Source organism: Barbus barbus (assembly GCF_936440315.1).
Source record: "Barbus barbus genome assembly, chromosome: 45".
Lineage (NCBI taxonomy): Eukaryota > Metazoa > Chordata > Actinopteri > Cypriniformes > Cyprinidae > Barbus > Barbus barbus.
In genome coordinates, this window is record NC_136723.1 from 9,273,025 (window position 1) to 9,417,203 (window position 144,179).

Below are 144,179 nucleotides of genomic sequence, written 5' to 3' on the forward strand. Positions count from 1 at the left end.
AGACAAGGTCAAAGAGAATAATCAGTTAACATACAAGGCATCTTAATCACTTCATTGAAACTGTCCTCTCAGGAATAGTAAGTCAATTCTGTATCATGCAAAACAAAAATTGCTTTGAATCTCCAGCATTAAAATGCATGATATCAGCTCATAATTACTGCTTAGCACAATGAGTCCAATTATAGCCAACGAGGACTAATTTGAAAAGTCACCTCAGCAGTTTGGGTAATTATACACCTACAGTACAAATACAGAAATGCATTTGGGTTGGTTGTACCTTGTATATTTTACACTAATTAGACATTCTACAGCTTAAAGAGTAAATAATGTGAAATGTGGTCGTGAGTATGAAGAATAATACAGCTAACAGTGTTTTAATCTATATTGACAGCTAACCCAGATTTAATCAGAGTCGGTTACACAGAGGCTTGGCTTCAAAATAAATTTAGCAGTTCATGCAGATTTAAACAGGGGAAAAAAGGATTATACTGACAATCCTTAGCATTTGTTTTCTCTGGCAAATGTGGAGATTTTTAGATAAAGTGAGTGTACATCTACCCCACAAGATTACTGTTACTTATATATGTGAAGAACCATTTGTGGAGTCAACAGAACATTACCATAGCTTATATTCATATCTAAACTAAGACTTTGAGGAAGTCTGTTATTTGCACAGGAATCACAATAGCATTGTATTAGCCAGATGTTTGTCACTTGTTGACACCCACACAGATAACAGAAATGTCTGCACTGATTTTGCAGGCTTAAAGGTGGCTCTAATGTGCACACTTTTATTTGGGTTCATTTTTGTCATCTGTTTCAATAATATTAGTGACCTCACACACCATATCGCCATCTGCAGGTGGGCTGTGTTCTCACGCACAAACACACAGGTCAGATTATTCCTTCAAGTGATGAAAGACTATGAAAACAATTATATATTTTGTAGATTACTATTTTAGTTATGTTTTTCTTTTATTTCTTTTTTGGGTTTGATTTTAATTAACATTTAAATTTGCATTGGTTATTTTTTCTTATTTATTTTATGAAAAATAGTTCTAAATCAATAGTTTTCCTCATAGTTTTTGTTTACAATAATAGCTCTTGTACCGCATTGTAAAATTGTCATTCTGCGCTGCATATAAATCGTCTCCCATAGGCTGTTCATTGACTCTTGTAATCTTAACACCTGTTTCAGGGCTCCACAATAAAGCCAACACATGCTTCTTGGTTGCAAACCTCCATCAATCATAAAGCTTGTTGAGATAGACCAACAGCAAAATGGCCAAGGCTGGATCTAGTTATGGCTCTAGTTATGGCTATTGTTTTCAATAAGGTACAGCTGTGCTCACATCAATTTATCTTGTCTTGCTGCTCTTTCTCCTTTTTAGTTGAGCTTTCCTTTTTGTTCTGCCACAGCTCTATCTATCTATCTATCTATCTATCTATCTATCTATCTATCTATCTATCTATCTATCTATCTATCTATCTATCTATCTATCTATCTATCTATCTATGTTGTTCAGTTCTTTGTTCAGTCTATCTTTTAATCAATCCATCCATCACAATCCAATCCAATCCAATCGTGACAAATAAAGGATTCAAAGAAGCAACAGCAGGTGAATTAATAATAGCATATTGCATTAGTTATGTATTTCAGTGTGTTCATATGACATTTAAATTATTTGGCTGTTTTTCAGTGAATATGTGCGGCAAACTGCAGGTCATTGTGTGACTTGAAATGTCATTATATTTTATTCTCTGTGTGAAATGCTTCTCATAAAACATTGATAAACTCATTTTGGTGGTTTAATGTGAGTAATAGTTCACGTGTCGCCACATCAGGTTCTAGGGGGAAATACTTGAGCCATCCTAGATAAACTTGTGATGATAAATTTAGGAAGAAATAGACTTGCTGCATGGGTAATAAGAGTTATTTAACAGGCAGACAGAAGTGACCGGAAAGATCAGAGGGGTCATGTACTGTATATGTACACACAAACACTTCCATTATTAGCCTGTTGTCACTTTACTAACTTAGTAGTGTACTAGTTTACTAGATAGATAGGTAGATTTTATGTACTGCTGACATGGCATTGGCATTGGTTTAGCTTCAGTTGTTCATCGATGAACATGTTGGAAACCTTTGGCACTGTTTCCTCAATGCGTGCTGATTAGTAAACGAAGTTAAAACGGTTACATACCCCGACGGTGCTTGTGAATAGATGCCTGCTATGCCGACACAATTGTGTGACAGATAAAAAATGTGCCGGCCATGAGCCGCTCCCTGTATGAGATTTGTCATCATATTCAGTTCAGTTTCTTCAGGGTCAGGACTCAAATTAATTCCTAACTGACTACAGCAGACTGTGTGAGTGATAGTGGAGGCTGCTATTTTAGAAAAATAGAAATGCATGTGTCTGCTGGCTGGATGGATGCAATAGTGGCACCAGGTCATTTTAAATTGCCCTGTAATTTACTAACATTTTGTGAAACCGCTCAGAGGAGTTCATTACTGCGCAGTAGCACTGCAGGAATGGATGTCCCTTTAAAACCCATTAAAACTTTGGACCTTCCTAACGTTTATATACCGTAAAAATTACTTTTTCGAAGTTGTAAATAAAACAGAGGTTATTGGAGTATGTTTTACAAGAAAATGCCATTTCTGTCTTTGTTTTAAAATTTCACATTTAATTAAATGTGTTAGTTGTCCATTTGTTTTGTATTTAATTGTGAATTTCTTCAGTCTAACAGCTTTGCTTACCAAAGAGTCAAGCAGATTATGGTCTCATAAAATAGTATTGCAATAATTAATATTTTGTCCAGTGTGATATTATTTAGAGGAATAGTTCACCCAAAAAATGTAATTCGTTGAAAATGTACTCGCCCTCAGGCCATTCAAGATGTAGATAATGTTGTTTCATTGGCAGAACAGATTAGAAGTAATTTAGCATTACTTCACTGCAGAGGATCCATTGATGAGCAAGTTATGTAATGCTAGATTTCTCCAAATCAGGGTGAAAGCATTTTCATCTTAGCATGAACTATTCCTTTAAGCTTTTATGAATAGCTAGTCACATTATCATGTCCCTTATTTTTATTACAAAACCATGCATGGTGATGGAAACAGGTGTGCCAGCAAAGAAAATATTTTATTTTGTTTGTTCACATTGGTATTCAAAGCAGCAAGTTAGAAATATTAGAGGTCTTCGTTATGTATTTCAACAAACAATTCCATGTCACAAACAGAGGAACTTCAGGGAGGAATATTTGCAAAACACCAAACAAGACGCTGTTGTTTTGCTGCACATGCTGCTTTGTGGATGTTAACAGTATTGCTCAAAATGAAATAAAAAATCTCTTTCTTATATTGCAGAAGTTAGCAGTTAGACAAAATAAATGAGAATCACCATAATATGTTCATTTCTCACTCGTTTTGATGTTTAAGAACTAAAAGACATGACGGCAGAACATCTGTGCGATTTGTTCCTTGCCTTGAGGAAACTGCAGCTTAGGCATGAAATGTATTCAAAGGAATTAAACATCATAGATCAAGTGTAACTGAGAACATACATCGAACCTCTTCCTAAAGTCTTTGATTTGATGTTTTCGCACCGCTTTGTAATTTGAAATGAGAAGAACCTTCGAACAAGTTGTACAATAGCACCTTTTCCTTGTCTTTCAGTGAAATATATTCCCAAGGACGCAACACTCATTGTTAGTTTAGCAGAAGTTATCACAGGAAAGGAGACCTCCTCAGTTCACTGCAAGGTTAGCAAGCAAGTCTCCTCTGGGAGAGACGCTCCGTTCTGTTCAAACAGATTCTCCAGACTGAAGATAATTGTGGTGCTATGCATCCTTTAAACATAACCTTGAGTTGGGGACTTGGGGTCAAAAGAATAAGGTTTTCTGTAGTGCAGGGGGCCTATAGAGGGGTCATCTCAAGTGCTTCTGTAATGAATCACAGTCTGGATTAGAAAACCAGTGCACTGTGAATGATGCAGTTCCTTCATGCAAATGTACTTGTCACTGCTGTCTTATTGTCTAAAGATGACTGTTTAGAGGTTTTTCTCCACACCATGATGAATATTCAATAGAATATGGTTCAGTGTTTTGCTTAAAGGATTATTCCATCATTTACTCATTCTCATGTTGTTTCAAACCCATTTCACTGTCCATGGTACACAAAAGCAGATGCTTAGCAGAATGTCAAAGTGGCTTTTTCATTTACATTAAAAGTGAATGATGACCGGGGCGGATAAGCTCCTAAAATTACAAAATGTGCAATAAAAACATCATAAAATATGATTTGCATACTGAATTACAAGTCATACAGTAACTTTATTTGAGGGAAACCCAAAATTATTGCTGTTGGGAAATTTTTATGGTGTCTTTTGAAGCTTGACAGCCCCTGGTCACCATTCACTTTCATTCTAAGAAAAAGAGCAGCATGAACATTTTGCCTAACATCTCCTTTTATGTTCTACAATTGAAAATAAAATCATAAGGGTTTGAAAGGATATGGAAGTAAGAAAAATGGCAGAATATTCATTTTTGAGTATATATCCCTTTAAATCAATGTCTGAATGGTGACAGACAAACTTGTGGAGTGTGACAAGCATGAATGGTGCACTCTGGGATCAAGGAGTTCAGAATCAGGCTGTGTCGCATGTCTCAGACTTTGTGACACTAATGAATAGATTTTGTGAGCTTTGCTTCAGTTTTGGTCCTGAAAGGTCAACTGGGGGATTATTCTTTAGCCAGATATTTTTGAAGGGATTCGTTTTTTTAAAGAAAACTGAACATGGAAGAAATGCCATGTGAAGATTACATCCTGATTTTGCCTCTGTATTATTACAGGTTCGATCTTTGCCAGATCGAGCTGACCTTTGTTAGTGTTTGGGTTGCTACTCAAAAAATAACCTTTTATTAAACACATTCTAAGCATTCTATCTATATCTATCTATCTATCTATCTATCTATCTATCTATCTATCTATCTATCTATCTATCTATCTATCTATCTATCTATCTATCTATCTATCTATCTATCTATCTATCTATCTCACTTGTTTTTTTCCATGTACATCATTGTTTTCAAATGAATCAAATCAGTGAACTGTGATTTATTGGCTCACTCTTAAAGACTTGTCACTCGTTTTGCTCCTTGTTTCATTAAATCAGTGTTTTGAACCAATCAGATGAATGAATGAGTCCATGACTCACTCATAAAGACGTCACTTGTCGCCCCTACTGGTGTAATCATGTACCATGCAGAAAGACTCCACCATTAATGCACAAATTAAAAGCAGTTTTAACGGATTTGTAGTGCTTTTTAACTTACAAACATACATAGTCTAATAATAGAGCGCAAAAGCACTTTTTCTAGTTTCTTAGAGATGTTGGATAATGCAAAACTATGCTAATTTGTTCAATGTGTCTGCAACAGCTGTTTAGGTTGCATTTATAATTTGATCTATTTGTTTAAAAAGCAAGCTAAAGAGTTATTTTCTTCTCTGCAGATACTGGGGCATGTCAAAAATTTAATTAAGGCACCACTAATTAGAAAACATACACACACAATCATGCACAAATGTGCAGAAGTCACTTTTTATCAAGTCTGCATTTGACAAATTGATAGTTTAACGCTAGACACTGCAGACGGGGACATTGAACATCAGGTGACAGTACGAAAGTGAATGCGCATGAATAGTTTTGAGTGACTCTGAATGCCAACCGGAGATTGAGCGTAAGATATTTCCAGCTATACCAGCTGTATTAACTCGTCGTCTCCCTTAACATAATTTGCATAACCATGCAGAATGATAATTGACATTTTCAACATAGCTTCCCTCAAACTGAAGTGATTTTAGCTCTCATTCCAATGCATCGAGCTGAATTAATGTTATCTGCCAGGAATGGCTCAACCAGAGTAACATTTTTGATTGAAAAGCTAAAGCAAAATGTGTTTACCTTGAAGACAGTGGCAGCCTCCACTTACACAGTTACTGATTCTGGTAGGATCGCAAAGTCTGCAGTTGTCAGAGATTTAGTTGTTGAAATGGTATGCTAATGTCCTAGTTTTCTGGCCCAAATTGCTTTTGACCTTGAGGTTAAATGTAGACATTTGCAGTGCACATATATATGTATCTTGCCATTTGATAAGAAATTAAGAGATAATGAACAAGATATGATATGCCAGAGTGCATTTGAATCGAGGTGTCATACCACACGAATATAGTTTGAAATAGTTACATTTTCACATGTGATTTAATAGCAACTTATGAGTCACAGTTACAAGGTTCGTAGTGACTTGCTATATATATATATATATATGTCAGTTTGATTGACATTTAAAAAAATAGAGCAGATATGTAAAGTAAATAGAGCACAACAGTAGGGTTCTGAAAGTAAAAACTCAATTAATTTTCTCCATAGGAAAACTTTTATTTTTTTAACAATAACTGATAAACCTTTAAAGACAAACCTGTTGTGAACTCTGCATTTGTTGAAGCCATCTATTCACATTAACTCAACAAATAATTGTTTAAAGGGGTCCTATTATGCTTTTTCACTTTTTGAATTTTAGTCAGTGTGTAGTCTGTATGTTTGGGCATAAAACGATCTACAAAGTTACAAATCACAAAATCCACTCCAAAGGGAGATATTTTGTTTTTAAAAAATCCCTTTTCAAGAACTACAACGAACGGCTCGTTTGAACTACAAAGTTGTTTTCCTATATTTATGACATCACAAATTGTAAATCCTGCCTACAGAAATTTGAATGGTTGGGGGGTGAGGAGCACTGCACATTTCAAAATCGAAACCCAGTGCGGGTGTTTTTATATCACTGTATTTCTGATGGAAACCAACTATTTTCAGATAATCTTGGATGTCATTTTCATTTAATCTTGCATGTAATGTCTGATAAAGCAGTGTTTGTGAGCAGGAGCGCTGCTTTGTGTACAGCGTTACCGAACCTCGATATCTCCTGCTCCAACAGCGCCTCCTGCTGGCTGAGAATTAATTTACATATATATGCCGCCACAAATAGTGCAAGTCTGTGGGACTATGGTATAAATAAATTCAACTGTATAACAGCTTCAGTGCAATTCATGTTATAATGTTAGAATTAAAGAACAATAAACATATTACCGTTGCACTTATCTGTACATAGTAAATGCAGTTATTTTAAGCTGTTGTTGACATCCTATCTAAAACGTGATTTAGCCAAAAAAAAAAAAAAAACAACAACAACTATAATATTACCACTTTAATATGTCTTGCAATATCCGTGCGTGCAAAGGTTCTGCACGATCCTCTTGTTCAATATTCTTAGGGTCTGAACTGATAAGGCAATATTGACGAACTTGCTGTTCTGGCGAGGGGCGGGGCAATACTGAAACGCAGTCTAAGCTGTTTACCAATCACAACGCACTGGGACAGCTAACCAATCACAACACATTTCATTTTTCGGAAGGCGGGCCTTCATCAAACCCGGAACTAATCGAGTCCTTTGTGTCAGACTGGCGAGAAAGGTATTGTTATAATGTAAATTATGTGATAAATAATGTGATTTTCGAACCACCAAGCATGAGAGCATGTTCTAGTACCCCCCCCCCCCCCAAAAAAAAAAAAAAAATTGTAAAAGAGCATAATAGGACCCCTTTAATAACGTAATTTGTTGAGAAAACCTACAATACATTCCAGTCGCAGTGAGCAAAGTGCATGGATGTAGTTCTTTTCTTTTCCTCACTAAAGCACACAGTTTTGTACCCTGTCTTTTTGCCAGATTTTCATATACATTTTGGCTTCAAATTAAAATTTGATGCATAACATAATACTTAAAAAACAAAATCCCTATGGAAAAAATAAATAAATGGGAAGAATACGTCCAGAACCAAGTCTTCTGAAAACTGGGTGGGCACTATTGCAGTCTATATTTTAATATACTGATTGTATTGGATTTTAAGCAAAAATATAATATGACCTAAGCACACACCCGTAACATATATTCTGTATTAATATGGCAATTTGCTACACTGCGTCATGATTTAAAGGGGGTTGTGGCCATCTTGGCATGGAGGAAAAGAAAATGGTCAGTAATTTGGATTGGCAGATGGATAGCTGGTTAAAAATAGATGGATAGGTAATTCTATGTAACTGCAGTCTATGCCACTAACAGAACTGCAACACAAGGCAAGAAACCAGTTATTCAAAAGGGACTCTAGTTATATCACAAACCCGTGTGACACGCTTTGTGCCATATCTGTCTCTGCAAGATGACAGTAGATTCACAAGTATTCTTTCTTTCTGTGGCTTCTTTCTGTTTGCATTCCTTCATTGTGATCTTTATGTCTGTTTATATTAGTGGTGTTCACTGAGCAATATGAACTGTCCTATTGTAGCACTGTGCAGGTTTATGGAAGACCTTTTGCTTACAGCAGAGCAAAGCATAAGTTTAATTTGTGAATCTTGATGATCCATATCTGAGCATCCATTTACTTGCTGACCCGTTTTAACACTGAATATGCACATTATGGTGTAAGATCATCAACTGACCTGGATTAAAATGCTAAGACACATTCATAACAAAGATGTGAACTCATCATGACTGATTTACAACAAAAACAGTGAAATGAAACATTCTTTCATTCGCCCACCCAGAGCTCTGCGATGGAACACAACTGAGCATCCACCAGAAATACCGAAAAACAATTAAACAAAGAAAGATAATTGGCTCATTGTGTCCACAATGGTGGTACGAATGGTCGAATGGTTGGATTTTCCACATTTCTGCTAAATCAATTGGTTCAGGTTAGGGGTGGGCGATATGGGAAAAATATCATATCACGATTTTTTATAGAAATATCACGATTCACGATTTTTATCCCGATTCTTTGTTAGTTTTACTATTTTGGTTTTACAAGTTGTCTGAGCATTACAGCCAAACTAGAAAGACAAAGATGCATGGCAGATATTTAGGCCAAAGTGGGTGAAGATAAAAAATCTTTGTCATTATTTTATTTTTCTTATTAAAAAATAAGAACAAAGATACACATTACAAATACACATAATATACAAATAAAACAAACAGTGCTTTATTTCCAGGTACAATAGGTGTATTTAGCAGAGCATTCAATGAAATTGAATGAACAAATATAAAAATAAAACACTAGATAGACTGATTCCTAAAGCAACTGTATTAAAGTTTTTCAGTCAAGAATAGTGAGTGATTTTTCTCTGTGTTTTGTTAACGTTAAATGAATAGTTCCCCCACAAATTAATATTCTGTCATCTGTCTGTCAATTCTGTCATAATGTTGTATTTTTATATCATCATTTACTCAAAAGTTGTTTTAAACCGGAAGGAGTTTCTTTCTTCTGCTGAACATTTATAAATGCCATTTTGAAGAAGGTGGAAAACCAAACAGTTGCTGGTCCTCAGTGACTTCCATAGGATTTTTCTTTCCTACTATCAAAGTCAATGTAGACCAGCAACTGTTTGGTTTTCCACTGAGTAAATAATGACAGAAATTCAATTTTAGGGTGAACTATCCCTTTAATGACAGTCGACAGCATGTTTAGTGTCCTGTCCCTTTAAGAGCTGCACGCATCTAATATACAGTTCAGGCACGCATCCGTTTCTCTCTTAACTATTTACTTTCATTTTAGAGATAACCAACTCAGTCTGTATGTAAACCTTGTGTGTTTTGACAGTATTAGCGCAAAATATAACTTAGTTGAGTAATCAGGCGCTGTTAGACAGGCGTTTTAGTGCGCGTGCTTCAGGTGTATGCGCTCAGAACAAGCGCACACAGACCAGCGCGCGAATTAAACATTTAACCAGCAAGGCTTGTGTGCAAATAATGTACTTTTGCGATCGCGAATAAGTGCAGTGTCCTGTCTGAGTAACTCTACTGCTGTATGTCGTGTTGTACAGTACATAGAGACGGCGGCGCCAGAACTGTATTTGACAATGTGCGCGGTAGCGCGATACTACGATATTTCTTCAAAAGCAGATCGTGGAGACATTTTTATCGTCCACGATCAAAAATCGTCATATCGCACACCCCTAGTTCAGGTGTTAAGGATCAGAAGACTTCAGTTGTTTTCCCTTCTCCCAGAATTATTATCAAATCAAGGGTATCATTTTCAACACATTTCACTGAAGAGTGGATTCACACTACTAATTAGCTAAACAGATCTACAATTTGCTTAGGTCAGCCAGGTTTTAATTAAAAAGCACTTGAATCAAGTCAGCTTCTTAGGTAGCATCAGAGGAAGATGTATATTTTTAATTAAATCTTATCTTATGCCATACTTCCATTTGGCATGTTCATCATCATTTTAATGTAACAATATCTGGTAAAATGGTCAAGTAACTCAATCAATAAACCCCATTTAAACCTTTATCTTCTGCATTTCTTTTACTGAAGTGAATCTACAATCAATGTAAACATAAACTAGTTTAAGTGCAGTGTTTAGTTAAGGATTATCTGAAGAATGGATATGAGAATGATAATCTGGTATACATTCCTCACCATAAAATGTTTGTATTCTGCTCACTGAAATATCCTAATCATGGATTACATTTCATGCAAGGCTAAAAACGGCTGAAAATGGTGTTTTCCACAAGTCTAATTTCATAATCGCATATTGTTTAGGTTTAGTATGCAGTACCTACTAATCGGTCGAAAAGAACAACAACATCTAAAGATGGTCTAAGATGGTCTACAAAACTAGCCTTTGCTGGTTTTGAAGGGGATAGATAGATAGATAGATAGATAGATAGATAGATAGATAGATAGATAGATAGATAGATAGATAGATAGATAGATAGATAGATAGATAGATAGATATTTGAATGTGTAAATATTTCCCCCATTCTCTTTGTTGACCTCAGCGCGTGCAGTGTCTTCTCCGCATGCGTTCACCCAGAGTTCAGCTCTAGTTAGACACAGGAACTGACGGCTAGTCAGTTTCCTCACCTATCCGTGCACAAGAGCACCACCGAGCGCGTTCTCTCTGTCTCCAGGAGTATTTCTGCTTCTGTCCACACACAGCCAACCCGTTTCAGCACCCCCGGAGGTGTTCACGCATGAACATCATCTCGCCGTCGCGTTCAGTTTATACGGGTCCAATTAAAGTGAATTTGAAAACGACGAGGCTCAGAACGAGGCTGAAGCATCTTTAAGAGCGCGCGCATCTCTCGGAGAGCGCGAGCAACATATGTGCTGCCTCTGAAGACTCGGCACAGCACCTCAGTGTGTCTGAAAACGCGTGAAAAAGCGTTTCACCCGACTGCTGAAAACTTTCAAGGAATATTTGCTAGCGTTTTGAAGGATTTCCTGTCAGTAACACTGAGTAAAACTAATACTTTTGGGGATATTTAGAGGACGGAATACGAAGTGAACGCTGCGTTCCGAGGGGAATCACATTTACGCGCCCTCAGTTATACGCTTCTTCTTTGCGGACGGAAGTTTCTGAGTTTTCTGACGGAAAAATGGGCATAATTGGCTATTTTGAGCTGCAGTGGAAATGCCTGGTTGTTGTGGCTCTAAGACTGCTGTTCCTTGTGCCCGCAGGAGTGCCAGCGAGAAGCGGAGAATCTTATTTAAAGGACAACATCACTGTCAGACAAGGAGACAGTGCTGTGTTGAAGTAAGTCAATGAGTATATTATTTACATTATGATAAGTGTGTGTGTGTACGTTTTATGCTATGTACTTTTTCATTTTAAATGCTTTTTGGACCGTTTTAAACATTAAAATGTTTATTTATGTAGCTAATCAATAGGTTTAATAGCTAATCAATAATTTCATATTTAATAATTTTAGTTAGTAATAAACTAGTTTTAAGTGTTTTCATTTTTATTGAACTATAAATATTATTATTAGCCTAATCTGACTGCTGTTTGCACGTCTCATTTTTCTGCTGGAGTTTTGGGAATCCGTGGTGAGATGCAATCGTCTGGTAATGCGATTAGCATGCAGTCTGGTCTATGTAATCAGTTTTGGTGGCCTATTTAGATAAGAAGTTCATCAACAAATCAAATTTAAGTTCGACTCGATTCTCTATTCCCTCTCGTTCAGTCATTCCCCCTCTCCCATCTCTCTCATGCCTGATTTCTCATTCCCTCTTTCTCTCAGTCACACACAAACACACTCTCGTTTGTGGACGCCCACATGCACTTACAGTAGCATAATTGTTTTCTTACTTTTCCTCTAATGGTTATTCCGTGAAGTTATATAAAGGTGGATAACAAGGCAGTCGTTTTTACTGTAGGGGGACTGAGAGTAAAGTAGGCTATAGTATGCCTCTTTCGTTTCGCTTTTGCCCTGCTTGTGGTACCAGACGCAGCGGGGGACGTTTTGTGTAGCATGAGACTGTGGCCTGTGCTTGTGTCCTTTGACGCTCGTCTCCAGAACCTCCGTCTAAAATAATGTAATTTTTGTCTGGAAAAAGCTGCACAACAAAACTACTGAGGACGGAAACAGTCCGTCGATCTGTATAGACCCTTATAGCGGAGTTTGATGCATGAAAAACCCCTCTTTTGAATAAAGAGACATTCATGTGCAGAATGCTTATTTTGTGTGTGTGTGTGTGTGTGTGCGTGTGTGTGTGCACGTGTGTGTGTGTGTGTGTGTTACTAACAAAATGTGCATACATCCATGTGTGGATGCATGGATGGATGAATAGACAGACAGACAGACAGATAGATAGATAGATAGATAGATAGATAGATAGATAGATAGATAGATAGATAGATCGAGAGATAGATAGATCGAGAGATAGACAGACAGATAGAAATAGTAAATACAGTGGAGAACTTCATTCTATTAAAGTAATGGTTTTTATACTGTACAAACCTTTTTTTTTTTTTCGCCCTACCCCAACCCTACACCTAAACCTACCCCTTACAGGAAACTTTGCTAATTTTTACAATTTCAAAAAAACTTTGTTTAGATTATTTTTAAACTCGTTTTACAAATGAGGACATCTCCAAAGGGAGGTTTTTTTATATTTTGTTAGGTTTACCTCACTTTTGGGTACAAATTTGTCCTCAAAATATGGTAGGTACACACACACACACACGTATAGGGTTTACCAGGACCCGTGTCTGTGTGTGTGTGTGGCAAATAAGGCCCTCTAGACTGTTATATTGTGTACAGTTATATAGTGACTATAGTTTCAACTATATAGTTATAAACTATAGTTTCATTCACAAACACTGATTCATCTACAAGGACTGATTCATCCATCCTTATGAATGCGACATTGATTCTTCAAATCGTTTTTAAAATTAGCAATGATTTTAATGACTAAAGCAATGAACATTTAGTTATTATATTATTATATAGTATTATATTATATATATATATATATATAATATAACAGCACAGTGGCACTGTTATTTCACACACTTTAAGCTCTTATATATATATATATATATATATATATATATATATATATATATATATATATATATATATATATATATACTGTATATATATATAAGAGCTTAAAGTGTGTGAAATAACAGCACCACTGCGCTCAACAACACAGCCCAAACAACATAACAGTCAATATCTGCCCCGCGATGATCATGTATCAACTATAGCCAGAGATATTGTCAAAAACATCAATTATTGGCAATATTAAGAGGATTTGGCATTTCCAATTAATGGGAAGGCCTGTTACTTTCTTATTTTTATTAGGCCTATTATTATTATGAAGCTACTTTTATTATTAAATTAAAAGTACAATTAATTTGCCCCGCAATAATTACCACACAACTGACGCGCTGCGAAGATAAGATTAGGCTATTTACTCCTTTATTAAAATGTTTTAAAAAAGGTCTTTTAAAACAGGACTATTAGGCTACGGCTACCTACAATGAATTATAGTCCTATAATTAAAATATTAACACTGCAGTCATCAATAAAAATCAATGAAATAAAAAGCTTTTATTTCAAGCACCGACTTTCAAAAACAACCTGTTTAATATGAAGTACGTTTCTTCTCATTTTCAGTATGTATGGGCCACAAGAGAAATATAAAGGAAATAAATGAAAACAGCTATAGGCTATACTGTTATCAGCATGTTGAAGTAGATTCGGCTCTCTTTGTCTCTGAGAGAATATGCGGCATCAGATGCTGAAAGCTCCATCATAACTGTCATGAATCTGGTCTATGAACTTCCATTCACTCACCACCAGAGGTCACTCGCTCACCACATGGACTCTTGCACCACACTAACTGTTGCACGCCACCTCAGACTACAATTCCCATCATCCATTGCACTGACGACACACAGCTGATTGCACTGATCACACACCCTACATAAACCACGGACTTCCTCTTCCTCTCTGCCGAGTATTGTATTGTGTTTATCACTCCCCTAGTGTTAGCTGCCTTACCAAGCCTTCTGTGTGTATGTCTAGCTCTGAGTCTGGTTCTGCGTATAATACTCTCCTAGTGTTAGATGCCTTACCGAGCCTTCTGTGTTCATGTTTAGCTCTGAGTCTGGTTCTGCGTGTAACACTCTCCTAGTGTTAGCTGCCTTACCGAGCCATTCTGTGTTTTCTAAGTCTATGTTTAGTTTGTTTTGTTTATAGTCTCGTTTCCTGTTTCCTGTCCTTGTATCGTGGATTTACCCTTTGCCTTGCCGTTTGGACTCTGTTTGCACCTCTCTTGGACTACTGCTCGTATACCTGGATTATCTCTCTGCCTTGCCCTGTTGGATATTGTTCGCCGATCGTCGACTCTCACTAGCCCTAGGATTGCTCTGTGTCTTGCCTGTACCATACCTGTTTGCTGTTGTTTGACCCTGCCTGTTTTTTGACTATGTTTATTAATAAAAGCTTGCACATGGATCCACACGTCTCACGTCTCGTTCGCTCCGTTACAGAATACTTGGCCACACAAGGATCCAGCGGCTTTTCCGAGGAACATTGGTCAGGTATGGACACAGCAAGAATTTTGCTAGCCCTTAAACAAGGCTCGCGGCCGCTGGAGAACTATATCCGCAAATTTTTAGCCATTGCAAACTACTCTGATTTACCGGACTGTTTGTTAATAGAGTTTTTTTGTGATGGCATTAATAAACCACTGCAATCTGAGCTTAGACGTGAGGGTCTGCGTTCATCACTTGCTCAGTTTATGGATTATGCTTTATTGACTGTTGGCTCTCTGTTTACTGTGGGTATTGCAGAGGAAGAATGCAACTCTGCATTTATGACTGAGATAGCAGCTGCGTTAGAGCATGCTCACAAAATGGCTGTGACAGCGGATCCCGATCGTAAAATGGCAGACACAACAACACCCCGTCATGCCATTGCTGCCAGTCATGAGCCAAGTCAAGTCACCATTGATCGTCGTGAGTCTAGTGACGTCACGAGTCTCTTCACATCTCCACTGACCATCCAGAGTCTCACCACGTCTCCGCTGACCATCCAGAGTCTCACCACGTCTCCGCTGATCTGCCAGAGTCTCACCACATCTCCGCTGATCTGCCAGAGTCTCACCACATCACATCACTGCTAACCATCCAGAACCACGTCACGTCACGTCCTGTCTGTCACACCCAGATATTCAAGGTCAGTCCTTCAGTCTCCTAATCTGGTATGCAGTTTGAGGGATGCACCACTGGTGTCTGCACATGTAGCTGGTATCCCCAAACCAGCTCACTTTAACCCTCCTGTTCCCGCACTAATTTCCCTGTCCGAAGCGCTTCCCATGATTGGGATCGTTTTATGTTGCGTTTGGGCTGCGTACACCACCTTGGAACTGCCCGAGGCGATGGCACCCGCTGCAGCTTCTCCAGAGGTGGCGGCACATGCTGCAGAACCTCCCGAAGTGGCGGTGCTTGCTTCAGCTCATTGTATGGTGGTGGAGCCCAGCAATGTACTCTCAGCCTGTCATGTCACGGTCAAAGGAGCCGTTGATGAGCACTGTACCTGTCCGGTTACTGAACTCTACCTGTTTCCTGATGTTACCACTGCAGAACCTCCAGAGGTGGCGGCGTCTGCTGCAGAACCTCCAGAGGTGTCAGTGGTACCCTCATATGAACCCTCGTCCTGCCCTGTCACGGCTATGGAGGCCATTTATGAACCCTCGTCATGTCCTGTCACGGCTATGGAGGCCGTCTGTGAATCCTTATCCTGCCCTGTAGCGGCTATAGAGACCATCTGTGAACTCTTGCCTTCCTTTGAACTGGCCACGGAGGCCATTAATGAACCTTCTTTTGCCCATGTCACAGCCTATAAACTGTTGTCCTGCCCTGAGTTAGCCGAGGAGGCTGGTTGTGAATTACCAGTCCCATCAGTCACAACTGAGGGGGTTATGGGTGAACTTCCTGACTGTTGCGTTGCACTTCTAGGGGCCATTTGTAAACTCTTAACCCTGCCTGTCATGAACTCAGAAACTATAAATGCACCCCATATCTGTCCCGTTAACCTTATCACTGCCATGGAATCCTTAAATGAACTTTCCCTGCCTCGGTCCTTGAGGCCACATATGCTCTGCTTGTCTCTTGTGTCTCAGTTTCCCCTAGGTCCCAGTCTCTGCCAGGGGTCTCTGCTCCGCCGTGGTGGTCTTCTGCTTCGTCTGCTCTGCCATGGAGATATTCTGCTCCGTCCTGGTGGGCTCCAGTTCCGTCAACTCCGCCCTCGCGTCCTACTGTACCGACTCTACCTCGGTCCCCGGCTACTCCAGTTCCACGTGGACCTGGCCCTCCGTCCCTCCCCCTGTTCCGTGTCCGCTCCACTGCCCTCCTGGATTGTATAGGAGCGTCTGGAAGCTGCTCCTTGGGGGGGGGCTATGTCATGAATCTGGTCTATGAACTTCCATTCACTCACCACCAGAGGTCACTCGCTCACCACATGGACTCTTGCACAACACTAACTGTTGCACGCCACCTCAGACTACAATTCCCATCTTCCATTGCACTAACGACACACAGCTGATTGCACAGATCACACAGCTGATTGCACTGATCACACACCCTACATAAACCATGGACTTCCTCTTCCTCTCTGCCGAGTATTGTATTGCGTTTATCACTCCCCTAGTGTTAGCTGCCTTACCGAGCCTTCTGTGTTCATGTTTAGCTCTGAGTCTGGTTCTGTGTGTAACACTCTCCTAGTGTTGGCTGCCTTACCGAGCCATTCTGTGTTTTCTAAGTCTAAGTTTAGTTTGTTTTGTTTATAGTCTCGTTTCCTGTTTCCCGTCCTTGTATCGTGGATTTACCCTTTGCCTTGCCGTTTGACCTCTCTTGGACTACTGCTCATATACCTGGATTATCTCTCTGCCTTGCCCTGTTGGATATTGTTCGCAGATCGTCGACTCTCACTAGCCCTAGGATTGCTCTGTGTCTTGCCCTTACCATACCTGTTTGCCGTTGTTTGACCCTGCCTGTTTTTTGACTGTTTATTAATAAAAGCTTGCACATGGATCCGCACGTCTCACGTCTCGTTAAAATAACTCCATCATTCCGTTTTTACTTTCACTTTCTTCTTATAGTGAATTGAGATTAAGACATTCACCAGCATAAATCTTGCGCAAAGTTTGCACGTGTGCAAACCCTGGTGCAAACGCGTGCTTATGTGATATCCATTGGCTCGCCTTCATGGTTTATAAAAGAAATATTTCCAACATTGCGAAGTAACCCATTGCCCCGCCCCCCATATCGAAAACGTACCGAACCGTGACACAGCTGTGTCGTATCGAACCGTGAATTCTGTGAACCATTACACCCCTAATATATATATATATATATATATATATATATATATATATATATATATATATTACATTAATGAAATAACATGGGAGAAAGAAAACAATGTGAAAATGTATAGATTAATTATTTTTAATGAGAGATCATATTTAGTAAATCATTACAACTCTTTTACATGTACATAATTTCTGGTCTGTATGTGCATATATCTAATTACTAAGCATTTGTTCAATCATTCGTTTAGTCTTGATGGCTGAAATGTTTGGCTTTGGGCTGAACTGTAAAAACACTTGTTGTTTCTCTAAATAACATATCCGTTGATAATGAAAAAAAACCCCCTCATGTTCCTGAGGAAACAAAAACTGAAACTGAACAATTGCTAGTGGATAATAGTTAATAGGATATTGTAACTCCTACTGACATCAACATCTGAATCACTGTCAACAATTGTTCATAATTAACAAGCCAAATATTTGTCAGAAGTTACAATAATGTGTTACTGATTATATTCTTACCACAGTGAATCCACTAAGGATCCAAAATGCACAAATCAAACAAATCAGCATTAACGGAAAGAATGAAATAGATGCTGCAAGTGTTGACTTTTGACTTTCTGATCAGTGAACTGTGTCACACTAATGTTTCGCAGACACCAGAGAATCTCTGGACTAGAGGTCGACCGATATGGGTTTTTCTCTGGCCGATGCCGATATTTAGAAATCAGGGCAGCCGATGGCCGATATATGATGGCGATTTTTGGCCGATATGTTTGGCCTATTTTCTTTCTTTCTTTCTTTTCCCCCTTCATCTCAGGGATGTAAAATTGTTTTCAGTAATTTATTATAAATATTTATTAATATTTAAAAAGGTTTGCTGCAAGGTTAAAATATCCTGTGCGTATAAAAAATGTTGTTTTTTAGAGAGAGAGAGAGAGAGAGAGAGAGAGAGAAAAGTCACATATAAGTCCATTTTATTATTTCATTCAGAAATAGGCCTAATGTGAAATGTTTACAAACATTATAATAAACACTGTAAACATAGCTAGGCTATTTTAGTTCCCTCACTCCACAACAAATGCTTTCAATTAACAGTATTTAGAAAAGAACAAGAATTAAAAATATAAGAAGCTATAGCTATATAAACGACAAGCCAAAACGAATTAATTTAGGCTAAAACGAAACTGAAACCAACGTTGGGTCTCTCATTCGACACAAGATCAAATGTTTCCGTATTCGCGATGTATTTGAATGCCAAAATATTATTTATTATGTACAGGTGCATCTCAGTAAATTAGAAAGTGGTGAAAAAGTTAATTTTTCATGAGAGACACCAGACCTATCAAAGCAACCTGGGCTTCCATACCACCTCAGCAGTGCCACAAACTGATCATGCCACGCCGAATTGAGGCAGTAATTAAAGCAAAAGTAGCCCCTACCAAGTATTGAGTACATATACAGTAAATGAACATATACTTTCGAGAAGGCTAACAATTCACTAAAAATTATTTTTTTATTAGTCTTATGAAGTATTCTAATTTGTTGAGATGGTGAATTGGTGGGTTTTTGTTAAATGTGAGCCTAAATCATCACAATTAAAAGAACCAAACACTTAAACTACTTCAGTCTGTGTGCATTGAATTTATTTAATTTACGAGTTTCACAATTTGAGTTGAATTACTGAAATAAATGAACTTTTCCACAACATTATAATTTATTGAGATACACCTGTACTTCACAGAATTACTGAATTTCACAGAAAATATTTTTTATTTTTTATAAATAAAGAACTGTATTTCTTTAGTCAATTATTAAAGTATTACATGTTACACGGGCTGGTTTATTAATTTTTAAGTATTTTGGGGATTTTAAGAACAAGTGGAAAATGTGCTGAATGTTTCATTTCATCCAAGTGAAATTAACAAGCAGTTAGACTTAATTAATTTACATTCGTTTTAAACGCGGAGCCAGGCGCGATTGGACACAGGTTGTGCGCGTGCGCCAGGCCTCGTCCATATTGCCAGATGCGCTCGTGAGAGACTTGCGGAGAAGAACCGGACGCGAGACCGTGAGTATAAAAGTGTGTGCGGCTCGTCCTGAGACGCGGGAGACGCGCAGCGTGGGGCAGAGGGGAGCAAGTATGAGAAGCATTCAGAGACACGGGCTGTGTGTGCGGTCTTCTGAATTAGCGAACATGCAGTATATATATATATATATATATATATATATATATATGTATGTATATATATGTTTTTTTTAGTTTTAATTTGCCTATTTTCAATTTTGGGTGTTTACACCGCGGTCAAGCCAGCCGCAGTTCAGAAAAACACGGTCAAGCCAGCCGCGATTGAAATTGTGCGCGCGTATTACTATGCTTACGGTAATTGCAGGATGCTTACGGTAATTTTTATTTTTTTATTTTTTATTATGCCTTACATCAGAACAATACAACGAGAAACATTCAAGTGTAAAAGAAACATAGAAAAAGATGAACAACATTAATATAATGAAACAGTGCCAGAGGACAGAACAAAATATAATAGAAAAATAAATAAATAAAATTACAAAACCTTTTTTTTTTTCTTGGGGGGGCCTCACTTTATACAATAGCATACCTGCTTACAATATTATGCGTTCTAATAGCCTTTTTGTTTGTGCAATTACACAGGACTTTACAATACAGCTTGAAATCGTTTATAAAATGAGAAAAGTTTGGTCTGGAGCCTGACCACTTCATTTTATGAATATGAAACTTCCCCATTAAAATTAACAATTGTATGAAGTATGCTTTATCTTTATCAAATCCATGATCACCGAAGTATATTATTACATCAAATCCACTCAGCAACGCTTTTCATTCTAGACGCCCAGAATTGAGATCTAATGACATTTTTCATTATTTTTTCTGTTTGTTTTATGTATATACGCTTAATATTCGTGTTATTTATTGCTGTCTTTGTATCTGTATTAGGCCTACTATATTTTTCTACCTGCATTTCATTGCAAGATTCGTAGAAAAGGAGATAAGGGACATTAATCGATTTAGAAGGGTATTACGACCCCGTTTCTAATAAGTAGATGAAATGAATGGTCAGTTCTTAAACAGGACTTCCCCCTATATGCACACCTCATATGACACCATTTTACTGCAGAATCTTTGAGAAATGGGACATTATTCGATTTAGAGGGGTACAAAGACACCATTTCTAATAAGTACAAGAAATGAATGGTCAGTTCTTATAGAGGACATCCCATACGCACACCTCATATGAAACCATTTTACTGCAGCGTTTTCGAGATATGGTACATTACTACATATGTTTCATATGTGGTGTGCATATAGTATGGGACGCCCCATATAAGAACTGACCATTAATTTCTTGTACTTATTATAAATAGTGTCTTTATAGCCCTCAAAATGTAGTAATGTCCCATATCTCGAAAACGCTGCAGTAAAATGGTTTCATATAGTCGTCGTCGTAAAGTCGTGACGTATTGTCAAGTATGGTGACCCATACTCGAAATTGGTGCTCTGCCTTTAACCCATCCAAGTGCACACACACAGCAGTGAGTAGTGAACAAATCCACACACACACACACACACACACCGTGAACACACACCCGGAGCAGTGGGCAGCCATGCCCGGGGAGCAATTGGGGGTTCGGTGCCTTGCTCAAGGGCACCTCAGTCGTGGTATTGAGGGTGGAGAGAGCGCTGGACGTTCCCTCCCCCCACCTACAATCCCTGCCGGCCGGGGGCTCGAACTCGCAACCTTTCGATTACGAGTCCGACTCTCTAACCATTAGGCCACGACTTCCCCCAGGTGTGCGTATGGGATGTCCTCTATAAGAACTGACCATTCATTTCTTGTACTAATTAGAAATGGTGTCTTTGTACCCCTCTAAATCGAATAATGTCCCATATCTTGAAGACGCTGCAGTAAATTGGTTTCATGTGAGGTGTGCATATAGTATGGGACGTCCCATATAAGAACTGACCAATCATTTCTTGTACTTATTATAAATAGTGTCTTTATACCCCTCTAAATGTAGTAATGTCCCATATCTCGAAAACGCTGCAGTAAAATTGTTTCATATGAGGTGTACATGGGATGTCCTCTATAAGAACTGACCATTCATTTCTTGTACTTATTAGACATGGTGTCTTTGTACCCCTCTAAATCGAATAATGTCCCATATCTCGAAAACGCTGCAGTAAAATGGTTTCATATGAGGTGTGCATATAGTATGGGATGTCCTCTATAAGAACTGACCATTCATTTCTTGTACTTATTAGACATGAGGTCTTTATAGCTCTCTAAAGTGTATTAATGTCCCATTTCTCAAAGATTCTGCAGTAAAATGGTTTCATATGAGGCGTGCATATAGTGTGGGACGTCCTGTTTAAGAACTGACCATTCATTTCTTGTACTTATTAGAAACGGGGTTGTAATACCCTTCTAAATCGATTAATGTCCCATATCTCCTTTTCTACGAATCTTGCAATGAAATGCAGGTAGAAGAATATAGTAGGCCTAATACAGATACAAAGACAGCAATAAATAATACAAATATTAAGCGTATGCACATAAAACAAAAAGAAAAAATAATGAAAAATGTCATTACATCTAAATTCTGGGCGTCTAGAATGAAAAGCGTTTAATGCGCGTTCCCTCTGTGTTGGTCCTGCTCACCCTATTGGTTAGTAAGACTGTCACTCAAGGCTGGCAGTCGTGCATATGCTCTGGATCAGAGTAATATCGCGTCCACATCGCAGGCTTTGCGATTAGCAAATCGCAACGTCTCAAATCGTGATTGTGATTAGATTTCGATTAATCGCACAGCTCTACCAGGTAGTTCTCTCTTCAAAAAGTTAGCAGGCAGAGGGGGACATCACAGGGATATCCGTTCTGCCAGTGGAATGGCAATCTACTTGCCGCACGAGGCAGCATCAGGTGTTGCTTGTAGAGGCGCCTGTATATTAATTGGCCTAATTTGCAGCACAATAGTAGAGGTCGCCCGATTGATCGGCCGGCTGATTGATTGCCCGATTTTTTTTATTTTAATAAAAATATTTTTTTATTAATCGGCATCGGCCGATCAATCGGTTGACCTCTACTCTGGACCTCATTTCTTAGTCCTTTTTTCCACTTGAAGTCCTACCACTTGAGAATTAAATGTGTCATACCATCTGCCAGCCCAGAGTGCTGCTTTCCCCCTCCCTCTCTCTTAATTTAGCCATTCAAATAAACTTTGATTTTCTCGGTTATGTGGCACAGTTAGTTTTGGCTCATCCACTCTTGATTCTAGAGACTCCTGCAGATATCAGTTAAATTAGCTTGACTCACATGCATTTATCTCAAAGCAACCCATCACCTTGACAGTGAGAACATAAAGCAAATGGAAATGAATACATTTCCATAGCAACGTTACATCTTGTAAGTTCATGGTTGTATTGGTGCCACAATTCAGAAGTCAGCAAAAAGGTGAAATCAGGTGGAAAAGAACATTTAAGGACATCTGGAGTCTTTTTTGTATTGAATGCCGTCAGTCATGTCATGTATTTTACTTTTGATCACGAGCGCAGCTTCTGCATAATGGAGAACTGTTGAGACAAGCTGTCACAAACACTGTTACACTGATGGCAGAGCACTCTGCGTGCCCCAACTTCTCTATAGCGCAGATCCACATGGCGACTGCTGCTGTGTGCCTGTGCACACCTGGAGATGTGTGGTGATTTATCTATCCCCCAAAGAAAAAAACATTTCTGCTCAGCCCAAGCAAATGAAGGGTGGCAGACTTTAGCCTAGCCAGAAGCCATGGTTTCTACCTGAAAAAAAAAAAGAAGACATTTCTAAGGCAGCATTTTTCTTCTCGTGTTTTTGAGGAAAAAATGCACAACATCGTGGCAGAGCCCATTCACTCTAACTGCATGTGAAAGGTTGTCAATTTTTTTATTTGGACCTTAAACCACTAAAAAAAGAAATGTCTGACTTATCGGTGTAGTGTGAAGCTGTAAGCTGTTGCGTTTTGATAGTGTTTTAAAAATACATAAGCCTCGGTAGGTTGATTGACAACATCTTGATGTCTACATATTTTTGGAATACAGACTGAGGTTTCAGTGCATAATTTGCCAGGAACACTTCAGTTTTGTGTTGTTGTTTTTGGCTTAATGTAAGTGATGAATATTAAGTGAGTAATTAATAGAAGTAATGAGATTATTCATCATCTGGTGGCAAAAGACACGGAACAAAAACTAAGAAGAAGTGAAAAGTGCCAACATTAATGTAGTGTCACTAGACGCTAGAAAACTGATAGATCTATCTATCTATCTATCTATCTATCTATCTATCTATCTATCTATCTATCTATCTATCTATCTATCTATCTATCTATCTATCTGTCTGTCTGTCTGTCTGTCTGTCGGTAATATTTTTGCTGTATTTTTGATCAAATAAATCTATACTATTTATATATATTTCCTTTCTCCACAATAAGAAAGGGTTTGAGCCCATTTGTGGAAGCTGAAAGCAAACCTTCTCTAGTGAATGTTAAGGTAGCCATTACAGCCACAAAGTAATTGTAGGTTAATTTAAGTACAAAGATGGATAGTCAACTCTATCAGCTAATTTCATGTGGTTTCCAATATCCATGTGTTGTCACAAAGAGGAATATGTGCAATAAAAACAGGTTGTTTACTCCGATCTCTCCAGTGACACATTTTATGGTATTTCTAGCTTTTATTTATAAACAACCAATTATGTTCATCCCTCAGGAAACACTTTTATGGCCGCAAAAATAATGTTAATGCCAGTGTTTTGTTTGTACTTTATTAAAAGAGCAGAAAAAGAGCTGTCAGTCAGAGCGTCCTAACTCACATTGATCATAACGCATTGATCATAACCTGAGGTGTTAGGCTAACACAGAAACTTAATTGTTTGTCCTTTCTTATTCAGTTTATTAAACTGCTGGTTTGATAAAAATTAGAGTTACAAGCACCCAGCACTTGCAAGGAATGTTGCCAGTAGAACCAAAAATACTTAACGAATTAAAGAAAATAGTCTATTTATTACCATTTTTATGTTCCTAACTGCTGTAAAATACTGAATGCAGATCTCTTCAGGCCTTGAACAAGTACCAGCACCACAGATGGAAATCAAAAAGCAGAAAACAAAGCAGTACAACATGTTATTAATTGAACTGAGGGTCCTTCTCTGAAGCAGGCAGGATGATGAAGTCTTAAGTGGACGCCCCCTGACCTGACTGTCAGAGTGACAGATGGTTGAAAGCTTCTCACAATGGTGATCTCCCTTATCAACATTACAGCACTGGGGATTTCAGCATAGTGTTTCTAGCAGAAACATGACACTCTTTTCACGCAGTTAGCTTGTATTATCTCAAACTGTATTTTGGCTGTCTCTTCGTATTGTGGTATGGCTTCGGTCTTATATAACTCAACAAATCACTGCAAGTCGGCTTAACGAATGAACTAGGGAGGAGGTTGCATAAGAGGCACATATAGATATTTATGTATATAGTATAGAATAGTTTCTGTACATTATATATATGCTTTCAAATTATATTATTGCAAACAGGAAAACTTGGATATGGTTGTGGTAAATTATATTGTGCAAGAAATTAATATTACAGTTGGAAGGTTGTTGGTTCGTTTATGGTGTTTTTTTTTTGTTTGTACTTTCAGGTAATATTTGCCTGGGTTAGTAATTTTGTGGACAAATACTCTTCATAATGGCACATGAATTCAGTTTGTAGGGTATTTCAAAGACTAGTTCACCCTAGAATAAAAATTCTGTCAGCTTTTACTCAACCTGCATGACTTAGTTTTTGTCCAAAAAAATTAATGTGAAGTCTAAAGCAACATTGATTTATTTGTATGGGTGAAAAAATCCTGAGGCGTTCTTCAGAATGTCTTCTTTAGTTTTCTGCAGAACAAAGTAAGTCAGAAAGTTTTGACATGGCGAGTGGGTAAGCTTTGAGTGAACTATTTTAGGTGAACTTACACTTTTGTACATCGAATGCACAAATCACTGGCTGTGAGACTCAACAATTACATATTTAAGGACATAGATTCAGTGAATACAACATTACACATGACTTAACAGTGTAAATATTGCAGTAAACGGTAAAAAAAAGAACACTAAAGCAACATTTTTGCATGATTTATTCCTGCTGCATTGCATTCTGGGAACCATAGTTCTGCCTTCAGCCCTACAGACACAGTTGAATCATGCAATTGCATTAGGTGGTGTGAAATAAGCAAGTATTGCTTATATTCCACCCTATTCTATTCCAAGTCCACCCACTTGGAGATTTGAGGCATGATATGTATTCATATTTTTACAGGCATGAATCTTTGAATGAGGCAGATATGCAATAAAAAGAATGCTTTTATCAAAACCGTACCTGAGTCGCAACCATAAGCAGTAAAACTTGCATGGATATTCTTGTCTTAAAAGCACATTTAAATGATTTCTTGCTAATTAGATAATTAGATCTACACAAATATCAGGCTACATGTCACACATACTGCACAGTTTTCATTCCCCATGTAAAATGTATAGATTTTACTGTAATATATTTTAATGCTATATCAAATGGGATAAACCAACAATCTTGGGGTAGCAATCATATTCATTTATAAATGTATTCATACAGCATATAGAGATAATATAGAGATAATCAATAAGTGATGTGATGATGCACTCTGCTGTTAAATTATGTATTTTAGGGAGCACTCCGAAAGAGACTATAGTCATGAGATGTGTGCGGTCATTGATGTTATTCTTCGTGGAGTGCACAACTCTCATTTGTCTGCCTTAGGGTGCTCATCTTATAAAATTAGCACAGGAGCAAGGGCAGGCCATACTCTCTTTGTAATGCTCCACCGGTCACTGTTTCATGGGTTCAAGTTTAATGTGATGCTTCTAATGATTTGCACACTAATTATCTGAACTCTTCTCGTGGCTATTACTTAACAGGACCAATAAGCAGTTTTACCAAAAGACATTTGTTTTCTGGGTAAATTTTAATTTGAAGATTAAATTAAAAAAAAATATATATATATATATATATATATTTTTTTTTTCATGAATTCATGAATGCACAAATAATGATACCACAGTATAATGGTCATACAGTTATACATATTGTGAAGTCTTAATAGGAATTCTGCATTTTCCAAAGGTTTGGTATGGACATGAGGATCTTTCCTATTCAGACATAAATGTTTTATACTATAGAAGGTTCATTCTCTAGGGTTTCAGGGACAGTGAAGTTCTGTATTGATATCGGTCTTTCTCCCACCACACAGCTCATTGACAAAATCTTAAATGAAAAAAAAAATAATTCATATTTCCTACATCAGGCTTTTATGGCTCTTATGTGATATAGCGAGAATATGGAGCTTACACTCGATGAAGAAAAAAAACAGCACATTTATTCAGAGAAAAATGAGTAATATATAATTTTATGCAGTTGCTGATATTTATATGGCCGAAATAAAATTCTAATAGCTTATTAAGCAGACAGCTTACAGTACATAAAATACATATAAATATCAGTTGTCACTCTATTGTTCAATAATATGTCTTAGTAAGATGATATATAAATGCTTAGTTTTATGATCAAATCCATAAAACAGTACAATAGAATGATGAATGAGAGATCCTCACAAGCCTAATGTATTATATTTAATTCTCACATTTGACACACACACACTCACAAAATGATTTTTCTAGAAAATTATTAATGGATAAACAAGTACACTTAAGTTGCTTCAGGCTGGTAAGTGTTCATCTCAAAATATTACTTACAATATAAAAGTTATTATTAAGTTTACTGTGTATCAAAGTGAGTGAAGATTTTACAGCAAAAGACTTGTGCACCATGACCTGATTTTTAGAATTATACTTAAAGGCTGTAACTTAGTACACAAAAAAGTATAAATCATGTACACTCACCTAAAGAATTATTAGGAACACCATACTAATACTGTGTTTGACCCCCTTTCGCCTTCAGAACTGCCTTAATTCTACGTGGCTGCTATTGATTCAACAAGGTGCTGAAAGCATTCTTTAGAAATGTTGGCCCATATTGATAGGATAGCATCTTGCAGTTGATGGAGAATTGTGGGATGCACATCCAGGGCACGAAGCTCCCGTTCCACCACATCCCAAAGATGCTCTATTGGGTCGAGATCTGGTGACTGTGGGGGCCATTTTAGTACAGTGAACTCATTGTCATGTTCAAGAAACCAATTTGAAATGATTCGAGCTTTGTGACATGGTGCATTATCCTGCTGGAAGTAGCCATCAGAGGATGGGTACATGGTGGTCATAAAGGGATGGACATGGTCAGAAACAATGCTCAGGTAGGCCGTGGCATTTAAACGATGCCCAATTGGCACTAAGGGGCCTAAAGTGTGCCAAGAAAACATCCCCCACACCATTACACCACCACCACCAGCCTGCACAGTGGTAACAAGGCATGGTGGATCCATGTTCTCATTCTGTTTACGCCAAATTCTGACTCTACCATCTGAATGTCTCAACAGAAATCGAGACTCATCAGACCAGGCAATATTTTTCCAGTCTTCAACCATCCAATTTTGGTGAGCTCGTGCAAATTGTAGCCTCTTTTTCCTATTTGTAGTGGAGATGAGTGGTACCCGGTGGGGTCTTCTGCTGTTGTAGCCCATCCGCCTCAAGGTGGTGCGTGTTGTGGCTTCACAAATGCTTTGCTGCATACCTCGGTTGTAACGAGTGGTTATTTCAGTCAAAGTTGCTCTTCTATCAGCTTGAATCAGTCGGCCCATTCTCCTCTGACCTCTAGCATCAACAAGGCATTTTCTCCCACAGGACTGCCGCATACTGGATGTTTTTCCCTTTTCACACCATTCTTTGTAAACCCTAGAAATGGCTGTGCGTGAAAATCCCAGTAACTGAGCAGATTGTGAAATACTCAGACCGGCCCGTCTGGCACCAACAACCATGCCACGCTCAAAATTGCTTAAATCACCTTTCTTTCCCATTCTGACATTCAGTTTGGAGTTCAGGAGATTGTGTTGACCAGGACCACAGCCCTAAATGCATTGAAGCAACTGCCATGTGATTGGTTGATTAGATAATTGCATTAATGAGAAATTGAACAGGTGTTCCTAATAATCCTTTAGGTGAGTGTATAATTGGATATTTTCTAATATATTATTTTGCTTTGTCCTTTGATTTGTTGTGAATGGGAGGTAGGCAACTCCTGTAACATAAGGATTTGCTTGTGACTGCTGATTGATATAACTGACAACCTTACAGATATCATCTGTGATTTGCTTTGCTCCCTCTCAGGAACTGGCGGTCCAGTCACTGTGATTCAGCGTGCTCAGTTGTTGCTGAGCAAGTCAAATATGAATGCTTTTGCAGTTTTTCAGAAGATATGGCAAGATTAAACTTGCTTCACTAAAACAACAAACATCTAACATGACTTTCTCCTATATTCTCTTTTATGAATGATGTATTGTATTGTGACAGTTTTGAAGTTTCTGTACGCCTTTCAGATGATTCTGAACATTTTGTTGCAGCAGGTATTCTGAAATCTGTTGCTTTGCAGTCATGTTTTTGTAATGTGTGAGCTGAAGCTGAAGTCACAGAGGTTACTAAACTCATTTTCAATTTTGTCACTTGCAACGAAAGCACGCCGGTGTCATTTTCACAATAATCGTGTTGGATCACTTGGTTTGATTTATTTACAGCATTAGTGTAAGTACAAAGAGCAACACAAGATTTTTCCTACTTAGCTTTTAACACGGTTGTATTGAATGCTGATTTGCAAATGTAGCAACATAGATTATATTACTCTGCTATTGCTTTATCACTGAGGGTCTCATTACACTTTACATTAGAAAAGACTCTCAGTAATGTATCCTGGGAGTGCCAGAGAGCGTGTGTTTTTTATTTTTAATTTGACAATCACAGAAGCTTTCTCTGCACAGTTTACTGTAAGTGCCTAAAGCATGTTTTAAGACAGCAGATGCACTTTGATGTGCACTGAAGCCTGCAGCTCAGCATTGACCGATATTGACAGACTGAGAGAATAGCTATGCTGTTGAAGGCTTGCTTTGCCTTTAGGGACATTAAAAGCATTCACACTTTGATTATCTCTTAAATACTCTCTGATATTTCTGATGCAATCCCCTCAAAGTAAAAAGCCTTAAATTGGTCTTCTTTCGTATTGATTTAATAGTCTACATTATTAGTCACAGTTTGTAGTCAAAGTTTTGCTGACTTTCCCCAGTTTGGCCTGCCTATTTGTGTATATATATATATATATATATATATATATAATTTTTTTTACATCTGTGCATGCTTTATGTAATACACAATGATAAAGCTTTTCCTGCTTGGATTATGGTAATATGAATGTGAAGGGTACCTTTTTCCTACTTTTTTGATGTTTCGGCATTGTTTGAAGCCGTATTTATCATAGGCCTATGAGTCTTGGAAATAGAAATGCAGTATTACTCTCACTGTTCAAAGAATTTGAATATATACTCTATATTAAAAAGACATTCTGTACTGTATGTATCCACCTGGCTTAGGGTTAGGTAATGAGTGAATAAAGAAATAGATTTTATCTATATAGATATATATAAATAGATATTTTATTATATTTTTATTTTGGCTTGGAAACCACAATGCAATCTTTAAACCTCATGTTGTGTTCTGGTCAATTCGACCTGGAAAGGATTTTTCTCCCCCGAAAATGCTGGTTAATGTTATCACATTAGGCTCCCAAAATACATTGATAGATTTTTGTACTTATTTGAGATTTTATATAGGATTTATATGGGATTTTACACTTGTGGTGTTCCTGGTCAAAAATGACTGACCTACAAAAAAAAAAAGCTTTTTTTTTTTTTTTTTTACCAAATATCGGGTTTAATGTTTTTTTATCAACTTGTTCTTTTAATTAGCACATATCTTGTATTTCTTTTTGGAACATTTTGAAGTTTACTCACCTCAAACATAGGCAAAATTATCCACAAAACATGCCGTTTTCAATCAAACATGATTTTCAAAAACAAATACAAAATCTGTTCTGATTCAGTCTTTCTAAAAAGACTGAATCCATACCAGCAATTAGATATACCAGCAATTTTTAAAAGGCTGATACGTTTTGACCAGGATTTCCAGCAAACCGCAAGGGTTAAGCTGCATGTACAGTATGTTTCATATATTTTGAATGGTATTGTGTTTTAGTTGAATGTGCAGTTGTTTAACAGGAAGTGATTGTCATGCTTTCAGGGAATCAGGGAAATAACAGCTTTTAAAATGTGTGTAACTATATTTCAATAGCCCTCAGACTGTATTTGTCTTAAGTAATCGTGATGTGCATAGCCACAGCTTGAGCGCTGAACATTTTAACGATTCACTTCAGCTCATGCCTGAAGTTCTGATGAAAGCAGATAGTAGCAAGGCCAGCCTGTGCAGTTATTCAGGCATAGATCCTCCAGACCCTGTCAGATTTACCTGAATCTTGGCCTCCTCTTAATTCACTCTTTAAGCCCGACTGGATCTCTGATTGACCAGGGGCAACAGCAAGAAAGATAGAGAGAGGGAAAATACTAACCGCTGGCCCATCTGTCCAAATGTCAGTGGTTGTAGGTGGGCAAAAAAAGAACTCTCAGAAGGATTTGTTTGTTTGTTGAAGTGTTTATTTCTTGACATGTAGCAGTAAATGCCTGTGTACTTTTCATTATATATCTATTTTTTACAGCTGACATACATAAGTCACTATCATGTTGTTCATGATGATGATGATCATGTTGTGTTGTTGTTAACATGCACTGTTGTTGTGTGAAGAAATTAAGTCATGTAATAACTTTAGGGCAAATACTTAGTGGAATATATTTATGATGATAAAAAAGAAAACAAATTCCAATTGGAGAGAAAATACCCATAATATATATCTTGTAATATTGCTTTTATATCTTTTTTGTGTGTGGAGCTACTTTCTTAGACCAAGCTCTATTGCTAGCTCAAAAGGTGACTAACTAGCAACCACTGGGCTGTTAGAATAAACAAGGCAGAATGATCTTGTGATATTGCTTTAATATAGCGTTTCAATAAACAATAAGTTAATTGATAGTTACTTTGTTTGTTTTTGCACTGCCATAAAAAAAGGAACTCACAGTAGTGGTGTTTTGTTCTTCAATGAATCAGCATTTTGAATGAATGATTCAGTGACTCACTCACAAACACATTGTTTTTGAATCAAATCAGTTGAATGAATCTTTCAATAACTCACTGATAACAAAACAACAATGTTTGTCCTTCCTTAATGATTTAGGGGTTTTGAATGAACTGGTTCATTCATAAATAGTTGCTTGATTTGTTCCTGAATGATTCAGCCATTTTGAACAAATCAGTTGAATTAATGATTCAGTAGCTCACTGATAACAATAGTCACTTGTGTCATTCAACAAATTTTAAATTAATTGGCTGAATAAATGATTCAATGACTCACTCGCAAACATGGTTGCTTGTTTTGTTCCTGAATGAATCAGCCGCTTTAAATGAGTTGGTTAAATGAATGATTCAATGTCAGAAACGCACTCATAAAGACATAAACTACTACTGGCGCAACAATGCAACTACAGAGAGTCATTCAAAAAAATCTCCATCACCAATGAACAGTCTTTGAATAACAATGTTTTCTTTGAGATGATAGCCAAAATTGGGCAGGATGAAGTGGCTGTCCCTAATTTAGATGCCACTCACACTAATGACATTTTGGAGTTTAATAGAGTGACCTCTGGGCTTTCTCTATAGACATGTACAAATGGAGATTAGTCAATGTACAAATATGTATTTGTTTTGTAGAAAATTAAAGGTTTGCACTGGAACAAAGGAAAAAGAAATACTATGCAGACCCCTTTTCGGGTGACCTTTTAATACAAATTTTATGGCGTCTGTAATTTCAATATGAAGCAGAACGAGAACAAAAGAAACCCAAAATGCAATTTAAATGGAATAGTAATTGTATCCTCACAAGACTGGATCTTCTTATACTGCATGCACAAAGCATAACGTGTCATTGCCTGGCAGCGCAAACCTCTGCTCGTGCCCTCGTTTCCTTAGAGGTGCAAATACAATCTTTTTTCTTTCAGCGCTGTCTGCGATGTGTGTGTGTGTGCGTGAGAACTGATGAAGTGCCAGGGCTTCCAAAAGTAACACGAATGGGCTCTCAGGTGTTTTATAAAAGATTGCAGTGCGGTTTTAGATTAGTGCGCATCAGGATTTCCTTTGAAGACAATGGTGTGGTAATTACGTAGAGTTCTGTAGTAAAAGTGGACTTGATTGTATCAGGGTCTCCAAAGACCATCATCGACAAAAGCCCAAAGTAATGAAAAGTCAAGCACTGGAGGCTATTAGGCATTCTTGTGCTATCAAAAACATAAGGAGACTTTCATAATGTAGGATACTATCTGCTTGCGTTCATGATCAATGTCTTTTCGTGCAGATTCATGCTCTGACTATTATGTAATGCACAGTCTCAGTCTCAAACGGCATGTCCACGGTCCAACCACAGTCGGTTTGCTGGCTGTCTGACGTGTATTGCACACAAAACTGTCAGAATATGTCAGTTCTGATATAATTGGCCTCACTGATAATCAGTTTTAAAGTGTAGTAGTCTTACCTGTTAGTCAGACAGTCTGAGTTGGTGGATTTTGGCCATTATCTGCAAACTTATTAGCTTGTTACCACATTGCATACTTTTTGTCTGTACTGACTCTCTGTGGATTAATTGCAGGCTCACTTCTCGCAAAGAGACCCGAGGTTAAGTGCCCAGCTCAAGGGCACAATGGTGATAGAGCAGGACTGTGATATTAGTAAGTCCCCAGTTCCTGTCCCACTCCTGCTCGGGGCTGAACCTTTGTGTCTGCGGTACAGAATCGTAACTATTAGGCTCCTGCAACCCATGTATTTGCTTGACAGAAAGTTTGACATCTTGAGAGCTAAATCATCTTGAGGTAAAACCTCACAGGCAGTTTGAAGGGGCTATTGTTTTTCCCTGGGAATAATATGTGCTGTAATTAAACTGAAATGGGTTCAGGCTTCCCTTCTGTACGACTGCCATGGTTTTCAATCTGGTGGTGGGTGAGTGGGCCGGATAGATTTTAATATATAGGCAGCTGTCACAAAAGTCTCATGGTTTTAGAGGAAATGGATTGTCACAATCCAATAATTTTTTTTTTTTCTACGAGTAGAAAAGGACATTTCTATTAGTATTCTGTTTATTTTTTCCCAAATAGAAAATCCATTTCCAAAAATGAGTCTGAATGCTTATTAACACTATAAGTTTAGGACTTTTCTCATTACTAATGAACGTGTTTATTATCTTATTTTTAGACTTGGTGAAACATTTTTAAGTGTACACTTTGCATTTATACAATTAATATTTATTTAATTACGTAGCTATACTGTATATACTGTGCATATATAGTAATATATATTTGTGCTTGCAAAGGTACACACTTCTTTTAGAAAAGCAAACATTTTGTTGAAGATGTAAAAATCAAGATTAAGAATTATGTACACCAAGTAAGATTATTTTCAGCAATTAAATTGCATTAAATTCATCAGATGTTGACAGTAAATATATTTATATTGTTACGAAAGATTTCTATTTAAAAAAATGTTCCTTTGAACTTTTTCTTCATCAAGGAATCCTGGAAAAATGTATTAGGCTTTCCTCAAAAACACACACACACACACACACACACACACACACACACACACAGAGAAAGATTACGTGACGCTTAAAACTGAATAATAAAGCCTTGGTGAGGAAAAGGAACCTGTTTATTATTTAAAACATTATAAAATCGCACCGATCCTAAACTTTTGAACCGCAATAATGAATATGACTTGATGTTATTATGAATAGGTTTTAATGGTAAAATAAACATATTCTGCATTTAGACAGCAATTCTTATTTCTTTTGGGGCTAATTTTAATCTGTTTCCAAATGTTCTTGAAATTCCACACAAATGAATGAATGATGCATTTATATAGCGCATTTATTGTGTATTGCCGTACACCCAAAGCGCTTTACAATCATGTGGGGGTCTCTCCTCAACCACCACCAGTGTGCAGCATCCACTTGGATGATGCGCCACAGCCACAGTACAACGGCGCCAGTGCGCTCACCACACACCAGCTACAGGTGGAGAGGAGAGAGAGAGATAGAGTCAATCAAGTGGATGGGGATTACTAGGAGGCCATGATTGATAAGGGCCAGTGGAGGGAATTTGGCCAGGACACCGGGGTTACACACCTACTCTTTACGAGAAGTGCCATGGGATTTTTAGTGACCACAGAGAGTCAGGACCACGGTTTAACGTCTCATCCGAAAGACAGTGCTTTTTACAGTATAGTGTCCCCGTCACTATACTGGGGTGTTAGGACCCACACAGACTGCAGGGTGAGCACCCCCTGCTGGCCTCACTAACACCTCTTCCAACAGCAACCTAGTTTTCCCAGGAGGTCTCCCATCCAGGTACTGACCAGGCTCAACCCTGCTTAGCTTCAGTGGGCAACCTGTCTTGGGCTGCAGGGTGATATGGCTGTGGCATGTTTTTAGACATTTTTGCACAATTGCTTCATGAATAAATACAGTATCGTGACCCTGTGTTTTGGAGGTGAAACTAAATGAAAGACAGAGGTTCAGAAGGTAGAGAGATAGAGATTCATTTGACAGTGAATCATCGTCTCTTTCACTCGACTCGATTCTGTCCTTCACTTTCTTTATTTCTAACTTCAAGGCTTTTGACTTGGCTTTAATGCTTTACTAAAGAAGGTAAACACTTCTATCCATAAGCCTTCTCAGATCGGGTTTGCCTGAAGAGGGAGAAATTGATTTTCTTGGAAAGAGAGGAGAGATGGATAGAGCTTGTTCTCTCTGATTAGGAGTCAGTGCTTCCTCTAATGCTGAAGCTGCATTCCAGGGGTCTTACAAAACATTTCATATTATTTTGTTGAGTTGTTGCTGATTTGCTTCGTACTACCTTGGGGGACGCCCAGACACTGGTTGCCATTTATCATTTCACCTGGCACATTTAGTGTGTGTGTGTGTGTGTGTGTGTACAGACTCCCTGTTCCCACTCTGAGCATGAGCAGATTATTTCTAGAAAACAGGATGTCATTGTAGATAGTGGAAATAATTTGGTTTTAAAGGTGATTTTTTTATTTATTTAATTAATTAATTAATTTATTTAGAAATAAATAACATGCTATATGTAATAAAATTAAAATAATAAAATGCTATAGATTAATTTACCATTTTCTTGTAGAAATGCAAACTGAAAATGTAAAATTCAAGATTATATGGTGATTATGTACACCACTAAGTTTGAGATTAGTTTTTCTTATTATTATTTTATTTAAATGATTATTTATTTAATTAACGAAAGTTTCTCAAGTAATGAAATTAACTGTTAAAAAATAATCTTTACCAAACAGCAGGTCTTCACAGTTAAAAACTATTTAAAAAAGATCAAGCTTTAATTATTTATTATTCAAATGGATTAATTCATTTATCAATTTATTATAAAATAAAAATTAAAAATTAAACTAAAATTAAAAATAAATAACATTATATTGCTATTGATGAATCCACCGCAACACATTGGCTTCTCCAAACCCTATAGGTCTGTATCAGCAGATCTTCATGCACACATTCTGTGCTAGTTCTTTCACTTTTTTTTTCTTTTTTCTATTTTGCAAAGGCTGGTAATTACTTCCAAGTGTTTCTTTGCACAAAATGTCTTTGTTGCAGTGGCTGATTGGTGAATCACGGTTAAAAATGACAGAACAGGAAAATGAAGATTAATCAGGCCTCCCGACGGCCTACATCCTGTGCCCGCTAGACACGCCACACTGCTCTCAACCAATCAGAAGAACGATTGAACTTGGAATGACTTGGAAATTTCTCGACCACCTGTACAGATTCTATTAGCAGCACATGCTTTGGCTTCTGATTGGCCTAATAACCTCCCACGATTCCTCATGTGTATCATGCATTGAGAGTTAATGATTATGTTGTGGAGGCGATATCGCTCTGAGATTTTGCATTTAGATAAAAGATGAGCTGTCTTTGTAAACATAATGTGTTCATGTGTCGATTACCCAGCTTGGTCTAGATTTAAACTGAAAGAATCGGTCTCTGTACTCCTCTGTAAAAGGAAAAGCTTGCATGTTGTTTTTTGCTAGAGTAATATTGACTTACTGGAAGTTTCTCACCGGATTTCATTAGTGCTTGTAAAACATTTTGAATTTCTGTCACTCCTACTTTCTCACATCAAAGTGAGTTGAATTCACTTACGCACCTATTGCAAATGTTAGTCGTGCAAAGAGTGTGTATTTACTTTTCCGTAGTATTAGAATAATTTCCCTCATATGAACTCCCAAATCACACAGCTCATGACTTTTTTCTCTTTCATTCTCTCTTTCTCTCCCTCCATGTTCTTTCCATTCACTTTATCTTTTCTAAAAAAATAAAAATAAATGTAAACCCTGAGTGCTGCTGCAGCCACAGTATTATCAGGTATCAGAATCGTATCATTGCAGCTAGATAAAGCAGAATTGAATCAGGCTGATGATAGCAGTAGTTGTATCTTGGCTTTATCAGTTATCTACATTCTCACTCTCACGCTGTGGGGACTTGTTTCTATTCATTGGCGTTGCCGGCAGTCATTCTGCCCCAGTCATGCATATCTGGAAGACATTTTGAGCTGTCAATTGGAGACAGAGAAATGCACAGCACCCATGAGAAATCGTCGGGAAAGGATGCAAATTTCTGACGTACACAATGACAGAAAAATCACACTGGAAAGAAAGAAGAAAACAACTCTATCTCTCTCTCTCTCTCTCTCTATCTATCTATCGACTCGGTGTAAACAAAGTCACTTGTTTTTTTTTTCTGTGTTCATTAGTGTTTTGGAATGAATCACTTCAGTGAAGTGAACAGTGATTTATTGACTCACTCATAAAGACTTGTCACTTGTTTTGCGCATTTAAACCAATGAGTTGAATGAATGAGTCCATGACTCACTCATAAAGACATCACTTTTCGCCACCTACTGGTGTAATCATGTACCATGCAGAAAGACTCCACCATTAATGCACAAATTAAAAGCAGTTTTAACGGATTTGTAGTGCTTTTCAACTTACAAACATACATAGTCTAATAATAGAGCGCAAAAGCACTTTTTCAAGTTTTTTTTAGAGATGTTGGATATTGCAAAACTATGCTAATTTGTTCAATGTGTCTGCAACAGCTGTTTAGGTTGCATTTATAATTTGATCTATTGTTTAAAAAGCAAGTTAAAGAGTTATTTTCTTCTCCGCTGATACTGGAACATGTCAAAAATTAAATTAAGGCACCACTGATTAGAAAACATACACACACAATCATGCACAAATGTGCGGAAGTCACTTTTTATCAAGTCTACATTTAGCTAATTGATAGTTTAACGCTAGACACTGCAGACGGGGACATTGAACATCAGGTGAATGTACGAAAGTGAATGCGCATGAATAGTTTTGTATAGATAGACAAAAGTAATCTATCTATCTAGTTCTATTCGTTCCATAAATGTGAGCAGTCTTGGGAATTTGGATAGCATTGTTGTGAGGTTATGAGATCCCATTTTTAATACAAATGAACCATTAAGCTCATGTATCTTCCAAAGTGCAGCCTTCATTGATGTAATGTGCAGTAATGTTGGAGAAGAAATACAAATTTTCACAAAAGTTCATGTGCGCTGGACCACAAGATAGTAACAAACATAAAAAAAATTATTAAATTCTGAGCCAGAATAGACCAAGAATTTTATTAAAATCATTTATAAGGTCTTGAAGTCTATGACCATTTTGTGTAGTTTGGTTTAAATATTGTATAACATCACAAAGGCTGAAAATAAGCATGCACCGATTAAACCTCTCTTCCGACTATTACCACGGGAACTATAAATAGGTGTCTACAGACAAGGGTCCAGATAAAGAGAGGATCATCCTGGATATCTATCTCAGGGGAAATTCTGTGGATTGTCATTCCATACAGCTCTCTTTTGCTGCATGCTTCAGAGTTTGTAGGGAGTGCTGGCTAAACCCCCTCAGGTTCCAAGACCAGAATCCTTTGTTTTGAGTCCAGCTGCCTGATGTTTCTGGAGGGGGAATTTCTTCTTTTCATCTTTAAATGAGACCTTGCCAACTGTTTTCTGGTGGTGGTGACCTGCAGCACCTCATGCTGATATTTTTGTATAAAATGTTTGCGAGTGTGTGAAAGTGCTGTCGGCCATTTCTAAAAAGTAAAAAAAAATAATAAATAAAGGTATATTTTCACGGTGAATTTTCTTAGAAAATGACTTTTTCGCACATGCTTTTTTGCTTGGTGAGAGAACAAAACAGTCTTTTAAGCTTTATTTCTGTTTTTAAATTTTGAACACATCAGCTTTGTTTTCTTGAACAGTCTTGAAAGTACGGCTCCCTGACCAACTTTATCTTTCTGTAAATGCTTCCAACTGATAGATTTCGTGAGGTATGTAGCATGTTTAAGAGATGTTGTTCACTGTTGTGCATTTTCAGTGACTTGACCTTGCTTCAAGGCATATTCAACATCTCCTAGTTTTTCTCTGTCTTTCTACAGTTTTATCCTTTTAGGGTGCATTTGCTCTCTGTTCTGTTTTAATGTGGCATTCAGTGCACAAAATAGAGACAGTGAATACTTCCGCTTAGCAGTATGTCCTTCAAGGCTTATCAAGAGCATTTGTACCAAAAAGACTGTCTGTCTCATATGTAATCTTACATGTCTTTACCGGATGCGATGTTGCTTGAGGTTGTATATATATCGCAACCACAGATCAATCAGCTTCAAACTTGAGGTTAAACTTGAACGTACAAACAGTTGAAAATAAAATATGAACTTATTTTAAAATGACTTATTAACTTATTTTAAAATTAACTTATTTTATAAAATACTGCTTATTTTAATTTGTGTGTGTTTGAAGATAAAAAAAACTATTTAAAATAGAAGGCTAGAAACCAGAGACAGTCAGAATTTATTTAAATAAACAAAAAGACTAAACTTATTGAAAGTAAAATAACATATTCTCTATATAATGAGAATAATAAATTTATCATTTTATTTCAGAACTTGAAGTGAATTTCATTAAGAGCAATGTAAGGAACGCATTATGTGATAAACCTGGTAAAAAAGGTAGATAATTGTTCTATTGTTAATATTTTGTTATACCCAGTTTGAAGTATTATTTTCTATCACAATGTGGCGTTTTGCTTCTCCGGCACAGCTTCCGGTGGAGCTTCGGGTCTTTGATGTAGAGATACCTCTGTGTGGGACAAAGCAAACAGCAGCATTTATCGGGCTTGTCTGTCTCTCGTGCTCTTGAGTGATGGGCCAAAAATGGCAGTTTTTCTTCATACTTCTGCAGGCCATTCATCCACATGACTAGTTAGCTATGGAGATGGGCTGAGGCCTTCAGACGGATCCTCTGAGGACTGACACAAATAGAATGTTAGTGCATCCACCTTGAAAGCAGTGACAAAAGTGGCAATCACAAGTGGCGGCCTGTACTATTGTACTGTTATTTCAATTCAAACGAGGGCCATGGCTCACTCAGGAGACTTGAATGAGGTACTGAAAGGCAAACGCTTTTGCTTTTGCAGTGGGAACATTTTTGAAAGCATCTGCAGGAAATACATAACACCCTGGCTATAAACTACATCAAGAAATACTCTCAGTAAAAATATGACATCTTGCTTTGCATTCTAGTTCTACTCCAAATCATAAAATAATTTAAATAATGTACATTTGAAATATTGTATTTATATTTTGCTTGGAAATAGAATAGCTAAAATATTTAGCTATCCATGGTAAGGTAGTCTGTCTGCAAGGTCTTTTGACAAAAAAAATAAAAATATAATTTGTATTGATGTTATTATGAATAGGTTTTAATGGTAAAATAAACATATTCTGCATTTAGACAGCAATTCTTATTTCTTTTGGGGCTAATTGTAATCTGTTTCCAAATTTTTATAATTTTTGGAAATCTCTTGTGCTCACCAAAGCTATTTATTTGATCAAATATACAATAAAAGTTAGTTTTATTGTACAAGTATACAGTTTAAAAATGATTTCTATTTGAAAATGTTTTTTTTAATGATTGGACAGCTGAATTTTGTGCTCCTTTAATATTTTTTGTAGAAAACGTGATACATTTTTTAGGATTGTTTAATGAATATATACCATTACCAAAATACCATTTTGACATTTAAAAAAAAAAAAATCATATTGTGCTTCACCATTGACCATTTTTGGATTGTTCAACGCAAAGCAAAAAGGTCTTGCTAAAGGTATATGCTATTTCACACTGCATCTTAATGTGTGGTTTTCTATGGGACAGTATTTGTTACTTTTTATATATATCCCACATTCCGCTAATCCCAGTATGAAACTCTCAACAGTGCTGTCGGTGTCTGTGTCTGGTTGGGGAAATCACTCCTGTTTCCCCTCTATCTGAAAACCCAAACAGAGTGGCCACCATTCATTGCCCCTGGTGTAATGGCCTTCATCAGTCTCCCATCACATAAAGCCTGCTTGTCATTAATCTCACCCTGAGACCACATGGCCGTCTGCCGACAATGATCTGCAAGCACTGAATCCCCACAGCACAGAGTCTCACTGACCTACTCATATCTTAAAAAGGCACAGCAGCCATATGAAAAATATGGCAGGTGTCATTTTGTGAAATGGCCTCTCGTTGTCATCACCCAAACATTAAAAAAAATGTTGTGCCCTGTATGTTTGTCAAAGATTTAACCCTTATTTGTGACCCTGGACCACAAAACCAGTACATTTTTGAAATTGAGATTTGTATAAATAAGCTTTCCATTGATGTATGGTTTGTTAGGATAGGACAATATTTGGCTGAGATACAACTATTTGAAAACCTGGAATCTGAGGGTGCAAAAAAAATCTAAATATTAAGAAAATCACCTTTAAAGTTGTCCAAATAAAGTCCTTAGCAATGCATATCACTAATCAAAAATTAAGTTTTGATATATTTATGGTTGGAAATTTACAAAATATCTTCATGGAACATGATATTTGCTTAATATCATAATGATTTTTTACATAAAAGACAAATCGGTAATTTTGCTACAAATATACCCGTGCTACTTACGACTGGTTTTATGGTCCAGGGTTACATTTAGGTTATCAGTTTTTATTGATTCTTAGACAGAGAGTTAAGAGTGTTAAATCCTCAGAATATAATTCATCTTTATAGGAAAAAAAAACACCAGATGGTTTTCTGATTTTAGGCGTTGGTCTAGCAGATTTCTCAAGTCGGTACTCAGCTTGTTTAATTGGCTTTCCCATTTAAAACGGGATTTAGCATGTATGTGAATCTGGTTTTTAATCAGTCAGATAGTTTTAATCAGAAAGAAATGTTCAAAAAGCCTTGTTCAAATGTGCACTGTTTTCCACAATACATTACATTACATAAAGTACAAAAGCTTTAATCAGGCAAAATATGATTTTAGGTCTCTAATTAAGGGTGTTGTGTAAGATATTGGTAATCAATCTATGTATTTTAGAACATGCTTGAGTTGAGAAGATATTTCTTCATATAAACGATCTCGCACCAAGGTGGCTGACAGTCCATTAGGCTGAAGTGCAAGGGACTGGTGTGATAGAGTCATTATTTCACTGAATGAGGCCTGATCTCAGCCTGTCAATGCTGGATAATGGAGGCTCTGCTTTCCAAGGAACACCTCTTACTTTTTAGCACAGGGTGGAAAAATCTATGTGCTTTTCCCTCGGCTTTAAATTTAAAACAGTCATTTCAAGCACAGTGAGGGTGGTTTTCTTTTTAGCATATTGCATTTATAATGGCTCCATTGGTTGATATGCATATGTAAATGTGTGCACCGGCTGTTTGATATGGATCATTATGAATGTATGCATGCTGTTTGATGTGAAGCATATACTGTGTGATGACATTGCAGTGTTCTGTATGATCTGCTATTGCGTAAACATAAATATTTGTATGTTTTAAAATTCAAAAAAGTCTCTGACCTATTTAGTACCAGTTTAATTGTTTTCGAAATGTGTAATCACCTTTCTTAAACACTCAAGTCGAGACAGTTTCTGTTCAAATCACTTAAAATCTAACTTTTTTGCTTTATTTTGTAGGACTTTGCACCAGTTCCCACAGCCACTATGCAAACTCGTTATCTTGCATATTGCTAATCTAATCTGTCACAGGCAGGCGCAGAAATTCAGAGCACGCAATCATCTGTCCCACAGCACCCGTGTAGCAGATGAGGTGTTAAGCGTCCTGCTCAGAACGGCCAGAGAAGGTGCCCACGTTGGGATTGGAACCATGACCTTCCTTTTCACAGTGCAAGCCTTTCACCAATAAGCCCCTTAAAATGTAACTTTTGAACAGAAAATTAACTTTTGGCACAGCCGCCATGTTTTCTCCATCATGCTAATGTCTTTATTTTGGTGTTTAAGGCTCAGTTTGTCGATCTCAGCCAGAATAAGGGTGCAAATCCACACACTTATCAACTAGACACATATTGGGACATGATGAACGGTGCAGTTTGGAAGATGGAGGGTGCTGGGTACAGAATTGATGTTCGTAATAACATCTAGGGGACCTTCTTCTGATAGTTATGAGAATTTTTCAGTATGGAGGGGAAAGCTAGCATTAAGTAAGGGAAATTAGCCCCCACAGCACCAAGACTTTACAATATGAACAGTAGGTTCTGCAACACTTTTAAGGTGTTAAGGCCAAGCACAGAGCGGCTATGGGGTTATTTTTAGACTGAAACTTAAAAAAATCCATTGTAGTGTTCGAATGTGCACAATGATTCCCAAGCAAAAACTGCAGAGCGTGCATGATTATAGACCGGAGCTTAATCTTGTGGTTTTCTATGGTTCAAATCCTCTGCAAGCTCTCTTGCGCTGCAGCACTCTGCATAGATTAACAGAGTCTGAATGAGCTTTTCCCTTTGAAGAATATCCTGAGAAAGCATTCACTTCACACTTGCAATTGTTGCCCTCCAGATTTGCCAAAAGAGCGCTCTCTTGTTGACTAATTTTCAGAGCCGGGAAATTCACCAGTAAAGGGTCTGATAATCCATTTACTGATTTTGACCTTGAGCATGAAGCCCTCTTAAAGACTAATATGAATTACTGCAGTGTTTTGGCATGCTGACGTGAATGGTTTGGCAATGGCATTTTGAAAATCCTCAGTGCACCTTGTAAAGTGCCATTGATGAAAACCATGTCAACACAGCACATTTTGTGCCATTGTAATATCAAATAACTATTGACAAGTAAAGCAAATGCCAGCTAGAACATCACAAATAAACACCATGAAAACAGTATTTTTTTTTTTTTGTAAAAGTACACCACTGTGCATGGGATTGCGGCCTCAGTTTTTTAATATGTAGCTCTGACTTTCAATTAGTCCTAACCTTTAGAGCCGTCACTCAAAAGTTTAGAAAAGGGTAAAAAAGATAAGTATAGCAAATGCCTCTAGGTCTTTTTCTGCAGTTTTAAGAAACGTCCTTTCCTGTGAAGGAGACAAATGTAGTGTCACATCCAGATTCTTCTGAACTGAAAGGTGGCTATCGCCCAGAATTGGCCTAATTTTTCCTCACGGCTATTTGAAATGGATGAGATGAAAAGCTATTGTAATTTTCCAACTGGTACTCGAGATCTGTAATAGAAAGGAGAGAAAACGGTCAGATATCTGTTTATATTACCTGTTGCCTTTTTTCTTTTGTATTCCAAGCAAGCTGAAGTGATATTATGGGCATTATGATATTTCTCCAGTAAAGTCTGTTGAATTGAAGGTTAGGCTCGGGGTTTGGATTCCAGTATTGCATCTAGAATATAAACCATTGTTTTCTTAGCTTTTTCTTCAAGTAGAATTTATCTTGACCTTTTCCTACTGTAAAAAAAAAGACTTAAAGAAAGCTGATAATTGGACATACTAGCCCAATATGACTTCTTTTAAATGATAACACGTTGCTTCTCATTTAAGTCCCTCAGTTATTAAATGTATGTGGTGATGCCGTATAGCCCTGTTCACCCCTGTGGATCCTATTTTTACTTTAACATATGGCAAGCAGTCTTTTTTATCCTCTCCTGTTTGTGTGTCTTTCAACAGGTGCAATGTGGACAACAAAGTATCACGGGTGGCATGGCTCAACCGGACCACTATCCTCTTCACAGGGAATGAAAAATGGTCGTTGGACCCCCGGGTGGTCCTACTAAACACAGCAGTCACTGAATACAGTATAAAGATCATAAACGTGAACTTATACGATGAGGGGCCGTACGTGTGTTCCATCCTCACGAACAAGAAACCAGAATCGACAAAAGTGCATCTCATTGTACAAGGTAAATCTTGAGAGGATTTTTTTCATATCTCTTAAAGTGAAATCTTTACATCATTTAATGTGCAGATGAAAAAAGCTTGTCAAAAAACTCGCTTCGTGTTGGTTTGGGATATTGTTGACATTTCGGTTGGGTAAATAACGGTTGACAAACAACTTTGATTCTCCTTTTCTAGACTGATGTAATTAAATGAAACTCAGCAGATGTGACTCCCGGTGATGAAATTGGGATTTAATCTGGGTGTAATTTCAAAATCGTTGATGGATATTGATTTAAGACATGCAGCCCAGAGAGCAACAGAAAAATAGAGCAGAGGCTTTGTTTTCTCCTCACTAAATCAAGTGTCGATACCCAGACCTTTGTCTTGATTTACAGTGCAGTCGATCACCTTCATATTCACGGTCCAAAAAACAATTAACGCCGCTTGTAGCCAAATCCATCTCGGTTTGGGGTACACAAATCAGATATTCGCCAAAAAACAGAAACGCCATTTTTATCACGTTTCTCAGACCATCTGCGGAATCAGAAAAAGTGTCAGATTTCCCACGTTTCAGCGTGAAAAAGTGTTTTGGTTAATAAAACGGTGCCTTATCAAATGCTCATTAACCTTTAGTACTTTGTCCTGACACTAATTACTGCAAGCTTAAATAACTGAACAAATAGACCAAGGTAAGGTGCTTATTTTTTTTTTCTGATTAGACACACAAAGTGCAAATTGGAGTTTGGCCGCCCATTCAGTTCCCGCTTAACCTGCAATTCAATTAATTATAAAGTCTTCATCTCAGTTTTAATAAATCAGTCATTCGCCTTCCTTGTTTTATCATGCAGTTCAACACTCCGCATCTGCATGGCACAACATAAGCATGCCAGAGAGCGGGTGTTGTGGCCCTCAAAAGTGTACTTAAAATATTGAATTGTTTCCAGCAGGCTCCTTTTCCCTTACACCCAATAGTTGCATGCTGAGTGGTGTACAATTTCAGCCTAGTGTTCTTGAGAATGGATCTGAGAGCTTTCTGAACAGATGGGGTCTTGGTGTGCCTTTACTGTAATGCTTTGTCTTAGCTATGTTAAATCTTGCCACGCTCAGCTAAAGTCTGCCTACACAAACTGTAGCGCCCTGTCTATTTCTGTCATCAAGTGTGGCTGTATTCCTCTTAAACTCTGAGCCTCTTAAGCTTGTTATTGGATAAAAATTCAAAGAGTGCCTATGGTATCGTTCTCACATATCTCGCTTGACATCTGCGTGCTTGTTTTTAAGCGTCCTAACATATTTCACGCTTGCTCCCGTTCCGGTTTTAGGTCACTCATTAGCATTTCTCGAACGGGACAGCATGCCATTAGATTTCGCATTTGCCGTCCTGTAGTGTATCAGCGCTACATCTATTTATGTGGTTGATGACTGCAGCTGGAGGTACGTGTCTCTGTAAATGGCCTCATCGTCTTCCGCGGTATCGATCGGATGCATCGATCAGATGCAATGCGAGAGGAGACATGCAACGCGTTAGCGTCCAGCGCAATTCGAAACCTGAGGTTTTCCTCTGAGCTCCTTCTCTGAGATACACAAAGCATTATTCTTATAAAACCAGTACATGTAGAAGACAAATGAAGGTCATTATAGTCTAAGCAGGAAAACATGTTTTCATTTTATGTGCTTGCATTTGGAGGGGCATTGGTGCTGAAAAAATCTGCTTAGGTTACAGATTTATGCTTGTTAGTGCTGGTGCAAAAAAATGCTAATCTTGCTAGTTAAAGGAATAGTTCATACAAAAAATTATCTTAAAATGTACTCACTCTCAGGTCATCAAGATGAATCTGTTTCTTAGTCAGAATATATTTAGAGAAATTAAGCATTACATCACTTGCTCATCAATGAATCATCTGCAGTGAATGGGTGCCGTCAGAATGAAAGTCCAAACAGCTGATAACAGCAATCAGAATAAACCACAAGTGATCCACAAGACTCCAGTCAATCAATTAACATCTCAAAAAAGCAATGTGTTAAAAAACTGCATCATTAGGACTTTTTAAATTCAAACCACTGCTTCCCTTTAAATTACGAGTCCTCTATACATAATATTGCTTTCTCCAGTGAAAAGTTTGTTTTGTCTGAATCAGGAGAGAAATGTACACAGATCAAGCACCGTTTACAAGCAAAAACAGTCCAAAACAGTTGTAAACAAATATGTTTGTGAATTTTGATGTGAGAAGACAACAGTGTAAGGAGTGTTTCACTGGATGAATTGTTATTATGACTTATGGACTGGTATTTTGGCAAGCAATGGTTTAAAAATAAAACATCTTGATGGATTTGTTTCATACAAATGTGGATTACTTGTGAATTAGTGATGTTGTTATGAGATGTTTGGACTTTCATTCTGATGGCACCCATTCACTTCAGAGGAACCATCGGTGAGCAAATTATGTAATGCAACATTTCTCCAAATCTTTTCCGATGAAGAAACAAACTACTACTTGGATGGCCTGAGGGTGAATACATTTATCAGCAAATTTTCATTTTGTGGGTGAAATATTCCTTTTAAGCCTAGTGTGATACGTAAGTAACAAACTATCTTTATAAACAAACTTGTTTGGAGATGTTGACAAGAGTCATTTCAGGGTACATTTGTACCATCTGAAGAGAAGAATTATGTTGATAGCACTGTAGGTTTGTTGATATGAAAACTCAGTAGAGACAAAATATCCATCAGCATTGTTTTTGGGGAAAAGCAGTCAGATATGACTAAATATGATATTCAGATGCAGTTTCAACCTCTTCAAAGTGTTTTTGTGATTTAATAAATCAGTCTTATTTTATCTCTCCGGCTTTAGGTTTAGGAAAGCACAGTGCACAAAAATCCACTAACTCTAACCCAAACCCGGTACTCAACTGAAGTGTCTTTTAAATGAATATCAAAAAGTGTGTAAGGTAAGCAGGCTAATATGAGACAAGTGAATAGGTCCCTGTTTTGGACTATTTGCATATTTGTGATGGGTATAGCACATTAGCTTGTTTCAAGGTCACAGGGTAGTGAGATCTGTAATGGATGAGTTCACAAAATACCTGTTTTGTCTCTCTCAGCTAGCATCAAAAGGACAGACATACACAGGTGGTGTGTAGACGGAAGCTGGCTAGAATGGGGCTGTTGAAAAGCACTCTCTTGCAGCCAATTTGGCCCTGTATTCTCACTGAATATTATCTCCAGCTTTTGGTCTATCAGGTCTTTGCCAATGTCCTCTAATGATCATTAAAAAACTGTATTTACTTTATTTTAAATCCCAGACAATTATAACTGTGCGGTGTAACTCAAAATGAACAATATTATGTGTTTGGCAGAGCAGTGTTATGTGGGTGGCCTATATGCTGAATATGACATAAAGGCCATCACCTGATTCTTGAAAGAGGAACACTTCAGAACGAGCAAGGTCAGGGCGATGTTGATGATGTTAAATGGAGCACTATTGTCTTTGTTGTTATACCAACAAAACCTCTTTGGTGTTTTTCCAGAATAACAATGAAAACAATTGTGAGTACAAAATCAAAGAAACAGTGAGACGACTCCCAAGACGTCTTTGCATGGAGAATTTGTTCAGACAAACACGAGAGCACAGACTTGAGCAAATATATTTGAGTGATGCTTTGATGCCAGATGAAATTATGAATCCTCGTTACAAATTCTCATCTAAACTAATGAGAGAGGTGTTGGTATTTTTGGATTCATGCAAAGATCCATCATTTGTTTTTTGCACTTATTTTCCACGTTTTCAATATGTTTCTCCATCTACTTGAAATCTGACATTTGCTGAACAGAAAATGGTATAAATCGATGTTCTGAGCTGATTTTGTTCCAGTAACTATTGGGGATCCAATGGCCGCAACCAGCCCAGAAACAAAATGAATAATTAGGCCTATATACAGAATTAAGCACCAAAAAAAAAAAATCTGCTTAAAATTGAACATAGGAATTTTATTCATATCAACGTATGGTAATCTATTAGTATTTTCTTCTTCATATTTAAAGGTTCCATAGAATGAAAAACTGTCTTTACCTTGGCATAGTTAAATAATAACAGTTCTGTACATGGAAATGACATGCAGTGAGCCTCAAACACCATTGTTTCTTCCTTATGTAAACCCTTGTTCTAGGCCAGCTGCTAGCCGAACCATCAGAAGTTCTGTAGGTATTGTAAATAAACAAGTGAGGACAACAGCGAAAATGGCAGACCATGGAAATAAATGTTTTGTTCCAGGCTGTGCAGGGGATGTGAAGTGCAGGGATGGGTTGGTGTCTGTATTCAGAAAGGCACGGAAAGCAAATAACACGTTCTACTAAAATAACGCGAGCCACTAAAGAGACAATTGCTAGCGGTAGCCTGTTACACTGCAGTACATAAGATTTCACTTACCACATAAACAGAGTGAGGAGAGATGAGGATGATGGCGAATGATTTACAGATCCTGAGCACCACTGACAAGCATCTGATCTTGTGAAATGTGTGGTAAGTACTGCCGCTCCATAATAAAAACATAGTTTGTGCGATCGCGTCTCTTGAAAGTTAAACTATAACGCGATCGACCGATCGTTCAAAAGCTATTTCAATGCCTCGCGTATTAATAACGGCTCCCTGATGACCGAATTTTATATACAGTGTAATTACCCGACAATATAACTGCGAGAGAAAATATTTAAATATATATTTTCCTCCCTGTGTTTCCTTCTTGCTGTGAGTTACTGAAATGAGCCGCACCAATCAGAGCAGAGCTCAACATTGAGCAGCACTGTGAAACAGCCAATCAGAGCAGAGCTCATTATTATTCATGGGCCTGCCAAATAAGCCAATAACAGACCGTTTCATTCTAGGAAGAAATCCTAGGGTTGTAAATGGACATGTAAAATTGTTTCTGGAGATTTTTTGCCCTTACCTAAGCTACATACCTTCTATATAGATATCAGAGAACAATTTAAAATACTGTATCAATGGCATTCTATGGCACCTTTAAAATATTTAATCATTGCATCTAAAATGTTAGCAATGCACTCAAAATATTACCATGAAAAACTCTTGAAAAGATGAGCGCACATGTGTATATAAAGCTCCCATTCAGGGCGAAGTTCACAGGATTTTGTGCACAGAATGATAAGAGCATACGTTTTAACATATTATTGTATTATTTAACACTCAGCATTTAACTTTAGCGCTGCAAGCAATGCATACAGCGCTGGACATGACAGGTTTTCTGGTAACGTTACGCAAAACAAGTACTTAAGGAATACCTTAGCTTATTGCCGTTACCGTGGCAGCCAACCACAGCACAGCTTAACCCTCCGCACATTTTTATATTTAGTTATATTGAAAAAATTTAAATTCAGTCGATCTTTTTTACCCCGTTTTAACATGTATTTCTATGGAGTCAGGCCGTAGCTGTCGGGCAAGATGGCGGATAGCAGCGGCAGCACATAATCTCTGTCTTCTGATTGGTCAGATCGCCTGTCAATCAAGCTCTTTGCGAACGGTCAATTGTCCCCAATTTTCAATAAGTCATCATACAATCAATCAATAAACAAAACAACAACATTGTAGTCTACACATATAACGCTTTAACATATACGCTCACCTAAAGGATTATTAGGAACACCTGTTCAATTTCTCATTAATGCAATTATCTAATCAACCAATCACATGGCAGTTGCTTCAATGCATTTAGGGGTGTGGTCCTGGTCAACACAATCTCCTGAACTCCAAACTGAATGTCAGAATGGGAAAGAAAGGTGATTTAAGCAATTTTGAGCGTGGCATGGTTGTTGGTGCCAGACGGGCCGGTCTGAGTATTTCACAATCTGCTCAGTTACTGGGATTTTCACGCACAGCCATTTCTAGGGTTTACAAAGAATGGTGTGAAAAGGGAAAAACATCCAGTATGCGGCAGTCCTGTGGGCGAAAATGCCTTGTTGATGCTAGAGGTCAGAGGAGAATGGGCCGACTGATTCAAGCTGATAGAAGAGCAACTTTGACTGAAATAACCACTCGTTACAACCGAGGTATGCAGCAAAGCATTTGTGAAGCCACAACACGCACAACCTTGAGGCGGATGGGCTACAACAGCAGAAGACCCCACCGGGTACCACTCATCTCCACTACAAATAGGAAAAAGAGGCTACAATTTTCACCAAAATTGGACAGTTGAAGACTGGAAAAATGTTGCCTGGTCTGATGAGTCTCGATTTCTGTTGAGACATTCAGATGGTAGAGTCAGAATTTGGCGTAAACAGAATGAGAACATGGATCCATCATGCCTTGTTACCACTGTGCAGGCTGGTGGTGGTGGTGTAATGGTGTGGGAGATGTTTTCTTGGCACACTTTAGGCCCCTTAGTGCCAATTGGGCATCGTTTAAATGCCACGGCCTACCTGAGCATTGTTTCTGACCATGTCCATCCCTTTATGACCACCATGTACCCATCCTCTGATGGCTACTTCCAGCAGGATAATGCACCATGTCACAAAGCTTGAATCATTTCAAATCGGTTTCTTGAACATGACAATGAGTTCACTGTACTAAAATGGTCCCCACAGTCACCAGATCTCAAACCAATAGAGCATCTTTGGGATGTGGTGGAACGGGAGCTTCGTGCCCTGGATGTGCATCCCACAAATCTCCATCAACTGCAAGATGCTATCCTATCAATATGGGCCAACATTTCTAAAGAATGCTTTCAGCACCTTGTTGAATCAATGCCACGTAGAATTAAGGCAGTTCTGAAGGCGAAAGGGGGTCAAACACAGTATTAGTATGGTGTTCCTAATAATCCTTTAGGTGAGTGTATAATGTAGTAGCTTGTATTTTTTTCATACAAAGTATTTTTAAGCATTTTTGAGACTGTGGGCATTTCTCAATTTGGCTAGTCTTTACCAAGTTACACATTATTTAAACTTTGATTCAACATTCAACCATAAAAAAGTCCCCTTTTAAAAGTTTTTTAAAATGTTTTTATTCTATGATTAGTTGCATTTTACTAGTAGTTTACAGTCCCCATTTTTGGGTCACAACCCACCAATTGACAACTGCTGATATTAATAACAGAAGACCTATTTTAAAGACATCTATAGGTATCACTTTCTGCTTTATCAGCTTGCTGTGAGATATCAGTAATGTCCAAAGGATATTATTTTACACTTAAAAATATGAGCTTATGTATCTGCATTGACATTAGTCAAGTCAAGTCAAGTGAAGTCACCTTTATTTATATAGCGCTTTTTACAATGTAAATTGTGTCAAAGCAACTGCACAATATCAAAAAAGGAAAATAGTGTGTCAATAATGTAAAATGAAAAGATAAAAAAAAAAAAAAAAAAGATTTTCAGTTAAAGGCATTTCATTATTGAATTCAGTGATGTTATCATCCAGCTCAGTTCAGTTTAAATAGTGTCTTTGCAGTCAGGTTGACGATATCGCTGGAAATGAAGTGTCCCCAACTAAGCAAGCCAGAGGCGACAGCGGCAAGGAACCAAAACTTCATCGGTGACAGAATGGAGAAAAAAAAACTTGGGAGAAACCAGGCTCAGGCGGGGGGGCCAGTTCTCCTCTGGCCAAACGAACCAGCAGTTCAATTCCAAACTGCAGCAAAGTCAGATTGTAAGGGCTCAACTTGTTCAAGTGGTCTTTCCCGATGGTTGTCTAAGTGGCGGGGTCCTCACTGGGATCTGTCTCTGGCACTCATCCAGGTGTCCGGCCTCCGCCGACGATCAGGGCCACATACATCATCTCCCGGCGCCGATCCACCATCTGATCCGAACACGGACTGAGAAACAGAATAGAAACAGACAAATATTAGCGTAGATGCCATTCTTCTTACGATGTAACGAGTACATCATGTGTTATGGGGAGTGTTCCCGGTTCCAGTTGATCTAATTAAAGCAGCCTAACAATCCTTTAACGGATTTGAATAATAGAAGTGTATTAGTGTGTTATGTGTAAGGCAGGTTAAAGAAATGTGTCTTTTAATCTGGATTTAAACTGACAGAGTGTGTCTGCCTCCTGAACAGTACAGGTAGATTGTTCCAGAGTTTGGGTGCTAAATAGGAAAAGGATCTGCCGCCCGCAGTCGATTTTGATATTCTAGGTATTATCAAATGGCCAGAGTTTTGAGAACGCAGCAGATGTGGAGGACTATAATGTGATAAGACCTCGCTCAAGTACTGAGGAGCTAAGCCATTCAGGGCTTTATAAGTAATTAACAAGATTTTAAAATCTATACGATGTTTGATAGGGAGCCAGTGCAGTGTTGACAGAACCAGGCTAATATGGTCGTACTTCCTGGTTCTAGTAAGGACTCTAGCTGCTGCATTTTGGACCAACTGTAATTTGTTGATCAAGCATGCAGAACAACCACCCAATAAAGCATTACAATAGTCTAACCTTGAGGTCATAAACGCATGAATTAGTATTTCTGCATTTGATGTTGAGAGCATAGGTCGCAATTTAGATATGTTTTTGAGATGGAAAAACGCAGTTTTACAGATGCTAGAAACATGGCTTTCAAATGAAAGATTGCTATAAAACAGCACATCTAGCTTCCTAACTGATGAAGAAGAATTGACAGAGCAGCCGTCAAGTGGTAGATAGTTTTCTAGGTTATTACATGTGGGGTTTTTAGGTCTGATAATTAACATCTGTTTTTTCAGAATTTAGCAGTAAGAAGTTACTCGTCATCCAGTTTTTTATATCGACTATGCATTCCGTTAGTTTCTCAATTTGGTGTGTTTCACTGGGCCACGAAGAAATATAGAGCTGAGTATCATCAGCATAATAGTGAAAACCAACACCATGTCTCCTGATAATATCTCCCAAGGGTAACATGTAAAGCGTGAAAAGTAACTGCCCAGTACTGAGCCTTGAGGAACTCCGTACTGCACTTGTGATCGATATGATACCTCTTCATTCACTGCTACGAACTGATGGCGTTCATATAAGTACGATTTGAACCATGCTAATGCACTTCCAGTAATGCCAACAAAGTGTTCTAGTCGATTTAAAAGAATGTTGTGGTCGATAGTGTCGAACGCAGCACTAAGATCCAGTAGAACTAATAAAGAGATACAACCACGATTAGATGATAGAAGCAGGTCATTTGTAACTCTAATGAGAGTTGTAAAATATGAGCTTAGGTATCTGCATTGACATTATACATTTATCATTATGTTCAGTATTTTGTTAATATTTAAATACAGTATATTTATGTATAGATTTTTTATAAATTATTTATAATGTTATTTCATAAATAATGTTTCTATTTTTTTCAATGATAATAATTTTTTTTGTATTTATTTATTTGAATGTATAAATTTTTTTAAGAATACACGCAGATTTTTCTGAAGCAGATTTTTAAAAAAGAACAGTTCTTCACCTTTACAAAGGTAGAGACGACAGAGCGTGGGTAAACAGAGACATGTGCAGGCCATGCAGGGAGTCCAAGGCTGTTAGCAAGCGAAGGAACAGTGAGGATAAGAAGAAAAGTGCGACTCAAGTGGGAAAAGGGGAAGGATGAATTCGGCTCAGTGTAGGTAGTGCATGAAAGGTGATGATCGCACTCCATATGTTCCATTAGCTGGAGGTCTTCATGGGAGGCGCAGAGGATCATCAGAAGTTTAATTTGCACCGAGGAGTTTACACACGCTTAAAAGCATAATTTATTCAAAGTCAAGCAGAAAACAAAAACAAATGGACTGTGTTTGTGAAACCCAGTTAGCTGTGTTAGTTATGTAGGCAGCGTGGCAGCTCATTAGATTTTGAAACAGAGATTGAATATTCATCCTAATCAAAGCACTTTTGTTGCACCATTTCATTAAAACCATTCAACATGTATTACCTGATGAGCAGGATGTCATTTACACTATTATGTATCAGAGGGCAAAAGCATGGCAATTTAATTAGATGGCCCTGTAAACAACAAGCGGGATTATCGTCTTTCGTTTGCTGAAGTGTAATGATGTGTCTCTATTTTAGATTAGCCTCAAACTTTCTCCTCCGTGGGGAGAGGGATAAGACGGCCTCTCAATTCACTGCACATTTGTGTAATAAGCTTCAGCTCTTGTTACTGGATTGAGCAGTAGCTCTTTTCCTCATTTTAAAGAGCAGTAATGAGCCATTGGAAAGATTCAGTAGGGTTATGAGAATATAAATGGCAGGACAAAACCAGTGCAATTTGCCTGGGTGACACATTAGCAGCAGCTATATCACCAGAGGCAGCGCAGGGATCCGTTTTTCACCCACTGAGTTCTGTGGGTGCCCTGCCTTCTGCTTCAGTTATTTCAACCCTCTGCGAGGCCAATTGAAAATACAGGTTTGTGGGAGCTCGGACACATGAGGCAGGGAATACCACATTTAGAAATGTTCCGCTATCATAGCTAAAATAGCGCTGTGGAGACTTGGTATTAGAATCTGCATCTGCATATCAGATGCACGTCTTTAAATATTAGCTACAAGAATAACTTACAGCATAGCAAATAAAACATCAGAGATCAGATTTATGTTTTATAGGTCTCAGATCATTTGTCTGAATAGTCAAAACAGTCTTGTCCGAATTCGAAGAGTTTATAAGAAGTTATAATCTTTGTTGCAGACTTAATTTTAGTATTTTAAACATTGTTGAGTTCTCTAAAGGGGATCAATTTGAATCAAAATTGAGATTATTACTTAGAAATAATAATAATAATAGTTTAATTGTTTTCTAACATGTGCTAGTCCAAAACACTTATAATATTTAATTAATAATAGTGATCATAATAATAATATATATTTTTTAAATGTTTAATGTTTTCTGATATGTGTTATCCCAAATATTTATAATAATTATATGGCGTTATAATAATTTATTTATTTTAATAATAATAGTTATTATTATTATTATTATTATTATTATTAGCATATCATTTGTGGTTTTCTTTTCTGTGGGTTTATGGTACTAAATATTTTTGGAAGACAGATACTTCTTGCTTCTTCATATTCTTCTTCTTCTTATCATATGCTCTTTATGTATGGAGAGCAGAAAAAGTCACAAATTTAGTCCTGTCTTTTCACAAGTTTTTCTACAGCGAGTCGCAGATGTTTGTTTAAATCAGTTGTATTGTATTTTATTCACTGATAGTTTTAAATGAGTTGCATTTTGGAATGAGCTGTGATTGCTCAGACCTTTCCTGTCTAAGCAGGTGGTTCAGGGCCACAATAAGTTGCAAACTGGATCAAACTTTATGCCTATAACAATCCACCCGTCTAATGAATAACTGTGGATAACAAGGGACAATTGATCCTGCTTTTTATCAACCTTGAAACGGTGCCATTGTTAATGTTTTGAGCTGTTTCAGCTGCAGCAGTGCCAGATAGATGTGATAGAGATGGGATTGCAGTGAGGTGATTGCTTTTCTCCCCAACTGTAATAACTGAAAGCAGCTAAACGAGCTGCTCTTTTCTGAGGCGAGAGACCTGTAGCTTGCTCTGATGGCACAATATGACTCATTAGTATTGTTATTAGAAAGGAGTGAAGAGGCAATCACTGCACAAAACACACCATAATGTTCGCTCAGCATGTGTTATATGAAAACACCCTAGTTGTTTGATTTCCCCATTGGGCTAAGAACAAAGCAGTAATATTACAAAATAATAAATAAATCGATGCAGGCAGGCAGGGTAGTCATATAATATGTAGTGCGTATTGGTCTAAATGTGATTTACCGTGGGTTTTTTTCTTAATGGACTTTCTAATGGAGCATTTAAAAGACATTTTGATTTTATTTTACAAAATTACAGGCTTCACTGAATGTCTTGCCTTTTCCTGAGAGATCTATTAAAAGCTTTCCACATACATAAGAACAAGGTGAATGATACGCTAAATGCTTTGAAACATTCCTGACAATATGTAAAACCCACGGGCGTCAGCGATTTGACATTGAGGCGCAGGCTTTTGGTGGTATTTTCATCGTTGTAGTTTTACAGCATAGTCTACAATGATTGACGCTGTCACTCCATAGTGGCGGATGAAAAAAATTATTCCAATACATTTTGTGATTTGATGATTGACACATTTCTGACCAATGGATTCTCCAAGGATATGGGCCTTGTCATCTCAGAATAGGAAGCCATATGGAAATTGATTGCTGCCAGTCTTTATCCTTTAAGAGATCTTGTGTCAGTGGCAAAACTTCATGTAGTTATATTGCTTTGTAGTGCCCTTATTTAATTTTATTTTATTTATATAGGATGACTGAATTAAGCATAGTGATACATTATTCATACATACAGTATTCAAATTAAATAAATATTTTAATAGTGATATATATATATATATATATATATATATATATATATATATATATATATATATTCATAACAGTAAATCTTTTAATTCAATAAAAATGTAAAAATAAATGAAAAATATTTAGTTAAAATAAAACTGCTTCAATTATATAAGATTTCCAGTGACATTTCCTTACTTTGATTTCCATCTTTCACTTTCAGAAAAACATTAATGAATTTATGAATGAATAATTAGTTCTATTGTAAATAATAATAATAATAATAAAATAATAATGAATAATTAGAAAATGTGTTTCTATAAAGAAAGTGTAATGATTTATACTTTTCTTTATATAAATATATTTGTGCTACTTATTTTTTTTAAGGTCACTACTAAATGTGTAGCGGTTACATTTTTGTCTTTAACTCAACATTCCCTTCTTGCCATATTTTATGGCTGCTGCTTTTCCAGTCCCTTGTTGCAGTTTTCTACATAGTATGCTTCAGTTTCCAGCATTGCATCAGGAGGCAGCTCTTTTTTTCTCTCATTTTAAAGAGCAGTAATGAGCCATTGGAAAGATTCAGTAGGGTTATGAGAATATAAATGTAGAGATGAAGCTAGTGCAATTTGCCCGGGTGAAACATTAGTGGCAGCTATATCACCAGAGGCAGCTCACGAATTAGTTTTTCTCCCACTGATTTCTGTGTGTTTTCTGCCTTCTGCAGTTATTTTAACCCAGCACATGTCCAATTAAAAATACAGGTATTGCTCAGAGATGGTGGGAATTTGGGCACGTAGACAGAAAGATACTTCATCATGAACTTGAGGATGGTTGAGGCTTGTCATTTGGCTGAGAATGATGGATCCATTTTCAGCAGTTTACCACAAACACACACACACTCTTGAGGAGAGGTAACCTGAGTTACATAACTCGACTTGCGTGTGTCTCTTTGGAAAATGTTAGCATAGTCATTCTGCCTGTTCATGCTCTGAACTCTGTCCTCTTTCTTTTTTGAGGAGCTCAAACTGGTCTGTTTGAAACAGTGGCCTGAATTTGGGATTCATGGTTAGAAAGACGAAGCCATCAATTATAGATTGAGATACAGGGATGAAACAATACCTTTGATGTAAGGGAGGGAAGTGGTGAGAACACAGGGAATGTGGGATGGTGAAAAGCACAGCGACTCAAAGAAAGTTCTCGTCACAGGATGAAATATTCACCAGAAAGAAGCAAAGGGCTCTCGTACACATCTTTTGCTGTGATTGTGCTCTCTGGAATACAGCTGAGGTACGGTCACTGCATTTACCCTCACTGTATGTACAAACACATGCCAGTATTTGCGGCTACTAACTAAAGGTAGCCACACTGATAATTGATTTTATTTTTTAGCTTTTTCTTTGTCAAAATGAATCTCTGTTTGCGTTTTGCTTGTGATGTTATGTGATATTTTTTTTTATTCTTGATTTTTATTCTTCATTCTAGTAAATATTTGCAAATTAAGTTAAATAATTAGTATTTACAATTATTAAGTGTTTTTTATTATAATTCTATTTTTGTTATTTATGCCTGCGTGAATACAGAAAAGTGCAGAACAAATGAGCAGAAATGGGTTACTTAATTTGTGATCAGAATTTCTGCCCTCCAAAAATAATAAAAAATCCATAGAAAAGAAAACCACAAATAATAATTATTTAATAATAATAATATTAGTATCATTCATCTTAGATGAGCTATTTAAAATATATAATTACATATACAATTAATATTTATATAATGTAATATTTAAATATTTTTAAATAAGGACAAATATATTCAGAGACCACTGGTATCTGAGTATCACTGAGATACTATTATAGTTATAATGTATATTAATATTGTGAATACATTTTTATTGTTCAATTTTCTGTTTTCATTTCCCATTTATTTGAAGTTTTAGTAAATGTTGTATGTTTATATTTAGTTCAGTTACACTTTATTTTATTTCAAGTAATAAACTTGACTTTTTAGTTTACGTTAATAACCCTGTCAGAGACACGAAATACGCACATGCCCTTTTGAATGATTTCATTGCATCAACCTTGTGCCATGCACACACACAGACTCACTTAAGCTATAACTCGTGAAACTTGTTCTTTTGAAGTATTTTCAAATTTATTACAGACAGAAAATGATTGTTCTGCAGTAAAAATTTTATTAATCCCATCAGGACTTTACCCCTGCTGTTATGATTTGATAGATAAGACACAATGTTGTCATACACTGGTGGCTTACGTGGATAACTGGATTTATTTGAAACTATATTAATTTATGTTTTCCATTACACATTTGTCTGAATCATTGCCATTAATATGTTAAATATTTAATGGCACATGAGCGAATCAGCAGTCAAATTGCAGAAAGTTGGAAGACTCTGACCTCGGTATCTGTATTAGCAGCTGTTTTTTGGCTTGCAGTCCAGACTTCTTTTGCAGATCAATTATTCAGTCATACTGGAGTGTGTTTGTGCATGATGGTGTACCTGTGTGTGTGTCAGTGAGTGACGTCCCTTAAGAAAATTATTTTCCCTGCTTGGATGACTCACCAAAACTTCAGTAAACAGAATTTACCATAAAATATTTACTTTTTCAGCAAACATAGATAGCAGACTCCCATATGAGGCAGGCCCGATAGGACGCCAACTAAATAATATCTCTGAGATACTGGCTGCTTGGTTTATTCAGACTGAAACATGGAACACAGTCAAGAAAACTGACAGACTGTCTGGGTACCATTTCCAGTTTCAGTCAATTTATAAGCAACATTACCTTAACAGAGCATGATCTGTTCATCTCATCACGTCAATCAAACCACAGATCGACTGAATGTAGATTTATCTACAAAGCCTAAAGAATCATTTGATTGATGTACAATCAATTCAGTTACATGGTTCTATAATTGGAAGGATTTCAAAACTCACACTTACACTTTAGAACAAATTCACTTTTAAAATGTAGTCAGAACTGTTATAAAGAACAGACCTTGGATTCTAGATTTACAGTATTCAAATTAGAATCATGGTTCATACACCAGTCTCTATGGATTGGAGAATAAAATATAAACTATAAAAGAACTATAAACACTTTTTTATTTTTTATTTGAAAGAATGTATAATTTTATTCAGGATGGATGCATTAAATTAGCTAAATGGGACAGTAAAAACATTTATAAGGTTTTTTTTTTCTGGGTTTTTTTTTTTTGGACCGTTCATCAAAGAATCCTAAAAATGTTTCCACAAGAAATATTAAACAGCACAGTTTTTGTTGAAATGGGACATGTTTCTTGAGCATGTTACAATTATTCCTGAAAGATCGTGTGACACTGAAGACTGGAGTAATCCAGTTTCACTATCACAGGAATAAATTATATTTGAACAGAGATAAAAACAGAAAACAGTTATTTAAAACATTTCACAATATTACTTGTTTTAGTGTTTCATGTATATACTACAGTAGTACATATCCTAATCTTCCAAGCTGTCACCACAAAGTCACAACAATCTGGAATATGAGATCTATATTTTTATAAAAAACAGTTTTTCCTTTACTTTGTACACTGCTTTCATCATGTTTGTTTTTCCTTATAAAATCATACAACCTAATAAAATATAAATAACGACGTGTCCTGGAAAATCATCGCAACACTTTTGCATAAGAATTTTCTAGGGAAAACAGAAAATGTGAATGTAACTTGTATCTGCTGCTTGCAAGTTGCAGCTCCCGAGAGCCCTTTGCTTTGCAAGTGAACAGGGTTCAGCCTTACACATCTATTAAATAAAATAGAGAAAAATACGCACATCCTGATGAACGATAACAACACACTGAAAACATCCTCTGGGTACTGATGATGTCATCATTTGATGATTAATCACACAAGTGCCAACATTTTTTTTGCAGACGTTTTATCAAATGGTGTGATTACAGTTTTGCATTATGTTGTTGTTTTTTTTGCAGTTCCTGCCAGGATTGTAAACATATCCACGGATGTTTCAGTGAATGAGGGCAGTAACGTAAGCCTCATGTGTCTGGCCATCGGACGACCTGAACCCAGCATTTTGTGGAAATTCCGTTCTTCGAAAGGTGACGGAAAAGGTAAAGGAAATCTTCCTTTATGTTGCAGTGCTGTTTACAGAAAATATAGCATAGTTAATTATCTAGGCAATGCCACTAGTTACATTTCTTAAAGTGATAGCTCACCTAAAATAAACATTCTGTCTTCATGGACTTTATTTTCAGTGTCTTCCACAAAAATGTCTGCATGACTCATATGGAGCAAAATTATGATGCTTTTAGTCCCTTTTGGTGTTTAAAAACTCAAATTTTGATTCCAAATGTCTTCTTTTGTGTTCCACGGAAGAAAGAAAGAACATCATGCAGGTTTGGGTGAATAAATGAGGACAGATTTGATTTGGGGTGAACTGTCTCTTATATTGAAGCTCACTCATGGTCATGGGCTGAATTATCTATCTTGTGAGAGATGACCTAATTTTGGTGTGCAAATAATAATAAGTCTCAATCAGCTTCATTCAACATACAGTTTTGTGTTAATGTGTCATTTTCTATTCATCGGTAGGCAGTGGCTCCTCACATGAATCTTCATAATTTTCTTTCAATTAGATATTTAGACATATGTCAAACTTTACACGAGGATACTGAATCTGGGGCAATTTTTGAAAAGGGTTTGGATCTGACATCAAATAATGTCAAGCAGCCTCAGCACAGCTAAGAGTAAGCCCTTCACGTTTACTACGTATTCATCTCTTCCTCCACTACCCGACTTCCAGGACACTGGCTGCATTTTAATTCATCTGTTATAATGGAAACCACAGCTGTACACGAGTCAGGCAAGAAAAGAAAGGATTCAGTCTGCTAAATCACTTTGCAGAGAAAGCAATATAAAAGTCTGTGCACGGTGTCATTTAATGTCAGCCAGCTTGCAGGAATAGGACGTTATCTGTGTTGACATTTATGTGTGAAGCCTAATGAAAGAAATAAGACGTGAGGGATGTTTCGTTCTCTTTTTTCTGTCAACTTTCACAGCTGAAGTGAAAACCTGAATATTAATTTTTCTGGATTGTTCAACAGCTCTGTCGACATAGCTAAATGTTGATCTTCTTCAGTTACACAATCCCAAGGATAAACTGAGGTATTTGAGTGTTTCAAAAAAAATAATCTTTTTATTTAATGAATTGCACATTGGAACATTTCAAATTAAAGACTATTTTCTGATCTACAGACTTATTTGTTAAGGTTTGGATTTGGGTAGGAGAAATTGATCTTAGTCCAGCAGTAGTGAAGTGAAGTGACATACTGCCAAGTATGGTGACCCATACTCGGAATTCGTGGTCTGCATTTAACCCATCCATCGTGCACACACACAGCAGTGAACACACACACACCGTGAACACACACCTGGAGCAGTGGGCAGCCATTTATGCTGCGGCGCCCGGGGAGCAGTTGGGGGTTCGGTGCCTTGCTCAAGGGCACCTCAGTCGTGGTATTGAGGCTGGACATTCACTCCCCCCACCTACAATCCCTGCCGGCCGGGGACTCGAACCCGCGACCTTTCGATTACGAGTCCGACTCTCTAACCATTAGGCCACGACTTCCCCTCGACGACTTCCAGTAATGAGCAGCCTTATCCCAATGCACCAATCAGACGTAGATTGAGAGATGATTCCACATCTACAGTAATGCAGTAGACAAAATGTTTCGATGGGTCAGACTAAAGATTTGTTTTTTAGTCTCAGTCCATCACTGGAAAGAGTAGAACAAACCTAACATTAGCACTAGAGGTAGATTTAGGGTCAGTGCAAAGCAAAACACAATAAATCAGGCTGTGTGTGGACTTTCTGCTTCTGATATGAGAAAATAGTTTTTCAGTATAATGTATGACAAAATGTTGCTGAGTCTACTGGTGAAAACTTTAACTTACACTCTTAAAGGTTTCAGGGCCGCTGCTGGCCAAATAGGTGCCCTAAGCAGAATTATATTGTTGTACCCCCTCCATAAAATATTTTGGAAGTAAAAAAAAAAACAAACAAAAAAAAACACCTACTACAGGGGTCAAAGTAGAACTTTAATAAAATATAAAAGTAAATAACTAAATAAATTGTAATTAAATTGTAGTATTTACAAATTACATTTGCAGCTCTAAACAGTTACCTATGGCTATGAATTTATTAATACAGTTGTCTGATTCATTTTATAGTCTCAAGCATTCAGAAATCACGCAAAAGAAAACTAAGCAGTTTTACCAGATAAAACCAAGGGTTGTGATGTCCACATGTTTTTGTTGAAGAAATTATAGAGGCTCTGTCATCTATTGCAAAAAGGTGGTCAAAAATAAAAGATTTTGAAGTGGATAAAGTAACAGAAGCAATTACCAGGCCTTTGGCACCCTTTGCAGGCATTTGTAATAATATGCAATGTACATAAATAGTTTATTTCGTATTATATTATGTATTTTAACAGTGTTATTCAATGAAACCATATAATTATTAATTAGACTAAGCATTCATTATTGCCTCATTGTTTTTATATAATGCATTTTATGTCGCTTTAAAGGCTGTTGTTGGCTTAAGTCTGTTTTTATAACCACACACAAAAAATATTATCTTAATACTTCTTTGTAAACTATTATTTGAAGTAACAAAACCATGGTTAATTTGTGGTTACAATGTCTACAAGAACCATGAGTTTTGGTTTTATTCGTTGTAAAACCATGGTTAATTCTCGTAAGAGAACATGGAAACTCAGAGAGAATATTAGATGCGTTGGTGGTGGTGAAATTATAAGTACGGACATTAAACATGTTATTAATGTCAACAGAAAACGTTTCACTGGATTTTGAATGTACCTGAAAGTGAGGATTTATCTTCATCCTTTTTTTTTTTTTTCTTTTTCTTTTCTCGGCTCCAGATTGCTGATGTATTTCACGGGCATAACTGTTATCATTTGCATTCAGCTGCAAACATGAGGTGCGAGCGGGCACGTCACGTGGCACGTCACTGCCTACTGTGCTCACCTTAAAATGAATTTTTTATAATTATATATATATATATATATATATATATATATATATATATATATATATATATATATAGGCCTATGGTCATGTTTATATTTTTATTTATGTATATGTTAATTTTAATATTAATATAGAACAAAGTTTTTTAGTTTTTGTTTTAGCAACTGCTATGGTGCCCCCCAGGGAGTTGGTGCCCAATGCAAACTATGTACTCTGTGAATAGGGAGCTGCGGTACTGGTTTCAGTAGTGCCATAGATTAACTATTTTTGGTTCCCCAAAGAACATTTCTGTGAACAGTTCTTAAAAGAACCTTTGTGTATGTGTGCGTGCATGTGTGTGTAAAGAACATATAAAGAAGGTTTTGTGCTGTGAAAAGGTTCCATGGATGTTAAAAGTTCTTCATGGATCCGTGAGAATATTTGTCAACAGATTGTGATTTTATATCTCACAAATGTGACTTTATATATCACAAATCTGACTGAACATCTTACATTGTGACTTTATATCTACTTTATATCTCACATTGTGATTTGACCTAACAATTGTGACTTTATATCTCACAATTGCAACTTTATAATCTCACAAACCTGACTTTACATCTTACATTGTGACTTTTTATCTCACAATTGGAACAATGCCATAGATGAACCATATTGTGTTAAAAAAAAAAAAAAAAAACTTTCAAGAGCCTAAGTATAAAGAACATTTTAATAATCTAAAGTACATTTTCCACTATAAAGAATCTTTTGTGCATTGGAAAGGTTTGGTGGACATTAAAGGTTCTTCACATAACCATAAGAATGTATGCTGACAGATTAATGAATCATGAATAATGTGATTGATTAATAAATAAAACTGACATTTAGAAGGTCCTTCTCATTTACACCGGAATACACAAGAGCTTGGCAAAAGCATGGACACTTGTGCTGTTTTCTAACACTTCTTTAAAAGACAGAACAAAATTAAGCAGTTTAATGTCAAATTAGATCAATGTTTTAATTGCGTTAAATACATGTAATGGTGTTACACTTATTTAATTAATCTCATAAATTAGCATTTAAATAGCTTGCCATAACACATTGCATATTTCATCATTTTGTGGGCCATTGAATTTTTAGTTTGAACTGATTCCATAACCTGTTATGTTGGCAAGAGAAATTCAACCACTGAAAATGACTATTGACAAACATTGGCATGAAAAGACAGAAAATAAGATGTCAATACTTGAAAGGCAGTTGCACTCTTCAGAGGGTGTAATACTTTTTTGGAAGCAGAAAATGTATTTTCAAAAGTGCTTATCAAATTGTTTGAAGAACGTCTTTGAGTGCACTGCACTGACATTGGAGATAACTGATTTTTTTCCTCAACATGCAGTGGAAAGTTCAAGGCCTTTAATTTGGCATTGTCAAGATTTGATTGGCATGCCTGTAACACAGCAGGCTGATATTGTGGTGTTCCTGTTGAATGACAATCATAATGTTATTGCAGTGCATACTATTTGCAGAAGTAGAGCTGTCACGGGCAACAACGAAAGCAAAAAATTTGGGACACAAAAAGTCGCTTTTATTTTGATATATGTGCAATGTACATGCAAATATATCATTACTTACATGAGTAAATGTGCCTCGTAATGCAGGATGTATAAACAAATGCTTGCCATGCACTCATACATGAACGATATTTTTACACCTTTAATGATAATTGAATTAGACGGATCTGCAGCTACACGATGCAGCAATGAAAATTGTGTTTTCAAGTGGCCAGCTGTTGTTGTAGTTTGCCGGTTCTTCATTCGCAGCATATGGCAGACTGGATTTGTCCCCTACAGATGACATTGCACCATTTGGCACTTTAGAAAATGGATTTGCACTCATCATGCGCAGTTGGTGAGCACCCACAGGCTGCATGTCAGTGGGAATATCCCACTCTAATGGGTTTAATTCTGAGGGCTCCCGTTGTACTTGGCAGGTTCTCATCCACTCATACAGAACTCTAGAAAGACAGTGAGCACTTCGGAGAAAATTTTTAATTGGGGCTGTTTTCACACTGATGCTCATGTGTGGATGATATAAGTACTGAGTAATTTGTGTTTTATCGATCTTGTTTAGAATTTCAACAACATCGCTGGTTAAGCATGGTTTAGCATTTGCATGCATAAACAAGGTCTGGAGCTGCACAGCATAAGCATTTTTAAGCCTTAAGGCTAAAGTTCAGAATGCTGATACCATGAACTTGCTTTCATGCCCACTTGAACATTAGTTGATCAGTGTGTTAGTTATGGAAGTTTTTTTTGCCTCAAGAGTGGAGAGAAAGTTAATGACTTTAAATCTCACTGTTGTAACTCTCTATTTCGCAAATGCAATTATATTTCACAATTGTGACTTTATATCTTGTTTGCAACACCTTATTATCTTACGATTGTTATTTTATGCCAATGACTATCTCATAAGTTTGACAATTTACATTTTTTTCATTCTTTGAGTTATGATTTTTCAAGTAAGACATTATTAATGAATTTAGCATTTTCCACTAGTTTTGAATGGTTTTAGCAAGTTTTTTGGTTTTGTTTTTCTCGCGGCAGTGGTACATCATGTTTAATGTAAACATTTCCACTATTTTACTTCTATAGCACTGGATCCAAGTGAACCTCATTTTGTCAATGCCATATTTTGCATCGTCAAATTTTCATAGTCGAGCCAATTGGGATTTTACACACATAACTTAGTGTCTCAAAATTGTGATTTTATTTCAACAATGACTATATCTCACAAATGTGTGACTTCAGATCTCACATTTGCAACTTTGTATTTCACAATATAATATATCAGATCTGTGACTTTATAGCTCAAACATGTGACTTTACAGCTCACAAGTCTGCCTTAAGATCTCACATTTGAAAATTTACATTTCACAACTTGAACTTAGTATCTCACAAATTTGACTTTAAATCTCACAACTGACTATATCTAACAAACGGGCAACATATCTATATTTGTTTATGAATTTATATCTAACAAATGTGACTTTACATCTCACAGTTGCAACTTTATATTTCATAATTGCAACTTTATGTGTCACAAATCCAGCTTTATATCTCAGTGTTACTTTACATTTCATAATCACAATTTTCTCATTTTCTGATTTTATCGTACAAATTCAACTTTGTCTCACAATGTGACTTATTTTTTCCTCTTAGATCTGTAAGGTTGAAACCACAAGAGCCATTCTTCATGAACAGTGTAATGAGTAATAATATTACTCTTTCATATTGGATTGCAATTTGTTTTTTATTACAGCTCTTGGGTCGCATCTATATTAAAGCAAATAGTGTTTGTTCAAGTATTTTTCATGCTGCTTTTCAGGGATTTTCTACCAGCATTGTTGGATTGGCCTTTTAACATATTTTCTTACCTCTTGTTTTTGAAAAAAAATCTCATTATTTTATAGCCAGAAAAGAAGGTGCTTAATTTTTTCCCTTGTGTATGTTGCAGTCAAATATTCTGCAAGAAACTAGCCATGCCTCAGTGACCATGTCAAATAAAGCTTGTTGTCTGCAGATGAGGTTGTCTGAGGTAATGCAGGCTTAGCTCCGCTTCCCAACGGCCACATGCAATGGCTCGGAGAAAAATGAGAATCCAATGCCTGAAGAGGAAATGGGGGTCAAGGGGAGAAATTAGCTTACACGCGGTGCCAATGTTTCTCAAAGGCGCGTCAAACTGTAGCCATTTTTCAGCTGAATAGCAGACAGGTGTGCGAGACCTCCGCTCGATGCTTTCTGTGCTCGGCCGCCTAAATCACCAACCCAACAAACTCTGCTCATTCCGCATGAACTTTGATCATTAATAATTCAAAGGTGCTGCAACGGCCGCTGCCTGTGTCTGGAGTGTATTTTGCGTGGAGACGATGGAGTCTCATTTTGCCTGACATGATTGGTCTCGGTGGGTTTCTCCATGTGGCAGCCCCCCCCGCAGTTGGATGGAGCGTCATCCTGGAAACTCGGCAATGCGAGTGCTTCATAACAGCTTAATAATGTGTCATCGTGCGACGCTCCTATGAGTCCGACTCTGACTAATTTTTAAACATAGCTAATTCATCATTGCGCGTCCCTTTGTAAAGCCTGTTAAAATCCCTTCACTGGCTTTTAATTCTGACACTGCAACAAACAGAATAGTTTCGGTGGCAAGAAATGAGACTCGTCAATCTGTTTGTCTCTTCTGTGCCTGCATACTGCAAGCTCAGAGTCTGTTTGGAGATTAGTGACTTTTAATGTGTAAAAAATGTACAGTTTTACCTATAATGTGTGTAGTTGATGAGAATTATCATTTACTATTTGGTAACTACCATTATAGCTTGCAGAATGAAAATGAATCTAAAACAACCATTTCAAAACATGCATGCAGTCATGGTGTTTATAATTTCAAATCAAGTACAAAGAATAGAGATGTGTGTTAATTTACCAGATAATTTTGTTCAAGCTCTGCTGACTGCTTTTGTATTGAAAGTGAACCCAGGGTATCTGAAAATCTGAGAGTGACAAATCTAATTGCAGCAAATTATGCTTTCTTATTCTTTTGACATCTTTTTTCCCATGTAATTGTATTTCAAGAGATCCCCTGTTGTACTTAAAGCACATTTAAGATTTCACACATTTGATCATTTTGGCTATTTATGAAGTTGAAATTAAACATTATATGTCTCTTTGTCTGGAGCTGGACTTTTTGCCATATTATAAATGTATATTAAACCTCAAATACAGACTAATTGGTTGTCACAGGAAAATTGTCACACTGCACCTGGAAGAAACTTTTCTAAAGAAACTACATGCCAAAACAGAAACATCTGTGCATATTCATTGAGTTGTTTATCTTTATCCAAGTAAGACATTATTTATGAATGCTTTCAAGAATTTCAATAGTTTCCACTAGTTTTAAATGGTTTTAGCAAGTGCTTTTTTTTGTCTCACGGCAGGGGTACACACATTGTTTATTGTAAACTTTAATTATATATAATTAAATATAATGACCATGCAATAGTTTTGCATGGTCAGATTTTTAACTCGAGCCTCATCCACACAAGAACCTTCTGTCTTTCTCCATGACCTCCATGACCAATCACAGTTAGTTCATTTTACTGTAAATTCAGGAATGGATAATTCTGAAACTGAGAGAACATAACAAACAACACAAATGCTCCTTGTAAATGTCATGTGTACATACAAAGCAGTCATGTACTATATGCTAGTTTCTCCCAGCTCCCTCTGCCCTTTGAGTCACCCCGTGCTTGTTTTAATTAGATTTTGAGGAAGCAAAGCTGCTTATTGATTGGTCATTGTTTTCAGGAAAGGTCATACATCTAAATAAGTGTGGTTCTGAGAGCCGGTGTCAGATCTCAGATTAAGTTTAATGCTAACAGGGGGAGTAGCCAGGGATGAGTCAGAGGAGAAGTGGAGGCTGATCAATGTAGCGGCATCAAAGCCCATCGTTAAAGGCAGATAAGGCAGAAATAAATTACTACATGATTTGAGGTGTTGGAGGCCTCTTAGGGTGAGCCAGGAGACTGGGAGTTTGCAGACATTTTGTCCTCAGATGGCATTTCACAATGTGAACACACTGGCTACTACATATTGCAGTATCTATCCATCCATCCATCCATCCAATCATAGTTTAAATAAAAGTGTAAATGATAACAAAGCACTATTATTGCTGTTTGCGATCTGCTTTGAATATGAATATACACTATTCAATATATACAGTCCATACAGATAGCAGATAGCATTGATTTAAATGTAGTTAAGATTGATTTTCATTGGACAAGAGGCTCTAATCTTCAGATGTTCAGATGAGTGTGAAGTGTGTAATATCCAACATAGGCTTATTGGCCTTTGCCACAAAAACATATCTATAGATTAGGGGTGGTACGGTGCATGTATTCGTACGGAACCGTCACGGTACGGGCATCTCGGTTCAGTGCATGAGGCCTTACAACGAATACAGGCAATTCATCCCCAATCCAGAAGGAGGCGCCCACAGCAATGCAACACTGTTTGGTAACCGCCAGTAGAAGAACAGCGAATGCTGAGTTGTGCGCTTGAAAACAAAGCCCCCTAAACAGTGACCATGTGCTGATTCTGAACGCGTCTCTCACATAGACTAACAAAGGAGTATACTTTAAAGGGGCTATGTGTAGGTTTTTAACTTAAAAAAATCTTTAAGATAGAGTTTTCATTTGTCCATTTATGAGCCAACCATAATGTAATAGGAAGAATGACACCTTGACTGTCAACCACGGTTGCCTCTATCAGCCTGTAGGCTCAGTTGTGTCTGGAGGAGTCGGGTCCGAATTGGCGCGAAAATTCACAAAATGTGACGTCATGCGCGTTCTCGTCTACAGCGGCAACCGCTAGCGGTAGTGTTTGAAATGGACTCTGCGGACGGAAAGAAGCGACCAGCCTCCAGCACAACCCAGACACCCACGAAAAAAAAAAAAAAAAGCCTTATCTAGTGCGCACCGAGAACGAGCATGAGACTGGCTGCAGTTCCTCTAACGGCCACTGGTGTCAGTAACTGTTAGAAATTTCAGAACTTACTCCTTTAAAGGCTTGTGCACTCAACTGTTTGCGAAATTTAGCTTTGTGCTTGCGTAACCTACCTCTCTCATTCGGCACAGATCCAAATATTACATAATATTTCCATATTTGCGATGTAAGGTATCTGAATGCTAAACTATTATTTATTATGTAAATTATAGACTTTGTACTTCAGTCGCGTTCCAACGGTGACACGGAGGTAGGCGCGCTGGTATTTGTATTTTATTTTGATAAAGTACCAACTTTAGCAATGCTGGAACTGATGTGTGTGTGTGTGTGTGTGTGTGTGTGTGTGTGTGTGTGTGTGAGAGAGAGAGTATGACGTGGTCACTTCAACTGTTTCCTTATACCAGCAGAATCAACTTTAAACACTCATTGTCTTAATAATGCACCACTGTATAAAGGTCTGCTTTTATTTGTGTACACTCATATTGAAAACAAAACCATTTGAGTTTCCTTTCTGTGAACAAATTAAGCCTGTCACAAAAATTAACTGAAACTCAGCATATAAAGGCTTTGTTACGTGTCACACTGCTTTTTCCCTTGTTTATCTGTTAACTAAATCAAATATATTTCAAGAATTTATTCCTTGTACTGCAGATTATATATACAGGTCCTTCTAAAAACATTAGCATATTGTGATAAAGTTAATTATTTTCTGTAATGTACTGATAAACATTAGACTTTCATATATTTTAGATTCATTACAACACAACTGAAGTAGTTCAAGCCTTTTATTGTTTTAATATTGATGATTTTGGCATACAGCTCATGAAAACCCAAAATTCCTATCTCAAAAAATTAGCATATTTCATCCGACCAATAAAAGAAAAGTGTTTTTAATACAAAAAAAGTCAACCTTCAAATAATTATGTTCAGTTATGCACTCAATACTTGGTCGGGAATCCTTTTGCAGAAATGACTGCTTCAATGCGGCGTGGCATGGAGGCAATCAGCCTGTGGCACTGCTGAGGTGTTATGGAGGCCCAGGATGCTTCGATAGCGGCCTTAAGCTCATCCAGAGTGTTGGGTCTTGCGTCTCTCAACTTTCTCTTCACAATATCCCACAGATTCTCTATGGGGTTCAGGTCAGGAGAGTTGGCAGGCCAATTGAGCACAGTAATACCATGGTCAGTAAACCATTTACCAGTGGTTTTGGCACTGTGAGCAGGTGCCAGGTCGTGCTGAAAAATGAAATCTTCATCTCCATAAAGCTTTTCAGCAGATGGAAGCATGAAGTGCTCCAAAATCTCCTGATAGCTAGCTGCATTGACCCTGCCCTTGATAAAACACAGTGGACCAACACCAGTATCACTGACTGTGGGTACTTGACACTGGACTTCAGGCATTTTGGCATTTCCCTCTCCCCAGTCTTCCTCCAGACTCTGGCACCTTGATTTCCGAATGACATGCAAAATTTGCTTTCATCCGAAAAAAGTACTTTGGACCACTGAGCAACAGTCCAGTGCTGCTTCTCTGTAGCCCAGGTCAGGCGCTTCTGCCGCTGTTTCTGGTTCAAAAGTGGCTTGACCTGGGGAATGCGGCACCTGTAGCCCATTTCCTGCACACGCCTGTACACGGTGGCTCTGGATGTTTCTACTCCAGACTCAGTCCACTGCTTCCGCAGGTCCCCCAAGGTCTGGAATCGGTCCTTCTCCACAATCTTCCTCAGGGTCCGGTCACCTCTTCTCGTTGTGCTGCGTTTTCTGCCACACTTTTTCCTTCCCACAGACTTCCCACTGAGGTGCCTTGATACAGCACTCTGGGAACAGCCTATTCGTTCAGAAATTTCTTTCTGTGTCTTACCCTCTTGCTTGAGGGTGTCAATGATGGCCTTCTGGACAGCAGTCAGGTCGGCAGTCTTACCCATGATTGCGGTTTTGAGTAATGAACCCGGCTGGGAGTTTTTAAAAGCCTCAGGAATCTTTTGCAGGTGTTTAGAGTTAATTAGTTGATTCAGATGATTAGGTTAATAGCTCGTTTAGAGAACGTTTTCATGATATGCTAATTTTTTGAGATAGGAATTTTGGGTTTTCATGAGCTGTATGCCAAAATCATCAATATTAAAACAATAAAAGGCTTGAACTACTTCAGTTGTGTTGTAATGAATCTAAAATATATGAAAGTCGAATGTTTATCAGTACATTACAGAAAATAATTAACTTTATCACAATATGCTAATTTTTTGAGAAGGACCTGTATAATGTAATATAATATTTAGTATTACTACTGTACTACTGTCTGTTCAAAATAAATTAAAAGAAACTGAGTATAGTAGATTTGTTGTTTTTTTCCTGTTGTACCTAAATCGTTTCGAACCGTGAGCCCCGAACCAAGGTAAGTACCGAACCGTGACATCTGTGTACCGTGCCACCCCCTATGGCAAGCCGTTTTGACTTTTATTCATTCTCAGGATATGAAGTCTTGATATCAACAATTCAATTTTTACTAGTTAAAATGTTAATTCTTGATATCAGGAATTGGATTTCTACAAGTAACAATGACTATTTTTGATATCAGCAATTACATTTCCACTAGTAACAATGTTAATTCTTGATATCAACAATTAAATTTTCACTAGTCAAAATGTTAATTTGTGATATCAAGAATTAAATTGTTGATATCTGTAATTGTATTTTCACTAGTTAAAAGTAACCATAGGCTGCCATTCAAAATCAATTGTTGATATCAAAAATTAATTTCTTACTAGTTGAAATTCCAATTTCACATCTCAGAAATGCAATTCTTACTAGTAAAAATGTCTATTCTTGATATCAACTATTTAATTCTTGATATCAACTATTTAATTATTGATATCAACAATTTAGTTCTTGATATCAACAATTTAATTGTCACTAGTGACAATGTTAATTTCTGATATCAATAATTAAATTGTTGATATCATAAATTACCATCCCAATTGTTGATATCAGAAATACATTTTCAGATATCAGAAATGAACATTGTCACTAGTGACAATTTAATTGTTGATATCAGAAATACATTTTCAGATATCAGAAATGAACATTGTCACTAGTGACAATTTAATTGTTGATATCAAGAATATACATTTTTAATAGTAAGAATTGCATTTCTGAGATGTGAAATTGGAATTTCAACTAGTAAGAAATAAATTTTTGATATCAACAACTTCTTTTGAATGGCAGCCTATGGTGACTTTTAACTAGTGAAAATACAATTACAGATATCAACAATTTAATTCTTGATATCACAAATTAACATTTTGACTAGTGAAAATTGAATTGTTGATATCAAGAATTAACATTGTTACTAGTGGAAATGTAATTGCTGATATCAAAAATAGCGATTGTTACTAGTAGAAATGTAATTCCTGATATCAAGAATTAGCATATTAACTAGTAAAAATTTAATTGTTGATATCAAGAATTAATATCATGTGAAGGAATAAAAGTCAAAACGGCTTGCCATAAGGCCCTACTATAGATATTTTCCACTGCAGTTTTCGGCTGAAATTAAAACTAGTGGCAGTAAAACAACTTTTATTCCTTTTCATACAAATTATGAATAAATTATTGATTATTGATTCCCAGTGACATATTTTCATGCAGTTTTCTTGGCTTGTAGAAGTAAATCTTAGTGTCACTCACTGGACATTTCATTTCCAAACTGCCAAGATATGTACAACAACCACATAATAAAACATTACCAGACTCACATTAATCTGTTTCAGAAAAAACTGAACAAGCTTTTAGTGCCACTCACTGGACATTTTATTTTGAAAGCGTCGCAAAACTTGCATAAAGCAATGTAATATTATTTTGCAGAAATGTCTACACAGGCATGTTTTTCCAGTGAGTCTGAGTTGGTAACATCTGTTCCACTAGCGGCTTCAGAGAATTCTGTCTGGACTAAAATAATTAAAAAAATAAAATACAATAAAACAGTGGCAGAAAAGGAAGGCTTTTGAAGGTTGTTCTAAAATAGTAATATTTTTTTTTTTAGATGTATGAATTATTATTTTTATTATTTGCAAATTATTTTTTAAATTATTTTTTGTGATGCTAGTTACATAGAAATTATACACCATATCTTTTAGTAATTTTATATTTTTAGTACATATTTTGCAATAGATAAGTATGATCTGTTAAAAAAATTAATAAAAAAAAAACCACCAGTGGCACTTTTGAAAAGCACCAGGTGCCACAGATATTACACCATCTCCCTCCAATTCATATTTCCTCCCAACTCCCTCTTTCGTTTAGGCATCTGTGAAATGTGCAAATGCGACACCATGTCCGCTAAGCAGAAGACAAGCTTTGCTTCAAGAGAATTTGGTAACTATCAGACGGAGGCGAAGGTGTTTTCTCAGGTTTGTATTGTAATTATTGTAGTCTCTTTTTACACCATGGCTCCAGGCACAAAGTGACCTCCAGTGAGCGGCCCCAGGATAATTGTGTAGTTATTTTGTGGTAATTAGGGCATTGTAAAATAAAGCGTTATCATTTTTCCTCATAACCTTTCTTTCTGCTCTGCTGAGAAGGTGTGATTGTATCACCATACATCAAATTAAACTGTCCCCATTCTGTCTGTGTCTAGAAAGCCCAGCCAGGAAAGTGGAAGTAGCTTCCTGGCTCTGAAAATGTTTTCATGCCTTTTTTTCCACTTTGAAACCGGATGTGGGTCAAATGCGAGTATGAAACCAAGCAGATGTACTCTTTAAAGTAGAGGTACTAGAAGGAGCAGAAGGGGCTTGTTTACTTTCCCTGCTGCTTGTCTGTGTGTGTGTTTATGTGTAGGCGGGTGAACGTGTACATGTTCATGTGTGCATTTGCTCTCATCATGTGAGTGGGATATATGTGGGCCAGGCAGAGATACAGCTATAATCTCAAGTGTTGTGTTTTCATCGTTGTCATATTATCGCATTATCTCCCCCAGTTCAGTCTAGCTCTCAAGCACAGGCTTACATCCATAAGCGTTATTCTCTTACAGGCTAATTAAGTAAATGCTCCCTTTACAGCGACAACTCAGAATTCAATGAGATTTCATTTAAGCGCTTTAGCAGCACGTTTCTGCCTACCAGGTACGACCGCTGTAGCAAATTGGTTTAAAGAGAAATCATTTGGATTACTTTTATATCTCCATAATTCTTACTGTCTTCTCACAGGCTTTTGTATTCACCAAAGAGATTTAGCATAATGCAGCCTCATTTTACACGCCACAACACTGAGAGGATCAACACTGGAAATGCACAAAACAACAGAATTTAACTTCCACTGGTCAATGGGTAACTACAGTAAGAGAGATATAAAAAAATAAGAAATAAATAAAAAAAAATTGTTAGTAAACAGAACAACATACAGTAAATGTCTCCCGTCTCCTAAATTTCAGGCACTGGAAGGTTTTGAATGACAAGTCCAGTTACACAAGTGGTTTTGTACCTTAGTTTCAAACTCGGATAATTTTGTGAATTTTATCCCCCAAAACAAAATAGCAGTATCATCAGTTTTGTTTCAGCTCTTGGACAAACAAGTGAACTGAATAAAAAAACATTTATCTATCCACACACAAACACTTTTTTTTGTAGCCAAGGGTGTATGCCTATAGAAATTGAGGTTTAAAAATAAACCTAAAAGCTGGGCTTGAAAACGAAAAAAAAAAGTCAATCGGTTCACTCCAAGCAGAATCGATATTTTAACGTTTCCGTTCCTGCGTTCCTCTGTAATATTACCGTTCCGAAACCGGTTTGAGTAGAAAAAAAAATGGTTAATGCCAAAATATTTTTAAAATTGTCTTTGCCTATAATAATAATAATAAAGTACAGTGTTTTCTTTACACAAAAATTTAAATTTTAAAAATACAGAAAGAGATGTATCTTAACCCGCTGCGCTTAGTCACAGCCAATACAGCATCATCTTTTCTAGATTTTTTAATTTCTACATGTAGGCTACTAAACAAAAGAAAAAAATCTATTAATGCTTTAAAGACATTAAAGTATTTTTTAAAGATATTTAAAAATGTTTGCTGCAAATTGTTAAAAAACCCGCTACTTGTATAAAATTGTGTTTTGAGGAAAAAAAAACAAAGGCTAAGCCGCGTCGCATTTTATTAGGCTATTATTCAGAAATTATGTAGGCTAAAATACCGGTAAATCAAAAATGTTTACAAATATTATAAACACAGTTATTAGTTTCTCTCCACAACAAATCCTCTAAACTTAAGGATATAGCCTATAGGCTATAAAAACGTCATTCCAAAAACACATTAAAGGTGAAACTAATGCCTACCTCTCTCACTCGGCACGAATCCAAATGTTTCCATATTCTCGACGTATACTAAAATATTATTTATTGGCTTTTACTTTCATCGACGTAAAACATCGTCCTTCACAACGGCAATAACAGCACAGTGAGGCAGTCACACTGAACGCAACAGATTGGATAACGGAGCACTGGAACTTTTTAAACGTTCCTTTAACTGTATTTTATTTTAATAATGAACAGGCTGCAATGTCGTAAAAATATGTATCTTTGTGCGCGTGAGGCGCCAGCGCGATATGGCCATACCAATGCTGGTTGGTTATACAGATGCAAGACATCGTTCAAAACTGTCAAGCTATTGCAAAACAAATAAAACTCTAAAATAAAACTGTAAAGCTTTTGCAAAATAAAGAAAACTACTTTCTGCCGTCTCGTTTTCCTTTCTGAGAACATTGGAATGCATCACAATGAACCGTAGGCCTAACTCAGCATTTATTTATTTTTCTTTCGTTTTGTTATTCTGTCAATGATTTGCGTGAAATATATTTAGTGTATAGGCATATATATTCCTTTTTATGTAAGCCTATAGTTTTATTGTGCTTTCTCCATTCACAGAAGCGCCGCAGGTGCGTAAGATCTGTTGAATCCATCTACACTGTCGTCGGATAAACTCTAACTGACGATTTGTGCTACCCTGTCAGATTTTGCTACCTCCCATTAAAACAGATGTTAGCAGAATTCATTGCCATTGCGACTAGAGTTCACAGCTGAGCGTGGGCGGGCATTTCACTCGCTGGATGCGTCAGCATCACATTTGCGTAGTCTGTACTTCTTGAATTCCTGATTGGTTGACAGCAAATTTCAAAAATTTAATGGAACGATAAAATAACGTTATTAACCGGTTAATGACCATTTCAATTTTCGATTATTTTCGGAACTATAAAATTTGATTTCATTTCTGTTTCCGGTTCTGTTCCAGTCAAAATTTCGTTCGTTTCCGGTTTTCGTTTTCGTTCCTTGAACCGGTTCAGAGCCCTGCCTAAAAGTATGTCAATGATCCCCAGTCTGCCATAATATACATGTATATCATTTACATTTATGCATTTAGCAGACGCTTTTATCCAAAGCGACTTACATTGCATTCAAGTTACAGTTTTTACATTTTATCAGCTCTTGAAAATTACTTTGATAAAATGATAAAGCTCTCTATCAAGTTCTCTATCTCTCCCTCTATCCTTATTTGGATTTCTAACTTTCCTAACTATCATTTAACCCAAAACTTTTACACTGTTCTTTTGCTGCCTTGCAAGCATGGGTATTTCCTTCAGGGTATGCAAATCTAGTTTTATAAACAACATTTATTCAAAATGCAATTATAATGAGGGAAAACTTATAAACAAACAGGCAAGAGGAGGAATACTGTGAATGATGGGAGTTCAGATTTTGCAGAAATCTGCTGAGCTTTGGCAGAATTGCAGGCCTAGTTATATCTACATATTATATAACCTACACGCACATATATTAATGTAGTTAGTCCTGTGAGAAGTTATGCTGTGTATATATGTGGAGATGTGACCCCTATAGCAGTGCAGGGCTGGTTATCAGCTATCTGTCAGATTAACAGTGGGATCAAGGAAGAGCTGCCAGGACAAGCCTGACTAATCCACTGTAGTTTAACTCCGACGGGACAAGAATGAACGTGGTCACTGTGAGACTCTTTAAAGCCTTTACTGTAGATATTTTATCTCTACTATTGTGTTGAGGATTCATTTTGTCAGTAAGTGAACATTGCCACAGCAGCAACTTCCTTTAGCACAGGCATAATTTACAGCATAGTGTTTCAAATGCAAAATTACATTGCAAGTACAATAGCAAGTGTACATTATTTGTTACATAATTCATTTCTGCAATGAGCAACCCTGCCTGTGTGTGTTGGGATTTTATTTGAAACATCTGATGGCGATGGCATAATCTGACTGTTTCATTATTTGCTAACGATGAACATTTTGACTGCTTTTCACACTATTAACTTGTAGTGTGACAGAAAATTCAAACTAACTCTCTTTTCTATTCTACATTCAGCAAGGGCATATTAAATTGAACAAACGTGACAGTAAAGACACATGATTTTACAAAAGATTTAAAATAAATGGTGTTTAGTAAATCCTGAAAAAAGTATCAGTTTCCAATCAGCTTTGTCATTATTAGGAATACATTTAAAATGTATTTAAATAGAAAACAGTTATTTTCAATTGTAATAGCGTGCTTCACAACATTGCTGTTTTTACTGTACTTTTAATCAAATAAATGCAGCATTGGTGAACATGAGAGAGCTCATTCAAAACATAAAAAAAAATCTGACTCCATGTTTTTGCATGTTAATGTAAATAAAGATGCATTTAATATATATTGTAATTTTGGTGTTTATTTAGTTGTCACCTTTTATTTTCAAATAAAATACAGTTTGTCAATAAGAAAAAAATTTATTAATTAAAAAAAAAATTCTATATTTATATAATATTTAGATTTGTTTATTTTATATTTAAAGTCACTTTTTTTATTAGTTTGTAATGTACCTAACTCTCCTATGGGAAGAGTTAGTTTAAGATGGTCTTGCTGGACCAGCAAGACCAGTTGACAAGTGACCAAAAGCCTTCTACGACCAGCAACACTTAGAAACCAGCTAATCAGCTTTGATTTATTAATTTTTTTATTTGGGAATAGTAACTGGTTTAAATAATGAGTAAGTGTCTAAACACTTGCAGCCTGAAAATCCGACCTTGAGGTTATTATTTCTGCATTTTTCCTGTCAGTTCAGATGTCTTTCATTTGAACGGCAGCTCTCCTCATGTGATGTGATGAAACTGGGATTGTAAACGTTAAGAGGAATCCGACTGATGTCTGCATCTCCATTTTGTAGTGTCTCAGCTGTGAGAGGGCTTTGTTTGGTCTTGGAACCATGACAGTTTTCCCTTCACTCTCTCTCTCTATCAAGTGCTTCTCTGTCATGCTGCTCTCTCTCCGTCTCACTGCCACTGTCATTCCTCCCTCTCTTTCTCTTTTTACTCTGGTTACTCTTGACAGAGCTGCTTATGGTCAGTTAAAGACAAAAGAACGAATGAAAAATTGATTTTTTCTATACATTGAAAGTCAGTGGGGTCCAAAACAACATTGGACCACATTGACACTGACCTTTTTAAAAAAAATCTTCATTTGTATGTGTTCCACTGAAAAAAAGAAAGTTTATTGGAAACACATCGGCTTGTCACTCATGATAAAATAAACACAGATAATTAGTAATCTATGTAATGCATCATAATTTGGGTAGTCTGTTTGTGCATTGATGTGCAAAAGTTTGCGTACTGTAAATAAATGCTTAATGATTATACAGCATGTAAATGTAGAATGAGCAGAATTCAGATTTTCTTTCAGTGAAATTAGACATTTGCTAATTTGCTCTAGCGTTACACCAGCGACTGTGGCATCCCTCCCTCGAGTCACATACTAACTAGTTCATATTCCCTGTCCCAAACTAGTGTTATCAAGCCATGCTCATGTGTTTCAAGCACAATCAACCTGTTCTCCATCTTATTAAACCAGTCACATAGTCGATGAAGCCTGAAAAGAACAAGTATTCCCTGGATGCATCGTTGCCCTCTTATCTTTCCATTACAAACTCACACATGTGACTTATGGGGCCGAGGGGACGGCGTCATGCTTCCCCATTGCGCCAGCGAGAAAAGAGAGAGCGAGAGAGAGAACGAAGGAGGGGGCAGCAGAAGCTGGGAGGCCTTGGTGATAAATCATTATTTATTTCTATCTGACATAATTAACACTCTGATGAACGCACAGAGCTTGACTTGTTTTTGGCTGCACTGATTTATGGCCCAAATTTGCCAAAGTTTTTTGGGGGTGGCTGGATGATTTCTTCCTGGTGAAATCTGTTGACAAGAGCAATTCATTACATTACACTGTACATACAGGTGAAGCTAATATTTTAAAGGCACATCAATGAGAACTTCATGACATATATAAGTTATATTTTTGGTGTTTATTGGCTTTTTTTATTGGGACAGGACAGTAATTTAGACAGGAATTGAAGTGGGAGAAAGGGTGGTGGGGTGACAGGATCGGGAAAAGGTCCGCAAGGCGGGACTCGAACTTGGGACGCCTGAAGCGCAGCGGCGTTACAGTATATGTCGGATGCCCACAATGTTATTGGCGCCAACAGGTGGCATTCGTTTCTAAGCAGATAATGTTTTTGTCAAATGAAGGTTAATTTAGATCACATAGTAAAACTAACCCACTGTAGTAAAGCTAACATATATTATTATTATTTATTAGTTTAATTACTAAAACTACTTTAGTTGGTCAAATGCAGCAATCTACAGACATATTTTCAAATAACGACCACTAAACTGTATAATTGACTGTTGTCCTTGAATCTCCTCCATTGTGCTGGTTTCATGTCTCTCATAGCATTTCTCTTTCTTCTCAAAAAAATAATAATTTCATCTAGAATCCATCTTTTATTTCCATTTATTTATTAATTTATATGGTTTGTAGCTATGCCATTATTCCAAAATAAACCTGTTCAACAAGATGATCCTGCTGACACCATTGATAACTGTTTGAATTTTCATTTTTCTTAGCAACACATGCAGTGATTGAACAGTGTCAACAGCAGAAAAAGAAAAATCAGTTAATTAAAAACATTTTTTCAGATACTGTACAAATGCAACAGTTGGCCTTGGCAGGTTGCATTATTTTGTACGTTGTTCACATAAAACAAAGTCAAGTGCAGTAAATCATACAAACTATTCCGAATAATTTTTTATGCAACATTAATGAAACACAAGCTTCTTTAGGGGATTGTCAATATGCATTTTCAGGTTACTGGGAGCCTGTGAGATGTACAATTATTACAGGAAACTTCACAGAGCATAGGTGGGCTTGTATAATAAAGTGTAAAGGCTTCAAAGTCAAAGTGTGTGACTGTATACTTTTAATAAGGAATGAATTTTTTATGGAATGGAAAATAAAATATCCCTATTACCTCACAGTTCTCAGTGTTTTTACATGAAGAAAAGGTCTGAGTGGTCCCCGTGGAAGCCTCAGGCTCTGGAAACTACAAAAAGTGACTTTGGGCCACAATCAGATCTTATTTATTTTTATGTATATGCATAAAAATCATGATTTTCATAATCACTGGCTTCCTAAAAACACTTTCAAGGAGAATTCACGAGTTCACACTTACATATAATTTGAAGGGGTAAGTTTAATGCGTATTTGGCGTGCTGTCCGGGGGGAGGGCTCCGAGCTCGGAGTTCGGCCCGAACCCAGAGTACTCCCCCCCTATGTAAGTGCTTAGGACTAGAAGCGTGGAGAAGGGGTGGTGGAGGGATGCTGCAAACTGTCAATGAAATGAGGTGAGACTGCTGAGTGTATATATATATACCTCTTACCATTGATTGCTGAGTGCTCTCCACCTGTGTTAATTATCTGAACGAGCTCCTCCCGAACTTTGTTAATAAAACATAATTTCACGAGTTCACACTTACATATAATTTGAAGGGGTAAGTTTAATGCGTATTTGGCGTGCTGTCCGGGGGGAGGGCTCCGAGCTCGGAGTTCGGCCCGAACCCAGAGTACTCCCCCCAAAAGGCTAAAGAGCAGAGGACAGCCGCCGAACAAAGACCCCCCCAAATGAGTGCCGAGTTTGGCGGGCTGGTATCTCGAGAAAGGGTCTGGATATTTGCCCAGGGGGGCCCGTGATGGTGGCTCACTGTGTCTGGACTGACGGGCCCTGCTGGCCTGCAACGGGGAGCAGTTGTAATTTGGAGCGACCAATCGGGAGAGTTTGCGCCTTCTTTCTCCGCTGTGGGACCAATGCTCGCTGGACAGAAAGAGGAAACAGGAAAGAGGAAAATGAGAGCTTGACCGGGAGATTTTCTCACACTGCGTCCGCTGTGAGACCAAATGCTCGCTGGACGAAAGAGAAAACGTAACTGCTCTACCGGGAAAGTTCTCACTGCGTCCACTGTGAGACCAAATGCTCGCTGGACAGAAAGAGGAAACCGGAAAGAGGAAAATGAGAGCTTGACCGGGAGATTTTCTCACACTGCATCCGCTGTGAGACCAAATGCTCGCTGGACGAAAGAGAAAACGTAACTGCTCTACCGGGAAAGTTCTCATTGCGTCCACTGTGAGACCAAATGCTCGCTGGACAGAAAGAGGAGACCGGGAATAGGAAAAAATGGGAGCTTGACCGGGAGATTTTCTCACACTGCGTCCGCTGTGAGACCAAATGCTCGCTGGACGAAAGAGAAAACGTAACTGCTCTACCGGGAAAGTTCTCACTGCGTCCACTGTGAGACCAAATGCTCGCTGGACAGAAAGAGGAAACCGGAAAGAGGAAAATGAGGGCTTGACCAGGAAATTTTCTCACACTGCGTCCGCTGTGAGACCAAATGCTCGCTGGACGAAAGAGAAAACGTAACTGCTCTACTGGGAAAGTTCTCACTGCGTCCACTGTGAGACCAAATGCTCGCTGGATAGAAAGAGGAAACCGGAAAGAGGAAAATGAGAGCTTGACCAGGAGATTTCTCACACTGCGTCCGCTGTGAGACCAAATGCTCGCTGGACGAAAGAGAAAACGTAACTGCTCTACCGGGAAAGTTCTCATTGCGTCCGCTGTGAGACCAAATGCTCGCTGGACAGAATTTTTGAAAACCCAGTGTTTTTTTTTTTTTTTTTTTTTTTTTTTAAACAATTAGGGTTTGGTGAGCTTTTTTTTTTTTAATGTGGAATCGGTTGGTCCTGATATAGCTTTGGAAAGCATCTGAGGACCATCTCCCAAGGGCTTGGATCTGCTGTTGGGAGAGGCCTTTTTGGGCTGCTGAAGTTGCTGCCCCAATACGGAAAGAGTGACTGAAAAATTCTTTACTGGAATGCCTGACTGTTGGAGAAGAGATTTGAGGTGTTTCTGGAACCAAAAACGTGTCACAGGTTTTTTGGATTCGTCTATGAATAGGGGTTCCAGAGGAGATTTAGCCTGAGAGCTTCTCCATTGCAAATATGCCAGAAATGACTGGTATGGTTGGATTGGCGATGAGAGGTTAAAGATGTAGATGAAATGACCTTTTTTTGGTTTGGTCGGTCTTACTTTGTTTAATCAAATATGAAATTGTTTCACCATCTAGTACTGATAAATCTGAGATGGTGGGGTGGATTTTTGGGTCGAATTTGGAAGTGATGGCGAGTTCCGAGCATCTGAGAAAACCAAAAAGGCTAGGATAAACATGGCGTCGAGTGTGCGGGCGGTACTGATGGGCTGGTAGCCTGTGCGGAGGCCGTGAATACATTTGGTGAGAATGTCTAGCGTTATGGGTTGTCTGGCGTCGGGACGGGTGGGCTGGGATCTTTGAATCCCTTTGATCAGGAGGGAGGTTTGTGAATTGTTTATCTCAGGGGAAGGAGCGCCGTACATCAATTTTTGGAAAAACTGGATGCTGCTCAAGTAACCTTTGATGGACCCGACTTGAAGGCCCTTAACGCTATTAAGGTAGGAAATAAAAGAGGTGATTGAGAGAAGAGAAAAATCAGGGAAAGGCATGTTATAAGAGACATGGAATGTTTTGAAACATCTCCAAGCAGTCACATAGGATTGGAGGGTCCTGGGAGAAACTGCTTGGAGGATAGTGTCGAGCGATGCGTCAAGCAGGGGTTTTAACGGGTGGGTTACGGGAATATTAGTTCTGAATAGTGAGGTACTGGAGTTGGGAATTGATCCGCCTCTGGAGCCAGTGTCCTGAATTTCTGAAACAGAAAACGAGACAGGGAGTCAGCGATTTGGTTTTCTGACCCAGGGATGTGTTTAGCAATTATGATGAATTGGTCGCAAGCTGAAATCCAGGTGAGATGCCTTAATAGTGGCATCAGAGCAGGTGAATGGGAACGGCCTTTGTTAATGCAATGTACTGTTGCGTCTTTGTCACAATGCACTAAAATGCTACTAGCGGCCCATTCTTTCCCCCACAGAAAAGCTGCTACTACGAGAGGGTAAAGCTCGAATAGAGCTGAGGATTGGGATATATCTTGGAGCTGCGGTGGCCACGGAGCCGCGAACCAACGACCTTGAAAAAATCCCCCGAAACCGATTGAGGGGGCGGCGTCTGTAAACAGTTGGATATTGGTCGGGGACGAAACAAGGTTGCTATAGAAAAAGGATAGGCCGTTCCACTGGTTTAGAAATGTTAACCATAGCCTAAGTTCGTCGCGACATGCTTGAGTTATAGAAATGAGGTCCTCTAGCGAGTGGACAGAGGACGCGAGTGAGGGGAGGTGCGATATGAAGGGGCGGCCCTGCGGAATGATGCGCATTGCGAAGTTTAAATGGCCGAGCAGGGATAGGAGTTCGCGTTTTGAACAATTTGATTTTTCAAGGAGAGTAGAAGAGACGAGAATTATTCGATGATTTTTTTATTTTTTTTTTAAACCCAAGAATTTTCTTGTAGCCACTCCGATGGGGCTAATACGAAACAGATTAAATGGAGGATTGTCAAACCGGCCGATCATGAAGCCTGACTCAACTTCTTTTTTGATCAGTTTGCTTACAACTTCAGGTTTTCACAGATTTGTCAACTGGACATAATGCGGGCATGAGCGCCGCCACAGAAGCTACAAATATGCATGAATCGGCAGCGCGATCTGTTACATTTACCCGCGTTGAAATGGTTACGAGGATGTCTGCTTTCGTCGAAAGCGGAATCCTGGTTGCGCTGGTGGTAGCTACATGAGGCACGTAGCTGGTGGATTTAGATGTGCTTGTTCCCGGGTAGGGAAGAGAGGAAGGGTTAACCTGCGGGCACGACACGGTCGTGTGCGCTACTGACCTGCAGACCGCGCAAGAAAAGTTTTTGCAACCTAAAAACACCCTGCTGTGGAGATCATGGTCGAGTGCGCCCCAGTATGTGCAGTGGTTCCACTGTGCGACTCGCACGGCACTTTTGGCTGAAAAAGTTTCCAGGGGCGGTGAAGACTGGCCACGGCGTCTTGGTGAGTGCAGGGCTGTTCGGGCCGGTGTGCGGCCGCGTGAAGAAGCCTGGGGCTCAGGTGCGACGTCCGGCGTAGGAGGTATGGTCGTGGGACCGGTGGAATGCGCAGGGGTATCCCTGGCAAAGTTTACTTCGTCGGAGGAAGAGCTTGGACGTTCAGACATGCTGCAAACTGTCAATGAAATGAGGTGAGACTGCTGAGTGTATATATATACCTCTTACCATTGATTGCTGAGTGCTCTCCACCTGTGTTAATTATCTGAACGAGCTCCTCCCAAACTTTGTTAATAAAACATCATTAAAAGAAAATGCATAATAAGTATCACTACTTGGGTCTCTGAGGGTTGAAGAAGATCAAAAGAAAATAGAGTATTGGATAGATGTATGTGCCAACCTATAGATTTGGTCAGATGAGCTTCACTCACATCTTAACTTCACCATTACTCCACCAAGAGCCAAACATTCAATGCAGAACGGCACCCAAGAGAGCAGATCCATCCATTGTAAAAACGACATCCCACCGAGTCGTAATGGCCTCTTCCCTCTCGAGGGGCCACATAACTAGGCAGTAATTGATTGGCAGTTAGAAACCAAATCTCTGTTTTAATTAGTGTGGCTTGACTTTGACTGGCTTAATGAAGATGTGTTCGTACATAAATCATGCATAGCAAGTTTTTTTGGAGGCACGTGTTGAAGTGTGCAAGAAGCAGAAAGAGAGTAAAAAGAGAGAAAGGTCATGCAGGAGTGGAGGGCTGACAATGATCGGTTTAACTGAACTGTGTAACCATGGTGACCCGCTGCCTACCGGGGCATGATTGGAGGATTTAGACACTACTTAAGAGATTACAGCAAAATACAGACGACGTTCACTCAACAGCTACAGTTCAAGTGCTGTTTTCTTTCAGTCCACAGGCATTGCAAGTATAAATTCAAAGATTCATTGATGTGCTGCTCAAACATTTAGACCTGTACAGACATTTGTGCGTTCAGTCTTATTTTTCCTATCTTTGAAAATAAGCTTTTTTCAATAATGGAATATTGGTCATCATCTGCTCACTCCAGTGTCACTCAAATATGTCTTTTTATAAGGTTTTATTCCAGTGGAACTGAGATATACAAAGAATAATGATAATACTTTTGATGTGTTTTTTATGATGTCAGAAATCTTACAGAAATATCTTGTAAAAGTCCTTGCTATCAGTTTTTATCAATTTAACATATTCTTGCTGAATAAAAATATTAATTTCTTGAAGAGAAAAAAAGAAAAAAATACTGACCCCAAACTTTTTAAACTGTGGTGATTTTCTGTTGTTTTGAACCCTTTATTCATCAAATAATCTGAAAAAAGTATCACAGATTCAAAAAATGTAAATAAAAAAAACTAGCAGCACAACTGTTTCCAACATTGATATTAAATCATCATATCAGAATGATTTCTGAAAGATCATGGGGTACTAAAGACTCTAGTAAAGGTTGGTGTAAAGAATAAATTGTATTTTAAAATATATTAAAATAGAAAAAACATTATTTTAAGTTGTAATAATATTTCACAATATTACAGTTTTTTTATTTTTATCAAATGCATGCAGCCCTAATGAACATAAAAGACTTCTTTAAAAAAAAAAAAAAAAAACATTAAAAATCCTACTTACAGTAGTGTATGCATATATACGCCTTTGCCAAAATGTTTTAAACTTTCAGATTTGAATTTTTTGGTTTACTGTCTCTTTAAGTAAAAGATTCTTTTCTTTCTTTCTTGCTCTCTTATTCAAATGTCAGACCTCTCCGCCTTCTAGCTTTCCTAGAGCCCAGGTCAGATTGAATGGGGTAAGGCCAGATAAAGCACTGCTAGTGTTTTTAACAATAGTCTTCAACAAAATGACAATAGAAAGGAAAAATATCATTTCTGTGAAGCCACCACAGGTCTTTGGACAGTTTTTGAAGATGGATGCCGTCTCTCACTCCCAGCCTCGTTTGCGATTCTTTGAAACCTGTTTATCGGAAAAGGCTTTTATATCTTGCTGTTCGCAGCATGTAATGAAAAGTCCTTGTGACATCCTCATTTTCCCTGTTAGAAACATTACGACTTCCTGTAATTAGCTTAGTCATTGCTGTACAATCTGAAGTAATTATCACTTGAATTTATATTAAGGAGGTAGTCCATTTAGGGACAATTGTGAAACGCAATTAGGTATGTTGACAAACAGCAATGACGGTCAGCGGCTTATTACGAAATCATTAGCACACTGAAATCTCATTATATGTGTAATGTCATTCCATAATGTGTTTATTAGTTGATGAAAAGGCCCAGAATGCCTGCAGCGGAGTGTTAAAGCACACGCTCACATGATGATACAATGCAGCTTTTGCAGCTCAGTCATTGGTCTAGCTAGCTTCACATCGCAGTACCGGAAAGATTGAATGACCCGTTTTAATGCACAAAGCCGCTGACCCATTTCAATGTATTTCATTGGTGCCTCAGAGTCTGGAAATTTTCTCGTTCCATTTCACTTCCATGTATGGATCCCCTGTTTTGAGTCAACACACATAAAGTATGCTACAGCATACCAGTTAGCTGACTACCTTATCTAAATTTTTCCCTCTAATTTTGGTTTTCCTGTAATGTTTAAGAGAGTATGATGTGATTATTTACAATTAGTGATTGCTCTCATTGTTGTCTCTCATTGCTCTCACGTTGCCAGATTGCAAAATTAAGCTAAACTCCAGGCAGAAAATGTATTCTTTTAACAGAGAAGCCCTGATTCGAGGACTTGAACTCTTGATATCTGGCAACCGCAAACATGAACGCTTGCATAGTAGCGGCATGTACAGCAGTCCGCAATAAAATTTCATCTCCTTTTTGTCGACGGTAATAAAACAGATTTTTGTATAGTATTTATTTTTTTACATAATTACGTCTTTGAAATAAGTCTCTAATGCTCACAAAAGCTAAATTTATTTGATACAATAAAACAACTGTATAAAATACAATTATTTTTTCATCCATTCTCTGAAAGAACATGAGAATGGGAAGAACAGGAAACTGGGGGAAAGGTAATGTTAAAAGATGAGTCAGCTAAATTCACTTATGTGCGGATATTTAATAATATGAGCTTAATAAAGTCAAACATCTTCTGAATAAAGCCTTATCTTAATGTTGTCCTGTCTGCTGCAGTGGCCTGATCTGTATAAACTACTTTACTTTCTGACTGTAACATGAGATGGAGTCTTTCCCTTGATCCTAATCTCCTAAATTTAGTTATTGGAGCATTTCTCACTCATTTTTTTCCTGTGGCTGACTGTACGCCGACAGCTCAGACCAGTTTATTTATTCTTTCCTGTTTACACTGTCGTTCTCCTTTACATTCTAATAATCTTCTGCTCTGTTCAGAAAGACAGTCTCATGACAGCAGCAGCATTATTACTCAGTGCAGGATGTAATTGCTATGGGCCCGGTGTTTGCTTTCTGTCTCTAAAGTAAACATTATAAATCATTGCTGTTCACCGTGGCTATCTACACTAACCCCATCGCCGTTTGAAAATCAAACTGACCGCTCTAATAACTAAATATAAATGAAAACTACATGAGAATAAATAAAACGTTGCATCACTGGAAGTGTCACTATTAGAGCTGATCTGTATGTTTATATTCTTTTTTTCCAGTTCACAGCTACAGAAAGCAAAACAACTGCAGCTTTGTTGAAGGATAAAAGAATTCCCTTTGTGTGAATAGAAACTTATTCTGTAAAACTAAGCACCACAGTGAATGTAAATAGTAGAACAGGGTCAAACGTATAACCGCAGTTGATTCAGTAAAAGTGTAGCCTGTGGAAAAACTGGAGGTTAATCCTTTCGGTTGCACTTTATCATTGATAACAGTTTATGAAGTGAGAAAGGGCCAAAAGCTATGACCTTCACTTGTGATTTTCTGGGGGTTTTTTTGTGTTGCTTTTGAAAATGTATATCACATCCTATAGAAAACTAACCTGTAATACAAGACAAGTTGCTGGGAGTATGATGATTTCAAACATATAAATTGCTCTGATTAGTTCTGGCTGAACATTTTCTTATTTTCTCTGTCCAAGGCTTGGCAATGATTCACAAGTTCAGATGTATGAACACCTGGGCCTGTTGATCATATTCCAAATAATAAAGAAAACAGATTTTTGCTTCTGTAAAACGTAAAAGAAGATATTTTGGAGAACATCAGTGGGGTCCAAAACAACAGGACCCCCTGGTCTAAATGATAACAGAAGTTTAATTTTCAAGTACTTTCCCTTAAAACCTGACTACACTGAGTAGAATTCAGCTGCATCATTACAGTCGACACTCAAATCCAGTTTTTAATATTTAGTCCCTTGTCAAATGGACAGAGTCTTATAAAAATAGTTGTATTCAAAATTAGGGGATGTAATTTTCAGGCTTTGGCTCAGAAAGGCCGTCGCATGTTGAGCGTAATCTGGGGTGAACCATCCTCTCAATGATTGCTCAAACTTTTTAAGCATTACGAGGCTGAGTCATATAAGGAGATATGCATAATTACCAACCTTTTGCACAATCCCCAAGGCCATGTTATTAGGAACAAAATAACAATCTAAGTCCACTCCTCAACCTTTTAACTAAATGAACGACTGAGGCTGTATTAATGAGATGGCATAATGTGGAGTTTGTGCTGTGTCTGAACTGCCTGTCTGAACCTGAGGGTGAAACTTGATTTCACTCTCTCTGAGGAATAACTGAATCATGTATCTGCGTGATAATAGAGTCGGAGATACAGGTGGGTTCTGTGAAATGATGGATTTAAGCAGAGAACAACAATGGAGGGTCAGTCCAGGTCAGCCAAGTGTAACATATTTGTCTTACTGACATTTCACCAACCTTGTTCTCTCTTCAGATGGAGATAATAGTGAATAAATGTAATTTATTTTAGAGTGATCACAGCAGAATAAGACGTGGATTCCAGAACACTCTCTGTATGTACTAATGGGGTGGTGATGGCGCAGTGGAGAAGACACATGCCTTTGGTGTGAGAGACCCGGGTTCGAATCCACTGTGAGACACCAATGTATCCCTGAGCAAGACACTTAACCCCTAGTTGCTCCAGAGGCGTGCGACCTCTGACATATATATAGCAATTGTAAGTCGCTTTGGATAAAAGCGTCAGCTAAATGAATAAATGTAAATGTAAATGTACTTGGTATTAGTGTGGATTAAATTAAGCAAGAATGCTTGTGGTGTTATGACACTACTATAACACTTCAGCCTCTGTCCTGAGCAAAAAAGCTGGCATGGGTTTGATTCTGAGTCTGTTATGGTTAAATGAAAGTGACACGGAATGGTTGTGACACTTTAATAGGGTACAACTGATCTAATTAGGAGTACTGTCTCCTAAAACACTAGAGAGCCGCAAACGGCACCACAACACTTTCATTAACACCTGTTTGATGCCATGCACTGCAAAACCTATCTTGATTGCAAGTCATGAGAGACGGTTGTGTTATTTAAACGCTGATGCACATTTATGTTGCTCATTGAAATCTATTTTTAACTTCATGAGAGAATTTATGTTTTTCAATTTTGTGTTTAAATCAAGGTTCACGCTATAAAGGTTCAAGCTATAAAACCTCCTGGATTCACTCATAAAAGACAAAAAGGCAACCCCCCCAAATATATATATATGTATATACACACAAACACACACACACACAGTATATATATATATATACTGTATATAAATATAAAATATTAATTAGATTGCATATGTTAATACAAATAACAAAAAATCTAATAATAAAATATAATGTATAAATATATAAATAAAATTATACAAGTTAATATAAGTAATAAGTTAATATAATTTGTATTAATATTTTATAAAATGTCTTATTATTTAAAGAAATAAGCTAACAATATGCAATATTTTATATCCGTAAACAATGATATAGTATATATTGTGGCTCACACTCTCACAAACTATTAACTATGACTTTTGCCTCAATAAACTCCTAATTTGCTTCTAGTTAGGTATTGGGTAGGATTAGGGAATACGGTAGAATGTGGTCATGCCGAATATGTGCTTTATAAGTAGTAACAGCCAATAATAGGCATGCTAATAAGCAAGTTAATAGTTTAGCTAGAATTGGTCCCTGTACTAAAGTGTTACCATATTGTGTCATACTGCATATCAATATTACATATCAAAAGTATTTGTGAGTGGTAACAGATGTTGCCTGTATCAAACATGCATCCCTTTATCTCCACTATATCACTGTAGCCCCTCAGACATTTTACTCAGAGTAATTGTATAATGACTTTATATATGTTAATAATTATTTTAACCTTATGTTTGTTGACAGGTAATAGAATCATTACTGAGGGCGAATATGTGGAAATGACTGGAATCACCAAAGACATGTCCGGCTCGTACGACTGCATCACGTCAAACGACATCTCGCCTCCAGACGTGAGGACTGTTCAGGTTACCGTAAACTGTGAGTACCTCATTCATTTAAAACCAATTTCCATTTCTCATGTGCTTTTATGAATTTCTCAGTTACCTGCGAATCATTTCACAGATCCACCTGTCATTTCGCGAGCTCGGAGCACAGGAACAGCTGTCGGCCAGAAAGGAGTTTTGTGGTGCGAGGCGTCTGCCGTTCCTCTGGCAGATTTTCAGTGGTTTAAGGGGGAGCGCAGGTAGGGATAGCAGTTTTTTGTTTAGAATTCTTTGGTCAGACTAGCTATGGGACAAATTTTGGGAATTCTGTTGGTCTAACATGAGTTTTTATGTATTTAATTCACATTTCTTAGTATTTATGACTTGAAACATACCATAAACTGAAAAAATATGTAGTTGATTTTTTACAATGTGCTACTTTTGAACGACAGTAAAATTAAAAAGGACATTGTTTAGCCAGAGAGAAGAAGAGAAATTCAGATTCAAAGCCAGATCTCCCCAGGCTCAACAAACGTTAAGCAATGGTTTGGACAGAGCCAGTTAATTCAAAATATGAATATACGTCTATTTATTAGACAGTTGCGTTACACGCAGTTTTGCGCGTGAGCGGTGCGTTAATTTATGCCATCAGCCGTCCACTTATGTAGATTTAGTTTTTACTAAAACACACTGCTAACTTGACCTCAAATCTTCCAGACTCTTCAACGGACTCAACGGGGTCAAGATCGAAAACAAGGGGAAACAGTCCATGCTAACGTTCTTTAACGTCTCGGAAGAGGATTATGGGAACTACACCTGCGTGGCCATAAACACGCTGGGAATAACAAACACCAGCATTATTTTGTACGGTATGAGGCTCCTTCTGATAAGTAAATTCATGTTAATTTATGCATAAAATCCATGACAAGTGTAACTCAGCGTAGTCAATGAGTGTCTCAATGTGTCAAATGTTTGCGTAATGCAATTACATCAGCTCTTGTCTTGTCACCCCGAGGCATTCTCTAACTCTGACGGTGTTTGAGCGCTGCATTCGCAGCGATTCCTTTGAACAGCATAATGCATGATGATACACACGGTGGATGTTTGGGAGGTTGTTAACGTGTAGGGTTTCTCTTCCCGCAGGCCCCGGAGCGATACACGATGTGAACAACGCAGCCTTATCACCAACCAGCTCATTCTTGCTTCTGACTCTCGTTTTAACTCTTTCGGTCCTCAGCAAGTTTTGATGCTAAAGCAGCGTGTCCGTTTCTCCGTACACACACAGACTCACAGTCCCACACACAGAGAAGGAGAGTACTTTATCAGTTATTATTATCATCATCGTTTGAATTATTTAGCCTTTTGTTTGGTTTCTGAAGGGAAGTGTCAGTGTGGGTTTATGGGTCTGTAATAAGATGCTTTGGGTTTTAACCGTGTTTTGAAACAGTGAACTGGACTGTGAATGGAGTCAGTTTGTTAGCTGGGTAGAAATAATAATAGAACCACTATATGTGTCTCTCCAAACTTTTGTATGTGAAAAGAGAAGCAAAAATTAATTTAATCGTGAATAACTGAATGGTTTTTTGCTCAGTATTGAACAGTGTGAATTGAGGTTACTGGTGTCGTTTTCCTGTAAAATAACATGATTTTTTTTTCTTTTTTAAAATAAATCGATAAAAATGACAAACAGCAAAAAAAGACAGAAATAAAAAAAATAAAAAAGCTTCAGTGGGCCCAGAATCTATTTGGACACTTGAGTCACACTTAAACATGTCTGAATGGCATCAACAAGCAAATTATCTCTTTTCTCTGAACTTACTTCACTTTTCTTGCATTTCCATTTCCTCTTACATTTTTTTCCCAATTACTTTTAATTCCCCTTAAATGTGGTTTTTAGTGGATGTATGACATATGAACAGTTCTATTATAAAAACAAACTCAAATAAACATCTCTACAACTTAATAGAGTACACAAATTCAGCTTTTCCATCACAGCAATAAATAACATTTTAAAACATATACAGTAGTCATCATTTGAAGTGGATCAAAAAAGTTAATCAAAGTTGTCCTAAGACGAGAACGCATTTTGGTTTTAGGTTTATGTTGACTAGTCTATATATATATATATATATATATATATATATATATATATAAAGAAAAAGAAAGAAACCTGTTAAATTAAAGACACAATGTTTTAATGTATTTTAAAAAATTTCATTTATTTCTGTGATGGCAAAGCTGAATTTTCAGCATCCATTACTTCAGTGATAATGCTACTGTTTGTTATCTAATACAATGACATTCAGGCATAACGTGTGGCATAATTGTCCAAATACGTTTTTGGGGATGCTGTATGTGATATTTGATTTACTGTACATGTACAGATGTATGCAAATACTGTTCACACACACATAAGATCTATGCGTTCAATATAATATAGCACACAGTTCCTAAAAATATAGCGCATCCTCAATGCTCATCTGCCATTGACGGTGTTCAAATGACAAAGGAATCACAACGATAACCTGCACGTGTTTTTGTACTGAGCTGACATAGTTACAAGCAGTAGGATAGACTCCTTACCTGGTCTAATATGTTTCACGCTGCTCTTAGAGATGGTTTTAATGTAGACGCAGACAGTATGCCCTAACGTAAGCTACTTAAAATCTGTTCCTCATAATAAAGACCCTTTAGGACGACAGCTGTTGCGAGCTGTATAATCATACCAAATGGGACAGAGGCACTGATCTGAACACTTTGAATGGAGATTTCCTCTATAAAGTCCAAAATAGTGATTAGTCTCGATCTCCACAGGTCACGTTTATACCACCAAATAAACATCAGTCATTGTATATTTTGTTGTGAATCCCTTTCCAGAGACATTTGTATGTTTTAAACGAATTGAATTTGCTCACTGGAGAGTTTCAACTTCTTTCTCAGGTTTTTGGTGCTGAGTTTCTTTTAAGTGTGTATGATTTTGTATTCTTGAGTCTTGGTGAAGTAAATTTGACAGAAGCCAAAACTCTTATCGCAAACGATATAATAAAATGATGATATTTAATAACTTCTGAGGACAAAGAAGTCCCAGTAACAGGCATATTTCCTTGCATATCTGTGGGTGATAACCATCAATTTATCCGTGATCTTTAGCACTAATTTCCACACTAATATAATGTCATATAAATGTCAAATTGTGCATGTCTGAGCAGGTGGAAGAATATGGTAATCTCAGATTTCATCTATTTCATATTCCATATCTTTCCTTTCATAAGTCTGCTGATTTAGCAGCCATACTTTCGTACTCGTTACTCTAGGAAAGCCGACCCATCAACACGCTCATAAGGGACTTTGGAGACCCACCAGAAATGTCCACTTATCAGTAGCCGGCAGTGTACAGGAGCTTAAAGAAATAGTTCACCCAAAAATAAAAATAAAAAAATAGCTGAAAATGTACTCACCCTCAGGCCGTCCAACATGAGTTTGTTTCTTTATCGGAATAGATTTGGAGAAATGTATCATTATATCGCTTACTTACCAATGGATCCTCTGCGGTGAATGGGTGCCGTCAGAATGAGAGTCCAAACAGCTGCTAACAATGGTTTGATGTTAATGATGGATTGGAGTCATGTGGATTGTCGATTATTGTGATTTATTTATTTTTTTAATCAGCTGTTTTGGACTCTCATTCTGACGGCACCCATTCACTGCAGAGGCTCCATTAGGTAAGCAAGTGATACATTGCTAAATTTGTCCAAATCAGTTCTGATGAAAACAAACAAACAAACTCATCTACATCTTGGATGGCCTGAGGATGAGTACGCTTTCATTTTTAGGTGAAAATTTCTTTAAAAGTGCCTCTAAGGAAATACAGACAGTCACAAGCACTCAACCCACACGGCTAACATTACAGCGCTAAAATGAGACCTTGTCTGTGAGCTGTCTGCATTCAGCTTCAGTGAGCACTGTCAACAGCGCTAGACAAACACTCTGAAGAGGAATGATTCAAGTCCAAGGTCTGGCACATCACAGAGAAATAAATATATGCCCACAGATTGTAAATGACCTTTCCAAGTGAAATTCCTGCACTCTAATTTGAAGGATGCTGCTCTGTGACCGACCGAATGGTTTTTGTGACTGATGTTAGCATGGCGGAGCTCTTTCATAAGGATATCAGATCATGTGAACGCAGAGTTAAAATATTAATTAATTAGACCTCATCATGATCATGACATTCATGAGCTCTTTACGTTAAGCGCGACACTGTTCTTCAACATGCAGTACGTTAAAAATGCTGTATGTGAAAAAAAAGAAAAGAAAGAAATATATGCAAATATTTATCCTGGTTTTATTTGATTGTTAAATATGAGGACGGTGTAATTGCGGAGATCAAAACACCTTTTCCTTGTTAGCGTTGTGCCTTGCGTGCATTAAAAAAAATATATCATGTGGTAGTGCAATTGAATAGATTCAGTATCGACGCTGGAAACTTCTGCTTGGGATGAGTTTTTGTAAACAACCGGCTCGGTTTTGCTCATTAAATTGAGTTATTTTAGGCTTTCGAAAGACATCAAATCATCTTTTTGATAAGTATCATTAATCATCAATATCTCAGTTGTGTTTGGAGTGAAATTGCCCAATGATTTCTGGTGAATTTTGTAACAGGTTAAAGTACATAAATAAGTTGTACTGTAGATTATTAGAGTATCATTTTGTTAACTTTTTAAAACACTAATATTGTGACGGTGAAGATGCTATTGACTGATGTCATTTTAACTTCTGGGATGAACGGTACAAACCACAGACTGTGGCGCTACAACCTTCACAGCGATCGACAGTAGTGTACATTAAATGACATTGCAAATCCATTTAAATTACAAACTGGTATAATTCAGAGTGTGATTGTTTTGCTTTATTTTTTTAATTGATATATTTATAATTATTGTCGTCTGAGGGAAACAAAATAGCAAACATTCAATAACAGCACACTGGATTTTTGCTGACCTGATTGCCGTTATTTTAAAACTGCTGCAAGTATACATGCTACATTTAATCATAGCAACAGTGTTTCACCCAAAATCTCTTGGCAAAAAAATATTTTGCCCTCCCTTGCAAAACTGTATGGTATGTTTGTATTTATTTTTCTGACTGTCTCTATCTAGTTACGATTGTAAAGTGTATGATACCTTAACATTTGCAACATACAGCTCTCTCAATGTGCATGTACAGCCGTAGTTGTATTTTTCTTTTTTTTACTATTGGAAAATGAGTACAAGACTGTTGTATGTGTTCTGTGTAATAAAGTTAAGAATATTTTCTTCTAGTTTGCGGTTGTTAGTTATCTAACGTACTGTCATAGAAGCTTTTAAAAAGGGATGCACCATCTTTGTGCATATTGGTTATTGATATTGTATATTTAATTGTGAATGCTTATCTTTAATTTTATTAAAGACCTTTATTGAACCTTTGTTAATGGTAACGCGTTACAATAAGGTTTCATTTTCTAACATTAATTAACTGCATAAGTTAATAAGAACTAAAAATGAAAATGACTTCTAAAGCATCATTATTCTTAGTTGATGTTAATTACTAATATGTTTTTAAAATCAAAACTTGTAAAACTTGTATTAATATTATTTAATGAATACAAATATACAGCTGTATTTTATTAATTTATGTTAAAAAAGCAATTGCTCATTGTTAGGTAATGCTAGTGTGTCAGTTAATTAGTTATTGCATTAACCAATGTTAATTATTCTACCAAATCTCATTGAAATTATTGAATTTAGTTTTTTTTGTGTTTTATATTTAACTTATATAATATAGAATTTTAATATTGATTTTTTTTTTTTTTACTTCATCAGCAACTACATGGAAATAATAAAAAAATAAAGTCAGAATTTTAACATCGCTGCATCGCTACTTTTAATTGAGCAATAAAGGTCAAAAAGGTCATATTATATTGTTATATATTCATGGGTGAAGGATTAACCATTATGCATTATATTCACAAAATACAGAAGCACAACCTCGAGTGCCTTACTACTTTTAGAAAAAAAAAATTATGCATAATAAGGACACGTTTTCATCACAACTTTATATTATTAGGTGCTATCCTTTGACCAGAAGATTCAGCTCCTGACAATTAATCTGGTAACACTTTAGAATAGAGAACACTTATTTACTATTAACTATGATTTTTCCCTAAATAAACTCCTAATTTGCTGCTTATTAATAGTTAGTAAGGTAGTTGTTAAGTTTAGGTATTGGGTAGGATTATGGATATAGAATAAGGTCATGCAGAATAAGGCATTACTATGTGCTTAATTACTACTAATAAATGGCTAATATTCTAGTAATATGCTAATAAGCAAGTAAGAGACCCTAAAATAAAGTGTTACCAGTAATCTTAGCTGGCCCCAGCTCTCTGTGCACAGTAATATACATAAGCTAAGAGCAGCTGATTTAAAGGAATAGTTCACCTCTTCAGTGGATCCTCTGCAGTGAATGGGTGCCGTCAGAGTGAGAGTCCAAACAGCTGATAAAAACATCATAGTAATCCAACATGACTTCTGTCCATAAAATAACTGTGTTTGTAATAAAGAGATTCAACATTAAGATGTTTTTAACTTCAAACCATTGTTATCAGCTGTTTTAACTCTTATTCTGACGGCACCCATTCCCTCCAGAGGATCCATTGGTGAGCAAGTGTTGTAATACTGAGTTTCTCCAAATCTTTTCTGATGAAGAAACAAACTCATCTCCATTTTGGATGGCCTGAGGGTGAGTACATTTTCAGCTGATTTGCATTTGTATTTTTGGCTGAACTATTCTTTTAATGTAGCAGCAGAAACTTGTAGTTTTGTAGTCTACTCAAAATGTCAAAAGCCATTGTGCCCTAACCCCATGCTTAACTATTGCACAGAGCACTTTTAACAAGTTTACCAGTGTTGAGATGTTTTAAAAGCCAGTTTACCTTGTTAGCACATCTCTGCTCACACTGGTCCTGCTCTATTGACGATACGCTCATGGTTTGGCTGTGGTCCTAAAGATAATGCAGCCAAGAAATATCATGTCAAGTTAATGCAGTCTGTATAAATGCTTATTTATTCACATATTTGTCTTTCCGAATAAACAGCTCTCATGGCATGTTCCAGAGCGCTGCTCCTGGGCACTAAGATAAAGAAGTCCACCAGGAGTACAGAAGGGAGGAACAGAGCAGGCTTTTGTTTGGTTCAAGGGAGGTGATTGTCTACCTTCACCTCCAAGCATAAAAGGTGATCATTCCCTGGCTTCCATCTTTTGTTTTCATGTCGAACATTAATAGCCTATAGACAAAGGATTGGCAAGAAATCGCCAAGTTACATAACATTTTTCTCACCTCCACTACCCCCGTCCTAAAACTCTATGAATATTCAATTTCAACATCTGCCGCTTGTTTGTTAAAAGCCAAATTCTACTTACGACATCTTCCCACAATTTTTCTTGGAATCCAAGTAAATTTATATTTATAGTCTCAGGGTAGGATTATGGTAATTTCTGTATAGAAACATTCATTAGATCTTGGCTATGAAAAAGGCCCAGGAAAATAAATAAATAAGGATAAAGATAAACAGATCATAATCTGTGACGACATGCCCCAATAACAGGATGCTATTAACACTATATGGGGTAAGTTGTCACAGTCTGAACCTTCCATTAAATAATGCACGTCATTTGCTTTCAGCAAAATGTAAACAATAAAGACGACGACGAAGAATAATAATAAAAGATGAAGAAATAAGAAATAGCTACAATTTAAAAGGGAACATACAAAAATATCAACCATTGTTTTGGCCGAAATACTATAATTTGTATAATACAAATAATATAACTAATAATTAGTAAAATATTACAAAATTAATAATTATCATAATATTTTATTATATATCATTTATATCTTGAAAATAATGTAATTTTTTATATTACATATATATTTAAACATACTGTATAGTACACACATTTACATCACGCGATAGAGAGTTCATTAAAATTTGAATTAGGTTTTTATATTTAGATTTTCCATTTTCAACATTAGTAATTTTGTTGTGTCTGTCATTTTGATTAGTTTTTAATGCAGTATATCTAGATATATTAATTTTGTAATTTTAGTACAAGTTACTAAATTCGGTATGTTAAACTAAATGACAGCTAACTGAAATATACCTGTATTTTTTCAAATATTTATTTCAGTTAATATTTCATTTCAAGCAACTTCATATAACCATGTACTAATATATAAGTAACTTTATATATTAGTACTCAGACCACAGTTCAAGCTGTAAGTTGATTGATATTCTTTATTAAGTAGTTTGTTCTTGACTGATTGCGCCAAAATAACAATAAAGGAAATTTAGTTTGAAGATAAAATTCACAATTTTTCAGCAGATTTGAATTACATTTTTGTAGCTCGTATTCAAAAAGCACGATTTGAGGAAACAATCATTTGTGCAGTTGGAAATTTGATTCAAATCCTCTACTCACTTTAAGTAAAAACCCTTGTGACAACTAGCCCCGGTCTCCAAAATACAACATTCATCCATCCAATTTGATATTTTTGTGGCAGTCATTCTTTTTCAGATATGTAACGCTGATCCGGCTGTTTACCTGCGTCTACCTGTCTCTCAGCACCACCCTAATTGTCTTCCATACTGCCATGTTTGTCACCTGGTGCCTCTCTAACTAGCAGCAGAGTGATACTACAGCCATCATCTACAGTGAACAATCACGGGAGCAAAAAGACTTTAATTAAGAGTCCTCACCGAAGCCTTCTTTAACTTCAATCATTCAGGATGGATCTCACAGCTTCTTTCTCGAGCTCAGCATTTAGAGCTCATGTGCATCACTCCCACAGGCCATGTCTGTCAAATTCCTTTAAAACGCTTACCATACTGACACTCCTTCCTTAACCAGAGGATCGAGGTGCTGTTTAAGTGTTCTCAGAATCGGGGATTTGAATTATTGATTTTGAATCAGCCTGTGTTGGTGTGGATTTGCTCTAGTTTCAACAAGTTTGTCTATTCAAAAATGATCAAATATAAGCCCACTTTGAAAAACATTCAAGTGAAAAGTGCTTATACGTACACAAGACATTCATGCATCCAATGACATTGAATTCAAAGATCAAGGAAACCATATGGCCACTCAAGTGCATGTATATCCTTCAAGTATTACAATAAGACTGCAGACCAGTTCTATTTAGATACAACATTTTATTATTGTAAGTCTTAAATATGAACACACCATCTCCATTAAAGGAAAAACATATGACGCAACAAATTCTTTACAATACAAGGAGTTAAAATACTTAATTTGCTCCTCTCCAGGGAACCACCAGAGATCAGTGGAACAAAATGAACTTCTCCAGGCTTGTTTTAAAGGTTGGAATATGGGAATTAAGTCAATTCTTTGCAGCAACTTTGACATGTGAACTGAATTACAGCCATGAACAGATGAGTCTTGTGTATCTGTTAATCCAAACTCTTTTCCACACAGGAACTCGCAGGCATTATTTATTGTGAAATGCTTTTTAAATTGAAATACTGGAATAAACATGGATTTCTGACTGTCCTGACAGTTTTAGTCTCAGATTTTTGAAACGTGCAAACTGTTCTTAATCTGATTGTGGTGCCTACATCTTAAAGAAAAACGGAAAGATTATGCCATAATGCTGAACAATACAAGTTTGGGGCAAGAAACCACACTGTCACCCATTAAACTGCACATACATCACATTCCCTTTCATTAACATACAACTTGTGCTTAAAATCCACTGGACTATCGATTTCCATCTGATATGTGCTTCATGATATTTAAAGAATTGTTTGTACAAACATTAAAACTGCTATCATTTACTCACCCTCGAGTAATTTCAAAACCTGTACGATTTTTTTTTCTTCCGTAAGTTGTTCTGATAAATGTCTTGGCTCTTTTACCTTTCTTTGGAAAAGCACGAGGGTGAATAAATGATGAGTTTTAATCTTTGGCAGAACTATTCCTTTAAATGAAAAAAATGGGAAACATTAGGCATACATCCAATCAAATATAGCCCAAAGAAATAAATAAAATTGAGGTCAACCAATACCAACTTCAAAAAAGAATGAGATGATGAAGGGCAAATGAGTCTTGTCTGCTTTTTCCAAAAGCACAATATTTAGACATCAGATTTCACGATGAGCAACTGCAATGAGCTGGTATCTACCATAATACCATTTGAGAAACAAATTACACAGCTTCAGAAAAAAATAGAAAACGTTGCATTGTATTAAACGGTTTCACAATTTTAGTAAAAACAAGTGTGCATATTTTCCCTTTGTACAAGTTATATATATGCATATACATACAGAGATGTTAGCAGGGACAATGTGCTTAAATAATGAACATTTAAGCGCCCGGTTTGGTTTGCGTAACTCTGGACAGAATTCAACAAAATCCATTTGAAAAACAATTGTGGTAATAAAAATATGAAATAAAACTCAACATGTATTAGAGCAGATTGCTCTTTGGGCTTTCAAGCTGGATCCAATACGTTTGCATTACACCTCCAACAAGCTCCAAATGCCAAGTTTTCCAACTTCAGTTCATACATCGTCATTCCATATATACTAAAATGTTTCCAACATCTGATTTATTACTTTGTGGAGTAAATAAGTCCAACTGTGCCATTCTGGTCATCAAACTAAAAAATCAAACAGATATGTACTGCATTGTTTTGTGTGTGTTAAAATAAAGATTAGAAGTACTCATGTTTGTGTCTTTTTTGCTGCTTATTTTGATCGGCTGTACAGTTTTATGATACAGTAACAATATAGCGACAATAAAAAAAAGACCAAAAAGGAGACATAACCTTCCTTATCACATGCCTTTGACTTGAACGCTTTCCTCCCCAATCACACTGTATTCTATATGACTTTTTAAGGGTTACAGAGTTAAATTAAAACAGTCACAAAAATAAATTAAATTAAATATTTCAAATTAAACATGCCTCTCTGTCATTTGCTTGTAGTGAATACAAATAATAATATTCAGTACTCGTATTCTGTGGGGCAAAACAGTGCGACAATTAGCAATGTAAGAGAAGTTACATTATTAAACTCTATTATAAACAAAAGAAACGCATGACTACTTTATTAAAAGGAAGTACTTGGGTACCCCATGCACATTTTGGGGCATTTTAGGTAACCCATGCACAATTTGTGACTCCAAGATGAGAGAGATGTCACACAAACTGTGATGTTTATGCACTGGAAACATCTTCGGCATCAAAACTTGAGCAAGAATTGTAGAAGTACGACGAGAAGTAGACAGGAGGGTGTGAAGACCGTTGACGTGCCGCTGTTGCCATCCTGAACTGCTCCGGGTCCTAAAGCATTGAAAAGATTCACACGTCAGGCAAAACCGCTCCGGTCTCCAACTGTGCTGTAAACTGCCTTGTTTTCATTCCTCTGACTGTCTGTAACATGGCATGAACTCTATAGAGCGCTCACCTACGCATCTGCACTTCTGATTTTATCTTACTTCCTCAATATTATCTTTCATTCATTGTCAGCCGTCAGCATTTTCTAGCTTTACAGCACTAAACCGCTATTTTCTAATCAAGTTAAAATCTATGTTAGTATATTATAGCATCTCCTATCTGTTGATGAGTTTGTAGTGATTAGTATTAATTAGTAGCTTGTGTATCACAAACCTTCCAACAAAGCATTGTTTTCAAAGGCTGTTTGCTCTAAATCGGATGAAGTCATTTCTAAAACTGAAGTCGTCTCCGCTAAAAAAGAGATTATATAACAAAACACTTTATAGAAAGACACAACATGCAATATAAGTGAGACTGTAGTGTTGCAATATACTGAACTCACTACAGTACATATTCCCATTGGTGCTATTAGGCACATATTTGAATCTAAATGAGATGTTTTGCCTAAAAATATTAATCAAGTCAATCTAGAGTATTTTGGCATGGTTCCACTGGCTCTGCTGTGGTAGTGGGTCATCTAACTGGGACGAAAGTGCTCCAGCTCGGCAGATTAACTTCTAAGCGAGGGTCTTTAGTGGTCGCATTTGTAACGTAGGAGCATCTGTGCTTCTCATTTCAAACCAGCACATCAGGTCTCCCTGTGCTCTCACCATTATTACCCTACTGTACGCCGCGTCCTTGACCAGTCAACAGCCGAGGTCAGCTGTAATTGCAATTGCTTATAAACAAGATAATCACTGGAGGTGCAGTTTAACCAGATTACTAAAGCAGAAAAGTAGAACAGATGCTTCACATGCGTTACAGACAACTATTGTATTTGCCATAGTAAAAAATGGAAACGAGAAAGTAAGAGTTGAGTATGGCAGTCTGATCAAAACTATTGCGCTCGTATTCTGATGTGATGCAATATTAAAACAATAAAGTCAAGGGATTAATTAGTAATAATACAAAAAGCATATATATATATATATATATATATATTATAATTATTATATATTACTGTTGTAAAATACAGTCCACAAGCTTAATTTCAGTACAAATGTATTTTTTTAAAGAATTAACTATTTGATTCTGCAATGATGCCTTAACTTGATCAAAATATGTTTTGTTACAAACAAAACAAAACAAAATTAAAATTAAACAAAAACAAAACCAGTCTATTTTTTTTAAAAAAGGGCCTTTTAACTTTACTTTCATGAAAGTGCCCCTATTATGGGTAATGAAAGATTCATATTTTGGTTTTGGGAGTCCCCAACAACAGGTTGACATGCATGCAAGGTCAAAAAACACTTTAATTTTCTTATAATATGCATTTATTTTTACCTTATTTGCTCAATGACTCCCAAATGATTCGCTCAACAATTCATTTTTCCAAACCCCTCCTTTGCGTGACGCTAATCTGCGGTGATTGGTCGAGATCATTTAAAACAGGTTTGTGAGTGCAGTGCTGCTTTGTGTACAGCCGTTACCGGGGAAACGGCTCTTTTTAACACTCCAAAAGCGGCACCTAGTGGCAAAAAATACATTTGCATTTTCATTCAGACCAACGTGAAAATCAAGTTTTCCCGGGTCTGCACGTGCAACAACTGGGCAGGCGGGTCAAAATGAAACGGCTAGGGATTCGTTTAAAAAAACGACTCGTTTCAATAGTTCAGAGTCGACCCTTTCTTTTGAGAGATAATAACTTTATACATGATGCACTTTCAGATTTAAAACTTTGCAGGATGTTTTCATTTATTGTGTTAAACACTGCATGGAAGGTCATTTTCAAAAATCCATAATAGGGGCACTTTAAAACAGAACATTTTTATTTTAAATTGTAATAATATATCTCAATGTTACAATTTTACTGTATTTTTGATCAAATAAATGCAGCCTTGGTGCAACAGAGATTTCTTTGAAGAACATTACAAATTCATACCCATAAAAAATTGACCCCAATTTTTTTTTAACAGCATTTTAATGGTCCTAACACAGTCGTTGTCTTATTTTTTATTTTTTTAACCCACTCTTATACTCATTTTTGGTTTTGTGAAATTCAGTTCTGTCTTAGGCTATAGTTAAGCAGGAAACAGTCACTAGTAGTCTCTGGGTTACAATTGCTTTTACCATGTCATCAGGTAAAGGTTTAGTCTGTTTCATCAAACAAGCATATGGTAACAACACCTAACATGCTAACGTTCAGACATGTTCAATGTTGAAATTCCACATGTGTGTATATTTCTATTTAAGGGTTGCACTGACTAGTCAACTACTGAGTTAGCTCTGCTAATGGCTTCTTTGATCCTGAGTCAACTACTCACAGATCACATGACTTCAGCTGTGATTGTTCAATAGAACGCAACAGCTGGGTTCCAAAGAAGAAATCCCATTCATTTTCCCCATAGAGAAATTGACTTTTGACATATACTCCTTTCAAGCCAGACCTACCATACACTCCAAATGATGAAATATGTATCTAGAAAGGCAACAAGTCTGTGTAATTCCAGTTTCATTAAAAATACAAATAAAAAATAATTGAAACATCTTGTTTGAAAGCCACATTCTCAGTGAAGAACTACATTACTCACAATCCTCCTTGGATCTACCCTTCAGAGATCTATGGTTACCATGGAAATGAGATCCAAGGCAAAAGAGCTCGTTAACAACCACCTACTCCCATGAAGCACTGCGAAAGACATATACTCATTAATTATTTATGTTCATGATTTAATCAATAATAGAATTTTATACTTAAAACTATTGACTATGGCAGTGCTGATAGCCTCGTGGGCAGAACGCCAACATATAGCGCAGTTGAGCTTTGGGTGTCCCGAGTTCGAATCCCTCCTTGTGGACCTTTTACAATCCTATCAACCCCCCCCCCCCCCCCCCCCCACCCCCTCCCACTCACTTCCTGTGATATCTCCACTGTCCTATCAAGAAAGATGCAAAGACTATTGACTATTTCATTATAAATTGCTACATTTTATTTATATTTTATTACATCTTCGTGGGTTGACTCATAAAAGTTTTAATTTTTAATTTTTTAATTTTTTTTTTTAGCTTGAATAATGTCATTTCCAACTAACAGACTAGTCTTCTTTTCTGGCCAACTAGTCAATTAGTAAAAGAGCAGTATGCAACCCCCAGTATATACATATACACAAACAGATGGAAAGTTTCATCTATTGAACAAGACTTTTTATCACTCTTGGTTGCAACAGAAGTTTGAATAATCTTTTTCGCTTTAGGTTTGGTGTGAACGATCACTATTAGAGAGCGGCAATATTCAGTCCCGACAAAACAAATGTTATGTCATGGTATTAGCATTGATGTCTATTAAATCTTCCTCTTTGATGGGCCTTTTAGACTGAAGTCTAATTTCCCCTGGATTTCGGAGAGTACGGTAGGCTTTCTTAAGGGACAGCTATCCAATTATTCTGCAGCCACAGCTTAGAGTAAATCCTGCACAAGTGTAATTATACTAATGTGAGGTTCTCACAATCAAATTCAATGCAATTAATGACTCTCCGGAGAGGACATGGTTACCAATCCCACACTTTTTTTTTTAGGCCAGACAGTGGAGAAAAGTTGGCCAGGACAAGATTTCTATTCTTGGCAGAGAAGAAAGGACAATGCAAGGACAAATCAGTAACAACCATCAACAACATATGCAGGTGAAAAATGACCCCTTACAAAAAAGTAGGAAAGACCGGAGGCAATTATAATATTTTCAATCACAAACAAGTTCGAGTAGATGATATTTATTCCACATATGCTCAGTAAAGTCTCTCTCTGCATGAAATATATAAATATATATTATATATTTATAAACTGATTATTGACAGATTGTCAGTTAAAACTTAACATATGCTAATATTTAGCAAATGTTCCCAACATTTTTTCTTAACTCTGAGATTAAATAACCTTAGTTACGAAAAACTGAGTGAATTGAAAAATAAATAAAATACGTAATGAGCATTATTTTTTATCTAGACAAAGGTTGTTCTTGACTTAGCAGACAATCAGTATATTTTAGTAAAAATATTTCAAATAATATGGGTCTCAGTTTGAGCTTTGCTTTTAAACATATTATTCAACATATTTAAAAGAATATACCATATAAAATGCAAAAATCAGTACCATAAAAAACTATTAACTATTTTATTAAGTATTAAATTAATGACATTACTGTGAGTTTTGCAGCTATTTGAGATTCACTGGTTGAAGTGTGCACTGCAATCTTTCTATACATCAATAGAACTCCAATTCTATATAATTTTTGTCTATGTAAGTGCATTGATGGTAATATTACTGTTGGCACATTCACAGTTGTATACCAAAAGACGGAAATATTGCTGAATTTTTTACACTTATGTACAGAATTATGTACACTTTCAGAAAAAAAGGTACAATAGCTGTCACTTGGCCTGTACCTTTTCAAAAAGGTACACTTTTGTACCTAAAATGTACATTTTAACGCCTATATAGTACATCTTTGAACCTTTTGAAAAGGTACCGCCCCACTGACAGCTTTTGACTTTTTTTCTGAGTGCACCATAAACCATTGTGTATTACCATGGTTACTATGTTCAGGTCAGACCATGGCACTATTTTGTAAGGGGCAATTGTACATTTAAAGTGACAGCTCAGCCAAAAATGTGAATTTTTGTCATCATTTTCCCACCATTATATCATTCCAAACCTGTAACCTGTGACTTTCTTTCTTCTGTGGAATAATACACTAGTTCTATTCATGCTACTGTAATGAACAGGGACTGAAGCTTTTAGACTTTAAAAAGAATGCAGAAGTACTATAAAAGTATCATAAAAGTAGTCCAATAGACACAAGTGTTTTATTTCAAGTGTTCTGAAGCCATACGATAGCTTTGCATGAAGAACAAAAATTTTATTTATAATCCACTGCAACGAGATTACTGTGTCAGGGAGAATTTGAGAAGCAGATCAGTCCAATTCAAATGAATGACAGAATTATCTGATTCATTCAAAATGTTCAACTCAAAAGAATGATTCTTTTATGAATCAGGCATCACTACTGCTCTCAAACTATTGTATAACTTCAGAAGACTTGGACTTCAGTGCATGAGTCATATGGACCACTTTTCTGTCCGTTTTGTCTTGTCGCTTTTCATTGTAATTTCATTGGCTAGAGAAAAGTATTAAATTTTTTTTCCTGTTCCATGGAAGTATGACTGCAAGTAAATGATGAAAATTTTCCTTTAAGTGCTTTTCTCATCAGCTGAGTAATAATGAAGCACTCACAATTCAACAAACATCAAAAGACATAATTTGACACAGACATGTACTTACAAACAGCGGATGAGAGCATGCATTGACATAATGACGCCATGCCATGGTGGAGGAAGGTTAGAGAGGAAAGAAAGTGACATAAGAGAAAGAGAAACATGTTTAGGCTATACTGTAGAAAACAGAGACCCATTCATCAACCCACAGTGACTGAAGGCAGATTGAGGCATGTCAGTACCCCGCCAATCCCAGAGCGCCAATTCAGACTGTCACTCAATGCGCTGAATATATTATTGACACTACAAAATGGGATTTTAAGCTAATAGCCCTCTTAATAGGAACAGCTAGTGGCCAATTTACAATCTGACAATCACATTCTGTCAGACGGGGCACAACAATTATATTACCCTGTTCAAATCAGGGACATTTAGTGAGCCGCCCTCGCCGATAAACTTGAGTGCCGTATCAACAACTTGGCCTTGTCACATTGTGGTTGATGTGAAAATAACCATGTTTGCATCTTCTTTGCGTATTAAACACGTTGGAACATGCTTTAGGAGGCCACATTCCCATGCACTCTACTAACCTTGCAATAGCGTCGAACTAGTGGGTTCAATTATTTCTACATCAACAAAAACAAACACAAAAACATGAATCAAAAGCAAATGAAGGAGAATCCTGAGATGAAAATCTCAAAGATTAATAGTTGAACGGGTCAGAAACTACCAAAGGAAAATTCACAGTGTTTACAGGAACGTTATCAGCGAGAAGTTCTGCTTTCGTTCAGCTTTTTTGGAACGAAAGTTTAAGCAAAAAAACAAAAACTAAAAACTAGTTGAAGAATTGTGAAGAGGCTCCACACAGACTTTAAGACTTGACTGAAACCAGCAACTACTGAAACTTACCGTATAGGATGATGCTTGTGTTAGCGCTCCCAAGTTTGTTGATAGCAACGCAGGTGTAATTGCCATAGTCTGCCTCGGACACGTTGAAGAATGTCAGCTTTGAAAATGCTCCGGCATCCTCGATCTCAATGCCATCAAAGCCATTGAAGATCCTGGGAAACAGTCAGCAAATGGGGAGACTTGAATCAGCCTGACCTTGTTTATGCTACATCAGAGCTTGCTTTGAAGCTAGAGGTTACATTTATGACAGCGTCAACATTTTCGGACGCAGATTGCGGCGGGCCTGGATACATTAAAAGGAGACAAAACTGCAGGATTGAATTACTGGCAGTGGCATGCAGAGGGACACGCACACGCGCACTTCTGCACATTTAATTATGATACAACATCGTGACAACTTATTCTTCACTTGACATCAAAGACAGTTTGAGAGATCATACTGAGACACATTCCAGCCAAAGGCACTCAAGTATTTTGCTGTTAAAAACAACTAATGACAGCATATCTAGTCATACATGTACAACTATTGAAAAGTATTTGTCCTTCACTTCACAATGTCAAATCCAATATTATACATATGACAGATAAACAGGAAATACAGAACACTCTTGTTAAGAACTAGCTGCTACTGTACACATCTAGCACAAAAGAAACTGTAAATTGAAAGAGAAATTGAGAAATTACAGAGTGTACACAAACACTGACACACATATAACACTAAGTGTTACATTAAGGGTATGGTTTTATCCCAAAGAAAGGAACAGATGAAGCAGAATATCCTGAAGTGATATATAGCCATACCTCCTGTCATCTCTGTACCACTCAAAATCTGCCTCGGGTACAGCATCTGCCTCACACTGCAGGACACCTCTCTGACCCAGGGTCACACCAACATCTCTGCCATCTGAAACACTGGGAGGGTCTAAACACACAAAAACACATAAAGGATCTCTGTTGGGGACTGTTAGTTACTTAGTGATCATCATAATGCAACTTCAAACAACAAACAAACAAGCAGACAAATTCAATATAATTTGTACACATAAAGCGGGATCAAAAGTCTTAGACCACTATTGATGATGCTTTTATTTTGCATTTCAAGACTTTTATTTACAAATTATATTATCATTTTATATTCTAAAATGTCAGTTTATTTACATGTTTAAATGAATAAGTAAATAAATAAACAGATGAATGGATAAATACATAAACTTTGTACACAAAGTGGGGTTCAAAAGTCTTAAACCACTAGTTTTATTTATTTATTTATTTATTTTAAGACATTTTGCTGCACATTATATTATAATTTTATATTTATTTCAATAAAATCCTAAAAGTCTCTGTTTATTTACAGACAAATAAATAAATAAATACAGATCATTTGTAAAATAAAGTGGGGTTCAAGTCATTACATTTCATTACAAATTATATTAGAATTTTAGATTTATTTAAATAAAATCCTAAAGATTTGTTTTTAAATGCAAATATTTGTTTATAAAATGAATAAATAAATAAGTCCATAAGTAAGTAAATAAATAAATAGAAATAAAATAAATAAATCTTTTAATAGTCTTTTGGTCCCCACTGTATGATGCATATGTATGTGTAGCGCATGTTGATTTAAATTCACACTAGACTTACAGTTGACTGTGAGCTCAACAGTCTGTGTGTCCACTGCAATGTCGTTGGATGCGGTGCATTCATACACTCCTGCTCTATATCTGCTGATGAAGGGAATCTCCAGAACCTCGTTGTCTGAGCTTAGGCTGTCATCTGAACAAGAAAACATTCAAATATGACTAAAAAAGTCATGATCTGTATTAAAGTTCTCAAAGAGAGAAGGGTTGTCTATGATTCTTCAAAACACAACTACAACAAAAACAAATGACTTGATTGGTTGAAAAGGAGTCTTGATCCTGAAACAACAAAGTGTTACTTGGGTAAATCACATCATGCTGCATGTGTCTCATTATCACTGAAGAGCTGAAATGTGTCTGATTTCCCAGTACTTTGCTTGGGTACAATAAACCACACTGTAGAGCATGTTGATGCCGTTCTTTGCCAATCCAAACCTCATCTTCCCTGAAATACTGATGCTCTGATGTATTTATAGTCACTTGTGTCCTATTGTGGGAGAAGGCGATACTAGAGATATGAAATTCAATTCAAATATGAGTCTCAGTCTCTGCGCAGCTGCTTTGAAGTGTTCGCATACACACCGGAGTCAAACTGCTAAAACATACGCGCCTTTTCATGTTCACGAAACCCAGACTGGGGGGAAAAAAAAACGTTGGTGGAAAGGGATCCATGATGCAGTTCTCAACGTCAAGCCGTAATACGCGGTTGACTTATATAAATAAATATAGTCCCCAATGTAGTTTCTGACAGAAAAATAACACACTGCATTCACTTAAGTATGTTCTGAAAGACAATGTCTTACACCTGGGAGAGGCTGTTAACGAGAAAGAAAGAGGCACTTCCTTTAACCTGATGAGGAGTGTCAACAGAGCGCTCTGGAGAAAGAAGCTCATTACCGTTCAACACCGCACACACCTCGCTGCACTGAAAAGCAGCTTGAAGTCTACTCAAAAAGACACTTGTATAATTTTATTGTTGCATTGTTTAAAAAGATTCCGGTTTATATTCAAAAAATCAACTACACCTTCAAAACTAACCAATTTGCAAATTGAGCCACAGAAGGAGAGTTTCTTCTTCATTGAAGATGCTTCCCACTGAAAAGTGCATGTTGTTGATGTTGTAAGCTTTATGAAAAGCAAAACATTGCTGTTTGATACCTGGTCCAGCAGAAAGGAAATGTGGTGCTTTGGCATCAGGTGTATTGTGGACTGTCTTCCATCAAAGTGAAGATTGACAAAATGGGACCGTTTATTTCCATCAGGGGCTTTGGGTTTCACGGCTGCCATGGAGGATTGTATCAACGCGAAGTACTTGAAGACTGACATCTCAGGTTTTTTTCTTCATCAATACACTCCTGAAGCACATTCATTATGGATGTCTTACATAATGCAACCGCTATTGTATATTCATGACCCCCGATGGCATTATAAGTGTTAGTCAATAGTGTGCCCAGGGTTTGATTTGTGATATTATCACAAGTTAAAATCAACTGCCTCTTGAGCTGAAATGGTACAAGTATCGCACCGGGTGTCATAAAAAATAGAAAAAGCGCCAAACAACTCTATTAATGGAGAAACCAAAGCCACAGAAATAAAGCAGGCTGCCATCCACAGCCGCATCCTCAGATGGCATTCTCACTGATGAATACTGCACACAAAAATGACAACAGCTTCTTCAAATCTCCATTTGCAATCCAAAGTACACAAACACTTTTGTATAGAACTAATTACATTCTGAACATTTTTCTGTTAGTGACATCATATCTTATCCAAAAGATTTAGTTAGTTTTGGCTGAAGCCCTAAGTAGAAATGAAAGCAGATATTCACAAACAGAATAACATTTTAAGTTATTAAACTATCAGATGAATAAATGAATAAATAAACAAAAGACAGTTTCGATCCATTTTCCAATCAATCAAATGTGATACAGCAGGACTGTAAAGTTGAAGGTGTAAGTTGGCCCAAAAATGTGTTTTTTTTTGGTTAACTATAATAGTCAACATTTGAAGTGGCTCAAAACCTTTCATCAAAGTTGTCCTAAAACCTAAAAGCAAAAGGCATTCTTGTCTTAGGACAACTTTGATTAACTTTTTTGATCAACTTCAAATGTTGACTACTATAAATAAAAGTGAATGGGGTCCAAAACAACGTTGCACTCTATTGCCTTTAAACGTATGGACAAGGAAAAGCAAAACAAACAAAATAACCCTGAGACATTTTTCAAAATATTTGCATATCAAATCTTATATAATAGTTAATAGATATGAACGACTTCAGATTTTTTAAAGTCGACTTTTATGTGATGAAAGTCGAGTCGAAGTTGACTAGTTGCTGACGACGTCATTAATGAACAAATAAGCCTGGAGCTGAGAGAAGTCTTAAATAAGTCTCTTCTGCTCAGAAAGCCTGGATTTATTTGATCCAAAGTAGGCCTACAGCAAAACAGTACAATTTAGAAATATTTTCACTATTTAAAATAACTTTTCTATTTGAATATATTTTCAAATGTAAATTACTCCAGTCACACAATCTTTCAGAAATCATTCTAATATTCTGATTTGCTGCTTTAAAAAAAAAAAAAAAAAAAAACATTTATTATTATGATGATGTTGAAGACAGCTGAGTAGATTTTTTTCAAGGTTTCTTTGATGAATAGTAAGTTCAGAAGAACAACATTTATCTGAAATAGAAATCTTTTGTAACATTATAAATGTCTTTATCATCACATTTGATCAATTTACACCATCCTTGCTAAATAAAACTATTAATTTATTTAATTTATTTTCCAAAATAAATCAAATAAAATAATAATAATACTGACTCCACACTCAACTGTTTTAAATAATAATATTAATAATTAAAAAAGGTTTGTTGAGCATATTAGAATGATTTCTGAAGGATCGTGTGACTCTGAAGCCTGGAGTAATGATGCTGAAAATTCAGCTTTGATCACAGAAATAAATGACATTTTCCAATATATTCAAATAGAAAGCAGTTGTACATAGAAAAACTGTATTTTGGATGAAATAAATGCAGGCTTGGTGAGCAGAAGAGACTTATTAAAAAAACATTATATATATATATATATATATATATATATATATATATATATATATATATATATATATATATAAATAACATTTCTATCCCCCTCACTTCTGAAATGATGGCTACGCCCCTGCCTTGTGCAACTCTATGGCATATGACACAGGACTGCTCTATTGCTCCTATAACAGCGTATTTTTATCTGTTCTTTCATCTTTGGTCGTTATATTTCTCACAGATTTCTGCTCGTTCTTAATCAAATACAGATAAGTAGCACAGTAAAGATTACATTCATATGAATGAATTCATTAGTGAGAGCGATTGCGTGTGTGAATTAATTCTACCTGACAGCGTCTCTCTACTAGTAGGGAAGCTGTGGGATTTAGTTATTAAGAAATATATGCTTGAACTTTTCAGTTTCTAAGCTATTTTATTGAGAAATCACAGAACAGTGTTGACAATACATTTCCGCGCTAAATGATTCTGTGCACGCGATCTGTGCGTGATGTATTGTACGTGCTACTGTCTGAAGCCTATGTGTGTGCGTTACAGTGCAGCAGCGCATTAGATTAGAATGGCGATTAATTTACCTTTACAATAAGCTGTTTAAAACGTGCATTCTCCCATTCAATTTCGAGCATCCAGTAATATAATCACACGTCTTTTGGAACGCTTTCAGAGTATGAATTAATTTGTAATTTGAACTGTTTGGAAGCAGAGCGTAAATGTGGATTTCTTATCCTCTTGCGCCCTCTATAGGACCAGTGACTAGTCGACGTCAAGCTTAAAGCGTCATGGCAGAGCACTGAAGTCGACTAATCGGTGCAACCCCTAAGTTATAATACTTGCGCGTTTCAAAAAGCAGTTCGTGGAGAGAGTGAAGACTGGGAACGCACCCTGTTTGTTTTCTTTATTTTACAAAAGCACAAAGTTTAGTTGTTATTATGAGTATATACAAATAAAAGTAGACCCCTTACAGATTCAAATGGTGTATTGCTCTTATCTGTACGATCAAAAATGGCAGAGTAATCAAGCTCATTTCGGCCTTATCAGGAAAATCTACCACAAGACATGCCACCGCGGGCGTCGACCCCATAGGGTTAAGCATAAACATCACTATATTTAATTACATGTATGTAACAAGAAAAAAATACAGGCGGCCAAAATTGTTAGAACACTTGGCATATTTAAGAGGTTTCAGTTGTTTTTGATATAACAAACTATTGCCAGAACTACCTGCAATGGAAGGAATCTGCTGGAACATTGAAAATAATGGACTGGCCCCCTTCAAAAAGTCTGGACCTCGACACCATCGAGCAAATTTTGGGCGAGTTGGAAAATAAACTGGACAGATCTATTGTACATTCAAAGGAAAGCCTTTGGCTTGAGTTGCAGAAGGCATGGGATGACATTAGTGTTGAAGTTTTCAGGAAATATATCGACACTGTGCCAGAGATATATTCTGCTATAATTGCTGCAAAAGGTGGACATACCAAATATTAAAGTTAAAAGTGGATAAAAACAGTACGACTCATTTCATCTGATATTTGCTGTGCTCATAGCAACCATCTGCATTGACAATTTTCTAACAATTTTGGCCACCACTGTATATGGTATGAAAATACTTCAAATAGTAATACAGTATATTGTGCAATTTTGCTTCTCAAGTAAATTTCTCTTATTTTATGGATGTTTGAATATTTATACTGGAAAAAACACTAATGTAAAGTATAACTGCATCATTGGAAAAGTATCTTTACAGTTTGAATTTAATTGAATACAATTTCTAGAAACAACATAAATCACTGGTGTTCTGAAGCTTAAGATTATGCAAAGGTTTCTGGGAAAAGCACATACTGTTCTAGCAATACAACAAAAGAGCTCACTATAATATTCATGATTTTAGCAAAAACAACTGGTCTCGTACTAAGTTTCAGTTCTTAGTTGTTGTAGACTTTGGGCTTGATCAATAATTCAGATTGCTAATAGCCAGAGTCACACAGAATCTCAAAATTTGTGCCTGCAGAACTGCACATTTCCACAGAACTGGAATGTCTGTCAATATCCACTGAACCCAGTGAGTTCATATACAAAATATTTTGGCTAATCTGAAAATGCATAAAGGTGCAGTACTCTCATTTGACATTTTCTACAAAATTACGTCAATTTCCCATCATAAACTGTGCCGCTAATGGCCTTAAAATCACATTTCAGCGCTTTTTATGTAAATGCATTTTGCCACGACTTCCATCTAAACCGTTAAAAAATGCCAATGATAATTGAAAATTAACTTAATTTAAGAAAATTTGAATATTAGTTATCTTACACAATTTTGCTTCTCAAGTAAATTGATCTTACTTTAAAGATAATTGCATGTAATTTACTGAAAAAGAAAAAAAATAAATAATTTAGAAACAATTTTATTTGCATTGCACTAGTGGCCTTTCTCAAACTACTTCACATCCTTCAGTATTTGTGGAGGATGTGGATAACAGGCAATGTTCTGCCTTCCATGCTCAAAGAAACAGTTCGTTTATGCTTAAAAGAAACTATAAAGATGATATATTAATGTTATTATCCCCTGAGGCTTTTTAATAGACATATTACACACTTGAATTAATCATTTGCAGGCATGGTCTTTCTTTTATATGATCAGAGCAAACCCTTTGGTGGGAAGGCTTATTTACTGATTTTTTCATTCCTCAAAAAGGGATATTCACCCAATCCCCTATTTCTCTCTCTCTCTCTGTAAAATCCAGTGGTCTAAAGATCAGAGCAAGCGGCATGTGAGTTGCATTGTGGGTATGGAAACAGTAAACGGGTTGTTATTGTGTTACTGTGTTGTTTTACCTTTGGGTGAGGAATAGGGTCAATAATTTAGCTATTTATCATTGCTGCTGTTTAATCGACTTTAATAAACATTGTTTTTAATGAGTGTCTGTGTCTCAGGAGCGAACACTCCTATTAGATCAGTGCGAATTAGGGTTTTGGCTCAGTGAAGAGCACACTGTGTGGAGCACATTGCTTGAGGTTTTTATTGAGCTGTGATTGCATTAATCCTGTTTATAACCATCTATGTAATGAGGCTGCTGTGTGCTTGGGTCCGGCGGCTCATTTCAGGAACCAAATGATCCTCTGAGCACTAGCCCTAACTGCTAATACAGTTCTACTCTGCCGATCTCGCACACTATTCTTCTCTCACCCTCCCCTACTCGGTTCTGTGCTGACTCTAGTTATTTTCGAGAGGGTTTTTTTTTTGGATGACAGAAACACAGAGTGAAATGAATGCATTTGGAGTGGGGTTATAGATTGATATTACTCTGGTCGGATCTGGTTATGGTGTTTCTCTCTCCTGAGCAATGGCCTCGGGGCTTTAAAAAGATGCGGATCTGTGAACTACTTTGTGGAAAAGCAAACTACCCCATGCTAATGTACTCTGCTGTGTGTTTATCTTTTCATTCGCATTCTAGCTTGTATTGTCTGTCTCTCAAATCAAATACGGCCCGTTGTTCCATCAAGTCTCCATTCAAGAGCTGAATTTACCAAAACACCCAATTTTACACATGCATTTAAGCCAGAGAGAATAACAACAACCTAATTAAGATATTTCAGCACATTTAGAAGGTTATTCAACTTGATTGTGGGTGTGTTTTTGCACTGATATACTGAATACAAATGTAGTGCAAACACATTTGCATTGAGTCTGCAAGACTCAATGACTGAAGATATTTGATGGCTGGAATCAAAGCAGGCCTGTCAAACTGCATTATCTTTGCTGACAAGAATCTCAGCTGAATAAAGCCAATAAATATCTGCAGGGCATATGTGTGACTCACACTCTTTGTGTTTGTTTTCCTCAAGCAGACAATGCATTAAAGGTTTTGCACTAGTCAAGTCTGTATTTTTATGTCAGTTAATAGACCTTTTGTTTTCTAAATTAATAAACAAATTATTCTTCTTCAACAGACAATGCGGCACTTACCTGGATATAAATCTCATCATAGCCGTAATCAAACTACCCATTGTATCATGCGCCAAAAGGGGCTAATGGGATATCATGTGACAGAGGATATCCCTAGGCAGATCTGGTGTTTGGTTCACGTTCAGAACAGAAGTGGGAGGAAATCAGGTGGTGCGGTAATGGCGTTCCTGCCCCGCTGCTCTGGAGGGATCAGACAGAGAACCTGTCGCTCGTAAGATGACACATTCAGCTGTGCCTGGATTGATTCAGCACCTTGCCCAACTCTGCTTTCCTTCTCTCTGGGGTTTTGTGTGTGTATGTGTGTACAACAGCTCTGCAGTATTAGTTCCTTGCTCTCTGCTTTGCTGCAGTACTTTACACTCATACTGGGCTGAGCTACTTTAGCTAGAGGTCTAGGACAGTCCGATAGTTCTAGATGGTGAATTTAAAATAGCGTTTTGTAGATTAGTTCCAGATTAGTTTTGCCTGCTATCTTATATAGTCATACTTTTGAATATCAAAATAAAATATGATCCAGTTTGCATTTTATTCTAGACAAAAAACACCTTATTTGACAGGAGTAGCCTGTCTGAGTGACAAGAAACATAACTTCACTATGTGGGCTTAAGTTTTCATATGCAATTTCAGGGCTGGTTATCTGAAACTATTGATACAAACGATAACAAATTAGCCTGGAAAAACTCAGTTAAATTGGTATTGTTAAATTTATGCTCAAAACACTATTTTGGGTGAACTATACCTTAAATGATCCATCAACCTTTTCTCCATAACAAAATCGCGATATATTGCTGTTAGTTGTGAAGTTGAACTCTAGAACGTCATTAAAGCACAAATAACATTGCTGTTGCATGTTTCTTTAATGAGAATGGATGATAGCAGGCCTAGCTGCCCTCTTTAGATTAGGATCTAGATAAAGTAAGGGCTCGGTATGATCGTAATCTAGAGAAAACTTACAAGAGAGCGATGTGAGACTGGAGATATGGCGTAACATCATGAAATCTCTCAGTTTATATAGAGAGTCCAGAGAAAGAGCAGTGTGGCTTTGAGCGAAGTACCATTTAAAGGTCGGAGATGTGTACTTACATAACTAAGTGTGACTGGCAGACTTATTTCAGCCCTTTATTGAAACAATGTGGAAACGGTAAATCTAAATGACTGTAGTACGGTGAATACTCAAGGGAGCAGGTGCGCCTGACATCAACAGGCTCTCTTGTCTGTCTAATGCAATTTTTTTAAATAAATAAATCTCTACAAGACAACAAATCCTAGTGCTATCGAGATATTAAGATCTTATCACAAGGGGTCTGTGTCTTAATTAAGTTTCACATGTCGTTTGGATAGCTTCCGACTGATTCCATCCTCATCAAGATTCCTGGTTGCCAGCTCTTTAAAAAATTATGGCATGCTTTAACAAAAGCAAATCAGATCTGTGAGCCAATGAAGTGTTAAATTGATCAAACGGCACAAAACCACAGCGATTATTAGTGTTGTAATGTTAACAACACCAACACACCCCACCATTTCAGAGACTAATTTGAGCCATGTCTGCATTTTTGATTAGTTTTAGAGTCAACATAAAACCAAAATGAACCTACTTACTTCCTTCATGTATCTTCCTGGTCTTATAAATTATCAATCAACTCCAGATAATTTTTCCTTGTTAAATGTTTTATATATATATATATATATATATATATATATATATATATATATTAAGGGTGTAATGATACACGTATTCGTATTGAAACGTTCGGTACGATGCTTTCGGTTCTGTACGCATTACAAACCGAATGATTCTTTGGACTAATCCTATTGCGTTTGGAAAATAAAAGAACATAAAGTGTGTGTAATATAATGTTCTCAGTGCCACTGCGCTCAACAACGCAGCCCAAACGACATAAGAGGCAACATGCTGTCTGCCCCGCGATAACCTCCCCTTGCTGGGGTGCGACGAAAGACGATGATCTTGTATCGACGATAACCAGTGATATTGTCAAAAACATCAATTATTGGCAATATTAAGAGGATTTGGCATTTCCAATTAATGTAGGCCTGTTACATTCTTATTTTTATTAGACCTATTATTATTAAGTTACTTTTATTAAATTAAATTATCATTAATTAGCCCCGCAATAATTACCACACAACTGACGCGCTACAAGGATAACAAAATATTAAGTCTTTTGATTTACTCCTCAGTTAAAATGTTTTTAATTTTTTTTTATTTTAAAGCAGGTCTATTACACAATGAATTATAGGCCTATAATTAAAATATTAACACTGCAGACATCAATAAAAAAAATGCTTTTATTTCAAGCACTGACTTTCAAAAACACCTATTTAAAAACCTATTTAACACGAAATACGTTTCTTGGCTTTTTTTCACTATGTACAGGCCACAAGAGAAATATTAAGGGAATAAATTAAAACAGTTAGCTATATAGGCTACCGTTATCAGCATATGTCGAAGTAGATTCGTCTCTCGTCGTCTCTGAGAGAATATGCGTTGTCACATGGCAAAAGCTCCATCATGCCATATTTACTTTCACGTTCTACATAGTGAATTGACTGAGATTAAGACGTTCACCAGTATAACTCTTGGGCAAAGTATGCACGTTGCTTGTGCGATAACCATTGGCTCACCTTCATGATTTAAAACAGAAATATTTCCAACATTGCGACGTAACCAATTACCCCTGTATCGAACGCACCGTATCGAACCAAACCGTGAATTTTGTGAACCGTTACACCCCTAATATATGTTACACCTTATTCATTAATTTTGTTATTGAGAGGACAATGCACAGCAAATATTTATATATTACATATTTATATATTAATCCTGTTTAGCAATGGTTCAGTATTTGGCCATACAATGAAACCAGTGGGGTACAAAACAACTTTGGACTCCACTGACTTTCATTGTATGGACCACAAAAAAAACCTTTTTTGTTTTTCCTCAAAATATCTTCTTTTCTGTTCATACAGGGGTAAGGAAATCATTACAGATTTTACAATTTAAACTGAACTGTCCTTTTAAGAAATCTGGTGAAATCCGGAAGTACAAACCCGATTCCAAAAAAGTTGGGACACTGTACAAATTACGAATAAAAAAGGAATGCAATAATTTACAAATCTCATAAACTTATATTTTATTCACAATAGAATATAGATAACATATCAAATGTTGAAAGTGAGACATTTTGAAATGTCATGCCAAATATTGGCTCATTTTGGATTTCATGAGAGCTATACATTCCAAAAAAGTTGGGACAGGTAGCAATAAGAGGCCGGAAAAGTTAAACGTACATATAAGGAACAGCTGGAGGACCAATTTGCAATTTATTAGGTCAATTGGCAACATGATTGGGTATAAAAAGAGCCTCTCAGAGTGGCAGTGTCTCTTAGAAGTCAAGATGGCAAGAGGATCACCAATTCCCCCAATGCTGCGGCGAAAAATAGTGGAGCAATATCAGAAAGGAGTTTCTCAGAGAAAAATTGCAAAGAGTTTGAAGTTATCATCATCTACAGTGCATAATATCATCCAAAGATTCAGAGAATCTGGAACAATCTCTGTGCGTAAGGGTCAAGGCCGGAAAACCATACTGGATGCCCGTGATCTTCGGGCCCTTAGACGGCACTGCTTCACATAAAGGAATGCTACTGTAATGGAAATCACAACATGGGCTCAGGAATACTTCCAGAAAACATTGTCGGTGAACCCAATCCACCGTGCCATTCGCCGTTGCCGGCTAAAACTCTATAGGTCAAAAAAGAAGCCATATCTAAACATGATCCAGAAGCGCAGGCGTTTTCTCTGGGCCAAGGCTTATTTAAAATGGACTGTGGCAAAGTGGAAAACTGTTCTGTGGACAGATGAATCAAAATTTGAAGTTCTTTTTGGAAAATTGGGACGCCATGTCATCAATTACAACATCATGGCTGCGTAGAAGGATGATCCGGGTACTGAAATGGCCAGCCTACAGTCCAGATCTTTCACCCATAGAAAACATTTGGCACATCATAAAGAGGAAGATGCAACAAAGAAGACCTAAGACAGTTGAGCAACTAGAAGCCTGTATTAGACAAGAATGGGACAACATTCCTATTCCTAAACTTGAGCAACTTGTCTCCTCAGTCCCCAGACGTTTGCAGACTGTTATAAAAAGAAGAGGGGATGCCACACAGTGGTAAACATGGCCTTGTCCAAACTTTTTTGAGATGTGTTGATGCCATGAAATTTTACTTATTTTTCCCTTAAAATGATAAATTTTCTCAGTTTAAACATTTGATATGTCATCTATGTTGTATTCTGAATAAAATATTGAAATTTGAAACTTCCACATCATTGCATTCTGTTTTTATTCACAATTTGTACAGTGTCCCAACTTTTTTGGAATCGGGTTTGTATATAAATGTGTCCACCTGCCAAATGATTTGGGAAAAAACAGGCAGATCCTGTGGTCCAACAAGACTCTGAGTTGACTAAATTCGCTCTGAAAGTTGATCTTTTATTCCTAAAAGCAGTTGAAAATCTTAGCATACAACTGTGCCATTATCATAATGGAATCCCATCTGAAACTCTTTCACTTATATCCAAAAAAAAAAAAAAAAAAAAAACCAGAGCAGTCACTTCTGTGTCACATTAACATTTCAATTACCTGATCCTTGTAACAACACAAAGGAAGAAAATGGGGGGTGTGCGGGGTGCATGAGCAGGTACAGCAGTCCAATTGCACCCCATGAATCATAGCGCATTAAAATGCAGTTTTTCCCTGATTAAGTGAAATGGTGCACGGCAGAACAGAGCTGTAGACAGGCCCAAATGGAGCTGATTTGTTCATGTGGTCTGAAGATAAGCAAAATGGACCACTCAGCTTGTATACACAAACACACACATCCACACAGTCAAAATACACTTACACACAGAGCTCTCAGTGAAAAAGACGCCTGATATATTATCTTACCCATGCTTAATATGTCAGTGGGATGCAGTACTTTGCTAAATCATCAAGGAAAAAAGTGCACTGTTCTTTGTAATGGGAAAATACATCAGCAGTACTGGACCGATATTGAGGACTGCGGTTTCATTTTGAAGGCAAAAGCTATTGACTAAAGATTTGCTTACTTTTCACTGATTATGGTAAATATTTTCTCCATATAGAAGCATGATATGCATCTTACCTGAAGGTGATAACATCCTCCAGCCAATGGCAGGTTCTGGTTTTCCGTTAGCCAGGCACATTAAAGTCACGTTGGAGCCTTCATTCACCACAAGGTCCTTCGACAGGTTCACAATCTTTGGAGGAACTGTAAAACACCGAAATGATTAATATCTAAAAATAAATACAGTAAATATAGGTATATGTTTTGATTATAAATGTCCCTTGTAGATAATGACACATGATACTCAGTCTCTTTATCGTGAATACACACTGTCATAATTAATAAATCAATGGTCTTTTCCACAGAGCATAAATGTAGCATTCAATAAATGTAACATTAATAACTCAAACACAGTAAGTACGATTAAGCACATTTTCTATAATATCACAGATAATTCTCAACCAGTTACCTCTCTTTCAAATGATTCATATGTTTGTGTGTTATTTTGTGCTCGATTTGATTTGGAAAATTTCAAATAAATATCACAGAAAAAAATCAGTAAAATATTTCTTGGGTACTATTTCTATTTGGGGCAGAAAAATTGAACTAGACACATTTCACAGGGTTGATTTATTGATTGCCTTTGCAGTTTGAACACAATTTAAACAGACTGCAGAGCAAGCCACAATTCAGGCCTTGCAGATCTCAAAAAGTCTACAACTCAGCAAATCTAAAGATGTCACAAATACCTTATTTAGTTACCCTACGGGGAATAGCGGTAAAGGGTGTCGACATCCTCTCTTCAGGAGAGCAAATTATGGTCTACTTTTCAAAAGGAGTGTTAAACATTTACTACAACAATCACAGAGAATGTGTTTGCAAATAACCAATCAAATGTTTTTTGGGGTGTTAGATTAGAAGTGTTTTGAGGAAACTACTTTAAAACTATTTTAAAAAAGTATGCTACTATTGCTTTTTAACATAGTAAATTGCAGTCAAGCTACTGAAAAATTCTGATAGTTACTCTATATATTTACAAAGACATTAAGCATCTTCACACTGTAGTTAGCTACTTTTTGTCATTAGTTTGTAGATAGCAACACTGAAGCTACTTAAAGAGGGGGCATACTTTTAAACATATGTATAAATTGATGTAATTTATTAAAATATATATTTCTCTGTCACAAAAACAATGATTTTTTTTCAACAAACTTCTCAGTTAAGCTGAATGCATTAAATTTGATACATTTTGATTCATTAATTAAAACAAGAGAGAGAATACTCCATAATTCATATTGAAATAAGTTGAAAACAATTACGAGCAGCTGCATTACAGCATTTGTATATTAAATGCAATCACAAACATAATAATTAAGAATGTATCTATAATTTAGATACAAGTAGTACACTTCACTTCAATGCACTTCAGTCATGTTTTTTTTTTTTTTTTAAAGAAATTAATACTTTTATTTAGTAAGTAAACTGATCAAAGGTAACAATAACACATTTATAATGTTTCTTAATTTTAAATAAATGCTAAATATGAAGCAGCACAACTGATTCCAATGTTGATAAGAAGAAATGTTTCTTGAGCACCAAATCTGAATATTAGAATGATTTCTAAAGAATTATGACACTGCAGATTGGAGTATTGAAGGTGAAAATTCAGCTTTGCCAACACAAGAATAAAAAAAAAAAAAAAAAGTGCAAATAATTTTTTTTTTTAAATCCGTAATTGTGATCAAATAATCAAATAATAAAGTAATAGTCTTCCGATCTTACTGAGCCAGTAGTGAACAGCAGTGTGGACACCCATTTATTAAAAACAACCTTGAAGAATACATTAATATGTATATTCACATGAAGAGAAATCCAGTTTGTTGGGGGGGTATCTTAGAGGAATCAAGATTGTTGAGCTGTTGCTTTCGGCACAGGCATACTGAGGATTCACACATACTATTTTGAGTCCAGAACCACGAATCCCTCCAATACCTTTACAAGCTTTTCCTCACAAAACCACAGCTCATAATATAAAAATTGTCCTGCAACATAAAGGTCAATTAAGTTAAAGGTCAGTTCAGTATAATGTCTCCAATCTCTGGAGAGCATCCTGCACTTTTGCCTCGATGATGGCCGGCAAAATATGTTTGACTTGACTACCGTAACGATAGAATAAAGTCCTTTAGAGGCCATTAACTAATTCCCTCCACTGTAAATGAAGATCCACAATGAAATGCTTCTGTTGAAAATGAATTCAATAAATGCCTTCAGGCGGCGTACGCATGATATCTCCTTTCGTGAAACCTTACAAAACAAAACACACAGTGTATGAGCACGCTGCTTTAAACAATTAGCATAATCATTAGGCACTCAAAAATGATGTTCTCAGTAAATGTAATAATAGGTGGCACTGATGGTATGATCAGAAAAATACCAAGTCGTTTGACACGTTCTGTTCTGCTATTGAATACAGATGTTATTTTGACAGAGGTTTGGTTTTGCATTTTACAACAAAGGTTGCCGTCACCGTCTGAGCTGGTACTAACAAAGCCATGCAGTACCACCGTTTTATCCTGTTTTAGTCACTAAAGACATGTTCCTCCAGAGACACTTGGCTATAAATAATTCATTTAACATCAGTTTAAGTGTACGTCCTCTTTGTATGTGATAGAGAGAGACCCATTCTCTTCTGATTGTTTTCTTTTTTTTCTACAAACATTATTAAGGTCAAGTTCACAATTTTCTCCAGTTTGCCACACAGAGGCTAAACAACGCAATTCAAGAATCTGAGAGAAATATGCTCTTAAATACCCCATGTTTTGCGTGGCTTTTAGTCCACGTCAGTTAGCTTTAAAGCTAATCTACACGCTAAAAGACAAAATTAGCTTTTAACAGACATACAGTTAAAATGCAGTCTGTCTGCAAATGTCATATCTGACCTACGCACAGCCATATACAAGGTTTAGTCCAAAAATACATTACAGTTAAATTCTAAATCAAACCCAGACACCATGCTGAGCAAATGTTAATATTTGTATAGTGAAATTTAGCTAATTATCAGAGCTCGATATTGTCGTTCGTAGAAATAGAGGACTGTAGACCAACAACAACAACATCTTAACATACAATATTGTCACAACTTTTTTAATAAGGATGCATTGCATTTATTAAAAAGTGACATTGAATGCGTGTATAATGTTACAAAAGATACAGAAGCTGTTTTTTGAACTTATTAATAAATGCTGAAAAAATAGCACAGTCACAAAAAATTAAGCAGCACAACTCTTTTCATTATTTATAATGACAAAAAGTGTTTCTTGAGCAGCAAATCAGTATATAAGAATGATTTCTGAAGGATCATGTGACACTGAAGACTGAAAATTCAGCTTTGCAATCACATGAATAATATTCACTTTAAAATACATTCAAATGGAAAACAGCTACTTTAAATGGTAGCAATGAATAACAAAATAAAATAAAAAAATTCTGTAAATTTGATCAAATAAATGCAGCTTTGGTGAGAATGAGAAACTTTGTTAAAAACTATTTAAAAACCATATCAGCCCCAAACTTTTGAACAGAGAAGTGCAGGACATGCTTTTAATTATTGCAGATTCACATTGATTCACCTAATAATTATATTTACTTTTCTTTCCTTTAAAAAGAACCGAATATCTTAACACAATAACTGCAAAACTATTATGAGATTAACTGTAATTAAATATTTTTAAGGACTGACAGCTTATTTTAATTATATTTCTTAAATTATAATTGCTGAATTTGTGGGCAGACTTTATAAGAAACTCATTAGTTGCATAATGCAGGACAAAAATAAAATGCTAAAAACTTCATCTAGATGCTACATGCTAAATCTTCAGGCAACGGCAAGAGCGGTGCATTTGCAGCCTAGAATGTTAAATGTGTTTTGCTCACTGCTCTAAATATGGCAAACATAAAGTCATTCTGAAAAAAAGATAAGCATAAAAAGCTCTGTGCACCATTTAGAGCCTCCACACAGCTCTTTAACGCCAGTTTCCAGCAAAAGCTGCAGCAAGCAAGCTCTGTTTATCGACAAACTGTAACAGTCACCAAAGGAACCATATGAAAGTTAATAAGAGAACTGTTTACAACGGCACCGTGACCCTCCATATGACAATGACAGTCAGAGTGAGGAATGATTCTATCACTGCGTTTATGACTTGTGTCTTGGAACGATAGCGTGTATCTTTGTGAGCCATATTTCTGATATGGATGACCAGAATGCAACTCAAAGCCATTTTCAAAGCCAATAAAGGACTTACAATGAATGTTCTTCCTTTATATCGCACAGACTCTCACACAATCAATAAAGGAACGTGGCAGTTTGTGTGTGTGTGTGTCTGTCCCGCCAGATTGGATTCTCCAGCCTCCGTATGAGGTAAAGCATGTTAAATTGCATTTTAATAGAGTCGTACCATCCTCTTACTTTTGATGCCGGATTTCTGAGCTTCAAAGGGATCTTCAGTTGACAGGAGGAGCAATTGAATAGAAATAACTTGGCATATCGCAGTCTATTCCCAAGATTTGACCTCAGCTTTCCCTAGCTGAGATGTGGGAATCCTCAGTAAGGCGTGATATGGATGATCATATAAATATGATCTCACTAGCAAAACAAAACTACAAACACTACAAAAACAAAATTAACAGAAAAGCGTGCTATTCCGAAATTAAAGGGGTCATATGACGTTGCTAAAAAGAACATTATTTTGTGTATTTGGTGTAATGCAATGTATTTATGTGGTTTAAGGTTAAAAAAACATCATTTTCCACATACTGTACATTATTGTTGCTCCTATATGCTCCGCCTTTCTGAAACACGTAAATTTTTACAAAGCTCATCGTTCTGAGAAGCGAGGTGTGCTTTGATTGGCTGTATTGTGATGCCGTGTCGCGGCGTGATGACACAAAAACAATAAAACCCATTATAAACGAGGAATTTGTTGCATCCATTGGGGACATAATTACTGTTTATAATGACTTATACTGTCTTTTTACGCGTCGCGTTGCATCGCACCACGTAAACATTACCATGTCTGCATTTGTGATCGGAGAAACGACAAACAACAAGCACTATTCTACACTGCTCAAAACTCGCGTTTGATTCGTCAGTGGCAAATTCTTTAAATAAGAAAACGTACTTACAGGCTGTGAGTCAGAAGCACTAGACTGTCCATGCAAAGTTGGAATTGCCCTTCTTTATAGAAACAGCCCCTGTGCACAGCTGGTATTGTAGGCTACTCTTCCAGGTTCAGGAAACAGTTCTCCGTAAAATGCGCTGCACACACTCTAATATTTGGGTTGAACTGTTCTGGAACAGTGTTGTAAATACAATTTAACCACTGATTTCTAGTTGTGTCCTCTTTTGGAAACCCAAACAAAATACTTTCGCTTTCACAACGAAACACAGCATCTCCAGGACATGGTGCCGGCGGCAGCAACAATACAGCGAGAATAATAGTTCTGCCTTCTTTCATTGCGTGTACGTTTGGGCGGTGTTTTGCAAATCTTCCCACACCGTTACGTAGACATGTGGGGGCGTGTTTGAATGAGCTATTTTAGGAGGGCGTGGTCGAGTCGAGATATAAAGAACATCTCTTTGGTTTTGAGACTTTAGTCATTGCAACTTCAGGGATTTTATCTATGCATAAACAGATTATAACACTCAAAAGAGAAAGGAAAACTTTAAATTGCATCATATGACCCCTTTAAGAGTTTTGTTTCGATATAACAAAGGGGCAAAAATCTGGCAGACCAGATCAACTAGCAATTTTTTCAACTATCCAGTAATGAGCACTTTATTATGATGATGAGCTGCAATTGAGAGGACCATTAATATGGTTAAGATTATTCCACTTATCATAAAATCATCACCACTATTTTTTTTAGATGAAAAAAAAATGAAATGATAAAAGGACTGACATTTATACTAGTCATAATTCTATTTTCCATTAAGGGGATTTTTATGTACTTACAAAGGCATTAAAGCAAATTAAAAATAGAGTATATAGACACCAGGGTTATTACAGTTCACTAAAATTAATAATAATAATAACATTAAACACATGTTAACTGTAATAAAACATAATAAAAAAACAAAAAAACTTACCCTTATTTTTTTCACCTAGTTAGCAAAACAAAATGTTTCGATTTTCATTTAGATTAATTTGAAGTATTAAAATAAGTAGAAATATAACACAACAATAATAAAAAACACTTTTAGAATTAAATACAAAATTAAAAACTAATTCGAAAAAAAATAAACAAACAGACACATATATATATATACAGTATATAGATAGATAGATATATAATAAATTAGAAAAATACAATGAAGTGTTTTATTATGTCCAGCTCATCAAATGTTTAATTTTGTTTAACTATGAGTGAACTATATGTGATTATGTTTCGTCACATTCGACTGGTTAGGAGCCAATAAGTTGGTGATATTTACAATTCAACACAAAGGATAACAGATATCCTCGTTCCACCCAGATGAACTCTTACCCCAAGTGTCCACTGGGGTGGAAGAAACCTGCTCAGTACTGATTAAAACATCAGCGGTCTGCAGCTTTGGAGGTGTGTCTGTAAAACACACAGCAGCGCTCATGCCTTCAGTACGGTCAATGATTGCTTTCAATATATGGTCAATAACGTCATCATATTTACGCACAATTACAGCTCAAACTTTACTTTTGAATGAGTACATTTGAAACTTTTGTTAACCAAGCTGCAATGATTTTTCAAAATCTGAATTGTGCAGTGAATACACCAGAAACTCCGGCGCTTTTGAAACAGACTGACTTCACCTCACAGCGACTGGCTGCCGCCCTTTATTTCTCTTTTCTCATTTGAATAAAGCTGAACATTTCTCAGCTTTTTGATGCTCTCACTGGTAGCTGCGCTGTCAATCCCCCACGTCAGCCTGTCGCTCAACTCCCATGGAGAACGAATTGAAAATGCCTGCTCAACTCCACGCCAGTGGACACATATGGCTAAGGTACTAAATTACATGGAGCCAGTGAATCTGCAAGGGAAATTTGCTGATAAGACATCAACCAGCTCAAAATATACTTCCAGTATGCCCACTCCTTCATTCCTGTCATATGGTCATAGAGACACGTGTCATATTACAGTAAAACCACATATCGTTTTTGTCTTCTGTGGCAAAATAAACATGCCAGTGTCGCTACTCTGTTTGATAAGCAGGACGAGTTTGGGGCGGAGGAAATCAATCTGCGTTTCGTTGCTGTCACAAGAACCTAAAGACCAGCAGTGGCAGAGCTCTGTTCCAAAACCTACCGAGTTGCCTTGCTGCATACTGCCAAAAAAGGCAGGTGGATACTAAGCCAGCACCCTAAGCGTGGAACCACATAAGTGACAGATTTGGAACGCTCTACATAGGCAGCATAAAGAGAAATACTCATAAATTTCTGTAGCGATGTTACTAGCTAATACTGTGATTTACAGTTCTATTTATTCATTTAGTAGCCAATAAGTTTTTATCCTAAGCAAACGAGGAACAAATAGATTAATAAAAGGAGCAAAAGTTTTCCCTCAATTCTGATTGGTTGATTGGAGTGTTGTTCCAGGATCAACAAGGATGTTGATCCAGTAACATGTTGTACTTGGTGAAATCACATTCACAATATATAATTAGTGCTGTCAAACGATTAATCTCGATTAATCACATCCAAAATAAAAGTTTGTCTATAAAATATGTGTGTGTAATGTGTATATGTATTATGTATATATAAATACACACACATGCATGTATATATTTAAGAAAAATATGTTATGTTTATAGATTAAATATATTTATATGTAATATAAATGATGTCTATAAATTTATACATGTATTTTAAATATTTTCAAAATATATACTGTATATATGTTTATATATATATATATATATATATATATATATATAATAAATATACTCAGTACACACACATATTATGTGAAAAAACTACCTAAAATTAAAATGAAAACTGAAAATATAAGAATTAGATGTAATTCAAAATATTTAAAAAACTATAATAGTATATCAATGATACAAAAAATATCACTGGCACACTAAAATATTTGGTAAAATAATACATTTTTTATTATATTAAGCAAATTTTTTTATAACTGCTTTATTTAAAATTTTGTAATCAACTTACAAAAAAAAAAGTCATATTTTTCTTGTTGCTTTGGATAAAAGCATCTGCTAAATGCATAAATGTAATGTAAATTTGGACAAACCAAGATATTTTAGAAGGCATCACAATTAGGTTGCCTGCATGGGCGTAAAATGCATAAAAATATCTCAAAAGCTGGTGAAATGATTTTTTATTTTTGTATGAACAAGACACGTTTAGAGCTGCTTCCTGGTAGTTCTCATGAAATGACTCATTTCTGTTGTACATTCATTAATATTTTACACACTTATGCTCTCTTTTTCTTCAAAGATCAATAGTTACACACGATCAATGAACATGAATACAAATGAAATGACCCGTTGCGATTCTGTTGTGTACAAACAGCACTTGACTTTCACTTGTTCTTATGTAAAGATGATATTATGGTTTTGGTCTGTGACCAAAATAAACATCTACATTATGAATACACAGCCCTAATATTTGGAACAGCTGCAGGAACAATGTTTGCATCCAGTGAAAATGTCAGATAATTTGACATGCAAATGATGACCTCTTTCAGGCACTGATTACCATGCAAAGTTTTTAATCAGGGGATGAATATTTGCTTCATCTGCATGTCCTATACAACAAATTTGCTGCAGTTCCGTTCCTTTAAAAAAGGAAAGAGATTATACGAAAAGCAGCTTTTGACGTCTCCCGGCACTTTGCTTGGCTTGGAGGATATCCCAAGATCCGAGAACCTTCTCTCCATCACAGTTTGGGATATAATCCTGACCTCTAGGTATCTGACAGAAACAAATTAAAGACAAAAGCAGACGGGCTACATCTTAGTCCCTCAAGAAAAGGGTTTTAAATATCAGCTTTAAGGCTTTTTAGGAAATGTTCACACGTTTCTGTACAAAGAGAGTGATTTTCACACTTCCTACTTTAAGCGCAGTAATTGGTTTCTTCCATCACAGTTTATTTAAAGTATTTCTTCTGAACTTTTTTTTTTTTTTACCTTTAATTCAGTTATCTTCTCATTAAAGGTGAAATTAGTGATTTATGTGCTACTAAAACCCCCAACCATCAGTACAAAATAAATAAACAGGTTTCCCGATAACCACAAACGCCCATCTTGGTGAGCATTCACTTATACACAGTTGTTTTATGTCTTAAATGACTGGAAACATTAAAAACTGATCAGATGTTTGTCAATAGAATAGATATTAAAGTGACAATAGCCTTATATACCTGCAGTTGTCTGTGTCCTCAATGTTACTCAAATAACAAAAGACAGAAAAAACAAACGCGTTATATAATTAAGAATATAATTCATACAGTTTAGTCTTTGACATTTGATACCTTCATTCAGTAGCTTCAGTATTTCTCATTTCTGATATACTACAGATATGATATACTTCCTAAAAAATTGGTATCTATTATATTTATTTGTCGTATTGTTCCTAATCAGTTCCTTTGTTTTTATTTCATTATTGATTATTTACTTGTTTTCAGTAAGCTAGAGATTTTTTTCTACTCTAGTATTTAGTACTCTAGTAGTTTTTAGTCTACTGTAGTATAGGCTAGTATTAGTGTTTAATATGATATGATAAGAATTATTCGATAACATCAAAAATTTTGATATTATAACAACCTCATTTCAAGAAAAATCAACTATATTGTGATATCATTATCGTTAAATAAAATTACTCGTATCTTGATATAAGATTTTGGTCATATAATCCACCCTTATGTCATTGGTCAGTCAAAAAGACAGTCCCGCCCCTAAACACATGCCATTGGTTAAACCAGAGCTGCTGTTGTCAGGCTGGTCGGGAAGCTTTTTCTAGGAAATTAAATCCAACATATTACTTATAGCTGTCTGTGCATTTTAGGCCGGGACGGAGAAAGTATTCCAACATGGGAAAAAAGTACACACTTCACATTTGGCAAAGATGATCTAAGTTAGCAACTAATTTATCCAATAAAAATAGGAAACTAACCAATCTTTAATGACATGATGCTGAGGCCAACAGATTTTCCCTAAGAAAGATGCTATGGTGAGTGTGTCTGACATGCTACATCTGCAGGAAGACATTCTGAGAGCGCCACTGCAGCCAACAGCCGCGAGGCAACTGCAGTCGTTCCCCTCATAAATGTGGATGGCAGCGGCAGCTCAGACCAGCTTTATGAAGATTAGGAGGAGTTGGCTTTGTTTCTCCTTGACCTTATTATACATCAACAACTGCATGGGGGGAAATATGACGGTTTGCCTGGTATTCTGAGCGAGACCTCTGGAGCACGGCTATTTTGATTAGCATGAATTAGTTTTGGTGTTAACACGGTTCGCCTCTGCAAACATGATCATAGCACAGTTCCCTCCCACGCTGACACGATGTGCCGGAGAAGATAAATTAATGGCTGTGCAGAAAAACAGGAAATGCTGATCGCTTATAGTATTTTTACACTGAAATCAAGGTGTTTTCATTTAAATAACATTCAGATGATAATGCGTTATGGTACGCAGAGAAAACGACTGTTTGAAGAGAGACTGAAAAAGAATCAAACATATAGATGAAAATATCTTTGATGTTTAATGGGACTTCCTAATGAAGCACTAAAGTACAACGTCATGATTCAATCCCCGGAAATTTACAGCATGGTCAAATCTCATTGTCATGGTGATTCCCATTCACACTCTCCATAAAATATTGCTGTCAAATTACCATATTAATTTAGAGTGATTACTTATTTTAAACGCCAATACATATTCATTTTCAAACAAGTTATGATAAAAGAATTATCAGTAATGCTTATTTAAATGTTTATTCTAAAGCCTCTAAATGCTTCACACCTTGCCACAATAATGCAATGTATTTATATAACGTTAAAGAAAATATTGATATTCATGTGATACATTTGGTTACAATACATCTGCATATTTTGTAATTTATTTAATTAACATTCTTAATCGATTTACAGCCACAGTTCAAAAACAATAACAGAGGAGATTATATAAATTAAGACAACTTGTACTTGAACATTAACATTAGTAAACCAAGTTTAATTACATTAGAGGCCGATGTTGGCTTCTGGTACCTGAAGCTCATTAATAAAGAGCAACAGCTTGAAGCATTGTGTCTTCTTAATGATCTGACCTGTCTGGAGGCCCTAGTTACATGTAATTATTCATGTTATCATGTTCCACTTTGTTAGAGGACCCATAAATACCCTGAAGGCTTCAGAAATGGCAGGGGCATGTTCAGGCATCCCCACATGATTTTAATAACTTAACGTGTTTGCAGCATGAATGCTGTGACCAAGGCACCCAACTGCCTGTGGTTATTAAAGGGATACTCCACCCCAAAATTATTATTTTTTTCACTTTTTCTGCACAAAGAAAACAAAACAACGACTTCATTCAACAATTTGTCTCCTCTGGTTCAGCGTAGCGCCATTTTACTATGCAATCAATGGGACAGTCACCAAAATATCTTACTTTGTGTTCCGAAGACAAACAAAGCTTTTATGGGTTTGGAACGACATGGGGGTAAGTGATTAATGACAAAATTTTCATTTTGGGGTGAAGTATCAAAACACCAGCAAACGGGTATGGCACAGGCAAGACACAAGAGTAATCCGGCTAGGGCATGCGTGGGTCCTCGATCGGTGAATAATATCCAGAGGGTTTGAGCAGAGGGGTAGTCCGAAAACCTGAGCAATAATCCAAACGAGGTATACACAGAGTCTGAAAAGGTAAGACGAGGGTAAATTCACGATACAAGGACAGGAAACAGGGAACAAGACTATAAACAAAACAAACTAAACTTAGACTTAGAAAACACAGAAGGCTCAGTAAGGCAGCTAACACTAGGAGAGTATTATACGCAGAACCAGACTCAGAGCTAGACATACACACAGAAGGCTTGGTAAGGCAGCTAACACTAGGAGAGTATTATACGCAGAACCAGACTCAGAGCTAGACATACACACAGATGGATTGGTAAGGCAGCTAACACTAGGAGAGTATTAAACGCAGAACCAGACTCAGAGCTAGACATACACACAGAAGGCTTGGTAAGGCAGCTAACACTAGGAGAGTATTATACGCAGAACCAGACTCAGAGCTAGACATACACACAGAAGGCTTGGTAAGGCAGCTAACACTAGGAGAGTATTATACGCAGAACCAGACTCAGAGCTAGATATACACACAGATGGATTGGTAAGGCAGCTAACACTAGGAGAGTATTAAACGCAGAACCAGACTCAGAGCTAGACATACACACAGAAGGCTTGGTAAGGCAGCTAACACTAGGAGAGTATTATACGCAGAACCAGACTCAGAGCTAGATATACACACAGATGGATTGGTAAGGCAGCTAACACTAGGAGAGTTTTATACGCAGAACCAGACTCAGAGCTAGATATACACACAGGTGGATTGGTAAGGCAGCTAACACTAGGAGAGTATTATACGCAGAACCAGACTCAGAGCTAGATATACACACAGATGGATTGGTAAGGCAGCTAACACTAGGAGAGTTTTATACGCAGAACCAGACTCAGAGCTAGATATACACACAGAAGGCTTGGTAAGGCAGCTAACACTAGGAGAGTATTAAACGCAGAACCAGACTCAGAGCTAGACATACACACAGAAGGCTTGGTAAGGCAGCTAACACTAGGAGAGTATTATACACAGAACAATACTCAGCAAAGACAGAGAGGAAGTTAAAGGCTTATAAAGCGTGTGTAATCAGTGCAATCAGCTGTGTGATCAGAGCAATGTGAGATTGGTGACAGCTGTGTGTAGTCAGTGCAATGGATGATGGGAATTGTAGTCCGTGGGTGAAGAGCAACAGTAGTGTGGTGCAAGAGTCAATATGATGGAAGGGCGACCTCTGATGGTGAGTGTGCGGAAGACCATGAACCGGATTCATGACAGTGGGGCTATTGTTCATTTGAATTAATTTACTTATTTTAAGTCTTGACTGAACTTAAAAAGTCAAGTTTCCTTTGATGTATTTGGAGAAACTGCCAACTTAGATTTCAGATTTTTCTTATCTATCTCTAAAGCTTTTGTACTCTGTTTGAAATCAGATTTGTTTATATTATTTAAATCTATTTTGGCTCAAACTGGGTTTGGATATTTGTTTTATTATGTCATGTTTTGAGATAAGACTTCATTAAAACAATTTATAGATGTCTCCAGGTCTTAAATATAGTTGTATAATATTTAAGGGCATGAAAAGACTTAAATGCCTTAAATAGTACAAGAAAAGTCTTTATTATAATTTCAAGAGGGCTTAACTTTGGAGACAGAAAGACAAGTATTGCAATAGGCTCGATTAAACTTCAAAAGTCTATATGATTTCACTGAATAAATATGAGCATTGCATGTTTCAAAGTCAAAACGTGGCATGGGTGTTTTATATGGACATATTTTTGAAGGGAACTGGCCATGTTCAGAAAAGTTTCAATGGTATTTTTATCTCAGCTGTTTTTGTTCAGACCAATGTGAAAATCGACAATTTTTTTATGCAGCAAACAGAGAAAATGTGAACTGGTGGATAGCTAATATGGCCTAATATGCCTTCTAAAAATCTAAACAATTGAGATATAGGCCTACAGTGTATGTTTAAATTAATATAATAATTTATACTTTTGATTCACCCCTCTTCTTTTTTAAAGAAATGGTTCAAAGGCTGACTGTAGGACAAATGGCGATGAAAAGGTGAAAGACAAAATTAATTTGTTCTTCTTGGCCATTTGTTTCTAGTGCAGAGATTGATTTTTTTTTTATATAATTTCCCAACAATCCAATATTAAATAAATATGATGAATCCAATATAAAATAATCAACTTTTTTTTGAATGCAGAGCTTCATTCACTTCACCCTTAATGAGCTAATCTCTAGCTGATGATGTGTGTTTTAACAAGCCATAGTCAAGGTCAGCGCTGAGTAGTGCGGCTGCAAATATTTGCCCTCTATCGATAAACACAGGCACTGAGACAGACGAACCCCGTCCTTTATTTGTATTCGCAACGGTGCTTGAGTTTGACGCTGTTTGTCACAAGCAGGTGTTCGCGAAACCACTCCCAGTGTTTACATAACACCTGCTTATTCAGGCTATTACCAACTCATTTCTCGCGATAAATTTGAAGTGCGCGACTGTGACTCTGCATGCGGAGCAGCAAATTGGATCTCTATTCAAATGTGCAGTTTACACTGTACAGACAGAGAGCAGCTGAGGGCTTTCACACATTTCCCCCTTTCTCTTTCTATCTGCCACCAGCCGAGGTTACAGCTGTGCACCCCAATCAGGCATCCCATGATTCCATCCAGCACTCTCTATGTTGTCTGGTAACTGTTGGGTAACAGTTGTATTTCTGGTGGTTCGTTGTTATGTCCAGGTATTGTGCAGAATTTGACCTCCGTGCCGAAACATCTCTTCACTCTCTCAATCAAGGCAGTATTTTCCGGAACTACGTTGCCAAGGCAACAGGGCAGATGACTTGGATCTGCTAAATGCTCTGGCTTGAACTGACCAACTGTGCTATAGGGAATGCTAAAGCAAAACATGGCATGATGCTAACTAGAAGTGCTTGACGCAATATTGCCTGTTATAGTATGATATTTTAATATGGAAAGTACATTTTGTGGTGCTTATACATGTAAAACATAGCATTATGTTGATAAGATTCCTGCCAGGGTGTTGCTACACAGTTGTTAAATAAAAAATATAAAACCTGGATTAAAGTGATTGTTTTTAAATATTATATTATTTTCTCAATGCAGAATTTAATTAAACTACTTTCAAATTTTTTAACATATAGTAGCCATTTATTTTAAAAGCTGCTAAATTCGTTTCATGAGGGGTTTTTTTCAAACCCAAAGTACAAAAATAAACAAGCATTAACATTAACATTATTTTAGATATTTTTATTTATTTTTCATTTTAACAAACATTGCTTTTCTAGTTAAATACTATTTCAGTTACTTTTAAAGTGCCCCTATTATGGGTTATGAAAGATTCATATTTTGGTTTTGGGAGTCCCCAACAACAGGTTGACATGCATGCAAGGTCAAAAAACACTTTCATTGTCATATGCAACTTGCTCAACGACTCCCAAACGATTCGCTCAACGATTAATTTTTCCAAACCTCTTCTTTGTTTGATGCTAATCTGCGATGATTGGTCCAATTGGTCTCATTTTCATTTCATCATGTAATGCCTGATAAATCAGTGTTTGTGAGCCCAGTGCTGCTTTGTGTACAGCGTTACCTGGGAAACAGCTATTTTACTGCTCCAAAAGCAGCACCTAGTGGCAAAGAATGAACTTGCATTTTCATTCAGACCAACGTGGGCGGGCAATATGCTTATATTTCATGTTGACCTCAACATGAAACGCTTGGGATTCGTTTTAAAAATGACTCGTTTCAATAATTCAGAGTCGACTCTTTTTTTTGAGAGACTATAACTTTATACATGGTGCACTTTCAGATTTAAAACTTTGCAGGATGTTTTCATTCACTTAGAACTGTGTTAAACGCTGCATGAAAGGTAATTTTCAAAAATCCATAATAGGTGCACTTTAAAGTTCAGAAAGTTAAAGGTGCAGTAAGTGATTTCTGATAAAAGCTGTTGTTATTTGAAATCACCAAAACAAACATACTCCAACCTAAAAGGATCCAACGTGATCTATAAACGTACATTTACGCTTTCACAGGCACTAAAACTTAGAATATATACAGCCTTTTAACGTAGAATACTGATGTATTTTCAGCATTTTAACATACAATACTGATGTATTGACGGCACCTAAAATGTATGAACAACTTTACAGACTTACAAATTAATTCATTTTGAATCTTTTATTATATTCAGTCGTCATATCAATGGTATTGTTTCAATTGCATTACTTACTCATTTACTTAATTCGAAATAACATTTCATTCTGTGTGATTTCTGCTGCCAACTCGTTTAGAAAAATACATAATGTTAAACAAAACTGTACTTCATACCCTTAAAATGAATAACATTTCAGCAATAGTTTAACCATTACTTATCATGTAATATTTACTTGGTTTGCCGTGAGACACAAAAGGTGTTTTCTCCGATATGCTGTGACTGACAATAGTACCATAAAATACACCAAAAATTCAAAAGGATTTTATTTGTGCATTGTAATCCAAATCTTCAGAATTGCGAGACTGTGAGGAACAGAACCAAACTCAAACGCTTTTATTTAGAGATCTTCAATGACCATCCTGAGCAGCAACCATAAGCAGCAATACCCGCACTGACGGGCTTGTTACAAATTCAAAAACTGCCACTTCAAGCAGCTTTACAACAGGTTTATGGCAGAAAAATCAAACATTCATTGGCTCTCGCCATTGTAGATTGCGACATGCTGTGTTTCTGTTGAGGAGTGTTTGAATGAGAAATGCGCACCTTCACAGAGTGGATCAGGATAATAATCTGGATAATATTTTCAGTGATTAACAACTTAAATTCTGCTCTGCACCTCACACAAACCTACTGTATTCTGCCAAAGAGGACTGCGGCTGCAACACATTGTCATTTGGACTGCTTTTGGTACTACTTTTGATATTTTTGCAATTAATAAATTATTGAGATTGAATTTATATTTCTGGCATGTTTTTTTTTTATACTGTACATATTTTTAAGAAATAGTTATGGTTAGGTTTATAGGAGTTGGATTAGCAACTATAAAAAATATCTTTAATGGCTCATCTGTGTCCTTCAATCAAAGTACATGGTATTGCTACACAACTTAGAAAAGTAATAGTGCATCTTTTCTCAAAACCCCAAATGATTTGAATATAATTAATGTTTAAAGCAGAAAGCAATGCAGGATGAGGTCATAGCAATACATGTGTTCAAATTCTATATTCACTGAGCAGTGATGCTTGCCTCAGCAAACACCACTAATACAATTTTCAGAGATGTGAGAGAGATATTTTGTGCAGCTCTTCCCCACATTCTGCCCATTCTTTGATCTCAAGTTGGGTTTAATTGATGATGTCTTGAGCAGTCTTCTCCACTGACGCAACATGCAGTTCTTCCTTTATGGATCAAAGACTCTCTTAGAACCATGTGTCAGTGAGGCTAATTGCGACAAACAAAGATTCAACCGCAGCATATAAACGAACACAAATTCAGGTCTGAACCATTAGCCACAAGTTAATAACTAAACCTCCTTGAACCAATTCAGAGTTATTTTCCTCTCATTGGTCTATGATACTTTTTCTTCACTTTCTTGCCTTTCAGGACAAAAACTACCACACATTGCAACTTTGGAATTAAAAGAAACCTACAACCAATAATATGCAGAATATACAAGTTAAATATATTATTTTATTTACAGATCAATTTTGTTTAAAATCATAAAAAAAATGTTGGCATGTGTAAATTCTGTAGCCAGGGCTCCAGAAAAAAAAAAAAATAGAGTAAGGAGCTATTGGCTCCTATAAGAAAAAAACTTATGCACTAAGTTATTTTTTTAGATGACAAAGAATAAGTGTGTTTTATTTTATGTTTCACATTTTAACATTCAAATCATACTGTTGTGTGTTTATGTCTCATCTTTTCTAGACTTTATCAGCATTTTAATCCATCTTGTAGATGACCTGGGAACTAAGGTTCACTTAAAGTGGGAACTAAATGTCTTTTCCAACTTGAAATATACAGCCAAAGAATTGTTCATTACACAGAATCTGTACTAATATCATGGGCCATAAGCATCACTTGGCCACTGAGTGTAGTTTGTTTTCATAAAATCCAATTTTATAGGAGATTTTATATTTTAACTTAATAAGTTATGAAAAAAATAACATGATTAAAATATTTAAACACAGTTAACACACTGGCCCCGCCCCTGTACTGTATTTCATCTTACATTTCATGCAGTGACTGTTGACAAATTTGATGCCGGGCAACAACTCTAGTTATGCCCTAAATTCAACACTGTGTTTAGTCTCTGAATGAATCCACAGTTTGAACGAATCGTGTGAACCAATGATTCAAAGGCCCATTCATTAACATGTTCACCGACAGCCGATTAATGGCCATTGCGATAAAATTTTACCTCCGACAAAATTCTGTCAGTGTCAGAAGATTTGGAGCACAGTCCTGCAGTGTGACTTCTCCTACAATGAACATCAAACTTTCTTCGTTTTTCAAGACAAGCCATGATCAGAATTAATGCTAGAGACAAGTGTTCTAGTGCGCACCCGTTTTTAACACATCTTGACTGTTGTACAGTCTGACATTAATAACAACTGAGATCCCACAGTGTGACATGATCATCATGTTCGTACAGTCTGACAAGTACAATCCTAAAGGACTTAAAAAATTTAAATAAAAATTTGCACAGTGTGCGCCTGGCTTTAGTCGCAGTCTGGAGTCCTGGTAGCTGATTCAAGTCTGTAAATTTATTATTTCAGAAAATAAGCATTTAGTTGGAGGGAAAAGTAGAAGTTATTAATAACTTGTTTTTTGACCAATTCCCAGTGTGGTGCAGAGTTGTGGCAATCATTGCAGAAAACAACTTTTTTGTTTTGTTTTGTATTGTTTCATATTAAGACTAATTTTATATAAAAAAAAAAGAAATTATAGAAAAATATTAATAATTACAATATAATAGGGTACACAGTCAAAGGCTTGTTCTGTCATGTAGAATGACTGAACATTCACTTTAACAAATTATTCTGATCATGTTGGTTAGGATCCACTATGAGTTTGCCAAGTTGGCTCATGAAAAACATTCTCTAAAATCTGACAAAAATAATAGATGGATATAGTGAATAAGCCAAGATCATATTATACCAAGTAATTAAACCATATTATACAGAGAGAAAGTTACCCCGTATTCCCATTCCATTCATATCCATGGCTCTTGATTGGCTGTTCTGCCCCTAAATATCAGTCCACCCCAAAAACCATTTTGAAGAATGTTGATCCAGGACCCCTTTTGGAAAATCACGGCCACCCTTAATGTTCATACCAACACAATTTAGAAGAACTTTTTCCCCAGTTACTTTCTGCAATCATTAATCACTCAATTGAGAAATAGAGCTGGAATGAACAATTAACCACCAAAAAAAGATTATCCCATATTCCCACAATATTATTGAATGAGTTTTGCACTGAAAGCTTGAATTCTGCAGCGGCGAGATGCTGTGCTCTAAATCTCGAGTCAGTGTACAGTACCTCTGGTCGGCACTGTTATGACTTACTGCATCACTGCACAGGAATGACACTGCCATCAATCATATTAACTCTGGACCCACAAATCAGGAGCAAAAAAATAACCCCCAAGGTTTTACACAATCAGCATTAATTACATAATTATGCACTTCATTAAAATACCCAATATCATAACTGGAGTTCAAGGTGTTTCTAACCGATACTGAAAAATGGCCTCTCTAAAAATGCTATTATACTTGTCCAAACACCCAGACTGCACATCCAGCATGTGCACACAAACATGCACAAGCTACTAAAGGGATAGTCATTATTTACTCACCCTCCACTTGTCAAGACTTTTTGTCTTACAGGAAATACAACATAAATACTATAGAATACTGTAGAATGAGAGTGTTAAGGTGCAGTGACTGCAGGCAATTATTT

At 36.7% G+C, this 144,179-nt stretch overlaps 2 protein-coding genes across 9 annotated transcripts in view; one reads left to right on the top strand and one right to left on the bottom strand.

Annotated features, from left to right (window-relative positions):
- The first annotated feature begins 10,938 nt into the window (after positions 1-10,938).
- On the top strand, positions 10,939-94,610 carry LOC306864222 (opioid-binding protein/cell adhesion molecule-like). Its single transcript, XM_079408061.1, has 7 exons — positions 10,939-11,662; positions 45,017-45,249; positions 61,526-61,663; positions 92,840-92,974; positions 93,059-93,179; positions 93,637-93,788; positions 94,063-94,610. Exons 1-7 carry the CDS (start codon positions 11,505-11,507, stop codon positions 94,164-94,166), a joined length of 1,041 nt encoding a protein of 346 aa, XP_079264187.1. The 5' UTR covers positions 10,939-11,504; the 3' UTR covers positions 94,167-94,610.
- A 7,533-nt stretch (positions 94,611-102,143) lies between these two features.
- Positions 102,144-144,179, bottom strand: part of LOC306864223 (neurotrimin-like) — a gene marked incomplete at its 5' end in the record, with an annotated part of 340,634 nt that continues 298,598 nt past the window's right edge. For 2 of the 8 annotated variants that reach the window (XM_079408067.1, XM_079408065.1), the window contains 6 exons: positions 102,156-104,305; positions 110,268-110,303; positions 110,587-110,738; positions 111,388-111,508; positions 112,228-112,359; positions 124,436-124,561. In XM_079408067.1, the coding sequence (XP_079264193.1) occupies positions 104,217-104,305; positions 110,268-110,303; positions 110,587-110,738; positions 111,388-111,508; positions 112,228-112,359; positions 124,436-124,561 (656 nt within the window). In that variant the 3' untranslated portion in view covers positions 102,156-104,216. Of the gene's footprint in view, positions 104,318-104,644; positions 104,723-110,267; positions 110,304-110,586; positions 110,739-111,387; positions 111,509-112,227; positions 112,360-124,435; positions 124,562-144,179 lie in introns of all 8 variants that reach the window. The other 6 variants (XM_079408063.1, XM_079408066.1, XM_079408064.1 and 3 more) reach the window with 6 other exon arrangements.

Bases quoted from the DNA above. Each gene is read 5' to 3' on its own strand.
- LOC306864222 (XM_079408061.1), top strand. From the start codon at position 11,505: ATGGGCATAATTGGCTATTTTGAGCTGCAGTGGAAATGCCTGGTTGTT. The intron at 11,663-45,016 runs GTAAGTCAATGA...GTCTTTCAACAG, and splicing joins GGAGACAGTGCTGTGTTGAA to GTGCAATGTGGACAACAAAG. The intron at 61,664-92,839 runs GTAAAGGAAATC...GTTTGTTGACAG, and splicing joins TTCGAAAGGTGACGGAAAAG to GTAATAGAATCATTACTGAG.